Here is a 124,980-nt window from a genome sequence, read left to right as displayed (position 1 = left end):
TGTCCTCTCATATGGCCATGCCCTCTCATATGGCCATGTCCTCTCATATGGCCATGTCCTCGCATATGGCCATATCCTCTCATATGGCCATGCCCTCTTAAATGGCCATGTCCTCTCATATGGCCATGTCCTCTCATATGGCCATATCCTCTCATATGGCCATTCCTTGGCTGTCCAACCACTGAGCAGAATGACAGGTTATCTTTCCCTTCTAGTCCCTCTGCTCCTCTATGTTCTTGGTGCTCACTTATTGTTTAGTTCATCGCTCTCTCTCTCTCTTTCACCTCCTCTCTCCCTGCTGAGCAACACCCACACTGCTGCTGTGAATTCTCCTTCATTATCTCCTTTCATTCTGAAAACACGACACATGATGTCAGGAATTGATGAGCATGTCCTTTCTACAGGACAGGAGGAATTGATGAAACAGTCCTTTCTAGAGGAATTGATGAGAATGTCCTTTCCAGAAGAAAGGAATTGATGAGACTGTCCTTTCTAGAGAAAAGGAGCAATGCGAGGGAGCCGGCTGCATCCTTTAGAAGTGATTTGTGTCCCTACAACCACAGCTTCCCCCTACAATCCCAGCTTCCCCCAACAACCCCAGATTCCACCCTATAACCCCAGCTTCCCCCAACAACCCAGCTTCCCCCTACAACCCCAGCTTCCCCCAACAACCCCAGATTCCACCCTACAACCCTAGATTCCCCCCCACCAACCCCAGATTCCCCCAACAACCTGAGATTCCACCCTAAAACCCCAGCTTCCCCCTACAACCTCAGCTTCCCCCTACAGCCCCAGATTCCCCCCACCAACCCCAGCTTCCCCCAACAACCCCAGCTTCCCCCTACAACCCCAGCTTCCCCCTACAACCTCAGCTTCCCCCTACAACAAGTCTCCAAGGTGGCATAGCAGTTCAGACGTCTTTTGTCCTCGTCTTGTCGTGTCCTGTATATATATATATTTACAACTTTTTCACATACATTTTATTTTTATTTTCCATCAACTCATCTTCAAAACACTCTCCTGCAACCCGCCTCACCAATGTATATTTATAAAAAAGTATTATTTACCTCAGATCTGTAATCCTCCAAGAAGCTAGCCAGAAACTCCAAGAAGCTAGCCTGAAACTAGCCAGAAGCTAATCCAGAAGCTAGTTCAGAAGCTAGTTAGCTCCTTTACTGGCAAATCGTTAATATTCAGCTAACCACGGTTTGTGGTCATCAGCTATCCTTTAGCTCGAAAATCTATCGCCAGTTCTGTACGGCGCAGCGCGGCTCGGAACGGAACATACCGGACCAATTTTTATCTCCATGTCCCTGGACATTCATACCCGGATCTCACAGCTAGCTAGCTGCTATCCGTGTGACCATCGGAGCTAGCAAGCTCCGTCAATCACTCCTGAGTTCCATCAATCACACCTGGGCTGCAGTCACCTATCCGGACCCGTTTTACTGCCTTCGCGGAGCCCCACCGGGCCTTCACAACTGGACTGCCGACGTTATCTACCCGAAGGAGTTATTCGGCCGGCTCCTCCGTCGCGACGTTACCTGAACGCCCATCTGCGGCCTGCTAACCGTTAGCTGTCTTACCGGCTGCTATCTGAATAGACAATCGGACAATTTTTTTATTATTATTTTTTTTAAATTATTTTTTTTATTATTATTATTATATTTTCTTCTTGGGCCTCTATAACTATATCTATTGTTTTTATTTTTGTTGTTGTTGTGTGATTTGGATTAATCCCCTCTACCACACGGAACCCCACTAATCTACTGACCGAACGTAAGGGGTGGCTAACAGACCTCCATCCTATGCTAGCTTGCTACCGATGCCCTGGCTAGCTGTCTAAATCACCAACCAACCTCTCCACTCACCGGACCCTTTTGATCACTCGACTAAGCATGCCTATCCTTAATGTCAATATGTCTTGTCCATTTCTGTTCTGGTTAGTGTTTATTGGCTTATTTCACTGTAGAGCCTCTAGTCCTGCTCACTATACCTTATCCAACCTATTAGTTCCACCACCCACACATGCAATGACATCTCCTGGTTTCAACGATGTTTCTAGAGACAATATCTCTCTCTTCATCACTCAATACCTAGGTTTACCTCCACTGTATTCACATCCTGCCATACATTTGTCTGTACATTATACCTTGATGCTATTTTATCGCCCCCAGAAACCTCCTTTTACTCTATGTTCCAGACGTTCTAGACGACCAATTCTCATAGCTTTTAGCCGTACCCTTATTCTACTCCTCCTATGTTCCTCTGGCGATGTAGAGGTGAATCCAGGCCCTGCAGTGCCTAGCTCCACTCCTATTCCCCAGGCGCTCTCTTTTGACGACTTCTGTAACCGTAATAGCCTTGGTTTCATGCATGTTAACATTAGAAGCCTCCTCCCTAAGTTTGTTCTATTCACTGCTTTAGCACACTCTGCCAACCCGGATGTTCTAGCTGTGTCTGAATCCTGGCTTAGGAAGACCACCAAAAATTCTGAAGTTTTAATTCCAAACTACAACATTTTCAGACAAGATAGAACTGCCAAAGGGGGCGGTGTTGCAATCTACTGCAAAGATAGCCTGCAGAGTTCTGTCCTACTATCCAGGTCTGTACCCAAACAATTTGAACTTCTACTTTTAAAAATCCACCTCTCTAAAAACAAGTCTCTCACCGTTGCCGCCTGCTATAGACCACCCTCTGCCCCCAGCTGTGCTCTGGACACCATATGTGAACTGATTGCCCCCCATCTATCTTCAGAGTTCGTGCTGCTAGGCGACCTAAACTGGAACATGCTTAACACCCCAGCCATCCTACAATCTAAACTTGATGCCCTCAATCTCACACAAATAATCAATGAACCTACCAGGTACCTCCCCAAAACCTTAAACACGGGCACCCTCATAGATATCATCCTAACCAACTTCCCCTCTAAATACACCTCTGCTGTCTTCAACCAAGATCTCAGCGATCACTGCCTCATTGCCTGCATCCGTAATGGGTCAGCGGTCAAACGACCTCCACTCATCACTGTAAAACGCTCCCTGAAACACTTCTGCGAGCAGGCCTTTCTAATCGACCTGGCCGGGGTATCCTGGAAGGATATTGATCTCATCCCGTCAGTAGAGGATGCCTGGATATTTTTTAAAAATGCCTTCCTAACCATCTTAAATAAACATGCCCCATTCAAGAAATTTAGAACCAGGAACAGATATAGCCCTTGGTTCTCCCCAGACCTGACTGCCCTTAACCAACACAAAAACATCCTATGGCGTTCTGCATTAGCATCGAACAGCCCCCGTGATATGCAGCTGTTCAGGGAAGCTAGAAATCATTATACACAGGCAGTTAGAAAAGCCAAGGCTAGCTTTTTCAAGCAGAAATTTGCTTCCTGCAACACTAACTCAAAAAAGTTCTGGGACACTGTAAAGTCCATGGAGAATAAGAACACCTCCTCCCAGCTGCCCACTGCACTGAAGATAGGAAACACTGTCACCACTGATAAATCCACCATAATTGAGAATTTCAATAAGCATTTTTGTACGGCTGGCCATGCTTTCCACCTGGCTACTCCTACCCCGGACAACAGCACTGCACCCCCAACAGCAACTCGCCCAAGCCTTCCCCATTTCTCCTTCTCCCAAATCTATTCAGCTGATGTTCTGAAAGAGCTGCAAAATCTGGACCCCTACAAATCAGCCGGGCTAGACAATCTGGACCCTTTCTTCCTAAAATTATCTGCCGAAATTGTTGCCACCCCTATTACTAGCCTGTTCAACCTCTCTTTCGTGTCGTCTGAGATTCCCAAAGATTGGAAAGCAGCTGCGGTCATCCCCCTCTTCAAAGGGGGGGACACTCTTGACCCAAACTGCTACAGACCTATATCTATCCTACCGTGCCTTTCTAAGGTCTTCGAAAGCCAAGTCAACAAACAGATTACCGACCATTTCGAATCTCACCATACCTTCTCTGCTATGCAATCCGGTTTCAGAGCTGGTCATGGGTGCACCTCAGCCACGCTCAAGGTCTTAAACGATATCTTAACCGCCATCGATAAGAAACATTACTGTGCAGCCGTATTCATTGATCTGGCCAAGGCTTTCGACTCTGTCAATCACCATATCCTCATCGGCAGACTCGACAGCCTTGGTTTCTCAAATGATTGCCTCGCCTGGTTCACCAACTACTTCTCTGATAGAGTTCAGTGTGTCAAATCGGAGGGTCTGCTGTCCGGACCTCTGGCAGTCTCTATGGGGGTGCCACAGGGTTCAATTCTTGGACCGACTCTCTTCTCTGTATACATCAATGAGGTCGCTCTTGCTGCTGGTGAGTCCCTGATCCACCTCTACGCAGACGACACCATTCTGTATACTTCCGGCCCTTCTTTGGACACTGTGTTAACAACCCTCCAGGCAAGCTTCAATGCCATACAACTCTCCTTCCGTGGCCTCCAATTGCTCTTAAATACAAGTAAAACTAAATGCATGCTCTTCAACCGATCGCTACCTGCACCTACCCGCCTGTCCAACATCACTACTCTGGACGGCTCTGACTTAGAATACGTGGACAACTACAAATACTTAGGTGTCTGGTTAGACTGTAAACTCTCCTTCCAGACCCATATCAAACATCTCCAATCCAAAGTTAAATCTAGAATTGGCTTCCTATTTCGCAACAAAGCATCCTTCACTCATGCTGCCAAACATACCCTTGTAAAACTGACCATCCTACCAATCCTCGACTTTGGCGATGTCATTTACAAAATAGCCTCCAATACCCTACTCAACAAATTGGATGCAGTCTATCACAGTGCAATCCGTTTTATCACCAAAGCCCCATATACTACCCACCATTGCGACCTGTACGCTCTCGTTGGCTGGCCCTCGCTTCATACTCGTCGCCAAACCCACTGGCTCCATGTCATCTACAAGACCCTGCTAGGTAAAGTCCCCCCTTATCTCAGCTCGCTGGTCACCATAGCATCTCCCACCTGTAGCACACGCTCCAGCAGGTATATCTCTCTAGTCACCCCCAAAACCAATTCTTTCTTTGGCCGCCTCTCCTTCCAGTTCTCTGCTGCCAATGACTGGAACGAACTACAAAAATCTCTGAAACTGGAAACACTTATCTCCCTCACTAGCTTTAAGCACCAACTGTCAGAGCAGCTCACAGATTACTGCACCTGTACATAGCCCACCTATAATTTAGCCCAAACAACTACCTCTTTCCCAACTGTATTTAATTTTAATTTATTTATTTATTTTGCTCCTTTGCACCCCATTATTTTTTATTTCTACTTTGCACATTCTTCCATTGCAAAACTACCATTCCAGTATTTTACTTGCTATATTGTATTTACTTTGCCATCATGGCCTTTTTTGCCTTTACCTCCCTTCTCACCTCACATTGTATATAGACTTGTTTATACTGCATTATTGACTGTATGTTTGTTTTTACTCCATGTGTAACTCTGTGTCGTTTTATCTGTCGAACTGCTTTGCTTTATCTTGGCCAGGTCGCAATTGTAAATGAGAACTTGTTCTCAACTTGCCTACCTGGTTAAATAAAGGTAAAATAAATAAATAAATAAAAAACAACCCCAGCTTCCCCCGTACAACCCCAGCCTCACCCAACAACCCCAGCTTTGCCCAACAACCCCAGCTTCCCCCTACAACCCCAGCTTCCCCCTACAACCCCAGCTTCCCCCAACAACACCAGCTTCCCCCTACAAGCATCAGCTTCCACTCAACAACCCCAGCTTCCCCCTACAACCCCAGCTCCCCCTTACAACCCCAACTTCCCCAACAACCCCAGCTTCCCCCTACAACCCCAGCTTCCCCCAACAACCCCAGCTTCCATCCTACAACCCCAGCTTCCCCCTACAACCCCAGCTTCCCCCTACAACCCCAGCTGCCACACTACATCCCATCTCTCTCTCTTCCTCTCTCCCTGCCCGCCCCTCACTCTATCTGTCTGCCTCTCTCTCTTTCTGTGTGTGTGTGCGCCTCTCCCTTGCTCTCCCTCACGCCTCTCCCTCGCTCTCCCTCACGCCGTGTCTCTTCAAAGCGGTTGTTACTGCGCGGCCCCTGCACATCATTCCACTGCGATGGAAATTAAATGAAGGTGGCTTAACGAACGGATCCAGGCATGCTTTGAAGGATGTAGCCGAGGGAAGCGCCACTGCCAGATCATTTTCCACAGGCTGTGGATTTGTGCCGCTGATGCGAGGACACAGCAATCACTCAGCCGTGCAGAAGCCCCGACAAGAGGACTAATCTCTCCACCTGACTTGTGGAAGCTACAGCTTTTTTTTTCCCTGCATTATTTATCCCCACCGCTAAAGACAGTGGGACAATGGAGCCAGCTACCTGAAGTAGATGATCAATTTGTAGCCTTGGACGGACAGACCACAGTTTGCTGCGCACATGGATGTGTTTAGCTTTGTGAAGATGCCAAAGCTGTCAGGGTGAGTCTAACGGATGTTGTTTAATTCGCCTGTCTGCTTCCATGCCACTTGTGTAATAAACGGTGGTGGATCTTTTACCCACAGGCGTGATTCACATAGAAAACAGGGGATTTAAAAAGCGCCATATAGAGTGGAATCTTGTGTAATGTTTGTAGAAACTGCACATACTGTTAAAAGTATTATTATGATGACTTAGTCTGAGTGCTGTCACATGCGATTCATGTGAGATGGAGAGAGCGAGAGGGAGAGGGAGAGAGAGAGAGAGAGAGAGAGAGAGAGAGAGAGAGAGAGAGAGAGAGAGAGAGAGAGAGAGAGAGAGAGAGGGTGAAAGCAACAGAGACTGACTGAAGTGAAGTGCTCCATGTGTCTGAACTTAATGAGGTGCTTTTATCAGAATGTGAATATGTGGTCAATTTTCAATCTGCCACTACACATTCATACTCAGTTGCAACATGTAATGGAGTGTTTTATGGTGGGGTCTAAAGCATAGGCACATACCCGTGAATTATTGGTTGGCAGTGACATTTACTGTAACCCTAAAATCACATTTTGATGAATTATATAGCTGCATTTTTCAATGTAATATTAGATATTTATACAGGAGTGTTTAAGGTTTTATTTCTGAGTAAATCAACCATATAAAATCATGACAAAGATATTGTAATTTGTTACGAGTACACTTTGAGTGTATTTTGTAACTTATTGTGTCTACAGATTGAACTGGGCAAAACTTTAGCAAATGATTGCAACAGTGCGATATGAGGCAGACATTTAGCCTGTGTTATGTTCATCTTAAGCAAATAGTGAGCATCTAGAAGACAACTCCGAATAGTGAGCATCTAGAAGACAACTCCAAATAGTGAGCATCTAGAAGACAACTCCAAATAGTGAGCATCTAGAAGACAACTCCAAATAGTGAGCATCTAGAAGACAACTCCAAATAGTGAGCATCTAGAAGACAACTCCAAATAGTGAGCATCTAGAAGACAACTCCGAATAGTGAGCATCTAGAAGACAACTCCAAATAGTGAGCATCTAGAAGACAACTCCAAGTAGTGAGCATCTAGAAGACAACTCCGAATAGTGAGCATCTAGAAGACAACTCCGAATAGTGAGCATCTAGAAGACAACTCCGAATAGTGAGCATCTAGAAGACAACTCCAAATAGTGAGCATCTAGAAGACAACTCCAAGTAGTGAGCATCTAGAAGACAACTCCAAATAGTGAGCATCTAGAAGACAACTCCGAATAGTGAGCATCTAGAAGACAACTCCAAATAGTGAGCATCTAGAAGACAACTCCAAATAGTGAGCATCTAGAAGACAACTCCAAATAGTGAGCATCTAGAAGACAACTCCAAATAGTGAGCATCTAGAAGACAACTCCAAATAGTGAGCATCTAGAAGACAACTCTGAATAGTGAGCATCTAGAAGACAACTCCAAATAGTGAGCATCTAGAAGACAACTCCAAGTAGTGAGCATCTAGAAGACAACTCCGAATAGTGAGCATCTAGAAGACAACTCCGAATAGTGAGCATCTAGAAGACAACTCCGAATAGTGAGCATCTAGAAGACAACTCCAAATAGTGAGCATCTAGAAGACAACTCCGAATAGTGAGCATCTAGAAGACAACTCCGAATAGTGAGCATCTAGAAGACAACTCCGAATAGTGAGCATCTAGAAGACAACTCCAAATAGTGAGCATCTAGAAGACAACTCCAAATAGTGAGCATCTAGAAGACAACTCCAAATAGTGAGCATCTAGAAGACAACTCCAAATAGTGAGCATCTAGAAGACAACTCCAAATAGTGAGCATCTAGAAGACAACTCCGAATAGTGAGCATCTAGAAGACAACTCCAAATAGTGAGCATCTAGAAGACAACTCCAAGTAGTGAGCATCTAGAAGACAACTCCGAATAGTGAGCATCTAGAAGACAACTCCGAATAGTGAGCATCTAGAAGACAACTCCGAATAGTGAGCATCTAGAAGACAACTCCAAATAGTGAGCATCTAGAAGACAACTCCAAGTAGTGAGCATCTAGAAGACAACTCCAAATAGTGAGCATCTAGAAGACAACTCCGAATAGTGAGCATCTAGAAGACAACTCCAAATAGTGAGCATCTAGAAGACAACTCCAAATAGTGAGCATCTAGAAGACAACTCCAAATAGTGAGCATCTAGAAGACAACTCCAAATAGTGAGCATCTAGAAGACAACTCCAAATAGTGAGCATCTAGAAGACAACTCTGAATAGTGAGCATCTAGAAGACAACTCCAAATAGTGAGCATCTAGAAGACAACTCCAAGTAGTGAGCATCTAGAAGACAACTCCGAATAGTGAGCATCTAGAAGACAACTCCGAATAGTGAGCATCTAGAAGACAACTCCGAATAGTGAGCATCTAGAAGACAACTCCAAATAGTGAGCATCTAGAAGACAACTCCGAATAGTGAGCATCTAGAAGACAACTCCGAATAGTGAGCATCTAGAAGACAACTCCGAATAGTGAGCATCTAGAAGACAACTCCAAATAGTGAGCATCTAGAAGACAACTCCAAGTAGTGAGCATCTAGAAGACAACTCCAAATAGTGAGCATCTAGAAGACAACTCCAAATAGTGAGCATCTAGAAGACAACTCCGAATAGTGAGCATCTAGAAGACAACTCCGAATAGTGAGCATCTAGAAGACAACTCCGAATAGTGAGCATCTAGAAGACAACTCCGAATAGTGAGCATCTAGAAGACAACTCCGAATAGTGAGCATCTAGAAGACAACTCCGAATAGTGAGCATCTAGAAGACAACTCCAAATAGTGAGCATCTAGAAGACAACTCCAAGTAGTGAGCATCTAGAAGACAACTCCAAATAGTGAGCATCTAGAAGACAACTCCAAATAGTGAGCATCTAGAAGACAACTCCGAATAGTGAGCATCTAGAAGACAACTCCGAATAGTGAGCATCTAGAAGACAACTCCGAATAGTGAGCATCTAGAAGACAACTCCGAATAGTGAGCATCTAGAAGACAACTCCGAATAGTGAGCATCTAGAAGACAACTCCAAATAGTGAGCATCTAGAAGACAACTCCAAATAGTGAGCATCTAGAAGACAACTCCAAATAGTGAGCATCTAGAAGACAACTCCGAATAGTGAGCATCTAGAAGACAACTCCAAATAGTGAGCATCTAGAAGACAACTCCAAGTAGTGAGCATCTAGAAGACAACTCCAAATAGTGAGCATCTAGAAGACAACTCCAAATAGTGAGCATCTAGAAGACAACTCCGAATAGTGAGCATCTAGAAGACAACTCCGAATAGTGAGCATCTAGAAGACAACTCCGAATAGTGAGCATCTAGAAGACAACTCCGAATAGTGAGCATCTAGAAGACAACTCCGAATAGTGAGCATCTAGAAGACAACTCCAAATAGTGAGCATCTAGAAGACAACTCCAAATAGTGAGCATCTAGAAGACAACTCCAAATAGTGAGCATCTAGAAGACAACTCCGAATAGTGAGCATCTAGAAGACAACTCCAAATAGTGAGCATCTAGAAGACAACTCCAAATAGTGAGCATCTAGAAGACAACTCCAAATAGTGAGCATCTAGAAGACAACTCCAAATAGTGAGCATCTAGAAGACAACTCCAAATAGTGAGCATCTAGAAGACAACTCCAAGTAGTGAGCATCTAGAAGACAACTCTGTATGAAGTGTGTTGAGCCTCCATGATCAAACCATAATGTATCTGATTACTCCAAGGTTGTCAACACATTACCTGCACATACAAGTCATTTTACGAGCCTCTGAGGTTCGACTACAGTGCTATGCAGTTATAAATAGGCAACAAAATAAAATGATAGGAAAGGTAACTGGAATATGTGTCTGTCTGTATGTGTCATAACAATTCTGAGTAAGATCCATACATTTTCCAGACCAACAGTCACATTTTGCACCTGTTGGGATTTCTGCATTTTCTTGATCTGAATCTTCCTGAGGGATTTGCTTCCATCAGCAACACTGTCTATGGCTGGGATATAATCAGTTTATCATCTAACTTCATATCACATTTCACATTCAAGCCATTTCCTGTTAAAAGCAAGACAAGCTTCTCAATGAAACACAAGTACAAGATTCATACATTTTCCAGACCAACAGTCACATTTTGCACCTGTTGGGATTTCTGCATTTTCTTGATCTGAATCTTTTCTTAAATTTTACCTTTATTTTACCAGGCAAGTCAGTTAAGAACAAATTCTTATTTTCAATGACAGCCTAGGAACAGTGAGTTAACTGCCTGTTCAGGGGCAGAACAACAGATTTGTACCTTGTCAGCTCGGGGATTTGAACTTGCAACCTTTCGGTTACTAGTCCAACGCTCTAACCATTAGGCTACCCTGCCACCCCTAGATAATCGTCCTGAAAGAAGATTGACTGAATTCACAAAAAAAATGTACTATTGAATGACAAATGAAAAGCAAATTAGAAACATTTATGTCATTGATTGTCTGTATATTCCCTATATTTGTACTAGGGATGATTCATTTATGAGTTCATCCAAAACACTATGTTCACCAATTTTTCAAATTTGTGTTGTTTTGTCAGAAATTATTGGTTATGAGAACCTTTGTGTGTGTGTGTAAAATATTACTTTTCTCAGATTTTTTTTATTCTTACATTTTTAGATGTGTATGAAAAATGTATTTTATATATTTTTTTACGTTTATATATCCATTGTTTAACTGGAATGGAATTTTTGTATCCTGTGTATTTCAAATCTAATTTGATGAATCACATGCACCGAATACAACAGGTGTAGACCTTACAGTGAAGCGCTTACTCACGAGCCCCTAACCAACAGTGCAGTTTCAAAAAAATACAGATAAGAACAATAGATAAAAGTAACAAGTAATTAAAGAGGAGCAGTAAAAAATAACAATATATACAGGGGGGGTGCCGGTACAGAGTCAATGTGGGGGGGGGCACCGGTTAGTTGAGATGATATGTACATGTAGGTAGAGTTATTACAGTCACTATGCATAGATGACAGCAGAGAGTGGCAGTGGTGTGGAGGGGGGAGGGGGGGGGGGGTAATGTGAATAGTCTGGGTAGCCATTTCACTAGATGTTCAGGAGTCTTATGGCTTTGTGGTAGAAGCTATTTAGAAGCCCCTTGGACCTAGACTTGGAGCTCCGGTACAACTTGCCTTGTGGTAGCAGAGAGAACAGTCTATGACTAGGGTGGCTGGAGACTGACAGTTTTCAGGGCCTTCCTCTGACACTGCCTGGTAATTTCATTTTGAGTGTTGCAGCCTAATATTACACTTTATTACACTTTATAAATAGTAGTCTGGGTAGCAATTTGACTAGATGTTCAGGAGTCTTATGGCTTTGTGGTAGAAGCTATTTAGAAGCCTCTTGGACCTAGACTTGGAGCTCTGGTACAACTTGCCTTGTGGTAGCAGAGAGAACAGTCTATGACTAGGGTGGCTGGAGACTGACAGTTTTCAGGGCCTTCCTCTGACACTGCCTGGTATAGACGTCCTGGATGACAGGAAGCTTGGCCCCAGTGATGTATTGGGCCGTTCGCACTACCCTATGTAGTGCCTTGAGTACGGAGGCCGAGCAGTGGCCATACCAGGCAGTATTTGACTATGATATGTGGGTGTGTCACCTAGCTATCTTAAGATCAATGCACTTTTGCCACATACTGTAAGTGGCACTGCATAAGAGCATCACTCCAACCTAAGTGTATGTAAACGTCCGACTTCAACTGTTTTCAAATGAAACTCTTCAATTATTATCTCAAGTATTACATGTGTCTTTTTTAAGTGGAACTGACAGTGTTTTAACTACTTTGCAGATATGAAACAGACAGACACTCATAATATCAGTAAAAAATGCTTCAAATCCAACTTTATAAGAGGTTTTAAAAATAGGTTTGAAAGGCCATGATTTTTATTTTAATTTTACCTTTATTTAACTAGGCAAGTCAGTTAAGAACAAATTCTTATTTTCAATGACGGCCTAGGAACAGTGGGTTAACTGCCTGGATGTATGCAGTTCAATGCATGATTCATAGAATTCTCCAATACATTTCTTGGTAGTCCAAAAATAATGCTATCATGTTGTAAATCACAGTTGCCTGGTACATTGTTTGCTGCCTCCATTGGGATGCACTGTTTCAGTTTCAATTACTCAATATTTTGAACAAAGAAAATGGACAACTGTAACTAAGGTTGGGAATGTCAATAAAAATCAAATTAGCAAGAGGCAATGATCAAAAGTCAGTCATAACGTGGCTAATAGGCTAGCGCCCATGTGTCAAGGCCCGCGGGCCAAATAGGGCACACAAGCGAGTATAAATGAGTCAACAGTTTGAGTCATCTACTAATTACAGCCTGATGCGCTCGCGTTGGTGCATGAACCTTTTACTGTAGTGGGCTAAATCAGGGTCACACAGAGTGTACACCTCACACACACGGTTTTTAAAAAGAAGACATCTGTACCATGTCAGATATAGAGTTCACATTTATTTCATTTTGAGTGTTGCAGCCTAATATTACACTTTATAAACATCACAGAAGACTGAAGTATAACAAAACCGTTTGAAAAACCGTTTGACCTAGAAACAGCTGATTTTCGGCATTTAACAGTTTTTATATAAAACATTCCACCCATGAGGCCACTAGGTCATTTGACTGCAAGAAAGGGCTAAACTTCAATTGCACTGCTTTCATGTGTCCGGTTCAATAACGAGCAGTGGTGAGAATGTGAACTTTTTGATTAGGGTCACAGCATATTAGGCACATCTGCAAGCATTTGCAGCTAAATCTGGATGTATCTCTTTTAACACGTAAAAACGCAATATACAGCACCATATGTACATACAGCGCATTTGGAAAGTATTCAGACTCCTTACATTTTTCCACATTATATTGTTTTTTTGCCCCTCATCAATCTGCACACAATACCCCGTAACGACAAAGCAAAAACAGGTTTTTAGTCATTTTTGCCTAAATGTATAAAAAATTAAAACATTACATTTACATAGGTATTCAGACCCTTTAATCAGTACTTTGTTGGATCACCTTAGGCAGTGATTACAGCCTCGAGTCTGCTTAGGTATAACACTACAAGCATGGCACACCTGTATTTGGGGAGTTTCTCCCATTCCTCTATGAAGATCATCTCAAGCTCTGTCAGGCTGGATGGGGAGCATCACTGCACTGCTATTTTCAGGTCTCTTCAGAGATGTTCGATCGTGTTCAAGTTCGGGCTCTGGCTGGCCACTCAAGGAAATTCAGAGACTTGTCCCGAAGCCACTCCTGCGTTGTCTTGGCTGTGTGCTTAGGGTAGTTGTCTTGTTGGAAGGTGAACCTTCGCCCAAGTCTGAGGTCCTGAGCGCTCTGGAGCAGGTTTTCATCAAGGCTCTCTCTGTACTTTGCTCCGTTCATCTTTCCCTCGATCCTGACTAGTCTTCTGGTCCATGCCCCTGAAAAACATCCCCACAGCATGATGCTGACAATGCCATGCTTCACCGTAGGGCTGGTGCAAGATTTCCTCCAGACGTGACGCTTGGCATTCAGGCCAAAGAGTTCAATGTTGGTTTCATCACACCAGAAAATCATGTTTCTCATAGTCTGAGAGTCTTTAGGTGCCTTTTGGAAAACTACACAGAGGGCTGTCATGTGCCTTTTACTGAGGAGTGGCTTCCGTCTGACCACTCTGCCATAAAGGCCTGATTGGTGGATTGCTGCAGAGATGGTCGTCCATCTGGAAGGTTTTCCCATCTTCACAGAAGAACTCTAGAGCTCTGTCAGAGTGACCATCGGGTTCACCTCCCTGACCAAGGCCCTTCTCCCCCGATTCCTCAGTTTGGTCTGGCGGCCAGCTCTTGGAAGAGTCTTGGTGGTTCCAAACTTCTTCCAATTAAGAACGATGGAGGCAACTGTGTTCTTGGGGACCGTTAATGCTGCAGAATATTTTTGGTACCCTTACCCACATCTGTGGCTCGACACATGTCTGTCTCGGAGGTCTACGGATAATTCCTTCGACCCCATGGCTTGGTTTTTGCTTTGACATGCACTGTCAACTGTGGGACCTTAAATAGACAGGTTTGTGCCTTTCCAAATCATGTTCAATCAATTGAATTTACCACAGGTGGACTCCAATCAAGAAACATCTCAAGGATGATCAATGGAAAAATGATGGACCAGAGCTAAATTGAGTCTCATAGCAAAGGATCTGAATACTTATGTAAATAAGGTATTTCCGTTTTTTTTTTATAATACACTTGCAAACATTTCTAAAAGCCTATTTTTCCCTTTGTCTTTATGGTTTATTGTGTGTAGATTGCTGAGTTTTAAAAAATATATATTTTTTAAATAAGGCTGTAATGTAATAAAATGTGGAAAAAGTCAAGGGGTCTGAATACTTTCTGAAGGCACTGTAAGTGGACATTATAAAATATATATTTTTTTCTAATAAACAAATGACCTGCCAAATTCGTTATGTTTTTTCCCACCTGGACAAAAGGAACACCTATGTGAGAATGCTGTTCATTGATTACAGCTCAGCATTCAACACCATAGTGTCCACAAAGCTCATCACTAAGCTAAGGACCTTGGAACTGATCACCTCTCTCTGCAACAGGATCCTGGATTTACTAACGCCCCCAGGTGGTAAGGGTAGGCAACAACACACTGATCCTCAGGCTGTCGCACCGTCAACGATGAGACAGCCTATAGGGAGGAGGTCAAAGACCTATCAGTGTGGTGCCAGGCCAACAACCTCACCCTCAATGTGAGCAAGAGTAAGGAGCTGATCGTGGACTACAGGAAAAGGAGGGACAAACATGCCCCCATTTACATCGACGGGGCTTAAGTGGAACCGGTGGAGACTTTCAAGTTCCTTGGTGTCCACATCACCAACAAACTATCATGGTCCAAACACACCAAGACAGTCGTGAAGAGGGCACGGGTCCCCAGATCCTCAAAAAGTTCAACAACTGCACCATCAAGAGCATCCTGAACGGTTGCATATTCGCATGGTATGGCAACTGCTCGGTATTTGACCGTAAAGCGCTACAAAGGGTAGTGCGTTCGGCCCAGTGCATCACTGGGTACAAGCTTCCTGCCATCCAGGATCTATATACCAGGCGGTGTCAGAGGAAGGCCCAAAAATGGGGCCCATGATAAATCAAAGGCTTCAGTCACCCAAGTGCTAGACTATTCTCCCTGCTACCGCATGGCAAGCAGTACCGGAGCCCCAAGTCTAGGTCCAAAAGGCTCCTTAACAGCTTCTACCCCAAGCTATAAGACCGCTGAACAATTAATCAAATGACCACGCAGACTATTAACACAACTGCTACTCGCTGTTTATCTATGCATAGTCACTTTACCCCTACCTACAAATTACCACGACTAACCTGTACTGCGCACATTTACTCGCTACCGGGCCCCCTCGTTATTGTCATTCTGTCATTCTACTGTTACCTTTTATTTTATTTTGTATTTTCTTAACTCTATTTCTTGAACTGCACTGTTGGTTAAGGGCTTGTAAGTAAGCATTTCACGGTAGGGTCTATATCTGTTGTATTCGGCGTATGTGACAAATACAATTTGATTTGATGAAAATGATGGTTCTTTTGATCACATTCATCTGTCTTTTCTGCCTGTCCGCCTCCCTTTCTAAATGTCTTGACTTGAGCTATTGCTAGTGAAGTTCAACATGGTATCAAAACATCACAGGGTGCGGCCCAAAGCTGTCGCCTTTAGCAACATTGTATCAACTAGCCTATTCTGAGCCCTACATTGTTCCTGCACCAGCGATCTCGGGACAGAAAGCTGTTTTTTAAAGACGTTTCCACTGGATATATGGGATCATCAGATCATGTTATTTTGCTCTTTCACACCCCGAGGCTTGGTGATTATCGAGGCAGGGAGTGTTGGAAAGATTTTTCAAATAACGAGGAACTATGTTGTTTAAAAAAAAAAAGACATTTGTTGACTTGTGTGAGGCGAAGAAATAATGAGTGTACGTGGGAGACGCACCATATCTTTGCCTCACCCCCCCCCCCCTTCAACTTGATGCAACATGTTAAATTATACTCAAGATCTTCACACACAGGCTTATTAAGGTGCTTTTTACTAACAGACGCAACTCAATCAGCTAATGTCACGCGCACCTTTCAAACTGCACTCTTTTCTTTGTCTTCTACGTCTTCGTCTTCATCTTCTATGATGACAAGGCAGTCCGCAAACAAACTGTTTAAGTGCCGCCACCTACTGTACTGGAATGTACGATCAATCATGATTTTTTCCAAACCCCTACCAACTTCTACCACACCCTCCCCAACACCATTAAGCTTTATCTATGTCGTGCGGAAACACTCCACCCACTCAAAAGGGGTTGTTTAGCATTTCAACAGTAACATATGTTACCCCTGTCGTGTCTTTACTATTATTAAATGAAGACTTAGTTTTTATCAAAGATCCTCTGTAATTATTATTACTCGATTAAACTGATTCATCATGTAACTGTAATTAACTATAAAGTCGGGGCACCAAGGAAAATATTCAAATTACAAAGTTATAATTTTCCTAATATAACTTTTCAGATATTTTCATATCTGATCAATAGTCTTCTGAATTAATGAATTATTTTTTTCCCTCACCGTAGTCTCATTCCAAATGTCGTAAATTGTTGGTTATCGGCACGAACCCAGTCTTCACTATGAGTCATCCATACATCAATTGTCTTAAATCATTCATTTCATAACTAACTAAACAATCCCAGAACAAACAAACAAACAAAGTAAATATGGTTACAAGAAATGATAGGGGAATGTGCCCTAGTGGGCTAAACCGGCATGGCGGCTTGTTAGACAAAAGGGGAGTGGGGGTCCGATGAGAAGTCACTACAGAGTTGATAATTATAACAATTGAAATGCTAATCCTTTGCACATGAACGCTCACTCATTCGGGAACAATTGCAATCAATATATATTTATTTACGCTCCATGTGTGTCGTCTTGATCACTGTTGAAAAGTATGTTTCTTTTGTAGAATTGTCCATCTCTCTCTCTCTCTCTGTCGTGGTTAGAATGGATAGTGCAGAGTGACATTCATTCATGTCGTTATGTATAGGTGTTTCGGCGGTTGTCGGTCTTCGCGTTCAATGATACCGAATTCCTAGCTGCAGACTAGTAATTAATATCAAAGACTTGTTCTTATTCTGTCGGTATCGATAGTCTAAGAGTTTAACCATGTGGGATGGTTAAAAGATTCAGCAGTCTGGTCTCAAACCTTGGCCCTCTCGTTATCGAAGGTACGCTGGTCTGCAACCTTTGTCCTCTCGTAATGGAGAGAAACATGGTCTGTTGAGAAATTCTCAAGGTGAGGTTTTATTCGGAATTGCAGAAAAGGGCCTGTCCCAGGATGCCCGACCGTAACTGGGCTCATTGGCGGTCCTCTGAATTAGTTAAACTCAAAAGGGAATTGGAGTTTCCTTCATTAAAAAGTTCAAAATCACATTACACAATTTTACAAACAGTATCATCCTCACTCATTCATCTTATACAACAATTAGATGTACACCTCATATCTGAGGCTATTATATAAACAGCGTTATGGTAATGTGGCCGCACCATCTCCCATGAGCCCCACAAAATTGCACCAAACGGACCAGTTCGTAGCTGGATTCTTCACCGATCTTTTATACCTTCTCCGGAACATAAATGTTGTTCGGCCCTCAAGTTCTGTGAGGTGGAAGAAATTCCTTTGTTCTCTATGAAAATTCACTCTGTCTCTATACTGTGGCCATGAGGAGATCAACTCCTCCAGGAATTTACGACCTCTCTGACCACAGCAGCCTATATGTGGACACCAAGGAACTTGAAGCTCTCAACTTGCTCCACTGCAGCCCCGTCGATGAGAATGGGGCCGTGCTCAGTCCTCTTTTTCCTGTAGTCCACAATCATCTCCTTTGTCTTGAGCACGTTGAGGGAGATGTTGTTGTCCTGGCACCATACGGCCAGGTCTCTGATCTCCTCCCTATAGGCTGTCTCGTTATTGTTGGTGATCAGGCCTACCACTGTTGTGTCATCGGCAAACTTAATGATGGTGTTGAAGTTGTGTCTGGCTGGGCAGTCATAATTGAACAGGGAGTAGAGGAGAAGACTGAGAACGAACCCCTAGGGGGCCCCTGTGTTGAGGTTCAGCGTGGCTAATGTGTTGTTACCTACCCTTACCACCTGGGGGCGGCCCGTCAGGAAGTTCAGGATCCAGTTGCAGAGGCAAGTGTTTAGTGCCAGGGTCCTTAGCTTTTTGATGAGATTTAAGGGCACTACGGTCTTGAACGCTGAGCTGTAGTCAATGAATAGCATTCTCACATAGGCTAAGGTTAAATCTAGACTTGGTTTCCTCTGTCATAATCGCTCCTCTTTCACCCCAGCTGCCAAACTAACTCTGATTCAGATGACCATCCTACCCATGCTAGATTACGGAATGTGATGATGTATAGATCGGTAGGTAAGGGTGCTCTCGAGCGGTAGGTAAGGGTGCTCTCATCAGATTTGCCATCAATGCTCCTTCTAGGACACCTCAAAGCACTCTATACTCCTCTGTAAACTGGTCATCTCTGTATACCAATCGCAAGACCCATTGGTTGATGCTTATTTATAAAACCCTCTTAGGCCTCACTCCCTCCTATCTGAGATATCTAATGCAGCCCTCATTCTCCACATACAACACGCATTCTGCCAGTTATATTCTGTTAAAGGTCCCCAAAGCGCACACATCCCTCGGTCGCAAAGGGTGGCTACTTTGAAGAATCTTGAATATAAAATATATTTTGATTTGTTTAACACTTTGTTTTGTTACTACATGATTCCATATGTGTTATTTAATAGTTTTGATGTTGTCACTATTATTCTACAATGTAGAAAATTGTAAAAAATTTAAATAAAAAAACTGAGTAGGTGTCCAAACCTTTGACTGGTACAGTCGTGGCCAAAAGTTTTGAGAATGACACAAATATTAATTTCCACAAAGTTTGCTGCTTCAGTGTCTTCAGATATTTTTGTAAGTTGTTAATATGGAATAATGAAGTATAATTATAAGCATTTCATAAGTGTCAACGTCTTTTATTGACAATTACATGAAGTTGATGCAAAGAGTCAATGTTTGCAGTGTTATTAAGGTCTGGGGAGTTTCCTGGCCATGGACCCAAAATATCAATGTTTTGTTCCCGAGCCACTTACTTTTGCCTTATGGCAAGGTGCTCCATCATGCTGGAAAGGGCATTGTTCGTCACCAAACTGTTCCTGGATGGTTGGGAGAAGTTGCTCTCGGAGGATGTGTTGGTACCATTCTTTATTCATGGCTGTATTTTTAGGCAAAATTGTGAGTGAGCCCACTCCCTTGGCTGAGAAACAACCCCACACATGAATGGTCTCAGGATGCTTTACTGTTGGCATGACACAGGACTGATGGTAGCGCTCACCTTGTCTTCTCCGGACAAGCTTTTTTCCGGATGCCCCAAACAATCGGAAAGGGGATTCGTCAGAAAAAATGACTTTACCCCAGTCCTCAGCAGTCCAATCCCTGTACCTTTTGCAGAATATCAGTCTGTCCCTGATGTTTTTCCTGGAGAGAAGTGGCTTCTTTGCTGCCCTTCTTGACACCAGTTCATCCTCCAAAAGTCTTCGCCTCACTGACGTCCGGATGCACTCACACCTGCCTGCTGCAATTCCTGAGCAAGCTCTGTGCTGGTGGTGCTCCGAACCCGCAGCTGAATCAACATTAGGAGATGGTCCTGGTGCTTGCTGGACTTTCTTGGGCACCCCTGAAGCCTTCACAACAATTGAACTGCTCTCCTTGAAGGTTGTGATGATCTGATAAATGGTTGATTTAGGTACAATCTTACAGGCAGCAATATCCTTGCCTGTGAAGCCCTTTTTGTGCAAAGCAATGATGACGGCACGTGTTTCCTTGCAGGTAACCATGATTGACAGAGGAAGAACAATGATTCCAAGCACCACCCTCCTTTTGAAGCTTCCAGTCTGTTATTCAAACTCGATCAGCATGACAGAGTGATCTCCAGCCTTGTCCTTGTCAACACTCACACCTGTGTTAATGAGAGAATCACTGACATGATGTCAGCTGGTCATTTTGTGGCAGGGCTGAAATGCAGTGGAAATGTTTTTGGGGGATTCAGTTCATTTGCATGGCAAAGAGGGACTTAACAATGAATTGCAATTCATCTGATCACTCTTCATAACATTCTGGAGTATGTGCAAATTGCCATCATACAAACTGAGGCAGCAGACTTTGTGAAAATTAATATTTGTGTCATTCTCAAAACTTTTGGCCACGACTGTAGATAAAAGAAAATGGATGATTTGTGTGAAACATGCTGTACACCTTGATAAAGGTCATAAGCCAAGTTGTGCCATAGGTGGTTTGGGTGGCATGTGCATGCTAAGGGTTATAAGGTCTCGTCTTGGAGGGGTAATCTATGTCCCTCATCAATAAAACGACGGGGGAGATGTGTGTTTGTGGTGTCCTTTATGCATTACCATCTAGAAACTCTGCCTGCCTGCTTGCCTGCCTGCCTGTGTTTAACTGATGTCCAATTATATAGTAGCTTCTTCCCACTACCAGTTGCAACGGCATAGTGGATTTTATTAGTTGTATAGTACAGTGACTGGTGCAATGAGAGTTATTGATTGGTTTGATGGGGGATGTTCTAATATAATTGGTGCAGAGCCCAGTGGGTTCCTGTAACTAGTGCATGAAAGAAAACAAGGTAGGCAGCCAGTATGACACTTTAGGAACAGGTGTCTGCAGGAGGAAGAACATCTCTATTCGATGATGTTCTGGCTAGGCCTGAATAACAGGCAGACAGCAGTGGAGGCTGCTGATTGGAGGACGGATCATAATAATGGCTAGAACAGAGTGAATAGAATAGCATCAAACACCTGAAAACCAATGCGTTTGATGTTGTTGGTACCTTTACACCTATTCCATTCCAGCCATTACAAGGTGCCAGTCCTCCCCAATTAAGGTGCCACCAACCTCCTGTGGGTAGACAGTGTTCCGACTCAGAGCCAGAAGGATTTCAACCACATTCACACAACAATAATACTAAGTAAGATATTGACAGATGGGTTCATTAGTCTTGAGACCACGTAAACAATGTAGTCTCAATGCAATTTGTATTATTCTGTAGGTAAATGTACGACACTCCATTTAGTATGATTTGTTACATTATAAACGGAATTGTGTGTTGTACCAGGTCATACGGATTAGAAGACGTATATTATCATAAGTCTTACCCAGTCGTACAATAGCATAAGATTGGATGATGCTACTTATCATACCTGCTGGAGGACGTATAGTATTGCACGTCTTTATCTGAGACCAGGTTTACACAATAACACCAAAGGAGAATTATAGGGAGGATGTACGTTGGCGATTAAGGGAACTAAAACGACCAAGGTTAGGTGAATTTACGTAGCAGGTTAGGTGAACTGGGTTAAGTTTAGAATAAGGGTTATCTAAAATGCTACAGTTGTCCCTGACAAGACTCAAACATGCAACCTTTGAATTGCTAGACAGTCGCATATTATACCTACCCAACCTCCCCAACCAGCATCCCTACATTTAGTTTCTGTCTAAAGTAACTAGACCATTAGTAGGTATTATAAGTCTGGGAGGTGCTCAGAAATACATAAAGTATGTTTCATGTGGCTCTAAGTAAATTGTCCTATAAAGAAATGGTAGGGAGAGAGAGAGCCGCCTGCCATTGGGTAGTAACTGCCCATGGCAACAATATCAGCACTTACAAAGACAAATAGGTGCATTTAATATTCAGCTCTTTTGAAATAATGCTAAAATATGTAATAGATGGTGTTGCCCAGGGGCAGAAGCCAAATGCAAAGCGCTAGATACCAACACCGCCCTTCCTTACTGTGTGAAAGACAACTGTGAAATATACATACCACTCTTGGGTCTAGATTTGGCTTCATTTGCTGTTGTTAATTATTCTCTCCCCCTGCTGATCACGTGTGATCTAGGTAGTTTACACCATTTTGTTACCATTAGAGATGCCCACAAAAAAAATATATGATAGATGTAGCCTTGATTGGCACATAAAACGGACCTTATGCTCACCACAACAGAAAGTGGTTATACATTTCGGCTGCATGTCAAGCATTCATGTGTCGCGTTCATACTTGAAGCTTGAAATGAGACAAGGTTTTCATTGGTTTCAGTGAAATGCATTTGTGACTGAATGGAGACAGAGATACTATCTGTATTTACTGTCATTGGCCATCTGTAGGGTCAAACAGAGGGGATACATTACTTTTACACCGTGTCTCAAATACGGTGCCATTTGGATGCAGCTAGGCAATCTGAACTTTCAGATCAACTGCCCCAGGCTCTCTCTCTCCGTCTCCTCCTTCAAATCAACTGCTCCAGGCTCTCTCTCTCTGTCTCCTCCTTCAAATCAACTGCCCCAGGCTCTCTCTCTCCATCTCCTCCTTCAAATCAACTGCCCCAGGCTCTCTCTCTCCGTCTCCTCCTTCAAATCAACTGCCCCGGGCTCTCTCTCTCCGTCTCCTCCTTCAAATCAACTTCCCCTGGCTCTCTTGCTCTCTCTGTCTCCTCCTCCAGATCAACGCCCCCCTGGCTCTCTCTCTGTCTCCTCCTTCAAATCAACTCCCCCTGGCTCTCTTGTGCTCTCTGTCTCCTCCTCCAGATCAACGCCCCCCTGGCTCTCTCTCGGTCTCCTCCTCCCTGGGGACGCTCATCTCAGCTGCTGTTTGTCCACAGATCAGATATCCAAACACATGTACAATACTTCCCCCTCACAAACTACTGACAGGTTCAATTTACAGTGAGATTAGTGTGTAGCACTGGGCGGAGTTTCAGGGGTATTCCCCATGGTTCCGTGAGAGTGTACCCTGTCACCCTAGTGTTTCAAACAGAGCCCATCTCTTTTCTTTGGAATTTGATGTGGACGGCAGGGATAACATGCAGCAGCAGTTGCTGCCAGTCAGTTCAATGTACTGTTTCAGCACTGAATGACAGGACAGCTCCCAGAGGTCAACATTACTTGTGTTTTCTGGAGGGAGGATTTTAATGCTTGCAATGCAATTAAGAAAATAGTTATGTGTGTGTGTGTGTGTGTTAAGCTTGGGCGGTATACCATATATTTTCGCATACAAGGGTATTTTCAATTACTGACGGTATGATTTTCAATACTGTTCCCCATTTCTCCTCCAGAAAAATCTCACAAAAATTATATTGATTCACATTAAGTAAGCATTTCACGGTAAGGTCTTCTACACCTGTTGTATTCGGCACATGTGACAAATAAAGATGCTATTTGATTATGTTTTTATTTTATTTTTACAAATAGCACAAAGCAAACGGAAGTTTCGTGACATGATGTCCACTACTGAGCAGCACAAGAGAGGTGATCAAGTTACACTTACTACTGTTGGCCAGCTCAATGTATAATAACTCAACTCAGCAGAAAAAAATAAACATCCTCTCACTGTCAACTGCGTTTATTTTCAGCAACATGTGTAAATATTTGTATAAACATAACAAGATTCAACAACTGAGACATGAACTGAACAAGTTCCACAGACATGTGACTAACAGAAATTGAATAATGTGTACCTGAACAAAGGAGGGCTCAAAATAACTGGCAGTATCTGGTGTGGCCACCAGCTGCATTAAGTACTGCAGGGGCATCTCCTCCTCATGGACTGCACCAGATTTGCCCGTTCTTGCTGTGAGATGTTACCCCACTCTTCCACCAAGGCACCTGCAAGTTCCTGGACATTTCTGGGGGGAATGGCCCTAGCCCTCACCCTCCGATCCAACGGGTCCCAGACGTGCTCAATGGGATTGAGATCCGGGCTCTTCACTGACCATGGCAGAACACTGACATTCCTGTCTTGCAGGAAATAACACACAGAACGAGCAGTATGGCTGGTGGCATTGTCATGCTGGAGGGTCATGTCAGGATGATCCTGCAGGAAGGGTACCACATGAGAGAGGAGGATGTCTTCCCTGTAACGCACAGAGTTAAGATTGCCTGCAATGACAACAAGCTCAGTCCGATGATGCTGTGACACACCGCCCCAGACCATGACGGACCCTCCACCTCCAAATCGATCCTGCTCCAGAGTACAGGACTCAGTGTAACTCTCATTCCTTCGACGATGAACGCGAATCCGACCATCACCCCTGGTGAGACAAAACCGTGACTCATCAGTGAAGAGCACTTTTTGTCAGTCCTGTCTGGTCCAGCGACATTGGGTTTGTGCCCATAAGTGACGTTGTTGCCTGTAATGTTTGGTGAGGACCTGCCTTGATTTTTTGTGTGTAGTCCCGGGCTACATTATAACATTGAGCCTGTGTGTTATAGCCAGCAGAGGTGGTGAGGAAGTTTGCTCCAGTTGTTGTACAGTGAAACAGAGCCTAGGTAGACTTTAATAAATGATGGCGGTTCTATCCCGGGCCCTCTGCAGTAACAGAAGGCTGGGCCCAGGCCGAGCTGAACAATTCATGACCAGGTTAGCAAAGGAGTCAGAGGAAGTGAGTTTCTGGACGTTAGGTTTGTTTCTGATGCTCAACAATGGCGGTGGTTATACATGGACGGGGATCCCTCATCTAATGGTATTGCTCTGAGAAACAGAAAGTGGATATACAGTAATACTGTATGTATTTTTTTACTATGGTTTATGTTTTATAATCAAACGAATCAGTTATAATACATGATCAATATTTTGTAAATACCAACATTACCTTCAATGTTGTAGAAAAACAGAAACAGAAAGTCCATAACCCCTCCAAAATAATAAGATCAAGAATTGTAAACCCTCCTCCTCAAGAGTAGCAATTTTCCACCAGCAGTCAGCCTTCAGGAAACATAACAGTTGTTGAGTAATAACCAATAAAAGTATGGCACTCCTGGGAGTTGCCATGACAACGAAGGTCTGTGGACTTCAGGCTCCACATTATAATCCAAGTTGAAACACAAAGATCACGACCCCGCCTACTTTATTAAAGAGATTTCATTTCACATCTGCTACATGTCTATATCTATGTGTGGGAGAGGAGCAGGAAGTAGTATCTTGACCTCTAAAGGTGTCTGATTTCTGTTCATAGCTTATAGTTCAAACCCACATCAGACCCACATCAAACCCACATCAGACCCACATCAAAACAACAATCAACCCTAAGAATCCAATGGTCTCTAGACTATATGTAGTCAGAGGCGCTATCACTTTTCAGTGTCTTATAAATACATATACAAATCATGTTTGATTTGATTACCGGTAGTGCACACAAGGGGCACTATTTCTTTCCAAACTATAATAAATAAAAAATTATATATATATAAATACATATGTACGTACTGTATACTAACAAAATACTAGTGAGATCTCATAGCGGACGCTGGATAAATGCTAAGAAGTGCAAACAAACATAAACTAAATGCAAGAACTGACAACCCAGCTCATAAAGTTATACAACCATATCAAAAGGCACACTGTATCCAGAAGGGGATTGATTGTCTCTGCTGTCCCGGGGAACAGTGGGTTAACTGCCTTGCTCAGGGGTAGAACAACAGATTTTTACCTTCTCATCTCAGGGATTCGACCCAGCAACCTGGCCCAACTATCTAACCACTAGGCTACCTCCCACCCCTTAATTTCACTAGTTAATAACCTCTGTTTTCATTGAGTTTGAAACCTTCATTGTGATCTTGCAAGCTAGCCACCAATTTTAAATAGTTTTTGTATTCAGGGGAAACGCATTGAGACCAGAGTCTCATTCACAAAGGGTACCAATATAAACCAAAACTGCAACCAATACAATGTCAAATTAAATAAAAAATACAACACAAGACTTAACAAAAACGGTTACATTCCTCAGCTACTAGGCTACTCTTTGTAGCCGATATGAGTAAGACCTTTAAACAGGTCAACATTCACAAGGCCGCTGAAGCCAGACGGATTACCAGGACGTGTGAGTCTGTAATACCAACATGTTTCAAACAGACCACCATAGTCCCCCTGCTCAAGAACACTAAGGTAACCTGCCTAAACGACTACAGACCCGTAGCACTCACGTCTGTAGCCATGAAGTGCTTCGAAAGGCTGGTAATGGCTCACATTAACACCATTATCCCAGAAACCCTAGACCCACTCCAATTTGCATACCACCCAAACAGATCCACAGATGATGCAATCTCTATTGCACTTCACACTGCCCTTTCCCACCTGGACAAAAGGAACGCCTATGTGAGAATGCTATTCATTGACTACAGCTCAGCTTCCAACACCATAGTGTCTTTAAAGCTAATCACTAAGCTAAGGATCCTGGGACTAAACACCTCCCTCTGCAACTGTTTCCTGGACTTCCTGATGTGCCGCCCCCAAGTGGTGAGGGTAGGTTGCAACACATCTGCCACGCTGATCCTCAACACTGGAGCCCCTCAGGGGTGTGTGCTCAGTCCCCTCCTGTATACCCTCTTCACCCACGACTGCATGGCCAGGCATGACTTCAACACCATCATTAAGTTTGCAGACGACACAACAGTGGTAGGCCTGATCACCGACAATGACGAGACAACCTATAGGGGGAAGGTCAGAGACCTGGCCGTGTGGTGCCAGGACAACAACCTCTCCCTCAACGTGCTCAAGACAATGCTGATGATTGTGGACTACAGGAAAAGGAGGGCCGAGAACAACCCCATTCTAATCGATGGGGCTGCAGTGGAGCAGGTTGAGAGCTTCAAGTTCCTTGGAGTCCACATCACCAACAAACTATAATGGTCCAAACACACCAAGACAGTCGTGAAGCGGGCACAACAAAACCTATTCCCCCTGAGGAGACTGAAAAGATTTGGCATGGGTCCTCAGATCCTCAAAAGGTTCTACAGCTGCAACATTGAGAGCATGGAGGCATCTACGCCTGGTATGGGGACTGGTTGCATTACTGCCTGGTACGGCAACTGCTCGGCCTGCGACTGCAAGGCACTACAGAGGGTAGTGCATACGGCCCAGTACATCACTGGGGCTAAGATGCCTGCCATCCAGGACCTCTACACCAGGGGGTGTCAGGAGGAAGGCCCTAAAAAAATGTAAGACCCCATCCACCCAAGTCATAGACTGTTTTCTCTGCTACCGCACAGCAAACGGTACCGGAACGCCAAGTCTTGGACCAAAATTCTTCTCAACAGCTTTTACCCCCAAGCCATAAGACTCCTGAACAGGTAACCAAATGGCTACTCAAACTATTTGCATTGTTTCCCTCCACCCCCTGCCAACCCCTCTTTTATGCTGCTGCTACTCTCTGTTTATAATCTATGCATAGTCACTTTAACTCTACCTACATGTACATACATATTACCTCAATTAGACCGACTAACCGGTGCCCCCGCACATTGACTCTGGACAGGTACCACCTGTATATAGCCTCACTACTGTTATTTTACTGTTTTTTAAATTTCTTTAATTATTTATTGTTTACATAATACTTATTTTTTACGTAAAAATTGCACTGTTGGTTAAGGGCTTGTAAGTAAGCATTTCACTGACAAGGTCTACTACACCTGTTGTATTCTGCGCACGTGACAAATACACTTTGATTTGATTTGTTCTAAAGGTTTAAGACTTTTTATTGGCTGCGGAATTCAAGTAAATGATGTCACCGTAGACAAGAACCGGCAGGGAAGTTGACTGTACAATCTGCCCTCTTTAAATCTTCACTTTTAAACTGGCTCATCATTACGTTTTTGAAATGTTAAATCCTTTCCAATCCAAATGCCCAGATATTTAGCTCAAAAATTAGCTAACCAAATTCCTAGCTTGGGCCTTGAGCTGGAGAAAATGTTTTTGGCACATCTTAGATAGTTATCTTAAAAACGCAGGACCCTGTCTTTCAAAGATAATTCGTAAAAATCCAAATAACTTCACAGATCTTCATTGTAAAGGGTTCAAACACTGTTTCCCATGCTTGTTCATTGAACCATAAACAATTAATGAACATGCACCTAAGGAAGGGTCGTTAAGACACTAACAGCTTACAGATGTTAGGCAATTAAGGTCACAGTTATAAAAACGTAGGACACTAAAGAGGCCTTTCTACTTACTCTGAAAAACACCATAAGAAAGATGCCCAGGGCCCCTGATCATCTGCAGCATGCCTAAGGCACGAGGACTGCAGATGTGGCTGGGGCAATAAATTGCAATGTCTGTACTGTGAGACACCTAAGACAGCGCTACAGGGAGACAGGACGGACAGCTGCTGACCACGTGTAACAACACCTGCGCAGGATCAGTACATCCGAACATCACACCTGCGGGACAGGTGCAGGATGGCAACAACAACTTCCCGAGTTACACCAGGGACCCACCATCCCTCCATCAGTGCTCAGACTGTCTGCAATAGGCTGAGAAAGGATTTTATACACCTTTCCTTCCATTCAGAATGGTATTTTGAAGGCATATCTTTTGAATCTGTGAGTAGAATCACGCTCCATTTATAAATAGCAAAGGCTTCCGGAGGATTGCCATTGCTGCCATCGGAGAGCCTCTATCTGCATTTATGTCAGAAATAGTTTTTTGACATAGACTTGTTCAATGTTCTCTACCTCCTGTATATAGTCCTCTAAATACCCTTAATTCATGTTGTATAGTAAAAAAAATAGGATAGGATAGGATAGGCATACCACAAAATACTCACTGCTGAGGAAGAATGTACAGTATTTACTAAATCAAGCAAACACCATAACTCGGTATGCGATACAATTCTAACAAACAACAAATATCGAAAAAGATAATGCAATTACATGTACAAATGACCTCTAACCTGTACCCCAGCACACTGACTTGGTACCGGTACCCCCTGCATATAGCCTCGTTATTGTTATGTTATTGTGTTACTTTTATAATTTTGTACTTTAGTTTATTTGGTAAATATTTTCTTAACTCTTCTTGAACTGCACTGTTGGTTAAGGGCTTGTAAGTAAGCATGTCACGGTAAGGTCTACACCTGTTGGTTAAGAGCTTGTAAGTAAGCATGTCACGGTAAGGTCTACACCTGTTGGTTAAGAGCTTGTAAGTAAGCATGTCACGGTAAGGTCTACACCTGTTGGTTAAGGGCTTGTAAGTAAGCATGTCACGGTAAGGTCTACACCTGTTGGTTAAGGGCTTGTAAGTAAGCATGTCACGGTAAGGTCTACACCTGTTGGTTAAGGGCTTGTAAGTAAGCATGTCACGGTAAGGTCTACACCTGTTGGTTAAGAGCTTGTAAGTAAGCATGTCACGGTAAGGTCTACACCTGTTGGTTAAGAGCTTGTAAGTAAGCATGTCACTTGTTTGATTTGATACTGATTTGATTTGACCTCTGGTCAGATGCAGTCCCATACATATTAACTCAGCTGTGTTGAAAATATGGCCCGAATACACAGCCAGGGGAACCTGCTGCGTTCTGTTAATGCACTGTGGCTCCAATAAATCCATAGCATGTGGAAACGCTAATACCTCTCAAACACACCATTTTACTGGAGGAAATCAGATTGCATGGCCCTGTTTGGAGCCCAGCCTATCCTACTGCTATGTTGTTCTATAGGGGACAGAGTAGGCTACAGATGTTATTTCCAATAGCCTATAATTTAATACACAAAACACACTAACATTAAGCCGGGTTGGTAACTGGGGAGAAATAAAGAGTGAAAGGAAGAAAGGCTTTGAATAATGAATGTGAAGAGAGGCCTGTTAAACAGCAGAGATGCCTTTGATGTGACATAACTTACTGCCACAGTGTTCATATCATCACACATCATTGTTCAAATATGGAGAGACACACAGAAAGAAAGGGAGGGAGGGAGACAGAGAGAGAGAGACCAAAAGATAGAAAGGGTCATGTCTAGGGTCCGCTCACCAACCAAGAATTCACAAAATGGGACAAACACCAAATTGAGAATCTGCATGAGGAATTCTTAACAAAAATAGAGAGAATATATTCCTTATTATAACGTGAATACCGACGGACTATTCTAAGTTCCCATCACCCTGTTAGATGTGACACAAGAGGAGAGTTTTACTTGAACAATTAAGACACATGAAGTGTTTTGTTTAATGACTTGAGTTAAGTGTCGTGGCAAGGTGAGGATTAGAGTGTTTGGTGACTTTGCTATTTAGTTTTGGACTGTTGGGTTTTCATCATCTTCAGTTGGTAGACAAAATACAGGACAGATTCTACAGGAAAGACAGTTTCTTCTTGTCTCATTCAGTACTTCTATTCATTATTCCCCAAAAAGTGGCAATTAAGACATGGGTTTCTGTTTGCTCCCTGATAAACTATTCCTGCCATTGCCCTTATCACATAATTCCTTAGGGCTCCCTGTTCTCTAATAAATCTCCTGAAATGTCAAAATAAAACCAATTTCATGCCTCTGACAGCACAAGAGTGAGGTGTTTTTTATGTGTCTCGAATTACATTATTAATGTGATTCACATTCAGTGACTGAACACTGGTTAAGGAACATTGTCCATGACATTCAAACTAGACATCCACTTGTTATGACTTGGGATTAGGGTTGCAAAGTGAGGGTATTTTATAGGAAACATTCTAAGTTTACCGGTAAACTACCAGAATTGTTTATATTTCAAGGATTTTATCATTTATGTAATCTATCACAAGGTATATAGTGTTCCTTGGGCTTGTCACGAACCGGCTCAAAGCCCGTAACAAAAGGGAGACAACGTGGAGATAAGGAGTAACAAAATATATGTTTATTAAATAAGTAACTAAGTATAATATACAATGGAGTGTGTAATCAGTAGTGTAAGTGAGTGTTTTGCATGCATGAATGTGATAATGCAGGGTGTTGAAAGACGCTAAAGCAAACAACCAAAAAACCACCAAGAAACACAACAAAATCTATAAAGGTGTCTGCATGGAGAGAGTCTCCTCCATGAATGGGGGAAGTGGTGTATTTATCCTGGAACACACCGGGCCCAGGTGTGTCTGCATGGAGAGAGTCTCTTCCATGAATGGGGAAGTGGTGTATTTATCCTGGGAGACACCGGGCCCAGGTGTTTCCCATGTAGCTGACGACCCTCCCAACTCCGCCCACCGGCATCCTAATAAGGAAATAACCAAGAGAGAATACGGTAGACAGAGTGGGAGGGTCGTCACAGGCTCTTCAGATTATCACAGGTGTCTGTAATTATCTCTGTGTGGCCTGATAACATGTAAAATACATGAACTAATTGAAGATGGTTTTAAAATAGAATAACAAATCTGTAAAACATTCTCCTAAATATAAACCGTCAACTTAGTGAATACTATTGGTGTTTAATATGAGGGTTTCAGCATTTAATATCATTAAAAAAATATATAGTGGGGCAAAAAAGTATTTAGTCAGCCACCAATTGTGCAAATTCTCCCACTTAAAAAGATGAGAGAGGCCTGTAATTTTCATCATAGGTACACTTAAACTATGACAGACAAAATGAGAAAACAAAATCCAGAAAATCACATTGTAGGCTTTGTAATGAATTTATTTGCAAATTATGGTGGAAAATAAGTATTTGGTCACCTACAAACAAGCAAGATTTCTGGCTGTCACAGACCTGTAACTTCTTCTTTAAGAGGCTCCTCTGTCCTCCACTCGTTACCTGTATTAATGGCACCTGTTTGAACTTGTTATCAGTATAAAAGACACGTGTCCACAACCTCAAACAGTCACACTCCAAACTCCACTATGGCCAAGACCAAAGAGCTGTCAAAGGACATCAGAAACAAAATTGTAGACCTGCACCAGGCTGGGAAGACTGAATCTGCAATAGGTAAGCAGTTTGGTTTGAAGAAATCAACTGTGGGAGCAATTATTAGGAAATGGAAGACATACAAGATCACTGATAATCTCCCTCGATCTGGGGCTCCACGCAAGATCTCCCCCTGTGGGGTCAAAATGATCACAAGAACGGTGAGCAAAAATCCCAGAACCACACGGGGGGACCTAGTGAATGACCAGCAGAGAGCTGGGACCAAAGTAACAAAGCCTACCATCAGTGACACACTACGCCGCCAGGGATTCTTATCCTGCAGTGCCAGACGTGTACCCCTGCTTAAGCCAGTACATGTCCAGGCCCGTCTGAAGTTTGCTAGAGAGCATTTGGATGATCCAGAAGAAGATTGGGAGAATGTCATATGGTCAGATGAAACCAAAATGGAACTTTTTGGTAAAAACTCAACTCGTCGTGTTTGGAGGACAAAGAATGCTGAGTTGTGTAAAGGAATCCGTGTAAAGGAAAGAATGAATGGGGCCATGTATCGTGAGATTTTGAGTGAAAACCTCCTTCCATCAGCAAGGGCATTGAAGATGAAACGTGGCTGGGTATTTCAGCATGACAATGATCCCAAACACACCGCCCGGGCAACGAAGGAGTGGCTTCGTAAGAAGCATATCAAGGTCCTGGAGTGGCCTAGCCAGTCTCCAGATCTCAACCCCATAGAAAATCTTTGGAGGGAGTTGAAAGTCCGTGTTGCCCAGCAACAGCCCCAAAACATCACTGCTCTAGAGGAGATCTGCATAGAGGAATGGGCCAAAATACCAGCAACAGTGTGTGAAAACCTTGTGAAGACCTACAGAAAACATTTGACCTCTGTCATTGCCAACAAAGGGTATTTAAAATTATTGAGATAAACTTTTGTTATTGACCAAATACTTATTTTCCACCATAATTTGCAAATAAATTCATAAAAAATCATACAATGTGATTTTCTGGATTTTTCCCCCTAATTTTGTCTGTCATAGTTGAAGTGTACCTATGATGAAAATTACAGGCCTGTTGTCATAAGCGCAACGTGACTGCAAAAGAGACGTGGGAATGTCTGAGTGAAATATGGGACAAATCATCCTTTTTTTTATTACTGGTGTTTTAATTTGTTGCTAAAATGCAGGACATCATTGTTTGGTTGCGTTCACGTGTGGAAGGAAAAGAGCAACACTAACAAACATGGAAGGGAGTGGACGTGACACACGGAGACCGTACCTAAAAGACCGGACAAGGCTTGGGAATGAAAAGTCTGACACGGACCAGAAAACCGCCCCCTGCCAAATATGCCGCAGTCCGTGCCAGACAACAGGCTCAAACACCACTAACCTATTTTACCACCTACGCAAGAATCATGTGAAACAGTACGGAGAGAGTCTACGGATGAGACCCCAAAAAGTAGTCGAGTGCTCAAAACAAACTCCGACTCAGACGTTGAAAGAGGCTTTTGCCCGCGACATTCCATATGGCAAAAACCATGAAGATGGAAGGAGGTAACAGCTGCCGTTACAACTTACATCTGCAAAGACATGGCCCTAATTTACACGGTCGAGGAAACGGGGGTTTCGTGAGTTGGTGCTAACACTCGAGCCAAGGTACCGAACGCAAATTGATGTGACACGTATTAATGCCAAAATAACATGCAAAACAGGCAAGCCCCCCAACATAATATATATATATATATATATAAAAAAAAAAATCTTTACATGTGGTCATTTTATCTAAACGATTTATCAATTGAATTTACAGAAAATGTGCTATATCGTGATATGTATCATTATCGGGATATGAAATGACCTATATCGTGATTTGAGATTTTGGCCATATGCCAGCCCTACTGGGACATGTAGTCACCCTAGATGGACTGCCTCAGACTATGCCGTGATGACTCATGCCGTGTAAAATGGAGTTAGATGTGATAAGATTTAATTTGACAGACTACTAGGATTGTATACTGAACAAAAATATAAACCCAACATGTAAAGTGTTGGTCCCATGTTTCATGAGCAGAAATGTTCCATACGCACAAAAAGCTTATTTCTCTCAAATGTTTTGCACAAATTTGTTTACATCCCTTTTAGTGAGCATTTCTACTTTGCCAAAATAATCTATCCACCTGTCAGGTGTGGAATATTGTCACAACTTCCACCGAGGGTGGCTCCCCTTCCTGCTCGGGTGGCGCTCGGCGGTCGACGTCGCCGGTCTACTAGCTACCACCGATCCATTTTTCTGTCTGTTCCTTACACCTGTGTTCTATTGAGTTAATTTCTGTGGGTTTATTAACCTAGTTGCTTGCTGGTATTTTGTGCAGGATTGTTTCTGTGTTTGTTTGGTGCGTGTGCTAGATTGCGCCACAGGCTATTCTCACGGTCGTTTGAGCCGTTGTGATTTATTTAGGAGTAGATTGTTTTTCCTCCTGTTGTCACTTCGAATTCCTGTTTTGTTGGGCGCCTTCGTTGGGTTTGTTTCCTGACCAGTTTTGTTGTGTTTTGGGACTTCCAAATAAATATGTTCTATTTGGACCTCAGTGCTCTCCTGCTCCTGACTCTTGCATCTTACACATATCAAGTAACTGATTAAACAGCGTGATTTTTTTACACAGGTGCACCTTGTGCTGGGGACAATAAAAAGACCACTCTAAAATGTGCAGTTTTGTCACAACACAATTCCACAATTGTCTCAAGTTTTGAAGGAGCTTGCAATTGGTATGCTGACTGCAGTAATGTCCACCAGAGCTGTTTCCAGAGAATGTAATATTAATTTCTCTACCATAATCCACCCTCAACATTGTTATTGAGAATTTGGCAGTATGTCTACCCAGCCTCACAATCACAGACCAAGTGTAACCACGCCAGCCCAGGACCTCCACATCCGGCTTCTTCACCTGCGGGATCATCTGAGACCAGCCACCTGAACAGCTGATGAAACTGAGGAGTATTTCTGTCCATAATAAAACCGTTTGTGGGGAAAAACTCATTCTGATTTGCTGGGCCTGGTTCCCCAGTGGGTGGACCTATGCCCTCCCAGGCTGCGCCGCTGCCCAGTCATGTGAAACCCATAGATTAGGGACTCATTTATTTCAATTGACTGATTCCCTTATATGTAACTCAGTAAAATCTTTAAAAAATTGTTGCATGTTGCATTTATATTGTTGTTCAATATATATGAAGAATAGACCTACTATGTGCTGTTGTAATGCAGTTTATCAATCTGCACAAATTTGAATTTTCTGTCAATTTGTGCACTATACACTATTGGGGGAAAAAAAGGTGCTATAATGAATCTAGAAGGGAACCCATTTTGGTTCAAGGGTGGAACCCTTTTTGTCTAAGAGCGTATGGGAAATAGCATTTCAGATGCAGCCTACACTCCCAGTCGCTATTAGAAACAACTTCGAGGCCCAGCCCGACTGTGGGAAAGCAACCTGTGGTTACTCCATTGGCTCACAGCAAAAAACGTCACCCTTTTCAAACGCAATTTTCTTGTTGACTGCAATTATAAACTGAACCATTTTAAGAACAATGTAATGTAGGGCTTCCCTCACGCCCTTTTTCATGACAGCTTGCAGCCATGTGAGTGCTAGCCAGCTACCGACCATAACAATAAGCTAGCAACAACACAAACAAACAAACTCTTAAGCTACAAGTAGTTACACACAGACTATACTAAACAAGTTACATTTCTCACCTGTGATGAAATGTTTTCCACACACTTAGCGACGTATGTGTAGCCTATAGACACCGGGTCCCAACACTTCTCACTCTCCCATGCCAAATAGCCTGAAGCCACAGGGCTCTTCTCGCAGACTCTATTTCCCTACGTGGGAGTAAAACGTAGGTTGGGTATTTTCACCTGGTACATTGAATAGACCAGAATCTTTTCGGCATGTTTTGTGATTTCTGTATAACAAAAATAGACAACAAAGTTGTCTCTTTTACAATTAGGGGTCAATTGCAAATAATGTTTTCCCAATTTGTGAGCGTAGTCGAGGGCAATTCTTTATTATTATGTGAATATTGACTCGGCGTATAGGAATTTGTCATTACTCTACAAGGCTCTGCATGGTCAATCCGACATCTGCAGTGGCCGTACAGCATTTACTGCGATGTGGCCTCCACAGAAGTCAAGGCCTTCATACTTGCGCTTTGCGGAACAGAGCAGAGCTGTTGTCAAGGAAATAGGTTTGTGTTTATATATGAACTCCCACACCTACCTACCATCAACCAATCATGTCAAAGCAGAGCTATACAGAGCCCTCCAATGTTACAAAATTTGGGAGGAGCAAGGCGATGACACTACTGTAAGTCTGATATGGCTGACCTCCTCTTCTCCTCCTCTACAGCCATAGGACCAAGTCATCAGGCTGGCTGCCGCCTGGCACCTGCAGCACTGCACATGGACCCCCCAATGGATGGGACATGGCCACCAATAGAGACGGGAGAGACTTCTACATCAAGTAAGTGAGCTGAGATGGGAGGGGAGGGGAGGAGACAAGTGGAGAGGAGAGGAAAATAGGAGAAGAAAAGAGAAGAGGAAAAGAGGAGTGGAAAATAGCAGAGGAGATGAAAAGAGGAGAGGAAAAGAGGAGAGAATATGAGAGGAAAAGAGGAGAGGAAAGGAAAGAGGAGAGGGGGAGAGGAAAAGAGGAGAGAATAGGAGAGGAAAGGAAGAGAGGAGAGGAAAAAAGAGAAGAGGAGAAGAGATGAAAAAATTAGAGAAAAAGAGTAGAGGAGAGGAAAAGAGCAGAGGAGAGGAAAAGAGGAGTGGAAAAGAGAGGAAAAGAGAAGAGAAGAGAATAGGAGAGGGAAAGAGGAGAGAATAGGAGAGGGAAAAAGGAGAGAGGCTCTCTCTCTCAGTCCCAGATGTTTTGGAGGCTTTTGGTAACCTGTGATTATTCTAGCCACGTCATTGCTAGTGCCTCCACTCTCTCTCTCTCTCCCCATCCATCATTCAGAATACTGATTCTCCATTTCCTTCTTTTTCTGCGCACAGACACATGCCCTGCCCTTCCCGCACACACTGTATCTCACACACACAGACACATGGCCTGCCCGCACACACTCTCTCACACACCCACTCACACACCCACACACACAGACACATGCCCTGCCAGCCCACACTCTCTCTCTCACACACAAGCACACATACACACACAGACACCTGCCTTGCCCGTACACACTCTCTCACACACACACACACTCACAGACAAACACACACTCACAGACACGCTCCAGCCTCCTCACTGTAGCTTGCTCTTCGGAGCAGAGAAGTAAAGCCTAATTGTTTTCCGGCTCCTGAAGAATTCATCCGCAGAGGGACTTATTTAGATCTCTATGAGACTGCAGGTAGCTGTGGAGATGCCGGGGTGACGTAGCTGTGGAGATGCCAGGGTGACGTAGCTGTGGAGATGCCGGGGTGACGTAGCTGTGGAGATGCCAGGGTGACGTAGCTGTGGAGATGCCAGGGTGACGTAGCTGTGGAGATGCCAGGGTGACGTAGCTGTGGAGATGCCAGGGTGACGTAGCTGCGGAGATGCCAGGGTGACGTAGCTGTGGAGATGCCATGGTGTAGTAGCTGTGGAGATGCCAGGGTGTAGTAGCTGTGGAAATTCCAGGGTGACGTAGCTGTGGAGATGCCAGGGTGACGTAGCTGTGGAGATGCCAGGGTGACGTAGCTGTGGAGATGCCAGGGTAACGTAGCTGTGGAGATGCCATGGTGTAGTAGCTGTGGAGATGCCAGGGTGAAGTAGCTGTGGAGATGCCAGGGTAACGTAGCTGTGGAGATGCCAGGGTAACGTAGCTGTGGAGATGCCAGGGTGTAGTAGCTATGGAGATGCCAGGGTGATGTAGCTGTGGAGACGCCAGGGTGACATAGCTGTGGAGATGCCATGGTGTAGTAGCTGTGGAGATGCCAAGGTAACGTAGCTGTGGAGATGCCAGGGTAACGTAGCTGTGGAGATGCCATGGTGTAGTAGCTGTGGAGATGCCAGGGTGACGTAGCTGTGGAGATGCCAGGGTGTAGTAGCTGTGGAGATGCCAGGGTAACGTAGCTGTGGAGATGCCAGGGTGTAGTAGCTGTGGAGATGCCAGGGTGACGTAGCTGTGGAGACGCCAGGGTGACATAGCTGTGGAGATGCCATGGTGTAGTAGCTGTGGACATGCCAGGGTAACGTAGCTGTGGAGATGCCATGGTGACGTAGCTGTGGAGATGCCATGGTGTAGTAGCTGTGGAGATGCCAGGGTGTAGTAGCTGTGGAGATGCCAGGGTGACATAGCTGTGGAGATGCCAGGGTGACGTAGCTGTGGAGATGCCATGGTGTAGTAGTTTTGGAGATGCCAGGGTGTAGTAGCTGTGGAAATGCCAGGGTGTAGTAGCTGTGGAGATGCCAGGGTAACGTAGCTGTGGAAATGCCAGGGTGACGTAGCTGTGGAGATGCCAAGGTAACGTAGCTGTGGAGATGCCATGGTGTAGTACCTTTGGAGATGCCAGGGTGTAGTAGCTGTGGAAATGCCAGGGTGTAGTAGCTGTGGAGATGCCAGGGTAAAGTAGCTGTGGAGATGCCAGGGTGACGTAGCTGTGGAGATGCCAGGGTGATGAGCTGTGGAGATGCCAGGGTGACGTAGCTGCGGAGATGCCAGGGTGACATAGCTGTGGAGATGCCAGGGTGACGTAGCTGTGGAGATGCCAGGGTAATGTAGCTGTGGAGATGCCATGGTGTAGTAGCTGTGGAGATGCCAGGGTGACGTAGCTGTGGAGATGCCAGGGTAACGTAGCTGTGGAGATGCCAGGGTGTAGTAGCTGTGGAGATGCCAGGGTAACGTAGCTGTGGAGATGCCAGGGTGTAGTAGCTGTGGAGATGCCAGTGTGACGTAGCTGTGGAGATGCCAGGGTGACATAGCTGTGGAGATGCCATGGTGTAGTAGCTGTGGAGATGCCATGGTGTAGTAGCTGTGGACATGCCAGGGTAACGTAGCTGTGGAGATGCCATGGTGACGTAGCTGTGGAGATGCCATGGTGTAGTAGCTGTGGAGATGCCAGGGTGTAGTAGCTGTGGAGATGCCAGGGTGACGTAGCTGTGGAGATGCCAGGGTGACGTAGCTGTGGAGATGCCATGGTGTAGTAGCTGTGGAGATGCCACGGTGTAGTAGATGTGGAGATTTCATGGTGTAGTAGCTGTGGATATACCAGGGTGACATAGCTTTGGAGATACCATGGTGACGTAGCTGTGGAGATGCCAGGGTAAAGTAGCTGTGGAGATGCCAGGGTAACGTAGCTGTGGAGATGCCAGGGTAAAGTAGCTGTGGAGATGCCATCGTGTAGTAGCTGTGGAGATGCCAGGGTGACGTAGCTGTGGAGATGCCAGGGTGTAGTAGCTGTGGAGATGCCAGATGTAGTAGCTGTGGAGATGCCAGGGTAAAGTAGCTGTGGAGATGCCAGGGTAAAGTAGCTGTGGAGATGCCATGGTGTAGTAGCTGTGGAGATGCCAGGGTGACGTAGCTGTGGAGATGCCAGGGTGTAGTAGCTGTGGAGATGCCAGGGTAACGTAGCTATGGAGATGCTAGGGTGACGTAGCTGTGGAGATGCCAGGGTAACGTAGCTGTGGAGATGCCAGGGTGTAGTAGCTGTGGAGATGCCAGGGTAACGTAGCTGTGGAGATGCCAGGGTGTAGTAGCTGTGGAGATGCCAGTGTGACGTAGCTGTGGAGATGCCAGGGTGACATAGCTGTGGAGATGCCATGGTGTAGTAGCTGTGGAGATGCCATGGTGTAGTAGCTGTGGACATGCCAGGGTAACGTAGCTGTGGAGATGCCATGGTGACGTAGCTGTGGAGATGCCATGGTGTAGTAGCTGTGGAGATGCCAGGGTGTAGTAGCTGTGGAGATGCCAGGGTGACGTAGCTGTGGAGATGCCAGGGTGACGTAGCTGTGGAGATGCCATGGTGTAGTAGCTGTGGAGATGCCACGGTGTAGTAGATGTGGAGATTTCATGGTGTAGTAGCTGTGGATATACCAGGGTGACATAGCTTTGGAGATACCATGGTGACGTAGCTGTGGAGATGCCAGGGTAAAGTAGCTGTGGAGATGCCAGGGTAACGTAGCTGTGGAGATGCCAGGGTAAAGTAGCTGTGGAGATGCCATCGTGTAGTAGCTGTGGAGATGCCAGGGTGACGTAGCTGTGGAGATGCCAGGGTGTAGTAGCTGTGGAGATGCCAGATGTAGTAGCTGTGGAGATGCCAGGGTAAAGTAGCTGTGGAGATGCCAGGGTAAAGTAGCTGTGGAGATGCCATGGTGTAGTAGCTGTGGAGATGCCAGGGTGACGTAGCTGTGGAGATGCCAGGGTGTAGTAGCTGTGGAGATGCCAGGGTAACGTAGCTATGGAGATGCTAGGGTGACGTAGCTGTGGAGATGCCAGGGTGACGTAGCTGTGGAGATGCCAGGGTAACGTAGCTGTGGAAATGCTAGGGTGTAGTAGCTTTGGAGATGCCAGGGTGACATAGCTGTGGAGATGCCATGGTAACGTAGCTGTGAAGATGCCACGGTGACATAGCTGTGGAGATGCCAGAGTGATGTAGCTGTGGAGATGCCAGAGTGTAGTAGCTTTTGAGATGCCAGGGTGACGTAGCTGTGGAGATGCCATGGTGACGTAGCTGTGGAGATACCATGGAACAGTGTTATCAGCATCATCAATCTTTTGCCAGTTCAGGATTTCTGAGGAGGACTACAGGTAAAATCTCTCTTTCTGACTGTGGTTTCGCTGTAGTGTCATGTACTGTAGAGTGTTGTACTGTAGAGTACTGTACTGCAGAGTACTGTACTATACTGTAGTGTACTGTAGTGTACTGTTGTGTCCTGTAGTGTACTGTCTGTAGAGTAGAGTAGTGTAGTGTAATGTACTGTTCTGTACATGCGTGTAGTGTACTCTTCTGTATAGTAGATAAGTGTGGTATAATGTACTGTGCTGTACTTTAGCGTACTGTAGTGTACTGTAGTGTACTGTAGTGTACTGTGCTGTAGTGTACCCTTTTGTAATGTAGTATACCGTTCTGTTCTGTAGTGTAGTGTACTGTTCTGTAGTGTACTGTAGTGTAGTGTACTGTACTGTGGTGTAATGTACTGTAGTGTAATGTACTGTAGTGTACTCATGTACTGTTCTGTAGTGTACTGTAGTGTACTAGTGTACTGTTCTATAGTGTACTGTAGTGTACTAGTTTACTGTTCTGTAGTATACTAGTTTACTGTTCTGTAGTATACTAGTTTACTGTTCTGTAGTGTACTGTACTATACTGTAGTGTTCTGTGGTGTACTGTGGTGTAGTGTACTGTAGTGTAGTGTACTATAGTGTAGTGCACTGTAGAGTACTGTAGTGTACTGTACTGTAGTGTACTGTTCTTTACCATAGTGTACCGTACTATACTGCAGTGTACTGCGGTGTATCATTTTGTAATGTAGTGTAGCTTTCTGTACTGTAGTGTACTGTAGTGTACTTTAGTGTAGTCTACTGTCGTGTAGTGTACTGTTCCTTACCATAGTGTACTATAGTGTACTGTTGTGTACTGTACTATACTGCAGTGTACGGTTGTGTACTGTACTGTACTGTACGTTTTTGTAATGTAGTGTACCGTTCTGTACTGTAGTGTTCTGTACTGTAGTGTTCTGTACTGTAGTGTTCTGTACTGTACTGTACTGTAGTGTAGTGTACTGTACTGTACTGTACTGTACTGTAGTGTACTGTACTGTACTGTACTGTACTGTAGTGTACTGTACTGTACTGTACTGTAGTGTACTGTAGTGTTCTGTACTGTACTGTAGTGTACTGTACTGTACTGTACTGTACTGTAGTGTACTGTAGTGTTCTGTACTGTACTGTACTGTACTGTAGTGTTCTGTACTGTACTGTACTGTACTGTAGTGTACTGTACTGTACTGTAGTGTACTGTACTGTACTGTACTGTACTGTACTGTACTGTACTGTACTGTACTGTACTGTACTGTACTGTACTGTAGTGTACTGTACTGTACTGTACTGTAGTGTACTGTACTGTACTGTAGTGTTCTGTACTGTAGTGTTCTGTACTGTAGTGTTCTGTAGTGTACTGTAGTGTACTGTACTGTACTGTAGTGTACTGTACTGTACTGTAGTGTACTGTACTGTACTGTAGTGTTCTGTACTGTAGTGTTCTGTACTGTAGTGTTCTGTAGTGTACTGTATTGTACTGTACTGTACTGTAGTGTACTGTAGTGTAGTGTATTGTACTTTAGTGTACTGTAGTGTAGTGTAGTGTACTGTACTGTACTGTAGTGTACTGTAGTGTAGTGTATTGTACTTTAGTGTACTGTAGTGTAGTGTAGTGTACTGTAGTGTAGTGTATTGTAATGTAGTGTACTGTACTGTAGTGTAATGTAGTGTATTGTACTGTAATGTAGTGTACTGTTGTGTAGTGTACTGTTCTTTACCATCGTGTACTGTATTGTAATGTAGTGTACTGTAATGTAGTGTAATGTACTGTAGTGTAATGTAGTGTATTGTACTGTAATGTAGTGTACTGTTGTGTAGTGTACTGTATTGGGACTACAAAGCACAGTGTAACAAGTGAGGGCTGCTTCTTCATCTCTTATGATGTTTCTGTAGGAGGATGTATTTTATTCTGCTCTCCTCTCCCAGCAGTGATGTTGAAGCAGTATAAATATGACAGCCTGCATCGACAAGATTCCCAGACCCACCCTGGCATTCTTACTTCCCTATCTCTTCATGCATAACACAATGCATTCTAATTTAGATCCAGTATGTACTCATAGAATATATATATATATATATATATATATATACATACAGTATATATTAAAAACCCTGCTGTTTTACATACAGTAGAAAAGGTGTACACATCATTTCCCTTGTGATTACATGTAGCTGCCATATAAGGGAAACATGTTATAATTATGATGCTTTGCATTGACATAGGCCCAGTAGGAAATAGTCTGGGGAACTATTGACACATGGGCTAGAGAGCTTGAATGGCGTGACGGCAGAGAGGTTACATAAGAGCAGTGCTCCAGAGGAGGACAGAGTGTATTGGATGCAGAGAGTCTGTCTGTACGAGACACATCACTGAGGCTCGTTTGGCTCTAACCTACTGTAGTCTTGCTTTGACTCTAACCCAGCCATGCTTTGGCTCTACTATAGTCTTGCTTTGACTGTAAACTAGCCTTGCTTTGGCTCTAAACTAGCCTTGATTTGACTCTAACCTAGCCTTGATTTGACTCTAACCTAGCCTTGCTTCGACTGTAACCTAGCCTTGCTTTGGTGCTAACCTTGCTTTGACTCTAACCTAGCCTTGCTTTGACTCTAACCTAGCCTTGCTTCGACTGTAACCTAGCCTTGCTTTGGTGCTAATCTAGCCTTGCTTTGGCTCTAACCTAGCCTTGCTTTGACTCTAACCTAGCCTTGCTTTGACTCTAACCTAGCCTTGCTTTGACTCTAACCTAGCCTTGCTTTGACTCTAACCTAGCCTTGCTTTGACTCTAACCTAGCCTTGCTTTGACTCTAATCTAGTCTTGCTTTGACTCTAACCTAGCCTTGCTTTGACTCTAACCTAGCCTTGCTTTGACTCTAACCTAGCCTTGCTTTGACTCTAACCTAGCCTTGCTTCGACTGTAACCTAGCCTTGCTTTGGCTCTAACCTTGCTTTGACTCTAACCTAGCCTTGCTTTGACTCTAACCTAGCCTTGCTTCGACTGTAACCTAGCCTTGCTTTGGTGCTAACCTTGCTTTGGCTCTAACCTAGCCTTGCTTTGACTCTAAACTAGCCTTGCTTTTACTCTAACCTAGCCTTGCTTTGACTGTAAAAAATATTTGACATTTCGTAGCATATTAGGAGAATTTACGCAGCAGGTTAGGAAAATGTGGTTAAGGTTAGGAAAAGAGTTAGGATTAGTTAAAATGCGAGAAAAAAATATACTTTTGACGTTCATTTGACAAAAGCTGGATCCCCTTTAGGACCCCTAGATTACATGGTTGCATTCAAGACAAGGCCATTTTTATTGATCTGTTGTCAGTCGAGTAGGCTACCATCATATTAAAAAAGATTCTGCTAATATCATATAACGTGTAGTAGAATTACATGAAATGTTTATCAAATGCAACATTTTTTCCAGTATAAAGGAAGGAAACATCTCTGATATAGTCTGTAAGCCTATGCCACCATGCATTTATTAATAGCCTAAATTATCATTATCCAATCTACTCATCACATTAGGAATAGTAGGCTTACATTAATCTACAGATGCGATGATAGAGGCATGCAATCCTTTGTTATAAATATGCATTTTTATAGTGAAAAAAATTTGCTTCCCCAAAACTTACCTGACACATGCTAATAATCAGACCAAAAGCTATCTAGCTAGATTATTTTGTGTACAGTGATGTGGTTAACACCTGGTTAGCTTAAAACCTCTTAGCGCACAAATACCGTTATTGGGATCAAAATCGACAACATCCGGTGACGCTGGAGCGTGCCAAATTCAAATGACAAAATTGTAATATTAAACATTCATGAACATACAAGTGTCCTACATCATTTAAAAGTTTAACTTCTTGTTAATCCACCCGCTTTGTCAGATTTCAAAAACGCTTTATGGCGAAAGCACACCATGCGATTATCTGAGGACAGCGCCAACATACAAAAGCATTAAAAACATTTTCCAAACCAGCATAGGCATCACAAAAGTCAGAAATAGCGATAAAATAAATCACTTACCTTAGAAAATCTTCCTCTGTTTGCAATCCCAAGGGTCCCAGCTACACATCAAATGGTTGTTTTGTTCAATAAAGTCCTTCTTTATATCCCAGAAAAGTCAGTTTAGTTGGCGTGTTTGATTCAGTAATCCACCCGTTCCACTAGTTCAACATGCATACAAAGGAATCCCAAAAGCTACCAATAAACTTTTTCCAAACAACGTTTCTAATCAATCCTCAGGTACCCTAATATGTAAATAAATGATACAATTGAATTAAGATGGAGAACAGTGTGTTCATTACCGGAGGTAAATAACGAAGTGCGCGCCCTCATCCACGCGCGCCACAAGACTACAATCCAAATGAGAGCCACTTTGAAAAACTACAAATTCTAGCATTTTTTTTTTAAACAAGCCTGAAACCCTTTCTTAAGACTGTTGACATCTAGTGGAAGCCCTATGAACTGCAATCTGGGAGGTATTCCTTTGAATCTCGCGTAAACAAGGATTTCAATGGGTGGTCTCCTCAAAAAAATTATTCTGGATGATTTTCCTCAGATTTTCGCCTGCCATATTAGTCCTGTTATACCCACATACATTATTTTAACAGGTTTAGAAACGTCAGCGTATTTTCTATCCAATGCTACCAATTATATGCATATTCTAGCTTCTGGGCCTGAATGACAGGCAGTTTACTTTGGGCACGTCAGTCATCCGAATTTACGAACACTGCCCCCGGCCCTAAAGAAGTTTTTAACAGCTAACCTAAACTCAAATTCAGTCAGACTTGACTTTCCAGTGATGAAATGATCATAACCCTGTACTGACAGCTCAGGTTCAGGTCCTGACGGACAAAAAGGTTTCTTTGCTTTTCTGACAGCTCTTGAGATTTATCTCATTGGTATCATGATTGCGGGGAATCTGTAAACATATTTTTCCCATTGTCTTTCCTGCCTTGTTAGAGCAGCCAAATACTCCACAGAAAATGACTGTGGTGATAAATCAACTCATTTTAGGCACTGTTATCATGCAGTGTGGAGTAGCCACTCGGCTGTTGTTGGAAGAATTCATGCGGTGGTCTTCCAACATGGCCACCATTAGGAGTCGTACGTCAACTGCAAGCCTATATGTTGTAATGTCAATGCTGAAACTCGAGACGGTGGATGGTGGTTGGAAGAGCGCGCTTGTTTGAAATAGAAAAGCTTTGCGGTAGTTGATAAAGCAGACCATCAAGATGAAGCAGCTGATTTATAAGCGGGATGCACTGTTGAGTGCTACATTCCCGAGGGGTTCATGCTGATTGTACCGAGATTGTGACAGATGGTTAAATGGCGTCCCTTGGGAAGGCAAGAACAAGATGTATGTGAGGAGAAGTACAGAATTATCATAAGGAGACTTATACTTGGAATACGGAGGAGGAAAGAAGGGGAAAAAGAGAGACAGAGAAGGTCTAAGCGGGTGGAAGAAGGTGAGCTTGAGTCGGTTAAAAATGGCAGAAAAAAGGGAGATGGTTTGTTAAAGAAGAATGGTAGAAAGTGTAAGCAGAGTGAGCTGAAGACATGAGGATAAATAGAAGAGAATGAGGGTGAAGTATCGGAGATGGTTGGTGTGGTGAAGTTCTCGGAGCACGAGGCTTGCACCGAGGGTCAGGATAAAGATGAGTCTGTGGCAATAGGAGTGAAGTTTTTGGAAAAGCAGACCCTTGCTTTTTGGCTGATTCATTTGTGGTTTCAGGGTGGGTAAAAACCGAGTTTGGTGCTGTGGAATCAGTGAGGTTAACCAGAAGTGGTTTTGTGATATTTGTTTGTGTTAAACGAATGGGGGCAAGACATGTGCTTTCAAGAAAAGGGTGCGTCTGGTTCGCGCCCAGGTCGGGGAGAGGGGACGGACGTAAAGTCTATACTGTTACATTGGTGCCGTGACCCAAAAGGGGGTTGAGTGTAGCCGATGTGAAATGGCTAGCTAGTTAGCGGTTAGCGGTGGTGCGCGCTAGTGGCGTTTCAATCGGTGACCTCACTTGCTCTGAGACCTTGAAGTAGTGGTTCCCCTTGCCCTGCAAGGGCAGTGGCTTTTGTGGAGCGATGGGTAACGATGCTTCGAGGGTGACTGTTGACATGTGCAGAGCGTCTCTGGTTCGCGCCCAGGTCGGGGTTCGTGGGGACGGAGGTAAAGTCTATACTGTTACATAGGCGTAGTGTTAGAGGGTAGGGTAGTTGGTTATTTATTTATTTTTTCAGCCTAGTTGTACTCCAGTCTAGTAAGTGGCGGTAATGCAACATTTATTGGATGCCAACCGCCATTAAACCTCATTGAAGAAGAAGAAGTGCTGAAACTCACACTACAAATTCGAAGTCAATTTGTCTCAGTGGCACCTTGGTGAATTTGAATGTAATTCGAATACAATATGTTACAATCGTAACCTAAAGCAAGCGAAACAACCATATAACATGCCTCACAATGTGGTTGAAATGTCAGAAGACGTGTGCCATAGGCCTCCATGTAAATGTTGAGAAAGACCCTAGCTGCAACCTCCCTGCTCTCGCTCAGTGCCTTGAAAGATTAATTGTGGGTATTCAGTGGCGAGTGGAACATGTGTCAGAAATGACTGTGAATTACACACTGGCTCCTCAGCCAACCCATGAGCCTAATTACCCAGCACAGTGGGCACCATGGAGAGAGCTGCTACTGCTGCTGCTGCTACTGCCTTGGATGCTACAATCCTGCTCCTGGAGAGGGGAATTGGAGAAGGGAAAGCTGGAGGAAAATACAGAAAGATGCAAAGCTACAAAACAGCAAACTGTTTTCTTAACTGCTTACATGGTATAAACAATGTACCTGCCAATGTAAAGGCTGCTATCATTTGCGCACTGGACATGATCTACAAATGCACATATTCAACAGTGGTGGAAAAAGTACCCACATTTCACACTTGAGTAAAAGTGAAGATACTTGAATAAAAGTCCAAAATAATTTGGTTTAAAATATACTTAACTATCAAAAGTAAAACAAAAAGTATAAATCATTTCAAATTCCTTATATTAAGCAAACAAGATGGCACCATTTCACCAGTGGCACACTCCAACATTCAGACATTATTTACAAACGAAGCCTGTGTGTTTCCTGAGTCCACCAGATCAGAGGCAGTCGGGATGACCAGGGATGTTCTGTTGAAACGTGTGTGAATTGGACCATTTTCCTGTCCTGCTAAGTACTCAAAATGTAGCGAGTACTTTTGGGTGTCAAGGTAAATGTATTGAGTAAAAAGTACAATATTTTCTTAATGAATGTTGTAAAAGTATTCAAAAATATAAATAGTGAAGTAAAAGACAGATACCCCCCAAAATTACTTTTCTTAAAATTTATTTTACCTTTATTTAACTAGACAAGTCAGTTAAAAACAAATTCTTATTTTCAATGACTGCCTAGGAACAGTGGGTTACTGCCTGTTCAGGGGCAGAACGACAGATTTGTACCTTGTCAGGTTGGGGATTTGAACTTACAACCTTCCGGTTACTAGTCCAACGCTCTAAACACTAGGCTACCCTGCCGCCCCTTAATAACTGTACTTATTTTTTGTTAAGTACTTTACACCACTGGTATTCAACACAGTTAGCATGGTAGTCCAATTGAATAGCAGTGCATTTACATAGAGAATATGTAAATGAATATCAACTAATTCAATTCAACGTTGACTAGTTGAAATGAGAGGGGGAAATCAGGGTTTGAGGTAGATTGAGTAACAGTCAGTGAGTGACAGGTTGGCCAACCACAGTGGTGCCACAGGTTAGACATGATCCCAATCTCTGTTTGAACCTCAGGACCTTTTACCGACCCCTCTCTGGCACTTCACTAACCATCCCCATAATGCACCACCTCACACAGGCCAATTGTCTCATTGGCTAATGGCCACAGTGTTTATTTCGGGTTTCCAGTGTGCCTGAATAATCACGTGCATGTAAGACGCTGCCATATACTGTTTTAATGCTGAATCTTGAAAGGCATGGAGTACATTTTCTGTGTCAGTATGTGTGTGGGTTTTGTTTGAGATGTTCGTATTAAGAGTGGCAGTGAGCGTTGGCTGCAGGAAGATAAAATGGCAGCTTGATTGTCATCGCCCACGTGTTCTATTTCGAGGCATGGCAGTAGTTTGTAATTTCAGACTAAATGCTGCTTTTCAGCGTTGAACGTTTAAGGATCTTAATAGACTGGTTCATATCGAAGAGACATTTAATGCTGTACTCCTACTGTATTTTGTTTTGATTTATAGAATCATCTGGCCAAAGTTACAGCAGTATTTCATAGAATGGAATCTTGGTGCATGTAGATTTTTACATACATTGTTACATAGATTTTGAACCCATTTTTGGCCCATTTTCATTTTGGATATCCTGAATCACACATCTGTTTTAAATAGGAAATGTATGGTAAAACAAATATATATAGATTTGTGTCTTTCAGCTGGTGTGTCAGTCTTTTAGTCACATTAGTAGGGTTGAAAAGCTCCCGGTAATTTACCAAAGTTACAGGAATCTTCAGTAATTTTGGTCATTAACAGAAAATCTAGGGCAATCTATCGTACCTTTGGTAATTTATACACTCTTAGAAAAAAGGGTTCCAGAAGGGTTCTTTGGCTGACCCCATTGTAGAACCCTTTTTAGTTCCATATAGAGGACTCTGTGGAAAGGGTTCTACCTGGAACCAAAAAGGGTTCTTCAAAGGGTTCTCCTATGAGGACAGCTGAAGAACCCTTTTAGGTTCTAGATAGCATATTTTTTTCTAAGAGTATACTTGAATAACTTTTAATTTTTTTTATTCATACATAGTATTAATGTATTCTATCTGTGTCCATTTTGTCAATAAGTTTCTAGTAGCTAGACCATGTGGTTTAATAATTAATGAATTATTAAAGCATCTCATCAACAATGGAATTATTTTCAATTACCTCTGCAACTTGTCCAACTATTGACTTTTTTCTTAACTTCGACCAGTTTGACGCCAAAACATTGACAAACAATTAGTATTGACAGTAAAATATATACAAGTTTGTAAAAACATTTTAAAGGATATTTGAATGCTGAAAGCCTCATTTTAAACGCCAATGATATTCACTAAGCTGATGGATTATATTTAGGATAACGTTTTACAGCTTTGTCATTCAATATGTATTTTTAAATGATTGTAAATCTTGTTTAATTATTTCATATATTTTACATGTGATAAGGCCACACATGAGATAATTACAGACCACTGTGATCATCTGACATCCTGAAAAGGGCCACTAAACGTCTCGTGATAGATTACATAAAATCCTTGAAAGATACCACAATTCTGGTAGTTTACTGGTAAACTTTGAAAGCTTTTCAATCCTCGACTCTATAGTTGATTCATAGAAAAAGCATCTGGACACTTCCACTCAGATGCACATTTCTTTAATGTAGCTGACTTTTGGTCAGTGGATTTTCATCAGAGTGATACTATTCTTACCTGTTCTATGGTTGTCCTTCCCCTTTCTCCTCTCCCAGCCACGTGTCCCAAAGCAGCTCCTTGGAGGAGGTTCGTCTGGACGGGGACAAGTTTGTACCTCCGGCCCCCCGTAAGGTGGAGATGAAACGAGATCCAGTCCTGGGCTTTGGCTTTGTGGCAGGCAGTGAAAAACCAGTGGTGGTTCGGTCAGTCACACCAGGTAACACACCAGCCCACCTGTAAACCAATCAGCATTAATGAACCACATCTAACCAATAATGTAACATATAGCCATTAGCAACAGGAAGTAAGATTTAGTACTATCCAATGGTGACCAGATGACAAAAGATGGCGACCAATGGGTGATGACATCCAATGAAAGTCCATGTTCATGTTATTTTAATTGACCATTCACATTAGGGTACTTCATAAATTAGCCAAACTTAAGCCTAAAGGCCAGAGTACAATGAATTCAGAAAACAAAGATGAATTACTAGCTAGAAAAGTTGTAATTGATACAACTGGGGTTCCCTGTGTCTTGGTAGGAGGTCCCTCTGAGGGCAGACTGACCCCCGGAGACGAGATCATCATGATTAACGATGAGCTGGTCAGCTCCGCCCCCAGGGAGATGGTCATCGACCTCGTCAGGTACAGGATCTCAACGTCTCTAATAGCACACCCTGCTGAGTTTAGATAGGATTTATGTTTGTACTGTAGGCCAGTTCTTTCCTGGAACATTGTGATATCACGCTGTGTGTGCTTTGCCTGTCGGAGTCATTTTCATCACTCAGTGAGTCCTTAGCCGGGACAGTAGACAGTAAATGTCTAATATGAATGCATTAATGCCTGAAAAGAAACAAACTGGACATTCTACTTTTAGGATAATTCCCTCTGTATAGTTTCAATTTGAATAGCAATAATAATGTGTAGGTGAATGTAGTGCGTACAGCATTTAGCCCACTGCTGCACCATGCAGGTCCAAATGTATAGCATTATTTCCATGCGTCTTATTAGATTGATGTGTTTGGCACAGGTGAGTGAGTGAGTGAGTAGATTAGTGATTTTTTATTTTTTTTACCTTTATATAACCAAGCAAGTCAGTTAAGAACAAATTCTTATTTTCAATGACGGCCTAGGAACAGTGGGTTAACTGCCTGTTCAGGGGCAGAACGACAGATTTGTACCTTGTTAGCTCAGGAGTTTGAACTTGCAACCTTCCGGTTACTAGTCCAACGCTCTAACCACTGCCGCCCCAGTGAGTGAGTGAGTGAGTGAGTGAGTGAGTGAGTGAGTGAGTGAGTGAGTGAGTGAGTAGGTGAGTGAGTGAGTGAGTGAGTGAGTGAGTGAGTGAGTGAGTGAGTGAGTGGGTGGGTGAGTAGGTGAGTAGGTAAGTAGGTGAGTGAGTGAGTGAGTGAGTGAGTGAGTGAGTGAGTGAGTGAGTGAGTGGCTGAACGGCCAGTCCTCTCATGACCTACATGTTGTGGACTGTGGAGTGTGTCTGTACAGCAGATTAGTGCAGTGAAAAATGAGACTAAGGAGTCCAGTCCATCACTGCTCCCCTGGCCTTGCAGTGTGTTGTGCTCCCTCTCAGCAGTAAACTACTGTACCGATACAGGATTAATGGCCAGGCATGAGGCATCGCTAGAACAGATTGCTGTAACACTTTATTTGGATACCATGTCTAGATGCTCTACAGACTATCTACAAACTATCAGTTACATATCAACAAACTATCTAGTAACCCTAAACACTTACCCTAACCCTAAACTTAACCTTTACCCTAAACTTAACCCTTACCCTAAACTTAACCCTTACCCTAAACTCAACCCTTACCCTAAACTTAATCCTTACCCTGACCCTAAACGTAACCCTTACACTAATCGTTAACTTAACCCTTACCCTAACCCTAAACATAACCCTTACCCCTAACCCTAAACTTAACCCTTACCCCTAAACTTAACCCTTACCCTAACCCTAAACTTAACACTTACCCCTAACCTTAAACTTAACCCTAACCCTAAACTTAACCCTTACCCTGACCCTAAACGTAACCCTTACACTAATCGTTAACTTAACCCTTACCCTAACCCTAAACATAACCCTTACCCCTAACCCTAAACTTAACCCTTACCCCTAAACTTAACCCTTACCCTAACCCTAAACTTAACCCTTACCCTAACCCTAAACTTAACCCTTACCCCTAACCCTAAACTTAGCCCTTACCCCTAAACTTAACCCTTACCCTGACCCTAAACTTAACCCTTACCCCTAAACTTAACCCTTACCCTAACCCTAAACTTAACCCTTACCCCTAAACTTAACCCTTACCCCTAAACTTAACCCTTACCCTAACCCTAAACTTAACCCTTACCCTAACCCTAAACTTAACCCTTACCCCTAACCCTAAACTTAACCCTTACCCCTAACCCTAAACTTAACCCTTACTCCTAACCCTAAACTTAAACCTTACCCTAACCCTAAACTTAACCCTTACCCCTAACCCTAAACTTAACCCTTACCCCTAACCCTAAACTTAACCCTTACCCCTAACCCTAAACTTAACCCTTACCCCTAACCCTAAACTTAACCCTTACCCCTAACCCTAAACTTAACCCTTTCCCTGACCCTAAACTTAACCCTTACCCTAACCCTAAACTTAACCCTTACCCCTAACCCTAAACTTAACCCTTACCCCTAACCCTAAACTTAACCCTTACCCCTAACCCTAAACTTAACCCTTACCCTGACCCTAAACTTAACCCTTACCCTAACCCTAAACTTAACCCTTACCCCTAACCCTAAACTTAACCCTTACCCCTAACCCTAAACTTAACCCTTACCCTGACCCTAAACTTAACCCTTACCCTGACCCTAAACTTAACCCTTACCCTAACCCTAAACTTAACCCTTACCCTGACCCTAAACTTAACCCTTACCCTGACCCTAAACTTAACCCTTACCCTAACCCTAAACTTAACCCTTACCCCTAACCCTAAACTTAACCCTTACCCCTAACCCTAAACTTAACCCTTACCCTGACCCTAAACTTAACCCTTACCCCTAACCCTAAACTTAACCCTTACCCTAACTGTAACCTTAGCAAGCAGTTATCAACCCGATACACTACATGATCAAAAGTATGTGGACACCTGCTAGTATTACATCTCATTCCAAAATCATGGGCATTAGTATGGAGTTGGTCCCCCCCTTTGCTGCTATAACATCCTCCATTCTTCTGGGAAGGCTTTCCACTAGATGTTGGAACATTGCTGCGGGCACTTGCTTCCATTCAGCTACAAAAGCATTAGTGAGGTCGAGCACTGATGTTGGGCGATTAGGCCTGGCTCGCAGTCGATGTTCCAATTCATCCCAAACCATTTCTGAAACAGGAAAGGGATTTTATACACCTGTCAACAACGGGTGTGGCTGAAATAGCCGAAACCACTAATTTGAAGGGGTGTCCAGATACTTTTGTATGTATAGTTTAGTTTGTTGATAGTATGACCATCTGTAGAGCATCTACTGATGGACTATCCAGACTATCCAAATAAAGTGTGACCCAGATTGCTCATCTTGTTATTAACCCATCTTTGTGGGCTTATTTCTAACAGTCATAATCTGCCCACTGTAGGCAAAACAATGCATGACTCAGAGTGGATTAATCGACTTCCGCTGAATTTGACATATTTACCTTTTCAATCTATAATGATGTTTTTTGGTTTGTTTGTGTTGTGTTCCTAGGAGCTGCAAAGAATCCATTGTTTTGACAGTGGTTCTACCATACACAGTAAGTCTTCCTCCCATCTTCAAAAGTTCCATTGAAAAGATTCAGAGCAACCTCCTGGGGAAAAGATTTCAATAGACTGTTTGTCTGCGATGCTGATTGGTTTGTTGACTCTGTGAATCCGAGACAATCCGAGACATGAAACGTGGCCATATGTCTGTGCTTGCGTTGTAACAGACAGGATACTGCTGAGTGTTCCCCTGGTTAATTCACAGGGACTGCAGTCCAAACACTGAATACTGAACATGGTCCAAGTCCTCTCATGGTAGCTTCAAAACCAAGCATGAGACCCCAAGTTAGCCTGAACCTGCCATGTCAACAGTTGTTAGTACTAGGGAGGACCATGTGGTGACCGATACAATGCCACAGTAACCACTATTGAGAATGTCAGTGATATGATTTATAGAATAGTTCAATGAGATGGATTTGTGCTGTCATCACCAAAATAGACAATGATTTGAATATAATTTTGTCTATTGTGCTGTGTGTTCAAACTAGCAGAAATCATACGGTGTTGTAACCTGGCTTTCGGGAGAACATTTCAGAAGTAACCGTAGAGAAAACAATAGTGGTTTATATATTACAAAAGTAGCAATTACATCCAGAAAGGCTGCACAGAACTTGTCAAACGTATTAAATTGAATATTTCACAAACAGCTCTGAAAATGATATAATCAGAGCATTACTGTACATTCTTCTAATGATGTTTTCCTGTACAGAGACTGTCTCTATAGCCTGATAAGTGTTATCGTACTGGAAACTACTTCAACTTGAGAAGGAGCTCATCATACAGGGGCTTGTGAAAGGATTCACCCCCCCCTTGGCATTTTTCCTATTGTGTTGACATACAACCTGGAATTAAAATAGATTTTGGGGGGGGTTTGTATCATTTGATTTACACAACATGCCTACCACTTTGAAGATGCAAAATATTTTTTTATTTTGAAACAAACAAGAAATAAGACAAATAAAACTGAACATGAGGGTGCATAACTATTCACCCCCTCAAAGTCAATACTTTGTAGAGCCACCTTTTGCTGCAATTACAGCTGCAAGTCTCTTGGGGTATGTCTCTATAATCTTGGCACATCTAACCACTGGGATTTCTGCCCATTATTCAAGGCAAAACTGCTCTAGCTACTTCAAGTTGGATGGGTTCCGCTGGTGTACAGCAATCTTTAAGTCATACCACAGATTCTCATTTGGATTGAGGTCTGGGCTTTGACTAGGCCATTCCAATACCTTTAAATGTTTCCCCTGATACCACTCAAGTGTAGCTTTAGCAGTATGCTTAGGGTCATTGTCCTGCTGGAAGGTGAACCTCCGTCCCAGTCTCAAATCTCTGGAAGACTGAAACAGTTTCCCTCAAGAATTTCCCTGTATTTAGCGCCATCCATCATTCCTTCAATTCTGACCAGTTTCCCAGTCCCTGCCGATGAAAAACATCCCCACAGCATGATGCTCCACCACCATGCTTCACTGTGGGAATGCTGTTATCAGAGTGATGGGAGGTTTGCGCCAGACATGGTGTTTTCCTTGATGGCCAAAAAGCCTGGTCTGTGAGTTTTGGTGGACAGCCCTCTCTTGGCAGATTTGTTGTGGTGCCATATTCTTTCCATTTTTTAATAATGGATTTAATGGTGCTCCGTGGGATGTTCAAAGTTTCAGATATTTTTTTATAACCCAACCTTGATCTGTACTTCTCCACAACTTTGCCCCTGACCTGTTTGGAGAGCTCCCTGGTCTTCATTGAACCGCTTGTTTGGTGGTGTTGCAGAATCTGGGGCCTTTCAGAACAGGTGGATATATACTGGGATCAGGTGACAGATCATGTGACACTTAGATTGCACACAGGTGGACTTTATTTAACTAATTATGTGACTTCTGAAGGTAATTGGTTGCACCAGATCTTATTTAGGGGCTTCGTAGCAAAACAGGTGAAAACATACTGTATACACGCACCACCTTTCTGTTTTTTATTCTTTCGAATTTTTTTGAAACAAGTTCATCTTTTCATTTCACTTCACCAATTTGGACTATTTTGTGTATGTCCATTACATGAAATCCAAATAAAAATCAATTTAAATTACAGGTTGTATTGCAACAATTTTGGAAAAACGCCAAGGGGGTGAATACTTTTGCAAGGCGCTGTAAAAGCACCTTCCGTTCACTTGAGAAAGAGGGAGAAGGGGGAGAGAGAGAGAGAGAGGGGGGAGAGAGAGGGAGAGAGAGAGAGAGAGGGAGAGGCAGAAAGAGAGAGAGAGTGAGAGAGCGAGAGAGAGAGAGACAGAGAGAAAGGCCGAGAGAGGGAGAGGCAGAAAGAGAGAGAGAGAGAGTGAGAGAGAGAGAGAGAGAGAGAGGGAGAGAGAGAGAGAGAGAGAGAGAGAGAGAGAGCGAGAGAGAGAGAGAGAGAGTGAGAGAGAGAGCGAGAGAGAGAGAGAGTGACAGAGAGAAAGGCCGAGAGAGGGAGAGGCAGAAAGAGAGAGAGAGAGAGAGTGAGAGAGAGAGAGAGAGAGAGGGAGAGAGAGAGGGAGAGAGAGAGAGAGCGAGAGAGCGAGAGAGAGAGAGAGAGAGAGAGAGAGAGAGAGAGAGAGAGAGGGAGAGGCAGAAAGAGAGAGAGAGAGAGTGAGAGAGCAAGAGAGAAAAAGAGAAAAAGAGAGAGAGAAACGGCTGATTTGCTGTGACTTCTCCGAAGGGGAAGACCTGTTGCCAACAGTTTTTTAAAATTCTGTTTCTCCCACCGACCCCCACCCCTAGTCACCCAAATCTGCGTTCATCAGTGCAGCCAAAAAGGCCAAGTTAAAGTCTAATCCAGTGAAAGTCCGCTTCGCAGAGGAGGTCATCATTAACGGTCAAGTCCCGGTAAGACCTAGTGTACCTAAACCATCCATCCGTCTCTGTGTCATGTGATTGTATACCAGTGTTCTCCAAACGCTAAAAGCATGCACCAATGATAATGACTTTGAATCTTCTAATATTGCAAAATACGTTACACTGTTAAACTGTATTGGATGCAGTCATGTTCTTCTTCACATTGCCATAGTAATCATCCCCATTTCACAGTGTAACCCACTGATCAATATGGAAGACATAGTAATCATCCCCATTTCACAGTGTAGCCCACTGATCAATATGGAAGACATAGTAATCATCCCCATTTCACAGTGTAGCCCACTGATCAATATGGAAGACATAGTAATCATCCCCATTTCACAGTGTAGCCCACTGATCAATATGGAAGACATAGTAATCATCCCCATTTCACAGTGTAGCCCACTGATCAATATGGAAGACATAGTAATCATCCCCATTTCACAGTGTAGCCCACTGATCAATATGGAAGACATAGTAATCATCCCCATTTTCTTCTTATTTCCAGGAATCTGTGAAGGACAACTCTCTACTCTTCATGACAAATGTTCTGAAGGTGTACCTGGAGAACGGACAGACCAAATCCTTTAAGTTTGACAGGAACACATCCATTAAGGTATAGTACGCTGTGGCATTCACTAAGACATTGTAATGGGGACAGTGTTTCATTAAAAAAAAAATGTTTTTTTCTATTTTACCTTGCATCATTCATTCTAGAAGAGTTAATTCCTTTGAACACCGCATATCATATTATCTTTACTTCATTTGGATTCATCAGGTGTCCAAATGTGCATTACACAAAGCTCTCCCACGAAGGCACGTCAGCTGGAACTTAATTTACCTGTGAAGCATGGAGAAGTAGGCCAGGGCTTTTGTTCCTCATAAACAAAACATCTCCAAAGTGTACGGTTTTAATCTGTGTGATATTATGTAACGCCGGCCGACACAATGTCAAGTTATGCTCTGTACAATTATTATTATGGGATGTGAAAAAATCCTCCATTTTGAATTGGATTTTTACTGAGACTCAAACCCTATTTATTTTCCATTATCTTACTAGGATATGCAGTATTTTTTTTGCTTTTAAGAATACATACATATTTAGCTAGGGTATATATAATGCAAATGTGTACTTTTTGCATAGCTTTCCCCTCTCGTCACACCTTACTCTGTCACTTGGTGGTCCCTGCACGTGCCTGACACATACAGTAACATATGAATAATGAATGTGTCTTCTGTCTGTGTGAAAGGATGTCATCTTGACCCTGCAAGAGAAGCTCTTCATTAAGAGTATAGAACACTTCTCACTGATGCTGGAGCACAGACACGAGGGCTCGGCCAGCAGACTCATGCTCCTCCACGAGCAGGAGATGTTAACTCAGGTGAGACGTCATGGGGGGGGGGGGGGGGGGGGGGGGGTAATGACAGTGGGGTGGCTTCATGCTCGGGTAGGCGACAGATTGACAATACTAGGCCCTAATACAGTGTAATCAAATATGACCTGCCTTTTTTTCCTCATAGTCAGTGTGAAATGGATGTTGGTGGGCATGTGATTGAATGATTGTAGGGTAACAGTGAACATTATTTAGACACCCCAACAGACTGTAGATTTGAATAAGTATAATGTGGCTGAGAAATAGTTTTTCATTTTTTTGCAAATATGTGATTCTGTCACAAAAAAGACAGGTCAGTATTATATATTCAATATAAAAATGAAAAACTGTAATAAAACAATGATTATTATTCTGGTCTTTTAAATACATTTGTTATAACAAATGTGAGTTGTACATTTTGTTTTGTTTCTGTAAGCGTACAAATGAGGATATAGATTTTAAGCCCATTTTATAGGTTTGTGATGAGTTTTTAAAATAAATGTCAGCATTTAAATCGCAGTATCTTTAATCCATTATTCATTATTCATGACATCGCAACACACTTCTTTGTCCTGGCCTGGTGCCTTAGGCAACACAGAGACCAGGTGCGCACAAGATGAAATGCTTCTTCCGCATCAGCTTTGTACCGAAGGACCCCATTGACCTCCTGAGGAGAGATGCAGTGGCGTTTGAATACCTCTATGTTCAGGTGAGTCACAGCACATGGACGACAACACTGCCTGATTGAAAAGTATCAGGTTTGTTGTGTTATCAAAATGTATATTTTTCTATGATATTCATTGAGATGTATTTGGTGATTCCTTGTAGAAACTTTAGCTCAGAAAAAATGTAAATGATCTGCTGTTGACTTGGAGCTCACCACAACCAGCGTTACTAGGGGAGCCAAATGTAACTTCATACCATAGTTACTGTGTACTCGTACTGTCTGGTTCAAGGTGCAGTGTAACACCTCTCCTCTCCTCTCCTCTCCTCTCCTCTCCTCTCCTCTCCTCTCCTCTCCTCTCCTCTCCTCTCCTCTCCTCTCCTCTCCTCTCCTCTCCTCTCCTCTCCTCTCCTCTCCTCTCCTCTCCTCTCCTCTCCTCTCCTCTCCTCTCCTCTCCTCTCTCTCTCCTCTTCTCCTCTCCTCTCCTCTCTTCTCTTCTCTTCTCTTCTCTTCTCTTCTCTTCTCTTCTCTTCTCTCTCTTCTCTTCTCTTCTCTTCTCTTCTCTTCTCTTCTCTTCTCTTCTCTTCTCTTCTCTTCTCTTCTCTTCTCCTCTCCTCTCCTCTCCTCTCCTCTCCTCTCCTCTCCTCTCCTCTCCTCTCCTCTCTCTCTTCTCTTCTCTTCTCTTCTCTTCTCTTCTCTTCTCTTCTCTTCTCTTCTCTTCTCTTCTCATCTCTTCTCTTCTCTTCTCTTCTCTTCTCTCCTCTCCTCTCCTCTCCTCTCCTCTCCTCTCTTCCCTTCTCTTCTCCTCTGCTCTCTTCTCCTCTCTTCTCCTCTCTTCTCTTCTCCTCTCCTCTTCTCTCCCCTTTGCTTTTCTCTCCTCTCCTCTCCTCTCTTCTCTTCTTCTCTTCTCTTCTCTTCTCTTCTCTTCTCTTCTCTTCTCTTCTCTTCTCTTCTCTTCTCTTCTCTTCTCTTCTCTTCTCTTCTCTTCTCTTCTCTTCTCTTCTCTTCTCTTCTCTTCTCTTCTCTTCTCTTCTCCTCTCCTCTCCTCTCCTCTCTTCTCCTCTCTTCTCCTCTTCTCCTATCTGCCTCTTCTCCCCTTCAAGAGCTGTAATGACGTGGTGCTGGAGAGATTTGGGTCAGAGCTGAAATACGACACAGCCCTGCGTCTGGCTGCCTTGCAGATGTACATCCTCACCATTAACACCAAACAATCGCAGAAAGTCTCCCTCAAGTACATTGAGTGAGTAGCTTGGGTTTCACAGTGCTTCCCACAACCAGGTTAACACAGAACAGATCCAATGTCTAAGTTCAAACATGGCACTGCATTTCCTTGCATTTTCAATCCAGCAACACATTGTTATGAGAGCTTTTGACACCCTCACAACATTAGACTCTTAACACTTACTCAGTGACTTGAGATTAATCTGGAAATAAAAAAATCATTATCTGGCTTGGGTGTCTTCATGAAGGAATTACATCCATGTCAGATACAGTAACGATTTCCCCATTGATTGGTGCGTCATAAATACCACAGGTATTTAATATGGATATTGATTATAATCGACTAGCTGTTGGCTAATCAATGCATCCCCTCTTTATAAAGTGATAGATTTTTGCTGGACGAATGCATTCTGCTGTTGTACATTAAACCTGCGTTACCATGGTTTCTTGCTCTACAGGAAGGAGTGGGGTTTGGCACTGTTCCTCCCTCCTGCAGTACTATCCAGTATGAAAGAGAAGAACATCAAGAAAGCCCTAACACACATTCTCAAAACCAACCAGAATCTGGTACCTCCTGGAAAAAAGGTAGGGTACCTTTTTATCTCTCTCTCTCTCTCTCTCTCTCTCTCTCTCTCTCTCTCTCTCTCTCTCTCTCTCTCTCTCTTTCTATCTCTCTCTCTGTCTGTCTCTTCTCCCTCTCTTCTGTCTCCTCTTCTCCCCCTCTTCTCCAGCTCACTCTTAATGCAGCACATTGGAAAAGAGCACCACCTAGTGGAATACTCAACCTGATTTCTCATGCTCTCATACATTTCCCACTGTTAGATAATGTAATGCGTCACTGTGACCATTCACAGCGCCACCTTCTTTGTAAAATAAATCCTCTGTGCACATTCATACAACGACAGTAGTCTACATTGCTCATGCTCTCTTTCAGCTGTCAGCATTGCAGGCCAAGGTCCACTATCTGAAGTATCTCAGTGACCTGAGACTGTATGGAGGGCGGGTGTTTAAATCTATACTGCTGGTAAATAACTACCTCTTATTTTCTGAACTTTTGAGTAACGACACATCAAATATCAAATATCAGAATATTATATCATAATAACTTATAAGTTATTAATGGAGTCTGTGTATCCAGAGACAGGCTGCCATCTGCATTTCGGGCAAATGCCAGATGGGCTGGTCCATTATTAGCAGTGGGCCTGTCTAACTTGAATTTTTTGCACAAAATGATCATTATCTGTCTAATATGGGGGCCAGAAGTGAAAAAAATGGGCCGGTGTGGGTGCTTCAATAAATAAAATGGGCTGGTGTGGGGGACTCAAGGGGAAAAAATGGTCCGGTGTGTTAGAAATGCTAGGGCCGATATGTGGTCCCAGTCCGCCCCCGTGTGTATTGTCTTTCAATGGTTTCCTTTCTGCTTTATGCCCACAGCAAGGTGAGAAGCACACAGAGGTGACTCTACTAGTGGGTCCCAGGTATGGCATCAGTCATGTGATCAACACCAAGACTAACCTGGTGGCGCTGCTTGCTGATTTCAGCCACGTCAACCGCATCGAGATGTACACAGAGGACGAGAAGAACGTCAGGGTAGAGCTACATGTTCTGGATGTGAAGGTGAAATCTTCTAAATTAACTCATTCTGAGTGTGGTATTTATTTTTTCATTAATCCTATCACAATTAACTTTTTATCAGTTGAATATTGTCACCAATATAAAACTTTTTCTGAAATATTCTATAAAAATATGTAACATTTTGTTAAGACACTCCAGGAACGGATTGTGGATATATAGTTTTTAAATCATTCTATCTATAGGCCGTCATTGTAGGCCGTCATTGTAAATAAGAATTTGTTCTTAACTGACTTGCCTAGTTAAATAAAGGTTATATATATTTTTTTATCTATAAAAATACAAAAACATGTAGGTAAACTGCATTTTTGGTGCATATTTCCAAATAACAATGTTACAACATATCAACAATTTCCTTGATACAAGTCTGGAGAATTTACAGTGCATTCGGAAAGTTTTCAGACCTCTAGACTTTTTCCACATTTTGATACGTTACAGCCTTATTCTAAAATTGATCAAATACCCCCCCCCCCCCCCCCTCATCAATCTACACAGAATACCCCATAATGACAAAGCAAAAACAGGTTTTTAGAAACTTTTGCAAATGTATCAAATAAATAAAAACTGAAATACCTTATTTACATACTGTAAGTATTCAGACCCTTTCTCACATCTGCTCCTGCCACACCCCCTAGTGGACATCCAGTGTCTCCTTGACCTGCAGCCATTCTCCTAGTTCTCCCTCTCTCTCTCTCTCTCTATCTGTGATTGTGTGGTTGAAGACAGGTGTGCTGGAGTCAGAGCAGACCCCTACCAGCTGCAACCCGTTCCATAATGTAGACCTCTACAAATGCTCAGTCCTGCCACTTTCACAGGGTAGCAGGGCAGGGAGATGTGGAACAGGAGACAGGAACCAGAGTCAGAGCAGTGAGATGAATGAAGATTACGATCTGGCTGCTCTGACTCTGGTTCCTGTCTCCTGTTCCACATCTCCCCGCCCTGCTACCCTCTTCTGGATTCAGCTCACCATAACTCCCTTGGATTCCCCTCTGGACTTGTTTACCCTGTCCCAACCCAGCTCACTCAAACCTCAGCCTCCACATCTGGTTTCCTACAACTCCCCCGAACTTCCCTGGATCCACACTTCATCTCTCAAACCCCTTTTTAGGGGACCTGCCCGGTTCTGGTACCAATTCCGTCTGACATGCACGCTTAGAAATCGATCTGTGGATACCGCAGATCAAAATTGCCCTATTCCCACGGACACAGTAGTATTTTTCTGAGCCTGTGTGACGTACTATAGGATGTGAAATCTGAAAGCACTTGAAGCTGGCGCCACAGACAAAGCAAGTACCTGCAATGTTTACATCGTAGCACATTCAGAGATCGGTTTATAGCCATTAATCTAAATAATTCATAGATTTTAAACAAAAAACACTTTGTTATTCATAGACGGACATGAAATGAAAGTTCCCAACGAGTTCAGAAAGCCAAGCTAGAGCTGTGTGTGACATTCACAGGGATGGGGGGCAATGTTTTGATCAAGAGAGACCTTTAGAAAATATGCACGTTTTCTCTAACACTAAACATACAAATATGTAATTTACAGTTATAAGGAAGGTGAAATCTTATAGTTAGTCATTTTATCATTTGATTATGCTATATTTGGAAAGCTTATAAGTAATTTCGCCTTATACACACAGTTTTGTTGAATAGGAAATATGTCCAATTTGTTATCATATTTGTACTGTGTACTTGTGCTTTTGTCTTAAAAAGTGACTACATCTCAGGAATGTATTTTAACCAGAAAGGTGAGATTTGAACCTTTCTTTGAGTATGCAGCATTACTAGTTATTGTTTATGGCCCTGTCAATAATTACTTTTGGTGATTACGTAGTTTACATTTTTGAAATGAAGTGTCATTACTTGTAGTGAGCTTTGAAATTATGGATTTATGTCCATTTTAATGTGGTTAAAATTCATTACATTTTTATGACGGAAGTATGATAAACAAAATTAAATATAAATCTACATCAAGTTTTAGAAATGTTATGTTTACTTTTTAAAGTACTAATACCAAAATACCCTAAAATCTCAGAAATGCTAATTTGATGCAACAACTAAAAAAACTGCCTCTGGTACTTTGCCTTAATAAGCAAAAAGATAATATTCTGTAATAATATTGAGCAAGGAAATGAATGCTCAATGAGAACCATTAGAATAACACTAAGTATTGTCTTCATTCAGCTCTTGACATTACTCTATCTTAGTCTATTTCCAGTTAGTGTGTGTTCATTGTTGTCCTCTTATCTTCCAGCCCATCACTCTGCTAATGGAGTCCACTGATGCAATGAATCTGGCCTGTCTGACTGCTGGATACTACAGACTACTGGTGAACTCTCGACGTTCCATCTTCAACGTGGTCAAACCAGGGAATGTAGACAACACCGGTGAGTCTCTAGACTCTATACAGTTCTAAGTTCATACAATATAACTGCTATTGCAGAAATCTGATTATCAACCCCTGGTTTGGTTCCTATCCTCAGGCCATGACTCCAGAGTAAAGCAGGTCTACCAGGCCATAGAGTGGACATACAGCGCTTCCTTTAGGGGATGTGAGGAGCACCAGCACCACAACAACCAGCGCTGCACCAGAGAGCCCTCCACCAATAGAGACACAGACTACATGGACCCTGGTTATATCACTGAGATCCAGCAGCCGCCCCAGTACTGCATGCAAATGGCAGAGAGGGTGGATGCCAGAGGGGGAACCAGTGGTCCAACACATCTCCAACCCTACCTCTGTGTCCCCAGGCCCAAACCCCAGGACTCCCCCCGCAGTGCCAAGGTCTCCTTCACCTTCGGGGATCCTCTGTTAGACAGTGTGGACCCCCAGAACCTGGGATACCAGAGGCTGATGGAGGAAGGCCCAGAGGTTCTACACGACCCCATGTATGAGCGACTAGATGAGGATTACAACAGCAGGGATCTCATGGGGATGGCCGGGGAGGGATATCCGTACGTTGACAAAATCTTCGGCAACACCGAGTGCAGTGAGGAGCCGCTGCTGCACGACATCTGCTATGCGGATACCACAGACGCGGACGAGGATGAGGAGGACATCAGCTGCGAGGAGGACATGGGACTGATGGGGGATCTGGACAAGGCTAGGTTCCTCACGCTCTCTGGGTCCAGCGATGACATCATCGACCTGACCTCCCTGCCCCCGCCATGGGAGGGTAAGGACGAGAAAGACAACGAAGATGTGTTGCTTCACTCCCTCAACCTGGCCATCGCAGCCCCGCCCCCAGGCTTCAGGGACCGCTCTGATGAGGACGAGCAGCACGGGGGGGGCCGGGTGCCTGTCAAGAAGAGCCAGGGGACCCGTGATAATATCCCAGTGTCCATCATAGACTCAGTCACCACACAGGTGGAGGAGGGCCTTGAGGGGGCCCTGGACGAAGCTGTGGTGTCCACATTACAGGCCCTGGAAGCCCTGGCAGCTTCTGAGGAGCAGAGCCCAAAACCACAGTCAGAAAATAGCTCAGGTTCTTCTTCTTACACTACTGTAACGTTTATTCATTAACACCACGAAAATTAACCAGACATGAACGTTTTTCATTTGTTGTTGTTGATTTTTCAATTAAAAAAAACATTTTGTTCTGTGTTTCCATTTTGTGTGTGCAATGTGTCATTCATTTTGAACGTAAAACATTTGCTGTGTGACACTCATTTTGTCTCCAGAGCTTTTTTTGTGTATCATTTTGTTTGTTTTTATAATTTATGAAACGGTGCACAAATGCATTTCAACTCATAGCTTTCGTTCTTTTTGTACCAATGAAATGTGTACCATTTTATAATATCTCTCAGGTGCCTCAGGTGAAGTTGTTAATAAAATGTCTGTCTCTCTGTGGCACACAGGTATAGAACTATCAAGGGCATTTAGCCCCGAGTCCTCGTCAGACTCTGGCAACGAGACTAACTCCTCTGAGATGACAGAGAGCTCAGAGCTGGTCGCTGCCCAGAAACTGTCTGAAACCCACCTGAGACTGTTTGTGGCCACCACTGAGGGCTACCACACTCTGACTGAGGAGAAAATAGAGTTGCCTGTAACACAGTATGAGGACGGGAAGGCCCTGGCCATACAGCACGACCCTCAGGAGACCCAGGGGGAGGAGGAGGAGGAGGAGGAGAAGAAGAAAGAGGAAGGGGCCAAGTCCCCAGGTGTGTCATCCACCCAGATCATATACTCAGAAAGGGGAGAGATGGAGCCAGAGACCATGGAGACCAAGTCCCCCACCGACTACTTTAGCAAACTGCACATGGGCTCTTTGATGAGCAAGCAGCCAGGAAAGCACAGTGACCCTGAGGGCAGGATTCAGGGAGATACCAGTGACTCAAGAGAAAAGCAAAACAGCAAAGTCCACTCAAATAGAGGGGAGCCACCCAAATATAATGCTATTGTAAGGGAATCTCCGTACATGAACCAATTCGAGTTGGGCCGAACGCCATATCCGTATCGAGAGAAGCCCCCAAGATATCACCGGCCGCCTGAAAACAAAGTGGCCAACAATCTTTCCCCAGACTGTGTGAATGACTCACAAGCCTCCCTCTCTGGCAGGGTAACAATTAAGGGAGACAAGCAGGACTGGAATGAAAGGAGCCATTGGTTAGACGCTGAGTCACACTCCCATGCCAAAGACCCCCACAGTACCCAGGAAGCCAATTTACCCAGCAGCGACCGGCAGCAGCAGCAGTCGAGGATCCCCTCAGCTGAGCAGGATGTCACACGGCTATATGAGTACCACCTTAGTAAGCACATGCCATCGTTACAGAGCAGCGAGGGTGTCCACTCCCTCCAGAGCTCACAGTGTTCCTCCATAGACGCTGGCTGCAGTACAGGAAGCAGCAGATGTGTGACGCCCAGGGACTCCCCCCTCTGCGCTGGAGAAAACATGCATCTACTTTCGGAGTGTTCCCTCAAGGGAATGGGCCATATGAATTGGGAGGAGAAGGCGTATGGCACCCAAGGCCAGGCCACACAGCAAGGCAAGGCTAGACATCAGACCATGGACCCCACCCTGCTGAGGAAGATCCACGCAGCCACCAGTGCCGAGCCTGGGTTCGGTACCGTACGAGGAGATGACTGCCACCGGATGCCCAAGATCAAAGAAACCACAGGTACAACTAAATAAGTGTTTTCCTATGACGTCTGTGTGCTTACAGGTCTTATCCCAGTATTATTCCAACCTCATAGTGTGGAAATATGTATAAAACACAGGAAAATATACTTTTTAAGTGGATTTTAAGTGGCTTTGGGAGACATAATTCCAGGAGGGAAGTGTGGCTGTTGATAAATGATTCACTAGTGGGGATTAGGATACGCGTCACAGTGACAGGGTATGATTATCCCTTCAGACAGAAAGACAGTAGAATGTCAGTAGTATTTATACAATAATACAGTGCATGCATGTGTAGCACAGGAGGCTGCTGAGGGGAGGAGGGCTCATAATAATGGCCGGAAAGGAGCGAATGGAATGGCATCAAAACACCATGGAAACCAATGTGTTTGATATATTTGATACCATTCCACTGATTCCGTTCCAGTCATTAACATGAGCCCGTTCTCCCCAATTAAGGTGCCACCAACCTCCTGTGATGTGTAGAGGATTGTTGTAATAATATTCCTGTGCGTGAGGCCTTCTCAGTGCATTATACAACACTTGCTGCAGGGAGAGTTGGTCAAAGTGCTGAAATGCAACGTTGTTCCATTTTACACCATTCTCTAGAAATCAAGCTACGTTGTGAAAGCATAATTAGAGAAAAAATCTTTCTAAAAAAGTCCTCTGATGAAAACAGGAAAGGGTGATGAGAGATCAAAGCAATGCACCATGTTGTCAGGGAGATGCTTAATGATTCTCTTTGTATTTCTGCTCCCCCTAGTGTAGCTTGTACACAGCTGGAGATGGCTGGTGGGAAAGACTCCTCCTCAGCTCTCTCTGAGGTAAACGCCGCCGCCACCCCCACCACCAACTCACTACCATCATTTACCAGTAGCAGCAGCATGTCCAGAGTCCAGTGTTCCCAGTGTGCCAAAGCAGCAGGGCTGCCACAGCCCTGAGTCCTTTCCACACTGCACCCAGGCATTCCTCTCAAGCGTACACCCATGTGAACGTATCACAAGCAGCCTCAGGAGTCGGATGTTGAGGAGGAGCTGGAACAGCATCACACCCTGGATCTGGGAGCCTCGAAGCGCTGCTGGAAAAAACAAAAGCCACTCTGAATGGGAGGAGCGCCCAGAGACTCCAGTCACCCGATGACCCCACCAAGCCACAGAGGGGAGATTAGCTTTTTCCAAGACACTTTCCAAGAGCTTGTCTCAGGGCTCAGTATGGTCTGTTAGATCAGTTAGCTCTCAGTCCTCTGGCAGGAGGCTTTTCATAGGCGCCTCCATCTTGCTGCCAGCATCACTGGATGCCAAGCAGCTCCGAGCCATGCCACTACCCAGACTGCACCCCAGGAGGTGGTGGATGAGCCTGGAGGAGGTGCCACGGGCCCTTCACTCAATGCTTCCCCAAGAGGAAGACCAACATGGTTGGGGACGATGTAGATGAAGGTAGAGAAAACATCATCCCACAGCCGTTCTCTGGAGGTCAAAGAACCCAATCACTCCCTAGCAACCTCAGTGTTGAGGTAGAGAACACAATCTCTCTATACACCTCTGGACCCTCCACTGTGGCTGAACAGCTCAACATGGCCAGTGTTGTGACTGTGAGTGATATGAGTCTTGGAACAATGCTGGCCCATGTGAACTCACTGAAGGGAAGACTTACAGCCTCCCCAAGGGAGTCCCAGACACACAGAGAGATTCCCTTTAGATAATGGCCCTGGTGCGCTCCAGTGGAGGTCAGGGAGGGGGCCAGAAAGAGGTCCAGAGGTCAGAGGTAAGGTAGCCCGACCTGTGGAGATTCAGCCAGCTGCTCTCCATGAAGGCCCTAGAGTGAGGCAGCGCCTGTAGTCACATGGCCCTGGTGCACCCTGCTCACCCTGACTCAATTTCCACATGCTCTGCTGCTTAACAAAGGCCTGCATGTCACTGGTGGAGGGCTTTAGCCATGAGAGCCGGTCAGCGCGAGCTGGTCGCCAAGGTGGACGAGCTGGTCGCCAAGGTGGACAAGCTGGTCGCCAAGGTGGACGAGCTGGTCGCCAAGGTGGACGAGCTGGTTGCCAAGGTGGACGAGCTGGTCACTAAGGTGGACGAGCTGGTAACCAAGGTGGACGAGCTGGTAGCCAAGGTGACTAGTTGGTAGCCAAGGTGACGAGTTGGTAGCCAAGGTAGACGAGCTGGTCGCCAAGGTGGATGAGCTGGTCGCCAAGGTAGACGAGCTGGTAGCCAAGGTGGACGAGCTGGTAGCCAAGGTGGACGAGCTGGTAGCCAAGGTGATGAGCTGGAGGTGACGAGCTGGTAGCCAAGGTGATGAACTGGTAGCCAAGGTGACGAGCTGGTAGCCAAGGTGATGAACTGGTAGCCATGGTGATGAGCTGGAGGTGACGAGCTGGTAGCCAAGGTGACGAGCTGCTATCCAAGGTGGACGAGCTGGTAGCTAAGGTGGACGAGCTGGTAGCCAAGGTGACGAGCTGGTATCCAAGGTGACGAGCTGGTAGCCAAGGTGACGAGCTGGTAGCCCAGGTGATGAGCTGGTAGACAAGGTGACGAGCTGGTAGCCCAGGTGATGAGCTGGTAGCCAAGGTGACGAGCTGGTAGCCAAGGTGACGAGGTCGTCGTGAGTTATGTCTGCTTGCAACTGCTGAAACGGCTTCGGGCAGTTCCCCCGATGACACATCACTCTACCACCATGTCTGCTATTGTCAATACACTGAGTTGCTCAATTACAACACTCCCTTACAAGTAAACAGAACAACACGGTTGTCTTTCTGATTAGTGATTTCAAAGCCATACATTAGAGACATGGGTTTATTCGACTCAAACCAATGTGAAGTGCTGTGACATACCTTTGCCTTTTCTGAATCGTGATGACACTTTTAAAAGAGATTATATTCAGGCCTCTGACCAGAAAAGAATTCCCCTTAGGGTATATACACTGATATTACTTGATAAGTATACTTTTACAAATTGATAATGGGGTGTAATGTGTAGATAGACCTCTATTGGATCTGCATTATATTTGTATTCATTGTATTGAAATATTATTTTACACATGATACATATTATATGACAAAGAGCTCTAGACAAGTCAATGTGGAAGACAATAAATTATATTATGTGATACAGTCCATTGTGACCTCAATCTTTTTCATTTGCTGAATCCACCGTAGTTTATGAATCTTTGCACATGATCACTGAGTACTTTCCTGTTATTTAGGTAGTCAGCACTGTAACATATTAAAGGTTTAAAACGCTGCAACCTGATTATGGTCTCCTTTATTCTTCTGATAACAAATGGCTTACAATGTAAAGGTCCATTTCAATTTTCAATTATCAATTTCAAAATATTTCACGAATATTGTTTTCTTGTTCTCTAAAGCCAAGCCCCTTTCTGCATGAGTGAAGGGAGCTTACTTCATCTTTCTCATCATTTATACCAAAAACTCTCCTGGACCATGTTTGGTTGAATAACAATGTTTAATTATTTACTGTTTGGAAGCTGGAGAGTGTGTCTGCATGGTGTATTCTAACCTTGCCAGCCACAGACAGCGCTGTTTTTCACTGCAGCCACTAGCTAATGTTCCAGTTGTCCCTGCATGCACACCCAACTGATGGAAAGTGTTGTGGTGTGTTTCTCTAAACCTAGGTTTGTTTCACTTTCATTTACAGAAAAAATTAACCTGAAACTGTGGTAAGAAAATAGAGAAATGTGTCAGCACATGTCTCCAAGTAAACACGTTTCCTCCTTTTGTACAGTGCCTATAGTCAAAGTCTACACACCCTTCACAAAGTTTTCACATTTTACTACCTTAAAATTAAATCTAAACGAAATGTGAAACGAAATGTATTGAAATTCTTCCAAATAAATACCAAATTGAAAACTAAGATGTCTTGATTGCATGTTTATTCACACCCCAGAGTTAACACTTGGTGAAAGCAGTTTGGGCAACAATTACAGCTGTGAATCATTTTTAAGAAGATTTGATCAACTTTTCACAAATCGTAGGGCAACATACTGAATGCAGTCTCCGCTAACATGGGAACATTGCTTTAAAATTTAAATCACGCTGTAAAGCTGAACTTCTACAATACGTATTGAATAGAGACCTAAGGCACTTTTTACCTTGGCTTTGCTCCTTTCATATTTCCTTCGATCCTGACAAACTCCCCAGTCCCTGCCAGTGGCAAGCATACCCATAACATGATGCTGCCACCAAATACTTAGTGTTTTACAACATTTCATTCACCACATTACTAACCTGTATGACAACTTGAAAAGAAGGAAGCCCTAAATCCACATTCTGTTTGCAACAAGGCCCTTAAGTAATTCTGCAAGACAACATGGCAAAGAAATGTAATTTTTTGCCTAAATTAAAAACTTGAATATAACACATCACAAAGTGAAACGCTCTGTATTTGGTGGCAGCATCATGGTATGGGTATGCTTGTCACCGGCAGGGACTGGAGAGTTTGTCAGGATCAGGATTCCACCAGGTATTAACTCTGGGGTGTGAAGACATATGCAATCAAGACATCTTTGTTTGAATATAATTTTTCTTTCACTTTCAAAATGTGGAGTAGGTTGTGTAGATCGTTTGGGGGGAAAAAATCCACTTTAATCCCTCTTTAGATTTAATATTAAGGCAGAACATTTTGAAGACCGCAATGCTATCATAAATAAGACAAACTAAATGCATATTCCTATCAATAAATGTTAAAAATCAAGGATGAGCACATGCTTGAAAGAAGCTCCATTCACACACAATTAATCAGTACTGCTGCAAACTGCTTAAATGATTAAAAAATATATATATATGTAAATATATATATGTAAATTAAGCTATTGAATGTATAGTATTGGATTTATAAACCAAGAAAGCTTACATACAGAAAATGCTGATTAAGTGCTTCAATTAAGCCTGCACCAGAAATAGACAACATTGATTTAACAATTTAGATTTTAGGAACTTGACCTTAGGCAACAGTTGTACTATGTGCCTATTGATAGATAGGTGTCTAGCATCTGCCTAAAGGGAAGTGGAAACTATTAAAGACACTTTCACTCGCACATCTGTTGTCCTTCGTTCCATCAGCCTGTTGTTTTCATGTTTTCACATGAACATTTTATCGTTCTTAGTACTCCTTTTATTTTACAGTAAGAGAGAACTGAACCGTGAGAACTTATCCACACAAAAACATTGATCTGAACAATACTGTCTCACATGATGGTAAGCATACCTTTCATATGGTAATACATGTAATATGGTAATACATGTAATATAGCAATACATGTAATATGGTAATACATGTAATATAGAATATAGTAATACATGTAATATGGTAATACTTGTAATATGGTAATACATGTAATATGGTAATATGGTAATACATGTAATATGGTAATACATGTAATATGGTAATATGGTAATACATGTAATATGGTAATATGGGAATACATGTAATATGGTAATATGGTAATACATGTAATATGGTAATACATGTAATATGGTAATATGGTAATACATGTAATATGGTAATACATTTCATGTGGTAATATATTTCATATGGTAATATATTTAATATGGTAATATATTCCATATGATAATACAATTCATATAGGGTGTAGCATGCACATCCATTGTGCAAGGATTAAAAAAAGATTGATGAAAATGAAGAAACTGGGGATGAACCCCTAAACTGGGGATTAATCTCTAAACTGGGGATTAACCTCTAAACTGGGGATTAACCTCTAAACTGGGGATTAACCTCTAAACTGGGGATTAATCTCTAAACTGGGGATGAACCTCTAAACTGGGGATTAATCTCTAAACTGGGGATGAACCTCTAAACTGGGGATTAACCTCTAAACTGGGGATTAACCTCTAAACTGGGGATTAACTCTAAACTGGGGATTAACCTCTAAACTGGGGATTAACCTCTGTCTCTAACATCTAAGCTAACATGATGGTCATACCATGGATCATTTAGTTATTTAATTTGGGATTTTAGGACCCCTTTAAGGTATAAATTCAATAACATTGAATTTGGCCTTTTCTACTACAGAGACGCATTGAATCAGACATCTAAAAATAAATAAGCAATGAAGTTTTGAAGAGTCTGTCCTATATCTAGGAGATACAAGAAAGCTCAGGAAACATTTTTGTTTTCTGGACACATATTTAACCTCTTATTTATGGTTTATGAGAGGCGACATGCAAATAAGACTCGTTATCATTACCCCTCTAGGAATAACACTGTCCTGTTCCCCCAGAGGTCAGATTGTGTTATCATTATCCCTCTAGAAATAACACTGTCCTGTTCCCCCAGAGGTCAGAGTGTGTTATCATTACCCCTCTAGAAATAACACTGTCCTGTTCCCCCAGAGGTCAGAGTGTGTTATCATTACCCCTCTAGGAATAACCCTGTCCTGTTCCCCCAGAGGTCACAGTGTGCTATCATTACCCCTCTAGGAATAACACTGTCCTGTTCCCCCAGAGGTCAGAGTGTGTTATCATTACCCCTCTAGGAATAACACTGTCCTGTTCCCCCAGAGGTCAGAGTGTGTTATCATTACCCCTCTAGGAATAACACTGTCCTGTTCCCCCAGAGGTCAGAGTGTGTTATCATTACCCCTCTAGGAATAACACTGTCCTGTTCCCCCAGAGGTCAGAGTGTGTTATCATTACCCCTCTAGAAATAACACTGTCCTGTTCCCCCAGAGGTCAGAGTGTGTTATCATTACCCCTCTAGGAATAACACTGTCCTGTTCCCCCAGAGGTCAGAGTGTACATCTTTCCACGTGTGTGGGGTGATACTGCTGGGCCTGTGGTGCTCCTCTGTGCTGGAAGCTGGAAGCTGGTACCCCAAAACCCTACCCTGTGACGTCACCCTGGCCAGCAACAACACCATGGTAAACGTAGATTGCACTGAGAGAGGACTTCTAGAGGTCCCAAAGGACATCCCCAGAAACACCACCAACCTGACCCTCACCATCAACCACATCCCTCACATTAACTCAACGTCCTTCCAGGGCCTGGAGAACCTCACCGAGATCGACATGCGCTGTAACTGCGTGCCCATCAAGATCGGCCCCAAGGACCGCATGTGCACAGAGAGTGTGACTATCAAGACGAACACCTTCAAAGACCTGAGGAATCTGAAGGCTCTGTATTTGGATGGGAATCAGCTTTCCACCATCCCAGAGGGTCTCCCTCCGAACCTCATTCTGCTCAGTCTAGAGGTGAACAAAATATATACCATTCTGAAAAGGAACCTCTCTGACATCACTAACGTACAGATTCTTTACCTGGGTCAAAATTGTTACTATCGTAACCCATGTAATGTTTCCTATCAAATTGAGGAGGGAGCATTTTTACAGCTTGGTAACATGACTCTCCTATCCCTCAAGTCAAATAACTTATCCTACATTCCCCCAAGATTACCGACAAGTCTCAGAGAGTTGTATCTCTATAATAACAAGATTGAAATGGTTACTGACAAAGATTTTCATAACCTAACCCAATTGGAGATACTTGACCTGAGCGGAAACTGCCCGCGCTGTTACAATGCACCGTTTCCTTGTATTCCGTGTCCTAACAATTCCCTTCAGATAGACACAAACACCTTTAAAACATTGACCAAACTGAGGATACTACGCCTGCATAGTAACTCCCTCACGTATGTGCTTAGAGAGTGGTTTCAGAACTGTAAAGAGCTGCGAGTACTTGATCTCTCAACAAACTTTTTAGCTCGAGAGATAGCGTTTACTTACTTCCCACGAGCTCTACCCAACCTGGAAGAACTGGACCTGTCTTTTAACTACGAGCTGCAGAGGTATCCAGCTACACTGCACCTTAGTTCCTCATTTTCCTCCCTGAAATCCTTGAAAGTACTCCGCATCAGGGCCTTCGTCTTCCAGCAACTCACCCTCGAAGACATCAGCCCACTGATTCATCTAAAGAACCTGGAGGTCATTGACTTGGGCACCAACTTCATCAAAATAACCAACCTCAGCATTCTAATGGAACTGAAAAGCTTCAAAATAATAAATTTATCTGACAACAAAATATCATCCCCCTCTGAAAGTGGTCAGTCTGTTGCCTTTTCAGGAGGAGAAGCCATACATGGCTCCCCAATGTCAGATTCTGGGCATAACAGCAATGGAGAAGTGAGAGAGATTCATTATTTTAGATACGATGAGTACGCTCGCAGCTGCAAATACAAGGACAAGGAGGATGGGACGCTGAATTCATTCGTCAATACCCAGTGCAGCAAGTTTGGAAAAACCCTGGATATCAGCAGGAATAATATATTTTTCCTTCACTCCAGATTCTTGAACCTTGCTGACCTTAGATGCCTAAATCTCTCTGGAAATGCAATGAGCCAAAGTCTAAATGGGTCTGAGTTTACTTTCCTCACTAACTTACAGTATCTTGACTTCTCATTCAATCGTCTGGACCTTCTCTATTCCACAGCGTTTCAGGAACTGAGAAGTTTAGTTATCTTAGACATAAGCAACAACAATCATTACTTTGAATCAGAGGGTTTGACCCACATGCTTAATTTCACAAAAAATTTGACCAATCTGACGAGATTACTAATGAACTATAATAAGATTTCTACATCCACCAACACAGAGCTGGAGAGTCTCTCTCTGGAGGAGTTAGAGTTCAAAGGTAACCGTTTAGATATGCTTTGGAGAGATGGTGATACAAGATACATTGACTACTTCAAAAAACTGCTAAATCTGAGGGTCCTAGACATCTCTCACAACAACCTCAACTTCATCCCTCAGCAAGTCTTCCAAGGCCTGCCAGACAAACTCACTCATCTCTACATCAACAACAACAGATTGAAGATATTTAGTTGGGAGAAGCTCATTATTCTTCAGCACTTAGAGGTCTTAGATCTCAGTAGTAATAGCATATCAACAGTTCCCCCAGAGCTCTCCAACTGCACCAAATCTCTCAAGACTCTCCTCTTACGCAAAAATCAAATATCCAAACTCTCTGCGTATTTCCTCAAGGACGCCTTTAGTTTGAAGAATCTGGATCTCAGCTTCAATAACATTCAAAACATTGAGCAGACCAGCATCCCTGATGATGTTGTCGATCAAATGGACACGTTAGTCCTGAACAACAACAAGTTCATGTGCAACTGTAACGCCCTCATGTTTGTGATGTGGCTGAACCGCACCATGGTGAACATCCCCAGACTGGCCACCGCTGTGACCTGTGCTGCTCCAGGAGCCCAGAGGGGTCATCCGGTCATCTCCCTGGACCTAGAACTGCAGGCCTGCCAGCATAACTACCTATCCATCATCCTTTACATCCTACTCACATCCCTGGTGCTCAGCTTCATCGCCCTCTCCATCTCCAGCCACCTCTTCCTCTGGGACGTGTGGTACCTCTACCACTTCCTCCTGGCCAAGTTCAAAGGCTACAGACGCCTGTCCTCGCCGAGCACTGCCTACGACGCCTTCGTGGTATACGACAAGAAGGACCCGGAGGTATCTGAGTGGGTGCTGAAGGAGCTGCTTGTTCAGCTGGAGGACCAAGGGGACCACCCCTTACAGCTGTGTCTGGAGGAACGAGACTGGATCCCTGGCTGCCCCCTGATCGACAACCTGTCTCAGAGCATTCACCAGAGCAAGAGGACCGTGTTCATACTGACGAACAAGTACATCAAGAGCGGGGACTTCAAGACCGCATTCTACATGGCCCATCAGCGACTTATGGATGAGAGAGATGATGTGATTGTCTTGATTTTCCTGGAAAAAGTCCCCAGTCACTCAAAATACCTGAGACTCAGGAAGAGGTTGTATAGGCGGTCAGTGATGGAGTGGCCAACAAATCCTCAAGCGCAGCAATACTTTTGGTTTAGCCTAAGGAGTGTACTGGTAACAGACAGTCAAAAACAATACAGTAATCTCTTCAAGGAGACTCTTTGAAAAAGGACAAACACAATGATTTTTCACCATTTGTTAAGAATGCTTAGCATTGTCCTTTTTTGTGATTGTGTAATGATTGTGTAATCATTGGGTAATGTCATTAATGACAAAAAGAGGGAAGCAAACCAATGGAGAACTTCCTCAATTAATCTATGAAGATTCTGTTTGATTTAGCTCAGATGGCGGGATGGGAATCTGTGGCTATGGTGTCAGACAGTCAGAGACACTCAGAAACAATACAGTAATCTCTTCAAGAAGATTCTTTGAAATTTTACACTTAGAATACACCTTACCCACTGGGCACACACTGGTTGAATCAACGTTGTTTCCATGTCTTTTCATTGAAATGACATGACATGGAAACAAGATGGAATGGACGTTGAATTGACATCAGTGCCCAGTGGGTAGTGTTGATCTTTTAATGTGGTGATTGTTGTAAATTGTAAATTGTAAATTGTTGTTAAACGCTCTGATCACCTGTGATAATTAGCTATCTAGCACGCTCTAATCACCTGTGATAATTAGCTATCTAGCATGCTCTGATCACCTGTGACAATTATCTTAAAGATGGGTTTTAAGGTGTACCGTAAATGTAATGTATCTGGTTTTAAGGTCTACAGTAAATGTAATGTATCTGGTGAGAATGTTTAGATATGAATTTTCATCTCTAATACTGACTGATTATGTTTGCTGTACTGCAATGCTTATAAATATACTGTCTCAATCTCCTGTGCTGCGGAGAGTAAGGTAACAATACATTAATAAAATAATGATTCACAAAATGTTTAACTGATTCTGCCTTTAATCTCTTTATACATGCCATATGAAAGTATAAAAATGAATTAATTACAGAAAGTAGGAAGAAAATCAGAGGAGAACTTCCCTAATAACATGCCCCAACACTGACTACCCATAATCCACCTGATTGAGGCAAGCAACCAGCTTGATGAACACATCTGACTAACTATAGCTGCAAGGGGAATTTTAGTTGCACTTCAACGTGTGTTTGAGTAGAGGAGGAATTGAGTCATTACACAAGGGACTACATCGATGGAAACAAAAAGAAAACGAACCTCTGCAGTTTTATTAAACTGTTTTGCTAATTGGTAACTAAACTACCAGGCACAACTTATTTGAAAGGCTTTCAAAATATCACAAGGAATCAACGGTAAACAATATGGTAAGTTTGATTAATTGCAGTTATTATTAATATATGTAGGGTGTGTCTATTTAGCGTATTTAGGGTCTTTGCTTTTCGAAAGTGGAAAAATTGATAATGAAACATGAGAAAATAAGTTACTTTTTAAAGGGGAAGTAGTGATGTTTCACAATCACTACATTCACAAATGCCATTTCTATCTAGGCAAACATATTGTAGATAACTAGTATGCGGAAATTAGTAGTATGTCCTCCATCACAAATCTATTGCTATTGAGATATTGACCATAAGATGCATGCTTGTAGGCCAGCCCTTGATCTTTACTCTCAGCTCCATTACATTACACATAAGAGTCCTTGGGTGAAGGCGTCTTCTGTGGTGGGGGTGGGGGGGTGGTTGTTAAGAGCCCCGACGCTCAGTCTCGCCATTAACACGAATGGCAGTACGTTTTTGGAAGCATAAGGACCTTATCTTTGATATATGTGAGAAATAACATCCCACATGGCCAAATATCCACGTTACAGTACGTGTTTACAGAAGACAGACGGAAGACAGAGGGACCACCTGTGCTAATTAGCTATCTAGCACTCTCTGATCACCTGTGATAATTAGCTATCTAGCATGCTCTGATCACCTGTGATAATTAGCTATCTAGCATGCTCTGATCACCTGTGATATTTAGCTATCTAGCATGCTCTGATCACCTGTGATAATTAGTATTCCAACATACTCTGATCACCTGTGATAATTAGCTATCTAGCATGCTCTGATCACCTGTGATAATTAGCTATCTAGCATGCTCTGATCACCTGTGATAATTAGCTATCTAGCATGCTCTGATCACCTGTGATAATTATTATTCTAGCATACTCTGATCACCTGTGATTAATTAGCTATCTAGCATGCTCTGATCACCTGTGATAATTAGCTATCTAGCATGCTCTGATCACCTGTGATAATTAGCTATCTAGCACGCTCTGATCACCTGTGATAATTAGCTATCTAGCATGCTCTGGTCACCTGAGATAATTAGCTATCTAGCATGCTCTAGTCACCTGTGATAATTAGCTATCTAGCACGCTCGGATCACCTGTGATAATTAGCTATCTAGCACACTCTGATCACCTGTGATAATTAGCTATCTAGCATGCTCTAATCACCTGTGATAATTAGCTATCTAGCATGCTCTGATCACCTGTGATAATTAGCTATCTAGCATGCTCTGATCAACTGTGATAAATAGCTATCTAGCACGCTCTGATCACCTGTGATAATTAGCTATCTAGCATGCTCCAAATACCTGTGGTAAAGTGCTATATAGCATGCTCTGAACACCTGTGTGTAACAGAAGATGGCCACCAGAAATATGTTGTCACTGAAAAATACTGTCGGCTGAAACTGTGATAAAACAGTCTACAGTAAGTGTGTATTATGCATTTGTGAAATGATGTTGATGTGATATGAAAGTAAAGGGTGTTATGTACAGTTGAAGTCGGAAGTCTACATACACTTAGGTTGGAATCATTAAAACTTGTCTTTCAACCACTTCACAAATTTCTTGTTAACAAACTATAGTTTTGGCAAGTCGGTTAGGACATCTACTTTCTGCATGACACAAGTCATTTGGTTTCTCCTCTGAAGCAAATGGTAAAATAGATGCAGCTGGAGATTACGCAATAATTGCGACGGAGGACACCAACCGGAGCACCTGGTAAATGTAGTCTCTTATGGTCAATCTTCCTATGATATGCCTACAAATACGGCACAATGCTGCAGACACCTTGGGGAAACGACAGAAAGTGTAGGCTCATTCCTTGCGCATTCACAGCCATATAAGGAGACATTGGAACAAAGCGCATTCAAACTCTGGGGCATTTCCTGTTTGAAATTTCATCTTGGTTTCACCTGTAGCATCAGTTCTGTGGCACTCACAGATAATATCTTTGCAGATTTGGAAACGTCGGAGTGTTTTCTTTCCAAAGCTGTCAATTATATGCATAGTCGAGCATCTTTTCGTGACAAAATATCTTGTTTAAACCGGGAACGTTTTTTTATCCATAAATTAAAAGAGCGCCCCCTATATCCAAGAAGTTAAGAAAGAGAGGGTCCAGATTGTCTAGCCCAACTGATTTGTAGGGGTCCAGATTTTGCAGCTAAGTATGAACACCATGGGACCACGCAGCCGTCACACCGCTTGTAACGACCGTTGGTGGAAGAAGGTGAGGACCAAGATGCAGCGTGGTAAGTGTTCATCATTATTTGAATCAACTGAACACTAAATGCAACAAGGAACAAAAGAAACAACCGAAACAGATCCGTCAGGTGCAAAACACACTAAACAGAAAATATCTACCCACAAAACCCATGTGGGCAAGAGCTACCTAAGTATGGTTCTCAATCAGAGACAACGACAGACAGCTGTCCCTGATTGAGAACCATACCCAGCCAAAAACAAAGAAATAAAAAAACCCTAGTCACACCCTGGCCTAACCAAAATAGAGAACAAAAAGGGCACCACTGGACTGAGGGGCGCCTCTGGACCGAGGGGCGCCTCTGGACTCAGAGGCTGCGATTCTGGGCGGCTCTGGCGGCGCCGGCAGCGCCGGACAGGCGGGAGGCTCCGGCAGCTCCGGCCTGGAGGGAGACTCCGGCAGTTCCGGGCTGGAGGGAGACTCTGGCAGCTCTGGGCTGGAGGGAGACTCTGGAAGAAGGTGACGGAGAGACAGCTTGGTCCTTGGAGGAGGCACAGGATAGATCGGGCCGTGGAGGCGCACTGGAGGTCTCGAACTAAGGGCCTGCACAACCCGTCCTGGCTGGATGGTGATTTTCACCCGGCACGTGCGGGGCACAGGTACAGGACGCACTGGGCTGTGCAGACACACGGGAGACACAGTGCACAGCGCCGACGCAGGATATCCTGGCCCGAGGAGACGCACTGGAGGTCTGGAGAGCTGGGCTGGCACCATCTGTCCAGGCTGGATCCTCACCCTAGCCCGGCAGATGCGGGGAGCTGGGATGTAATGCACCGGGCTAAGAACACGTACTGGAGACACTGTGCGCTCCACCGCATAACACGGTGCCTGACCAGTACGATGCCCGCCATGGTAAGCACGTCTTGCAGAGCTGTAGCGCCGAGCTGACACATGACATGCAGGGCTAGGGAGGCGCACAGGAGGCCTGGTGCGTGGGGCTGGCACAGTCTTCACCAGATGGCTAGCACACACCTCAGGACGAGTATGGAGAGCTGACTCAGGTGACATCAAATCCCAGACACGCTCCGTCGGGCAGATGTCGTGCCTCATGCACCAACACAGCAACTCCCTCATTACTCTCAAAACCCATGTGGGCAAGAGCTACCTAAGTATGGTTCTCAATCAGAGACAATGACAGACAGCTGTCCCTGATTGAGAACCATACCTGGCCAAAAACAAAGAAATACAAAAACATAGAAAAAAGAACATAGAACACCCACCCTAGTCACACCCTGGCCTAACCAAAATAGAGAATAAAAGCATCTCTATGGTCAGGGCGTGACACCGCTCAGGAAGGGGACTCATTCTGTCTCCTAGAGATGAAAGTACTTTGGTGCGAAAAGTGCAAATCAATCCCAGACCTTGAGAAGATGCTGGAGGAAACAGGTACAAAAGTATCTATGTCCACAGTAAAACGAGTCCTATATCGACATAACCTGAAAGGCTACTCAGCAAGAAAGAAGCCATTCCAAAAGTGCCATAAAAAAGACAGACTACAGTTTGCAACTGCACATGGTGACAAAGAAGGTACTTTTTGGAAAAATGTCCTCTGGTCTGATGAAACAATAATAGAACTGTTTGGCCCTAATGACCATTGTTATGTTTGGAGGAAAAGGGGGGAGGCTTGCAAGCCAAAGAAAACCATCCCAACCGTGAAACACGGGGGTGGCCGCATCTTGTTGTGGGGGTGCTTTGCTAAAGAAGGGACTGGTGCACTTCACAAAATAGATGGCAACATGAGAGAGGAAAATTTAAGCAACATCTCAAGACATCAGTCAGGAAGTTAAAGCTTGGTTGCAAATGAGTCTTCCAAATGGACAATGACCCCAAGCATACTTCCAAAGTTGTGGCAAAATGGCTTAAAACTTCTTAGGGATGCAATCCCGTTAACGGGGTCGATATGACAACAGCCAGTGAAAGTGCAGGCCGCCAAATTCAAAATAACAGAAATCTCATAATTAAAATTCCTCAAACATTCATGTATCTTCTACCATTTTAAAGGTAATATTGTTGTTAATCCCACCACAGTGTCCCATTTCAAATAGGCTTTACAGCGAAAGCACCACAAACGATTATGTTAGGTGACCACAAACTCACAGAAAAACCCAGCCATTTTTCCAGCCAAAGAGAGGAGTCGCAAAAAGCACAAATAGAGATAAAATTAATCACTACCCTTTGATGATTTTCATCAGATGACACTCATAGGACTTCATGTTACACAATAAATGTATGTTTTGTTTGATAAAGTGCATGTTTATATAAAAACATCTCAGTATACATTGGCGCGTTACGTTCACTAGTTCCAAAAACATCCGGTGATATTGCAGAGAACCACATCATTTTACAGAAATACTCATTATAAATGTTGATGAAAATACAATTCTTAGACATGGAAATAGACCTCTCCTTTAATGCAACCGCTGTGTCCGATTTTTTTTTTACTTACGGAAAAAGCAAACCATGCAATAATCTGAGACAGCGCTCAGAAAAAATCTATATATATCCGCCATGTTGGAGTCAATGGAAATCACATTATAAATATTCCCTTACCTTTGATGATCTTCATCAGAATGCACTCCCAGGAATCACAGTTCCACAATAAATGCTTGATTGGTTCGATAATGTCCATTATTTATTTCCAAGTAGCTACTTTTGTTAGCGCGTTTAGTACATAAATCCAAACGCTCGTGCAGGTCCAGCCGAATGTCGAACGAAAACTTCAAAAAGTTATATTACAGGTCAAAGAAACTTGTCAAACTTAGTATAGAATCAATCTTTAGGATGTTGTTATCATACATCTTTAATAACATTCAAACCGGAGAATTCCTATTTTTGTAGGAAAGCCATGGACCGCAGGTCGCTATCATGTGAAATGCGCCTGACCAAGACCTGGCTCTCTGCCAAACCACTGACTCAAAGAGTTCCCATCCGGCTCCACAACACAGTAGAAGCCTCATTCAAGTTTCTAAAGACTGTTGACGTCTTGTGGAAGCCCTAGGAAGTGCAACTTGATCCATATCCCACTGTGTATTCAATAGGGGCTGGGTTGAAAATCGACCAACCTCAGATTTCCCACTTCCTGTTTGGATTCCTTCTCAGGATTTTGCCTGCCATATGAGTTCTGTTATACTCACAGACATCATTCAAACAGTTTTCTATCCAATACTAATAATAATATGCATATATTAGCAACTGGGACTGAGGAGCAGGCCGTTTCCTCTGGGCACCTCTGGGCACCTTTCATCCAAGCTACTCAATACTGCCCCTGCAGCCATAAGAAGTTTTTAAGGACAACAAAGTCCAGGTATTGGAGTGGCCATCACAAAGCCCTGACCTCAATCCAATAGAACATTTGTGGGCAGAACTGAAAAAGTGTGTGCGAGCAAGGTGGCCTACAAACCTGACTTGGTTACACCAGCTCTGTCAGGAGGAATGACATTTCACATTCTTAAAATAAAGTGGTGATCCTAACTGACCTACGACAGGGAATTTGTACTAGGGTTAAATGTCAGGAATTGTTAAAAAACTGAGTTTAAATGTATTTGGCTGAGGTGTATGTAAACTTCTGACTTCAACTGCATCTAGAACTGTATCGCAATTGATAATTGATTCACTTTCAGATGGAGTATATGGCTGTTTTTTCTACGAGAGCCAGTCTACCTCTGAAAATATAATACCTTATAAGGTCCTTGGATTTCAAGGAGTAATGGTATGCTCCTTAAGAGTACATCTTGGGCTACTTGTTGGTCTACTCCACACAGAGGAGGCTGGCAGACATTCCATTTATTCCATTTCAGCCATTAATATGAGCCCATCCTCCTATAGCTCCTCCAACCAGCCTCCTCTGACTCCACGTTAGTTAGACATCTCATCATGAATCATTAGTCTTTCATTAATCTGTCATTATATTTCCATCCTCACACTTTTGTACTTTATATTTCCAGGCTGCTACCACCTGCTGGTTACAGTTGGCATCATTGTTCCTGTGTCACTTCCTGGTCATAAATACCTCATGTACCTTATGGATGCCATGGCAGTTTCCATGTGACATTCAGGTGGTCAATACTACTAAATCCACAGATGACATCATCTTCAATTGTCAGGAGCGTCGACTGAGAAAGGTACCTGATGGCATCACCAGGAATGTGACTGTGCTGGACCTATCAGAAAACAACATCCAGAATGTATCTCATCAATCATTTTCTAACCTGGAGAACTTGACCATTCTCAATCTCAACTGGGTCAACAAAAACCATATAAGTCACATTGCTGAAGATGCCTTCCAAAATCTGACAAACCTGCAGGACCTAAGGCTTAATGGAAATGGCCTAATTGAAATTCCACAAAACCTCCCACTCAGCCTGGAAATACTCATGCTGGACAATAACAAAATCAATTTCTTGAATATGAGCTACCTCTCTGGTATAACACATGTGAAGGAGCTCTTCTTATCCAAAAACTGCTTCTACTGGAATCCTTGTGAGAATAATTTTACTATAAGAAATGGCACATTCTCAGCATTGATTAACTTAGAAGTTTTGACATTGGCCTTTAATAATTTAACTCAAGTTCCAAAAGAACTTCCCAGTTCTTTAAAAACATTATGGCTTGAATCTAACAAGATACAGTATATTGATAAGGATGATTTCTATGGACTAACCCATCTAAAAACCCTTGAATTACAGGGAAACTGTCCACGATGCTCCAATGCTCCATTTCCGTGTGTCCCCTGTCCCAATATTTTCCTAGATATTCATCCTCATGCATTTCATGGCCTTACAGAGTTACAGACACTGCACCTAGCAGGGAACTCACTCAGTTTCATCAAGAACTCCTGGTTTGAGAGTTTAAACAATCTTAAACAACTGTTCCTCTCTTATAATTTCTTGTCTAAGGCTATGACTGAAGGAACATTTTTTAGCTATCTACCAAAGCTAGAAGTTATGGATTTTTCATTCAATTATGATTTGTTAGCCTACCCTGACACCCTACTGCTTTCAAGACAGTTTTCTAAATTGGTGTCACTTAGAACACTACATATAGCAGGTTATGTTTTTAAAGAAATCCAGTCAGATACTCTCAGCCCTCTCCATCATCTAAAAAATCTGTCAGCATTAAACATGGGAATTAATTTCATTGTTCGCTCTAATTCTACCATATTCAGAAAATTCTCACACTTGAAACTAATATACCTCGCAGAAAATAGGCTGTATCCAGTTTCAGTGAGCGATTCACCAGGCCGTGTCTTAGGAAGCAATTCAAAGTCGGAGCTGCACAAGTCACCTCTCACTAGTCACTATTCACATTCAATGGATTTTTCCTTTGAGTTAAAACACGGCCTTGTGAAGCAAGAGTGCTTTGACTCTGGTCGAGTGCTGGTCCTTAGTTCAAATAATATCTTCTTTATTTCTCCAAAGCAATTTGAGGGCTATGGTGACATTGCATGTCTGAACCTATCAAGAAATGGATTTTCTGCAGCACTGAATGGGACAGAGTTCACAACGTTACCAGCCCTAACATATCTGGACCTGTCCTTTAACAAGATTGACCTGGCCTATAACAATGCATTTAAGGAATTACACAAACTACAAGTTTTAGACCTAAGCTACAACAGCCACTATTTTGAAGTGTCAGGTGTGACACATAATTTAAATTTCTTGACAAATCTACCGGCTTTGAAAGTACTGAATATGTCAAACAATAACATTTTTACATTAACAACTAAGCAGATGACAAGCGCATCTTTGAAAGAACTTCAATTTCAACACAATTTGTTGGCCACATTATGGAAAGAGAGGGACGGATCATACAACAGACTTTTTAAAAACCTGGTGAATTTAACCTATCTGGATATATCCTTCAACAGCATTGAGAAGATTCCATCAACAGTGTATGAAAACTTACCGTATACCCTTCAGAAACTATGCATTAGTCATAATTTACTCACCCATTTTGATTGGGATAAACTGGCTAGTTTCCAACAACTGAATAGTCTGGATCTAAGCTATAATTCTTTATATCACATGTCAGCAAATCTCTCAAACTTCACAAATGCACTTCAGATGCTTGACTTGAGCTACAATCAGATTGCTCAACTCTCTGATGGATTTCTTAAGGGTGCTCACAACCTTCAATTACTTGACCTCAGCCACAACCAACTGACTATCGTCAACGAGACCACCTTCCTATCGGGCCCTGAAAACTACATGAAAACCTTGTCCTTGCAAGGTAATCCATTCCAGTGTACCTGTGACTTACTCGACTTCATCCTGTGGAATAAAGATAACAAAGACGTAGAGATCCCCGGACTGGCCACTGAGTTGATCTGCAACATGCCAGCCGAAACGAGAGGCCAACCAGTGATACTGTTTGACATTGAAGAATGTGTCAATGACATCAATGCCTTCCTGATTTACTCCCTCTCTGCTTCCTTGATCATGCTCACCATGGTCATCACCATGGCAGCTCATATGTTTTATTGGGATGCTTCCTATATTCTATACTACCTGAGGGCGAAGCTAAAGGGCTACCATTCCTTTGGGTCCGCAACAACAAACAATCTCTATGGTGCCTTTGTTACCTACGACACCAGAGACCTGTGGGTGTCAGACTGGGTGCTGAACCACCTGCGGGTGCAGCTGGAGGAGAGGCAGGAGAGACACCTGCCTCTCTGTTTGGAGGAGAGAGACTGGGTCCCAGGAGTCCCCCTGATAGACAACCTCACCCACAGCATCCGACAGAGCCGCAAGACCGTTTTTGTGCTGACCGAGGCATATGTCAGGACCGGGACCTTCAGGATGGCTGTGTACCTGGCCCACCAGAGGCTGCTGGATGAAAACATGGACGTGATCGTGCTGGTTCTCCTGGAACCTGTACTGCAGCATTCTCACTTCCTCCGTCTGCGGCGTCGTCTGTGTGGGAAGAGTGTTCTGGAATGGACCCGGACTGCAGCCGCAGAACCCTGGTTCTGGCAGTGCCTGAGGAACGCTGTCAGGTTAGACAACCAGGTGATGTACAACCAGATGTACTCCAGGTACTTCACCAATAAGTAGAGCACAGGTCAGACCAGAGACTCAAGAGGGACCAGGTAGCTTTCGCACACAAATAGACTGAGCAGTTAAACACAACAACTGCAATCCCTTTTAACAATTTATTTTTATATCCCTTTATGATTGGATGATTCTGTACATCTGAAATCAACAATATGTAAATAAATGTTCTATTCATTGCTTTAATGCCAAACAGGGGGGGGGGTATTGGGTTGTGGTGTCAGCCGGTCAGTGGCACTTATGGTATGTGACAGATAATAAAGACATAATTTTCAAAAATTGTGACAATAAAGACAACATTTTCAGAAATTGTTATGACTCATTATTTTATTATATGAATTATCATTTCAAAAGATCACAAATTCAAAACACTGTATAGGGAATCTCTTTGAACTACACAGACAGTCACAGCACCAGTGTGCCTTACGATCATGGAAAATGTATTATCTAAAATGTAGTCAACGAAGTAGGGATCAACTAGTAGTCTTACTATGTTTCTGATGCAAAACAATGAAGTCAGGGTTACCATCTGATGTAATACTGTGTTAATCCACGGGATGTCATTATTGACACAATCACGAAGAGTTACCGGTTTACACTGAACTGGTTGGGGTTGGCAGCAATGCTCTGAAATGGTGCCCTAAATCAAATGAGATTAAAAAAAAAATTGTTGTCCAATACGATAAACAAATAAAACCACAACTATTATTTGTGCTCTCTCTCTCTCGCTTGTAAAGATGACGTAATATATATTTTCCCTAACCAAGTTGTGCAAGAGAGTGAAGGGACGTGACGTCATGCTGAAAATTAGCATATTGCGGAGTATAATAGACTCTGATTGACCAACCCGCCTTCACTTGTGTTCGCGCCATCTGGATTGAGACTCATTTGTATCCAATACACCTCCGGTGAGTGCGCAAACAAATTATTTTTTGTCGTAGGGCCTACATAGCATGTTTAACCAACTAGGTTAACTTCACAGCCAAGTAGTATGTTCTGTCGTGTAGGCTATAAATGGTCCAACCGCTGCAGTAGCCTTAAGCATAAATGCTTAATCAATATAATATATTGCTCAATGTATTTCTAGATGTATAAGTCCTATTCAATAATGTAATTGTTTGTTCGATCACTTGAAGTTGGTACCCTAGTAAGTGTTTTGAGTTAAACTTATCAATAGTGTGGATGTTCTAACGTAGGCTACAATGTTGCCTACAAATATTATCATGTCTTGATTTAGGATGTGCTACAATGTCAATATGACAAAGCAAATGTGCAAATGCTGACCATTGATGGTCGATGCCACTAGTTAGCCTCAAGCCTGTTTTGCGATGCTGCCAAGCAGGGCGGTGGTTAAGACTACTTCGCCTGCAGATAGCTCTCACAGAATGGCACAATGCTGTTCTCCAGATTTGTCGCCAGTCATGAGAACACGTGCCCATAGAATAAATTGCATAAAACAATGCAATTTTACGTTGCTTTTGTAAATCTAGGAAAGTAATGGACTAGGTTGTATCTACTCGAATTTAGATGTGGGCTGCTTGCCCTGCCAGGGGGAATGAAAGCATTTAATCTTACCCCCACCCCACCCCAACACATGTGCTGTAGGGGATTGTGCTCTTTGTCTGCATTTTGGGTTTAATTTGAATGTATGGGCCTATTAAGAGTAACTATGATGGAAGCTGTGCTAAATTGTGTGCAAGGCCCATATGGTTTCATAGACCAGGTTTTGTTCATATTTGCCAATCTGGAATAAATTCTTGCTTTCTCTTTTCCATTGAAACCTAAATGTCTAATTCAGTTTCATCTGCTGTTTGACCAGATCCTCTGCAAAGATGTCTGACAAGCCAGATCTTGCAGAAGTCTCCAACTTTGACAAGACCAAGTTGAAGAAGACTGAAACGCAGGAGAAAAACCCCTTGCCCACCAAAGAAAGTATGTTTGGTTTATTCTACATCAAATGCTGATTTATCCTTTGAAATTGGTGTTTTACTGATAAGTTGAGACACTGTGCAAACATTAAGAACTAACCTGTTTTCACCTTCCTTGCAGCCATTGAACAGGAGAAGCAAGCAACAGCATGAAGCCCAAGCCTCCACTATGCACTGTACATTCCACGAGCATTGCCTTTATTTTCATCTCCTTTTAGCTGTATAACTGTAATCAACACCTAAGTTGCATTGTAATTGGACAAAAGCAGAAGCCTGTACAGCCTCCTCCCTTCCCCCCCTCCCTTCCCCCCCTCCCTTTTACATAAAGTCTGAAAGGAAACAACTACTGACTGGCAGTCTGACTAGGAGGATGTGTTGCTCGTCCCGACTCACTTCAGCGCTCTGTCACCTGTCCCTGCATCCAGCCACTTGTGGTTGTGATAGATCAGCCCACCAGGGACCCACACTTTTGACAGTCAGTGTAGTTCAGCTTCTGACCACCTATGAAATGCTTTCAAATCAAGGAGTTTTTTGTTACTTGTTCAATTGTTTTGTATAAGTTCAATTCTTGGAATGCACAAGTTTGTTTTGATATGCAATTAAAAAGAAATGTAACTGTTTGGTATTGTAATTTTCATTTTGAATATACTTGCATTTGTTTGAAGTGTCACATTGTACAGCTTGTTGTTCATTACAACTCTGCAAGTGTCTACCAAATTGTGGCTATTCTTTTAGACTACTGGAATTGCATCCTTTACTGCTGAATGGCTATGCAGTCACTGTTAATCAGAATCGAAGCGATGTGTTTCAAACTGCTGGAGTGGTGGCAGTTTAGTCATTTAAAATGCTTCTCCAGAGCAATTTCCTGTTAGCCTTAAACTGGCTAGGTGAGGCAACCCTATTTCAGTTAAGTGCAAAGGTGCTGCTAGAAAAGAGACTAGTACGTTTTTTTGTTGCCGGTGATGTGGCTTCACTGACGCACTAGTGGGCTTTGGTGCACTAAGTGGATGAGCCCTTGGCACAGTGCACACAACTGACCTAGAAAAGCACCATTGGCACACATCACAACTGGCTTAATGGCCTGCCTGCCCCAGCAAAACAATAAACCCTTGGTCTGGACTTGTGGTAGGAAAGCCACATTCTTAAAGGACTTATTACTTTAGTTGTGCTGGACTTGGGACATATTACAATGGCCAAAATGGTTCCCACAATAGTAATTGCATAGCTTCAGTTGTACTGGATGTTCTTGGGGGGGGGGGGGGCATATTGCAATGAAGTATTGTCTGAATACAACAATCCCCTATCATCCAACAGGCAATCAGTGTTTTGGCAATTTGTTCTCACAATTTCAAAAGATTAGCCACCAATGGAGATAGCTTAACACAGCTTTTACTAGTCATTAAACTCATCCCCATCCATAATTTGATACAGCTATCAGCAGGTGTATAGTTGGGTTAAGTGGATTGCTGTTAAACTGGTTAGTCAATGACTCTCCCACTGAAAGCGGCTGAGATCTCGAGTTTTCGATTTCCCCATTCTTCCTGGACACCATGGTTTCGTACCAGATTAATTTGGTCAGGTGCTTTTGCTGCGTTCAGAACTGGGAACTCTGAGAAATTCTACTTCTGTCCGTTCAAGAAAACTGAGCTCCTGGGGGGGGGGGGGGGGGCACGCTCTGACTGCCAAATCTCTTGAATGGTCACCCAAGTAACAAACTTGGGCATCATTCTAGAGCTCTGACCTGAAGATCACTGATGTCACAATTTGACCCCTGCCTCTTGAAAGCACTTTGGGGCAACAACCACCCAAGCCACTGCCTATTCACCCCGCTATCATCCAGAAGCTAAGGTCAGTACAGGTGCATCAAAGCAGGGACCGAGAGACAAAACAGCTTCTATCTCAAGGCCATCAGACTGTTAAACAGCCATCATTAACATTGAGTGGCGCCAAAAATACTGACTTAAATAAATCTCTAGCCACTTTAATAACGAAAAATTATCACTAGTCACTTAACAATGCCAAGTTATGTTTACATACCCTACATAACTCATATGTATATACTGTACTCTATACCATCTACTGCATCTTGCCTATGCCGTTCGGCCATCGCTCATCCACATATCAATATGTACATATTCTTCTTCATTCCTTTACACGTGTGTGTAAAAGGTAGTTGTGAAATTGTTAGATTACTTGTTAGATATTTCTCCATGGTCGGAACTAAAAGCACAAGGATTTCGCTACACTTGCATTAACATCTTCTAACCATGTGTATGTGACCATTAACATCTTCTAACCATGTGTATGTGACCATTAACATCGGCTAACCATGTGTATGTGACCATTAACATCTGCTAACCATGTGTATGTGACCATTAACATCTTCTAACCATGTGTATATGACCATTAACATCTGGTAACCATGTGTATGTGACCATTAACATCTGCTAACCATGTGTATGTGACCATTAACATCTGCTAACCGTGTGTATGTGACCATTAACATCTGCTAACCGTGTGTATGTGACCATTAACATCTGCTAACCATGTGACCATTAACATCTGCTAACCATGTGTATGTGACCATTAACATCTGGTAACCATGTGACCATTAACATCTACTTAACATCTGCTAACCATGTGTATGTGACCAATACAATTGGATTTGATTTGATGACAACTCCCAATGAGAAATGAAACGTACTGTAGAAACGTAATCATGCACAACATAGGCTGTGCTTACACAGGCAGCCTAATTCTGATCTTTTGCCCAAAGATTTTGCCCATATGATTAGTGAAAAGACCAGTTAGTGGCTAAAGATATAAATTTGTCTGCCTGTGTAATGTGGGAATTTTGACTCATCAACTCGGGCAGATTACAGCCTCTGCTAATGATGCCCCAAAGACACTGTCTACCCTCATCAAGCTGTACTGATGTTGTCCCCAAATACACTGTCCTCCCTCATCAAGCTGTAACTATGTCCCCAAATACACTGTCCTCCCTCATCAACTTGTAATCATGTCAAATCAAATTTATTTATATAGCCCTTCGTACATCAACTGATATCTCAAAGTGCTGTACAGAAACCCAGCCTAAAACCCCAAACAGCAAGCAATGCAGGTGTAGAAGCACGGTGGCTAGGAAAAACTCCCTAGAAAGGCCAAACCTAGGAAGAAACCTAGAGAGGAACCAGGCTATGTGGGGTGGCCAGTCCTCTTCAGGCTGTGCCGGGTGGAGATTGTAACAGAACATGGCCAAGATGTCCAAATGTTCATAAATGACCAGCATGGTCCAATAATAATAATCACAGGCAGAACAGTTGAAACTGGAGCAGCAGCACGGCCAGGTGGACTGGGGACAGAGAATTAGAGAGAGCATACTTAAATTCACACAGGACACCGGATAGGACATGAGAAGTACTCCAGATATAACAAACTGACCCTAGCCCCCGACACATAAACTACTGCAGCATAAATACTGGAGGCTGAGACAGGAGGGGTCAGGAGACACTCTGGCTCCATCCGAGGACACCCCCGGACAGGGCCAAACAGGAAGGATATAACCCCACCCACTTTGCCAAAGCACAGCCCCCACACCACTAGAGGGATATCTTCAACCACCAACTAACCATCCTGAGACAAGGCCAAGTATAGCCCACAAAGTTCTCCACCACGGCACAACCCAAGGGGGGGCGCCAACCCAGACAGGAAGATCACATCAGTGACTCAACCCAATCAAGTGACGCACCCCTCCTAGGGATGGTATGAAAGAGCCCTAGTAAGCCAGTGACTCAGCCCCTGTAATAGGGTTAGAGGCAGAGAATCCCAGTGGAAAGAGGGGAACCTGCCAGGCAGAGACAGCAAGGGCGGTTCGTTGCTCCAGAGCCTTTCCGTTCACCTTCACACTCCTGGGCCAGACTACACTCAATCATATGTCCCCAAAGACAGTGTCTGTCTCCCCTCATCAAGCTGTAATGATGTCCCCAAATACACTGTCTTCCCTCATCAAATTATAATGATGTCCTCAAAGACAGTGTCTGTCTTCCCTCATCATGCTGTAATGATGTTATATATTATTTCACCTTTATTTAATTAACCAAGCTAGTTGAGAACAAGTTCTCATTTGCAACTGCAACCTGGCCAAGATAAAGCAAAGCAGTTTGACACATAGAACAACACAGTTACACATGGAATTGACAAACATACAGTCAATAATACAGTAGAAAAAGTATAAAAACAGTGTGTGTAAATGAGGTGAGATAAGGGAGGTAATTACAATATAGCAATTAAACACTGGAATGGTAGATGTGCAGAAGATGAATGTGCAAGTAGAGATACTGGGGTGCAAAGGAGCAAGATAAAAAAAGAACAATTGTATGGGGATGAGGTAGTTGGATGGGCTATTTACAGACGGGCTATGTACAGGTGCAGTGATCTGTAAGCTGCTCTGACTGCTGGTGCTTAAAGTTAGAGAGGGAGATATGAGTCTCCAGCTTAATAAGTGGGTTTTGCAGTTTGTTCCAGTCATTGGCAGCAGAGAACTGGAAGGAAAGGCAGCCAAAGATGAATTGGCTTTGGGGGTGACCAGTGTGATATACCTGCTAGAGCGCGTGCTACGGGTGGGTGCTGATATGGTGACCAGTGAGCTGAGATAAGGCTGGGATTTACCTAGCAGAGACTTGTAGATGACCTGGAGCCAGTGGGTTTGGCGATGAGTATGAAGCGAGAACCAGCCAACGAGAGCATTCAGGTCGCAGTGGCGGGTAGTATATGGGGCTTTGGTGACAAAACGGATGGCACTGTGATAGACCGCATCCAATTTGTTGAGTAGAGTGTTGGAGGCTATTTTGTAAATGACATCGCCAAAGTCGAGGATTGGTAGGATGGTCAGTTTTACGAGGGTATGTTTGGCAGCATGAGTGAAGGATGCTTTGTTGCGAAATAGGAAGCTGATTCTAGATTTAATTTTGGAATGGAGATGCTGAATGTGAGTCTGGAAGGAGAGTTTACAGTCTAACCAGACACCTATGTCTGGTTAAACTGTCAAGCTGTAATGATGTCCCAAAACACAGTGTCTGTCTACCCTCATCACGCTGTAATGATGTCCCCAAACACAGTGTCTGTCTACCCTCATCATGCTGTAATGATGTCCCCAAACACAGAGTCTGTCTACCCTCATCATGCTGTAATGATGTCCCCAAACACAGTGTCTGTCTCCTCTCATCATGCTGTAATGATGTCCCCAAAGACAGTGTCTGTCTCCCCTCATCATGCTGTAATGATGTCCCCAAACACAGTGTCTGTCTCCCCTCATCATGCTGTAATGATGTCCCCAAACACAGTGTCTGTCTCCCCTCATCACGCTGTAATGATGTCCCCAAAGACAGTGTCTGTCTCCCCTCATCAAGCAGTAATGATGTCCCCAAACACAGTGTCTGTCTCCCCTCATTATGCTGTAATGATGTCCCTAAAGACAGTGTCTGTCTCCCCTCATCACGCAGTATTGATGTCCCCAAACACAGTGTCTGTCTCCCCTCATTATGCTGTAATGATGTCCCTAAAGACAGTGTCTGTCTCCCCTCATCATGATATTATCTCATGAAACCCCTCCCACCATGACTAAGGCCAGAACAACACATTGTTCTCTGACCTGGGTTTTATAGTGGAGGAGTCAATATCTTTTTTGGACAAGTCAGGAACATCCTGAGGCTGAGATGTCCCAGCCCCTCCCCACAGACTCTCAGCACAGAGTAGTATAGCATAACATAGAACAGTATAACCCAGCCCACTATAAAAACTCTGCACAGTCTTAACCAGCCCACTATAGTTATAACCTCAACACAGTCTGATCCAGCCCACTATCGTTATAACCTCAACACAGTCTGATCCAGCCCACTATAGTTATAACCTCAACACAGTCTGATCCAGCCCAGTATAGTTATAACCTCAACACAGTCTGATCCAGCCCACTATAGTTATATCTCAACACAGTCTGATCCAGCCCAGTATAGTTATAACCTCAACACAGTCTGATCCAGCCCACTATCGTTATAACCTCAACACAGTCTGATCCAGCCCACTATAGTTATAACCTCAACACAGTCTGATCCAGCCCAGTATAGTTATAACCTCAACACAGTCTGATCCAGCCCACTATAGTTATATCTCAACACAGTCTGATCCAGCCCAGTATAGTTATAACCTCAACACAGTCTGATCCAGCCCACTATAGTTATATCTCAACACAGTCTGATCCAGCCCACTATAGTTATAACCTCAACACAGTCTAAACCAGCCCACTATAGTTATAACCTCCACCTAGTCCCAACTGGCCCTGCCCAGCCCTGCCTAGTGTCGATCCCAGATCAGCCTATCACAGCCCTGCACAGTACGTCTTCCGTCCTCCGAGCTGCACTGGGCCATTGTTTAGTCAGTCTAGAAAGACAGGAGCAGGAGACCCCCCCCCCCTTCCCAGTCTGCCTCCAGCTGAGCTGCAGCTATCTCAGACAGTCATCTGACATAGGCACAATGAGAGGCTCCCCCTCCGCTGTCATCGCATCGTCCAACTCCCCAAACACTCCTTTGGACAAGACTACTGCATGTCTGAGTGTGGAGGAGGGAGTACTGTCTCCCCATGCAAGCTATTACACCCACCCACATACACACCCATACATGCACATACCCACCCACACATACCCACCCACATATACCCACCCACACACCCACACACATACACACACATACCCACCCACATATACCCACACACCCACACACATACCCACCCACACATACACATACACACACCCACACATACACACCCACCCACATACCCACACACACACACCCACACAAACAGAGATTGGGGTTTAATAAGGTAAGAGATATGAGCAGCCTGATAAAATACAGCACCAGGAAAGATGCCGACTTCTGCACTGTGGTCAAATACAGTGATGATGCATTCGATCTGCCTGTTGCATTACTTATTTAGGAGCTGGAGCAGTGTAGAAGGTTACACACTCCATTGAGCAGGCATTCACTATAGGTATTCCTACGGGAGGAAATGTTATGACACACACGGGCAGGCAGAGAGTGTCGTTTTCTGTGTCTACCGTGGCCGTGTGACGACCTGCTCTGTAATGAGGGGTGACGGGTACACAGGTGACCGCTACCTGAACCTAATCCAAGGTGACAAGCGCTGGCAGACAGCCTCTAGGTCACGTGCTAACGCAGGTGCGGCCTCTGTGCTGTAAAGGGAAATACAAACAAGTTTGAACTCTCCTCTTTGTGCCCGAATTGATTCGGGTTTCTTACAGTCAAGCTATATGCTCGTGTCAAATCCAGTTGGAGAATCTGGATATAAGTGTCTTCTTCTCATCTGCTGATTCTGTCAACAGTGACATCATCTTCCTCTGTGGATATTCATGTGACCCAATCAATGCATCTGTCTCGTATTGATTAAGTATACGTTGGGAGACTGTGACACAAATACACAGAAACGTCACTATGTTGATGTCTTTACTGGCAACAGATTATAGTCCGACGTCAGATAATGACTGACCGGTACAAAATGGAAAGCTCAGTGTTTTTGCTGAGTATAAGAGTTTTACTCTTATTTAACTCTTACTGTTATTGCTCTGATTTTTCAAAGCCTGTGTTTAGAGGAGTCGGAGTGGGTGTGTCCTTTCTCCTCAGGCACAAGACAGATGATAATTGCCCCCATTGGCAGATATACTGTGATGCATCTAGTCTCTGTGAATGGAGGAGTCTGCTAAGGCCTGGCCCCTGGCCATCTGCTAGCTGAAGGGGTGAGTGTGGAGCAGCATTAGTGGACTTGTTTAGTGGCTGAGAAAAAAATAGGTCCTTTGTGTCCTACCTTCTCTGGGCTGCATCTTCTCTCTCTCTTTCTCTCTCTCATTCTCTCATTCTCTCTCGTTCTCTTTCTCTCTCTCCTTCTCTCACCCTTTCTGTCTGTCTCTCTCTCTCTCTCTCTCGTTCTCTCTCTTTCTCTCTCTTTCTCTCATTCTCTCTCTCTCTCTCTCTCTCTCTCTCTCTCTCTCTCTCTCTCTCTCTCTCTCTCTCTCTCTCTCTCTCTCTCTCTCTCTCTCTCTCACTCTTTCTCTCTCTCTCTCTCTCTCAATTAAATTTTAAGGGGTTTTATTGGCACGAGAAACAGGTAGCCTAGTGGTTATAGCATTGGACTAGTAACCGAAAGGTTGCAAGATTGAATCCCTGAGCTGACAAGGTAAAAATCTGTTGTTCTGCACCTGAACAAGGCAGTTAACCCACTGTTCCTAGGCCGTCATTGAAAATAATGAGTTGTTCTTAAACTGACTTGCCTAGTTAAATAAAGTTTTTAATATATATATATATATATGTTAACATTGCCAAAGCAAGTGAAATAGATAACAAATAAAAGTGAAATAAACAATACAAAATGAACAGTAAACATTACACTCAAAAAAGTTCCCAAAAAATAAAGACACTTCAAATGTCATATTATGTCTATATACTGTGTTGTAATGATGTGCAAATAGTTAAAGTACAAAAGGGAAAATAAACATGGGTTGTAATTGCAACTGTGTTTGTTCTTCACTGGTTGCACTTTTCTTGTGGCAACAGGTCACAAATGTAGCTGTTGTGGTGGCACACTGTGGTATTTCCCCCAGTAGATATGGGAGTTTATCAAAATTGGATTTGTTTTCAAATTCTTTGTGGGTCTGTGTCATCTGAGGGAAATATGTGTCTCTAATATGGTTATACATTTGGCAGGAGGTTAGGAAGTGCCGCTCAGTTTCCACCTCATTTTGTGAGCAGTGTGCACATAGCCTGTCTTCTCTTGAGAGTCAGGTCTGTCTACAGTGACCGCTCAGTAGCAACGCTTTCCTTCATTTTGGGTCAGTTACAGTGGCCAGGTATTCTGCCACTGTGTACCCTCTGTTTAGGGTCAGTCACAGTGGCCAGGTATTCTGCCACTGTGTACCCTCTGTTTAGGGTCAGTCACAGTGGCCAGGTATTCTGCCACTGTGTACCCTCTGTTTAGGGTCAGTCACAGTGGCCAGGTATTCTGCCACTGTGTACCCTCTGTTTAGGGTCAGTCACAGTGGCCAGGTATTCTGCCACTGTGTACCCTCTGTTTAGGGTCAGTCACAGTGGCCAGGTATTCTGCCACTGTGTACCCTCTGTTTAGGGTCAGTCACAGTGGCCAGGTATTCTGCCACTGTGTACCCTCTGTTAAGGGTCAGTCACAGTGGCCAGGTATTCTGCCACTGTGTACCCTCTGTTTAGGGCCAAATAGCATTCTAGTTTGCTCTGTTTTTTGTAAATTCTTTCCAATGTGTCAAGTAAATATCTTTTCTTGTGATTTCTCGTGATTCTTTTCTCGTGATTTGGTTGCGTCTAATTGTGTTGCTGTCCTGGAGCTCTGTGGGGTCTGTTTGTGTTTGTGAACAGATCCCCAGGACCAGCTTGCTTAGAGGGCTCTTCTCCAGGTTCATTTCTCTGTAGGACATGGCTTTTTTAAGGAAGGTTTGGGAATCACTTCCTTATAGGTGGTTGTAGAATTTAATGGCCCTTTTTTGGATTTTGATCATTAGCGGGTATCGGCCTAATTCTGCTCTGAATGCAGTAATTGATGTTTTACGTTGTACACAGAGGATATTTTTTGCAGAATTCTGCATGCAGAGTCTCAACAACAAAAAAATGGGACAAACGGTGTTTGTCCCATTTTGTGATTTCTCTGTTGGTGAGCGGACCCCAGACCTCACAACCATAAAAGGCAGTGGGTCCTATAACTGATTCAAGTATTTTTAGCCAGATTATAATTGGTATGTCAAATTTGAGGTTCCTTTCGATGGCATATAAGGCCCTTCTTGCCTTGTCTCTCAGATCGTTCACAGCTTTGTGGAAGCTACGTGTGGCGCTGATGTTTAGGCCGAGGTATGAATACAGTACCTTGCAAAAGTTTTCCTATTTTGTTACATTACAACCTGTCATTTAAATGGATTTTTATTTGGATTTCATGTAATGGACATAAACAAAACAGTCCAAATTGGTGAAGTGAAAAAATATATATATATATTGTGTCAAAAATTCTAAAACAATATTTTTTTTAAATGGAAAAGTGGTTGCGTGCATACAGTATGTATTCACCCACTTACTGTGAAGCCCCTAAATAAGATCTGGTGCAACCAATTACCTTCAGAAGTCACACAATTAGTTAAATAAAGTCCACCTGTGTGCAATCTAAGTGTTACATGATCTGTCACATGATCTCAGTATATATACACCTGTTCTGAAAGAGGCCCAGAGTCTGCAACACAACTTAGCAAGGGGCACCACCAAGCAAGCGGGACAATGAAGACCAAGGAGCTCTCCAAAGGGGATACCACGTCAGCTACGGATGCTGCCACCCATCTGTGCCCTTCATTACCACTAATACATTTGACTAACTGCTCACTGTATCAAAACACTTTCCAAAGACAGAGAATTCTTCAAATAGCCCATGTCAATACTGGCCATGGCAATGTTGTGATTTTACTCATACAGTATGTGCCATTTGGCATTTCAATGACTACATATTCTACAATAACTTTTAGCTTTAGGTAAAGCTGATTCAGACCATTCTAAGAGTGAAGGATGATTTTATCTTGGCATCCAGGTATGGAGGGAATAAATGAGCCCATATAGTTAAAAGGTTGCTGCTTCTCAGTAAGAAATCTGCCCCAGAGTGCTCCTTCAGCCAACCCCAACAGGTAATAAACTGTTAGAATGTGCCCAATGGTGTCCAATGTCCATCCATTGAACAGCATCCACAAAAGGCTAATCCGTTGTAGTGTCGAACTAATAGGATTTTAAACTGACAGGGTAACGTAATCTCCCCCTCTGTCCTCTGGGCTCCTTCCCTCCCTCATCCTCTGATGTTTTCATGGACTTCTCTGGACCGTGATGTCATCGCCATTATGGTGTCTGCATCGTGGAGGACACACACACACACACACACACACACACACACACACACACACACACACACACACACACACACACACACACACACACACACACACACACACACACACACACACACACACACACACACACACACACACACACACACACACACATATATATATATATATATATAGAGAGGTGATTGTGATGAACGTGGCCCAAAGTGAGGGCCCAGAAGGCCATCTGCCAGTGTTGTGATGGGAAGGCACTTGCCTCTCTGCCTGCTGGACTGGCTGTGGGCTGCAGCTCAGCTCTCTCTCTGGGAGGAACACAGATGTCTTTGAGTCCCTGGGTGCCTCAGCCTGATCCTCATGACGGCTGGAGTGTAAATCTAATCAAGGGCTTTGAGAGTCAGGCCACATATGTACTAGATGCTGCAGTTACTGTAATATACTGTATTCTGTGTACCGTATTCCGGGTTCTGGGTTCCGAGTTCTGTATTCTCTATCCAGTAATGTAGGCATACTACCGTCTCAATTCTCATCTTCACAGAATTATAATTATTTGATGCTTCATAGCAGAGCATTTTAATTTGACTTGACAATATTCTTATTCTGAAAGTTTAGCATTAAAATAGTACAGAATGATTCAAAATCCACAACAAACTCTATCAGCCATCAAATACAATACACCCACAAACCATAAATAAATGAAATAGTACAATTCATTCATGTAAGGACATGCAGATACTTTCACCACCAGCACCAGCGAGTCATTTTCTGAACAGGAAACACTACTGGGTGACTGAGGGCTAGCTGGTTCCTACAGGAAGTTGCAGAAGCCACCAGAATAACTGCAGCTAGCAGCCTCTGTGGTGCTGAACACATCTCTGTCTCTGTGTTCAGCCTCGGAGCTGAATCGCCAGGTCCCTCTTTCTCTCTCTGTTTCCATGGTAGCAGACAGGTGCTTATGGCTCATAACACCCCCTGCCTCTTACAGAGACTGGTGCTGTTCACAATTCTAAATCAATGAGCTTTGGTTGTAAGGATACAAAGAAACAATTATGTCCTAAAGGAACCAAGAGAAAGCTGTTGGACCTTTGTTTTTCTGTATAAAAATATGGCTGATTCATCCATGGCTGACAAAATAAGATAATCATAATTCCGTCCACATTTCTCTGTTGGTGTTCCTTTCATCACTCAGAAAATGTGTTATAGGTCAGACACATACAAAGTCATCTATCATATTTAATCAAAATATTTGTCATATCACTGGTGGGCTTGAGAAATTGTTCTATTTCTGGCACAGATCTACTGAGAGCATGTTGCTCTATGGCCCATTTTCAGTAGCTCATTTGTCAGGAAGTTAGTTCCTCATTACTGATTAAGGTTCCTTTTTATGACTTGCAGTCAGTCAGCAGACAGGCACTCTGCTATTGGTCTTCACACAGCAGTCCTTCTTTACAGAGATGTCCCAAATAAACCAAAACAGATGATCAAGTGTGATCATACAGTGCTATATGCTTCAGGGAGACAATCAGTATTTATTAACCTAACAACTCTAACATCATATGACAAGATGTCCACTTAATTCATCATATTGTAGGACCATCTATGATTGTTTAAATATTCTGTCATTATAAATCGAATAACAATCGTATAAAGTAAGTTATTATGATTTGAATAGCAGATCATTTGTGAGGTCTTATGAACATAAATGGTCTCTGCATGAGCTGGCTGACACTTGTTCAGTTAGACAAGTCTCGTTTTTATTTTCAGACAAGCAGGTAACGAATCTTAAACAAGCCTTCAAGTGTCCCACAGCAAAAGTTAGCTTACATTCTGAGAATGGTAGGAACTGGAGCATTAAAATAGGGGGAGGGGTGACTTCCTCTTTTTTTTTTAAACAGTAGTAGACTATTTTGACAATACTTTCCCAAGTGGCCTGCGTGAACATTTCTATGAGAAACAGTGACACATACTATGAATGACCTAAAATGATGAATCTCACATGAGTCTTTCACAGTCAGGCCAAGCCATGCTGTACTGTGTATTAGGCTAATAGTAGGTCTACTATTGAAACAGAGGCTGTCAACTGAGTCAGAACAGACGTTTTTAACACCAAAACAAATAGGATGTTCTAAGTCCACAACAATAACCACATCAGGGCACCACTTCTGAGGTCTGGGAAAAATCTAAGACATTTTTTTGTGTAGTTTTGAGTGTAGTAACTCTTTAACTCAATGTGTTTCTGTAGCGCAGGCACCTAGCGCTGTTGTTTGGTTAGCTGTGTTGCTGTAGTACAGGCACCTAGCGCTGTTATTTGGTTAGCAGTGTTTTTGTAGTACAGGCACCTAGCTCTGTTGTTTGGTTAGCAGTGTTTCTGTAGCGCAGGCACCTAGCGCTGTTGTTTGGTTAGCTGTGTTTCTGTAGTACAGACACCTAGCACTGTTGTTTGGTTAGCAGTGTTTCTGTAGTACAGGTACCTAGCGCTGTTGTTTGGTTAGCAGTGTTTCTGTAGTGCAGGCACCTAGCGCTGTTGTTTGGTTAGTTGTGCTTCTGTAGCACAGGCACCTAGCGCTGTTGTTTGGTTAGTTGTGCTTCTGTAGCACAGGCACCTAGCGCTGTTGTTTGGTTAGCTGTGTTTCTGTAGCACATGAGATGGAGTTTGAAAAACAAATGGCCACTGGACTGATGCAAATAATCATGATATCATTCAGCCAGGTAAGCATAGCCTACTTTGTCGCTAGTTAACATTTAATTGAGAAGGTTTTTGGGAAAGCCTTTCCATCTATCAGAAGCCAGTTAGGCCTATCACTAGCATCACTATATCTTGTTCTATATCCTGTTCTATATTCTATATCCTATCCTATATATCCACTATATCCTGTTGTTTGAAACGTGGACATTTACTTCATATTATGATGCATGTCTTAGGTAGCCTATTGCCAAAATCCCACTGAAAATGTGAAGAAATAATAGTTGATCACTGGCTCCCGAGTGGCACAGTGGTCTAAGGCACTGCATCGCAGTGCTAGGGGCATCACTACAGACACCCTGGTTCAAATCCAGACTGTATCATAACTGGCTGTGATTGGGGTCCCATAGGGCGGTGCTCAATTAGCCCAGCGTCGTCTGGGTTTGGCCGGTGTAGGCCGTCATTGTAAATAAGAATGTGTAACTGACTTGCCTAGTTAAATAAAGGTCAAATCTAAACAAATGTAGCTAAACTTTTCCATTTTGTTCCATGAGCCTTATTAAATGATACAGCATACCTCCACTATGCTACATTGATACACATTGTGGGGAGTAAGAGGTGGGTATACGCAATGCCCTCTGAAATACACATGGGTGTACCGGTGTATACACTTCACTGTCCCTGAGGAATGTTAAGGTGAAAGAGGCAATTTACCAATCCAGGTAGGCAGACAGGCCACGTCTCTGCAGGCATAACACACATCTGGTATGGGGTGGCATTTAGAAACTGGACAACAATTGTGGACAACAATAATGGACAACAATTGTGCGGAAGTTGTGGTTACTTTGGCTTTGTATTATAAAATACAAAAATCTGTTATGTTCATCACTAAAGTGACTAGAAATCATAACGCATAAAGAATACATTGTCATTATACATATTGCTAGAATCAAATCAAATCAAATTGTATTTGTCACATACACATGGTTAGCAGATGTTAATGCGAGTGTAGCGAAATGCTTGTGCTTCTAGTTCCGACAATGCAGTAATAACCAACGAGTAATCTAGCTAACAATTCCAAAACTAATACCTTATAGACACAAGTGTAAGGGGATAAAGATTATGTACATAAAGATATATGAATGAGTGATGGTACAGAGCGGCATAGGCAAGATACAGTAGATGGTATCGAGTACAGTATATACATATGAGATGAGTATGTAAACAAAGTGGCATAGTTGAAGTGGCTAGTGACACATGTATTACATAAAGATGCAGTAGATGATATAGATAGAGTACAGTATATGCGTATACATATGAGATGAATGATGTAGGGTATGTAAACATTATATTAGGTAGCATTGTTTAAAGTGGCTAGTGATATATTTTACATAATTTCCCATTTTACACAATTCCCATTATTAAAGTGGCTGGAGTTGAGTCAGTGTGTTGGCAGCAGCCACTCAATGTTAGTGGATGTGTACGGCAGTGTGCAATGGAAACATCCCCTGACTATGAGAGAAACACGACTTACAATACCCATCTAACCTTTGAGGAAATGCCATTGTTGACATGCCTTATTCTCCTCGTCTGAACATACACTCACATTGTACATGCCCAAAGACATTCATCCATTGATGAGTAATTATGATGGTTATGAAACTAAAATTAGCAAAGAGGTTTACTGTTGGCTTCAGTAGTTGTTTATAGGCAGATGGCTTTATCTACACGCATGGGAAACCCAGAGAGCCCATGTTTGTTTATGTTCGAGTGTGGGTTTCCATCTGGGTTGTATTTCATGGGAAAAGCAGGTTTCTCAAGGACACTGTCTCAACAACACAAAGCTATTCTTGTCTTCCATTTAGCCTACCACAATTTGATAATGATCAACATTAGTTGATTAACATTTGTTGAAATGAGTGTTATTCACAGTACAGTCGCTGCACTGTAGTCATTGAAAGTGGGGACACGGGCAAGTTAAATAAAGGTTAAATATATATATTTCTTTAAATTGGATAATTAGGGCAACACCTCTAGTTGTACTAGTTAGACTGGCCTCATCAATGATTAACCCAGTCAATGGGCAGGGGTGGGAAAGAGTCCTGAAATGTTACTGAAATCAAATCAACTTTTATTGGTCGTGTACACATGTTTCTGCAGGTGCAGTGAAATGCTGATGTTTCTAGCGCCAACAGTGCTAATGCAAAACAAACATACATAAATACCCGAAATCTAAATAAAGAAATGAAGAAACATCAGAACGAGCAATGTCAGAGTCCGGAATGTACATTTCTATGTATATAATGGTGTGTATAGACATTTTCGACATTATATGAATAGAAAAGGTGTATACAGCAGTAGTTATTGTAGGATGATCCTTGACTAGAATATAGTAAATACATATGAAGTGGACAGCAGTAGTTATATAGGATGAACCATGACTAGAATACAGTATATACATATGAAGTGGACAGCAGTAGTTATATAGGATTACATTTATTTAACCAGGTAGGCAAGTTGAGAACAAGTTCTCATTTACAATTGCGACCTGGCCAAGATAAAGCAAAGCAGTTCGACAGATACAACGACACAGAGTTACACACAGAGTTACACATGGAGTAAAACAGACATACAGTCAATAATACAGAGCAAAGTAAATACAATATAGCAAGTAAAACACTGAAATGGTAGATTTGCAATGGAAGAATATGCAAAATAGAAATAAAAATAATGGGGTGCAAAGGAGCAAAATAAATAAATGAATTAAATACAGTTGGGAAAGAGGTAGTTGTTTGGGCTAAATTATAGGTGGGCTATGTACAGGTGCAGTAATCTAGTCAAGGATGATCCTTGACTAGAATACAGTATATACATATGAAGTGGACAGCAGTAGTTATATAGGATGATCCTTGACTAGAATACAGTATATACATATGAAGTAGACAGCAGTAGTTGTATAGGATGATCCTTGACTAGAATACAGTATATACAGTGCCTTGCGAAAGTATTCGGCCCCCTTGAACTTTGCGACCTTTTGCCACATTTCAGGCTTCAAACATAAAGATATAAAACTGTATTTTTTTGTGAAGAATCAACAACAAGTGGGACACAATCATGAAGTGGAACGACATTTATTGGATATTTCAAACTTTTTTAACAAATCAAAAACTGAAAAAATGGGGCGTGCAAAATTATTCAGCCCCCTTAAGTTAATACTTTGTAGCGCCACCTTTTGCTGCGATTACAGCTGTAAGTCACTTGGGGTATGTCTCTATCAGTTTTGCACATTGAGAGACTGAATTTTTTTCACATTCCTCCTTGCAAAACAGCTCGAGCTCAGTGAGGTTGGATGGAGAGCATTTGTGAACAGCAGTTTTCAGTTCTTTCCACAGATTCTCGATTGGATTCAGGTCTGGACTTTGACTTGGCCATTCTAACACCTGGATATGTTTATTTTTGAACCATTCCATTGTAGATTTTGCTTTATGTTTTGGATCATTGTCTTGTTGGAAGACAAATCTCCATCCCAGTCTCAGGTCTTTTGCAGACTCCATCAGGTTTTCTTCCAGAATGGTCCTGTATTTGGCTCCATCCATCTTCCCATCAATTTTAGCCATCTTCCCTGTCCCTGCTGAAGAAAAGCAGGCCCAAACCATGATGCTGCCACCACCATGTTTGACAGTGGGGATGGTGTGTTCAGGGTGATGAACTGTGTTGCTTTTACGCCAAACATAACATTTTGCATTGTTGCCAAAAAGTTCAATTTTGGTTTCATCTGATCAGAGCACCTTCTTCCACATGTTTGGTGTGTCTCCCAGGTGGCTTGTGGCAAACTTTAAACAACACTTTTTATGGATATCTTTAAGAAATGGCTTTCTTCTTGCCACTCTTCCATAAAGGCCAGATTTGTGCAATATACGACTGATTGTTGTCCTATGGACAGAGTCTCCCACCTCAGCTGTAGATCTCTGCAGTTCATCCAGAGTGATCATGGGCCTCTTGGCTGCATCTCTGATCAGTCTTCTCCTTGTATGAGCTGAAAGTTTAGAGGGACGGCCAGGTCTTGGTAGATTTGCAGTGGTCTGATACTCCTTCCATTTCAATATTATCGCTTGCACAGTGCTCCTTGGGATGTTTAAAGCTGGGGAAATCTTTTTGTATCCAAATCCGGCTTTAAACTTCTTCACAACAGTATCTCGGACCTGCCTGGTGTGTTCCTTGTTCTTCATGATGCTCTCTGCGCTTTTAACGGACCTCTGAGACTATCACAGTGCAGGTGCATTTATACGGAGACTTGATTACACACAGGTGGATTGTATTTATCATCATTAGTCATTTAGGTCAACATTGGATCATTCAGAGATCCTCACTGAACTTCTGGAGAGAGTTTGCTGCACTGAAAGTAAAGGGGCTGAATAATTTTGCACGCCCAATTTTTCAGTTTTGGATTTGTTAAAAAAGTTTGAAATATCCAATAAATGTCGTTACACTTCATGATTGTGTCCAACTTGTTGTTGATTCTTCACAAAAAAATACAGTTTTATATCTTTATGTTTGAAGCCTGAAATGTGGCAAAAGGTCGAAAAGTTCAAGGGGGCCGAATACTTTCGCAAGGCACTGTACATATGAAGTGGACAGCAGTAGTTATATTGGATGACAGGAACAGGAAGCTGTTTCTCAGTCTCTCGGTCCCAGCGTTGATGCAGTTGTACTGCCTTCACCTTCTAGTAGCATGGTGAACAGACCGTGGCTCGGATGGCTGAGGTCCTTGATGATCTTCTTGGGCCTTCCTGTGAACACTGGGTGCTGTAGGTGTCCTGGATAGTCCTATTCCTGTCCTGACAGACGATCATAGAAAACACATCCTATTAGGATTACTGTTATTTTATAGATTTTTCTTAAAACTAGTTCAGTCCTCACGTAATTAGTAATGCAAGGGAAATGTGTGTTTTTTTGTCGGTGAGTAACATTCTAGCCAAACATTCTAATGTACTGTATGCGCAATAGATTTCGATCTTGCTCAGTGCACTGGTTAATTGATCAGAGGGTTTTTAGATGAAATAAACAATGCACTTCTACCAGTGAAAAGCCCTTGCCCAGGGGAAGAGGATAACTAGCTGCATGAGATGAGAGCACTCAGCATGAGAGGGTGCTTCTGAATCAGTTCCAGTTCACCTCGATCCAAACGCTGACTCGTACTACTGCTGTGAAACCATCAGCACCGTGTCAAGGGTCGTACCACACAAAAAGGCCAGGACAATTCACATATTCATTGACTGGCTGACAACATAGAGTATGTCACAGAGACTATAATAAAATGACAGTGCTATGTATTCTGATTTATGTTCAACCTTCTTTATATATTCAAGAGTAATGGCTACATTCATTTGTATTAGACTACTTTTTGAGCCTTGTTATAAAAACTGTACTGAAAGTGGATCAATTTATTCTTTGAATCACATGATTCAGCCTAATGCCACCTTGTTTACTACCAATATCTTTGTGTGCAGAATTTGATACTCAGGTGTTGCACAGCTAAGGAATGCTCAACACAGTTATTTAATAATTTGATAGCCGGTTATTATGTTTTGTTTGGCTTGGTAATAACAGGGCCATGAGGATGGCATAAAGGCAGAGTGACCTCCCCAAGCTGTTGGTTAATTCTCTGTAGGCTGCAGGGGAATATAAAGAATAGACTATTACAGGCCAACAGAGCTTCCTCTCACAGGAAGCTACTCCCACAATCCTTTTCCCCAAAGGTACAGAATGAGCAGAGAAGTCAAACAGTTCCCAACAACTGCCTCCAAGCTCACCAGAGAATACACTGCACACTAACATTCTGGAGGGGACCTTGACCAGAAAACCAGTTTCATATCTTTGATCAAATATTCAACAGTGCATTTACATGTAATCTAATAAGGTTTACCAAAGCATACACAATCACTGGGGCTACTGGAATTACGCATATTTTGAATAATATTTTACAATGTCAAGTCAACGTGTAAAAAGACTCCATATATTTCATACTATGGTCCAAAAGTTGGTATTTCCAAGTGATTTCTTTCAGTGTTTTCTCCCCAGACGGTGATGTGATCACATAGCTATCTCACTGTGGACTGACGCCCATGCCCATATTAGGACGTGGGAGAAAAAAAACGGACATTTTTTCTGTAGAGGAATTTGTCTGTTTCTCTATTGGTCTGTCCACACACAAAGGTAGCCTGTTTCTGAATGGTTCAAGTGACAAACACTGATCCTGTGCACCCAATCAGAAGGAGGAGGTGTAAAACACTGGAAAAGGAATTCTTAAGGATGGGAGAGCAGTACAGTTTATGATGGAGACTTTTATTTCCCTCACCAACTTTAAACATCAACTATGTGAGCAACTAACCGATCACTGCAGCTGTACATAGTCCATCTGTAAATAGCCCACCCAATTTACCTACCTCATCCCCATACTGTTTTTATTTTATTTACTTTTCTGCTCTTTTGCACACCAGTATCTCTACCTGCACATCATCATCTGCTCATTTATCACTCCAGTGTTAATCTGCTAAATTGTAATTATTCGCTCCTATGGCCTATTTTTTGCCTACCTCCTCATGCCTTCCTGTTTGGCCCTGTCCGGGGGTGTCCTCGGATGGGGCCATAGTGTCTCCTAACCCCTCCTGTCTCAGCCTCCAGTATTTATGCTGCAGTAGTTTATGTGTCGGGGGGCTAGGGTCAGTTTGTTATATCTGGAGTACTTCTCCTGTCCTATTCGGTGTCCTGTGTGAATTTAAGTGTGCTCTCTCTAATTCTCTCTTTCTCTCTTTCTTTCTCTCTCTCGGAGGACCTGAGCCCTAGGACCATGCCTCAGGACTACCTGACATGATGACTCCTTGCTGTCCCCAGTCCACCTGGCCGTGTTGCTGCTCCAGTTTCAACTGTTCTGCCTTATTATTATTGGACCATGCTGGTCATTTATGAACATTTGAACATCTTGTCCATGTTCTGTTATAATCTCCACCCGGCACAGCCAGAAGAGGACTGGCCACCCCACATAGCCTGGTTCCTCTCTAGGTTTCTTCCTAGGTTTTGGCCTTTCTAGGGAGTTTTTCCTAGCCACCATGCTTCTACACCTGCATTGCTTGCTGTTTGGGGTTTTAGGCTGGGTTTCTGTACAGCACTTTGAGATATCAACTGATGTACGAAGGGCTATATAAATACATTTGATTTGATGCCTTTTGCACACACTGTACAGTATATAGACTGTATTTTTTCTACTGTGTCATTTACTTGTTTATTGTGTTATTGGCTTGTTTATTGTTTACTCCATGTGTAACTCTGTGTTGTTGTCTGTGTCACACTGCTTTGCTTTATCTTGGCCAGGTCTCAGTTGCAAATGAGAACTTGTTCTCAACTAGCCTACCTGGTTAAATAAAGGTGTTCTCAACTAGCCTACCTGGTTAAATAAAGGTGTTCTCAACTAGCCTACCTGGTTGAGAACTTTAAAAAATGATTCCATGTTGTTGTCATTGTATCAACTTTATTCATGTCTGAAGCCAGTGTTTCTGTTTCCTGAGTGTTATCGTACATACTGTCCAGCTATCAAGCCTCTGGGAGTTTACTCCAGCTCCTATTGCAGAAATTAATCCAAATGAGTCAAGTTATATACTGTATATAATACCATGTAATGATACATATCTGGCCATATGGCAACACTATATGTTTTTAAAATGTTATTTTGTTTATTTAACCAGGCAAGTCAGTTAAGAAAAAATTCGTATTTTCAATGACGGCCTAGGAACAGTGGGTTAACTGCCTGTTCAGGGGCAGAATGACAGACTTGTACGTTGTCAGCTCGAGGATTTGATCTTGCAACCTTCCGGTTACTAGTCCAACGCTCTAACCACTAGGCTACAACCACAGTAAAGGCTCCTGAAGTATGGTACTGTGGAATTCTGTGGAATTTCTTTGGGAGAAATATTCCTTGGAAATCAGCTATTGCCAGTGGAGTCTTCGTCAGATTAGCCAAGCAGACATTTCCTTGTTGAACTGAGAGAGATGCAGCTGGTGCAAAGTGCCATTTGCATGCAACCTTTCATCTGAAGGAAATTTGCCCTGCTGAGAGCAGTAGCACTCCAGCTGTGACCCTGGCACACACACACACACTCACGCAGGCAGGCACGCACGCACACTTACACACACACACACCCACTTACTCATGCACAGTTACAACTCCTCCCCCAGCCCGTCCTCCCCCAGCTCGTTGGAACATGGCAGGACATGCACACTAAAGCCAAACGCAAACAGGCAGAGATTGCTCAACACAAGAAATCCCTGTCTGACAGGTCAGTACCAACACAGTGTCTCTGCAACATTAGAGGCTTGTTGGACACAGCCATTAGGAATACACATTGGCAAACAGGCCCTGACATACTGCGATGGCAATATCCCTCTGTAGCTTTGTGTGCAAGGACAGAGTGAGGTCACGCGCTCAGAACTCAGTAGTGGCAGACATTTTTTTTGCATGCGCTACAGGCGGCTATATTGGTCCACTAATACAGGACTAGTAAAGAGACAGCAGAGGGACATTCTGAGGCCCATGGGTAGAGACAGCAGAGGGACATTCTGAGGCCCATGGGTAGAGACAGCAGAGGGACATTCTGAGGCCCATGGGTAGAGACAGCAGAGGGACATTCTGAGGCCCATGGGGGTAGAGACAGCAGAGGGACATTCTGAGGCCCATGGGTAGAGACAGCAGAGGGACATTCTGAGGCCCATGGGTAGAGACAGCAGAGGGACATTCTGAGGCCCATGGGTAGAGACAGCAGAGGGACATTCTGAGGCCCATGGGTAGAGACAGCAGAGGGACATTCTGAGGCCCATGGGTAGAGACAGCAGAGGGACATTCTGAGGCCCATGGGTAGAGACAGCAGAGGGACATTCTGAGGCCCATGGGTAGAGACAGCAGAGGGACATTCTGAGGCCCATGGGTAGAGACAGCAGAGGGACATTCTGAGGCCCATGGGTAGAGACAGCAGAGGGACATTCTGAGGCCCATGGGTAGAGACAGCAGAGGGACATTCTGAGGCCCATGGGTAGAGACAGCAGAGGGACATTCTGAGGCCCATGGGTAGAGACAGCAGAGGGACATTCTGAGGCCCATGAGTAGAGACAGCAGAGGGACATTCTGAGGCCCATGGGTAGAGACAGCAGAGGGACATTCTGAGGCCCATGGGTAGAGACAGCAGAGGGACATTCTGAGGCCCATGGGTAGAGACAGCAGAGGGGAATCCTGGGAAAAGGGGTGTAGCTAGGCTGCATGGACTCTGTGACACCAGCCTCTATCATGGTATAACTGACTGGCTCATCTGATTCTTATCTTCAACTATCTGTCATCTGTAACAGGGGTATGTGTGTTTGGGGGGAAGGGGGGGAAGAAGGGGGGAGGGGGGGGTGACTTGACATGGATCACAAAATCAAAGCTAAGGGTGAAATGCAGAGAAAGAGAGTGAAAGCTTGTTCTTTCATGACTGTTGAATATTTCTCAATTTATGGTTAAAGAGTTGGATTGAAGGAAGGTGAATCTAAGGATGAATACAAACTTTGAACAGGAAAAACAAACCTTGAATTATTGCTTTGCCTTGGTGCTAAAGTTGACATTGTTCCAAATATTGAGTCAAACAGTAGCCTCAGTGGTTGACAATATGTGGGCAGCACTGTCCCATGACTCCTGAATGAATACATCAGATAACATGACACTGTAGGTGTGAGGGTTACCATGCCAACACCTGCATTGCTTGCTGTTTGGGGTTTTAGACTGGGTTTCTGTACAGCATTTTGTGATATCAGCTGATGTAAAAAGGGCTTTATAAATACATTTGATTGATTGATTGAGGAGGGGACAACAGCAGATCCACCTCAGAAGATTCTCAGTTGGTCTACCTTCATTGGGTCACATTTTATTTGGATAGTCCATATGTAGATGCTCTACAGATGGTCATACTATCAACAAACTATGTGTTGATAAGCAACTGACTACAGTATATTGATAAGCAACTGCTTGCTAAGGTTACTGTTAGGGTTAGGATAAGGTTTAGAAAAAGGATTAAGGTTTAGTTAGGGTTAGGGTAAGGGTTAGGATAATGGTTAAGGTTGAGTTAGGGTTAGGGTTAGGATAATGGTTAAGGTTAGGGTAAGGGTTAGGATAATGGTTAAGGTTGAGTTAGGGTTAGGGTAAGGGTTAGGATAATGGTTAAGGTCAGGGTTAGGGTAAGGGTTAGGATAATGGTTAAGGTTGAGTTAGGGTTAGGGTAAGGGTTAGGATAATGGTTAAGGTTAGGGTAAGGGTTAGGATAATGGTTAAGGTTAAGTTAGGGTTAGGGTAAGGGTTAGGATAATGGTTAAGGTTGAGTTAGGGTTAGGGTAAGGGTTAGGATAATGGTTAAGGTTGAGTTAGGGTAAGGGTAAGGGTAAGGGTAAGGGTAAGGGTAAGGGTAAGGGTAAGGGTAAGGGTTAGGGTTAGGGTAAGGGTTAGGATAATGGTTAAGGTTGAGTTAGGGTAAGGTTTAGGATAATGGTTAAGGTTGAGTTAGGGTAAGGTTTAGGATAATGGTTAAGGTTGAGTTAGGGTAAGGTTTAGGATCATGGTTAAGGTTGAGTTAGGGTAAGGGTTAGGATAATGGTTAAGGTTGAGTTAGGGTTAGGGTAAGGGTTAGGATAATGGTTAAGGTTGAGTTAGGGTAAGGTTTAGGATAATGGTTAAGGTTGAGTTAGGGTAAGGGTTAGGATAATGGTTAAGGTTGAGTTAGGGTTAGGGTAAGGGTTAGGATAATGGTTAAGGTTGAGTTAGGGTTAGGGTTAGGTTTAGGTTTAGGATAATGGTTAAGGTTGAGTTAGGGTAAGGTTTAGGATAATGGTTAAGGTTGAGTTAGGGTAAGGGTTAGGATAATGGTTAAGGTTGAGTTAGGGTAAGGTTTAGGATAATGGTTAAGGTTGAGTTAGGGTAAGGTTTAGGATAATGGTTAAGGTTAGGGTTACAGCTAGAGCTACGGTTAGGGTTAGTAGATAGTTGAATTGCTACAGATGGACTATTCAAATAAAGCAATACCCTTTAAATGTGTTTGTTTTGGGCTCGTGTTTAAGCAATTATCCCTAAGTCATAGTCACAAGTTCAAATGGCGAAATGCTAATGTCTTCTGCATTTTCAAAAGTTATATCGAGAAATGAAAGAATTGGCCTCCCGTTGTGCTCAGTATCGCCCTCATGCAGCAGAGCTACACTGCAACATTGACCGGAGCCCTGTGGGGTAATCTACACGGCTGCAGCCTTGTCTACCTCCCTGAGCACACAACAGGAAGCGTGCATAACTTTGATACAGAATCGATTGGAACAGTTTTGAACAGTACTTGTTAAAAGCAACAAAACAAAATGATCACCATGTGTTTTTTTCTCCATGAAATGTGTGCCCAATAGTTATTATTGTTAACTATTTCTGTGAAAAACGTTATTTCTATGACAGATTTAGGGCCAACTAAGGCTCTTTTCAGTTGGGTAAGATCCACTCTTCCTTTGATGCTCTAGTGCTTAATGTTAAAGTCTGATTTTCAACTTGTCATTGAGCCAGAACAGCACAGGAAGTGCCATTAACAAACCCTCAGAGGTCCCTTAAGTGCCATCACATCCACTCCCATCCACTTCAGCAGTCATGCACACTTCTCATGTTCCTTTTCCAGGCTCTAATCCATCACACTAGTCATCTTTACAGGCTCTAATCCATCACACTAGTCATCTTTCCAGGCTCTAATGCATCACATCAGTCATCTTTAACAGTCTACAGTATTATACAGGCTCTAATCCATCACACCAGTCATCTTTACAGGCTCTAATTCATCACACCAGTCATCTTTACAGGCTCTAATCCCTCACACTACTCATCTTTCCAGGCTCTAATCCATCACACCAGTCATCTTTAACAGTCTACAGTGTCATACATGCTCTAATCCATCACACCAGTCATCTTTACAGGCTCTAATCACTCACACTCCTCATCTTTCCAGGCTCTAATCCATCACATCAGTCATCTTTAACAGTCTACAGTATTATACAGGCTCTAATCCATCACACCAGTCATCTTTACAGGCTCTAATTCATCACAACAGGCATCTTTACAGGCTCGAATCCTTCACACTACTCATCTTTCCAGGCTCTAATCCATCACACCAGTCATCTTTACAGGCTCTAATCCCTCACACTACTCATCTTTCCAGGCTCTAATCCATCACACCAGTCATCTTTAACAGTCTACAGTGTCATACAGGCTCTAATCCATCACACCAGTCATCTTTACAGGCTCTAATCACTCACACTCCTCATCTTTCCAGGCTCTAATTCATCACACCAGTCATCTTTACAGGCTCTAATCCCTCACACTACTCATCTTTCCAGGCTCTAATTCATCACACCAGTCTTCTTTAACAGTCTACAGTGTAATACAGGCTCTAATCCATCACACTAGTCATCTTTCCAGGCTCTAATCCATCACACTCCTCATCTTTCCAGGCTCTAATCCCTCACACCAGTCATCTTTAACAGTCTACAGTGTTTGTCTTCCCACCATGAGAAGAGTCCATGGGGCGGCAGTGTAGCCTTAAGGTTTGAGCGTTGGACTAGTAAACGAAAGGTTGCTAGATCGAATCCTCGAGCTGACAAGGTACATATCTGTCATTCTGCCCCTGAACAAGGCAGTTAACCCACTGTTCCTAGGCCGTCATTTAAAATAAGAATTTGTTCTTAACTGACTTGCCTAGTTAAATAAAGGTAACACACACACACATATAGACTTGTGGCTCTACAGCAATCATGTTACTGCTTGTTCTGGTTCTGGTTCTGGAGATACTACAGTCTAAAGATAAAATGTGCAGTCAGTCCTCCAAAACACAACAATAACATTATGACTACCCGGCTAGTCCTTATCAAGAAGTTTGAAAGTTTCTTCAAATTCAGTCGCAAAAACCGTCAAACGCTATGATGAAACTAGCTCTCATGAGGACTGCCACAGGAAAGGAAGGTCCAGAGTTATCTCATTAAAGTTACCAGCCTCAGAAAATGCTTCAGCGAGTTCATGTAAAATTAACTGCTAAGAGGAGACTGCACGATTCAGGCCTTCATGGTCTAATTGCGGCAAAGAAACCACTACTAAAGGACACCAATATGAAGAAGAAACTTGCTTGGAACTTGCGCGGAAAACTGTCCTTTGTTTGGATGAGCCTAAGTTTGAGATGTTTGGTTCCAACCTCCGTGTCTTTGTAAGAAGCAGAGTAGGTGAACGGATAATCTCCGCATGTGTGGTTCCCACCGTGAAGCATAGAGGAGGAGGCGTGATGGTGTGGAGGTGCTTTGCTGGTGACACTGTCATGATTCATGTAGAATTCAAGGCACACTTAACTAGCATGGCTACCACTGATTTCTGTAGTGAAATGCCATCCCATGTGGTTTGATCTTAGTGGGATAATCATTTGTTTTTCATCAGGACAATGACCAACACACCTCTAGGCTGTGTAAGGGATATTTGACCAAGAAGGATAATGATGGAATGCTGCATCAGATGTCCTGGCATCCACAATCACCCGACAACCAAATTGAGATGGTTTGGGATGAGGTGGAACGCAGAGTGAAAGAAAAGCAGCCAACAAGTGCTCAGCATATCAAATCAAATCAAATCAAATGTATTTATATAGCCCTTCGTACATCAGCTTATATCTCAAAGTGCTGTACAGAAACCCAGCCTAAAACCCCAAACAGCAAGCAATGCAGGTGTTGAAGCACATTGGCTAGGAAAAACTCCCTAGAAAGGCCAAAACCTAGGAAGAAACCTAGAGAGGAACCAGGCTATGAGGTGTGGCCAGTCCTCTTCTGGCTGTGCCGGGTCGAGATTATAACAGAACATGTCCAAGATGTTCAAATGTTCTTAAATGACCAGCATGGTCAAATAATAGGTCTGGGACAGGTAGCACGTCCGGTGAACAGGTCAGGATTCCATAGCCACAGACAGAACAGTTGAAACTGGAGCAGCACGGCCAGGTGGACTGGGGACAGCAAGGAGCCATCATGCCAGGTAGTCCTGAGGCATGGTCCTTGGGCTCTCCTAGGGCTCTCCCAGGGCTCTCTCTCCGAGAGAGAGAGGAAGAAAGAGAGAAAGAGCGAATTAAAGAGAGCATACTTAAATTCACACAGGACACCGGATAAGCATATGTGGGAACTCCTTCAAGACTGTTGGAAAAGCATTCCCGGTGAAGCTGGCTGAGAGAATGCCAAAAGTGTGCATAGCTGTCATCAAGGCAAAGGGTATTTTTACACTTTTTGGTTACTACATGATTCCACGTGTTATTTCATAGTTTTGATGTCTTCACCAGTATTCTACAATGTAGAAAATAGTAAAAATAAAGAAAAACTCTTGAATGAGAAGGTGTTTTAAAAAGTTTGACCGGTAGTGTATGTGGGAACTCCTTCCCGACTGTTGGAAAAGCATTCCAGGTGAAGCTGGTTGAGAAAATTCCAAGAGTGTGCAAAGCTGTCATCAATGCAATTTATGTATTTGTTATTTATTTTACCTTTATTTAACTAGGTAAGTCAGTTAAGAACAAATTCTTATTTACAACAACGGCCTATCAAAAGGCAAAAAGGCCTCCTGCAGAAATGGGGGCCGGGATTAAAAATAAAAATAAATTAAATGAAAGTATAGGGAAAAACACACATCACTACAAGATAGACAACACTACATGAAGAGAGACCTAAAACAACAAATATTAACTTGGTACAAGGAGTAATTCAACTAGGGGCGGCAGGGTAGCCTAGTGGTTAGAGAATTGGACTAGTAATCGAAAGGTTGCAAGTTCAAATCCCTGAGCTGACAAGGTACAAAATCTGTCGTTCTACCCCTGAACAGGCAGGTAACCCACTGTTCCTAGGCTGTCATTGAAAATAAGAATTTGTTCTTAACTGACTTGCCTAGTAAAATAAAATGACCTTAGCTATACAATTCCAGTGTGTGTGTTTTTTTCATTCATGGTTTGTGAGTAAGAACACTGCCAGGTAGCATAGGCAGGAAGTGGTTAACAGCAGGAGATGCATGCTGACGGCAAGACTCCTGCTACAGTAACATCTGGGCCTTGTTGTCGACAAGTATGCTGTGTGTGCTCTAACCTACCCAAGCGTCAGACATAGAATTACATTGCATTTACAGGACTATATGCTATTCATGGCAGTCATGTTTCTCAATGTACATTTCCTCCCTTGTTCATAAGCAGCTCAGTGTAGAGATTTGAGGTTAGGTTATGTACGGTACAGTCTGCAACAAGCATCCACTATGTCCTGTGTAGCTGACAGGTACTGTATGCCCAGAACAATCTCTGACCCTGGGAGTATAATGAAAGAAAACAAACAATAATACTGTGCAAAAAGCCCCAAAAGTGATGAGATGTTTATCTTCTCAGGACAGCCACAGTAGAGATTCTATGTATTACTACATTCCATAGATAAGTATAAACCCTGTAGTGGCTTCAGACGGCTTGATGAGAACCGTCAGAGGAATGTTCTTATCTGTTACTCCTCCCTGCTTCTAAAGCTTGTCTGGCAGTATTAGTCCTACAGCCTCTAGGCCAGATACAGCTTGTCTGGCAGTATTAGTCCTACAGCCTCTAGGCCAGATACAGCTTGTCTGGCAGTATTAGTCCTACAGCCTCTAGGCCAGATACAGCTTGTCTGGCAGTATTAGTCCTACAGCCTCTAGGCCAGAGTCAGCTTGTCTGGCAGTATTAGTCCTACAGCCTCTAGGCCAGATACAGCTTGTCTGTAGTATTAGTCCTACAGCCTCTAGGCCAGACACAGCTTGTCTGGCAGTATTAGTCCTACAGCCTCTAGGCTAGATAAAGCTTGTCTGGCAGTATTAGTCCTACAGCCTCTAGGCCAGATACAGCTTGTCTGTAGTATTAGTCCTACAGCCTCTAGGCCAGATACAGCTTGTCTGGCAGTATTAGTCCTACAGCCTCTAGGCTAGATACAGCTTGTCTGTAGTATTAGTCCTACAGCCTCTAGGCCAGAGTCAGCTTGTCTGGCAGTATTAGTCCTACTGCCTCTACGCCAGAGTCAGCTTGTCTGGCAGTATTAGTCCTACAGCCTCTAGGCCAGATACAGCTTGTCTGACAGTATTAGTCCTACAGCCTCTAGGCTAGATACAGATTGTCTGGCAGTATTAGTCCTACAGCCTCTAGGCTAGATACAGCTTGTCTGTAGTATTAGTCCTACAGCCTCTAGGCCAGACACAGCTTGTCTGGCAGTATTAGTCCTACAGCCTCTAGGCTAGATAAAGCTTGTCTGGCAGTATTAGTCCTACAGCCTCTAGGCCAGATACAGCTTGTCTGTAGTATTAGTCCTACAGCCTCTAGGCCAGATACAGCTTGTCTGGCAGTATTAGTCCTACAGCCTCTAGGCCAGATACAGCTTGTCTGACAGTATTAGTCCTACAGCCTCTAGGCTAGATACAGATTGTCTGGCAGTATTAGTCCTACAGCCTCTAGGCTAGATACAGCTTGTCTGTAGTATTAGTCCTACAGCCTCTAGGCTAGATACAGCTTGTCTGGCAGTATTAGTCCTACAGCCTCTAGGCTAGATACAGCTTGTCTGTAGTATTAGTCCTACAGCCTCTAGGCTAGATACAGCTTGTCTGTAGTATTAGTCCTACAGCCTCTAGGCCAGAGTCAGCTTGTCTGGCAGTATTAGTCCTACTGCCTCTACGCCAGAGTCAGCTTGTCTGGCAGTATTAGTCCTACAGCCTCTAGGCTAGATACAGCTTGTCTGGCAGTATTAGTCCTACAGGCTCTAGGCCAGATACAGATTGTCTGGCAGTATTAGTCCTACAGCCTCTAGGCCAGATACAGCTTGTCTGGCAGTATTAGTCCTACAGCCTCTAGGCCAGATACAGCTTGTCTGTCAGTATTAGTCCTACAGCCTCTAGGCCAGATACAGCTTGTCTGGCAGTATTAGTCCTACAGCCTCTAGGCCAGAGTCAGCTTGTCTGGCAGTATTAGTCCTACAGCCTCTAGGCCAGATACAGCTTGTCTGTAGTATTAGTCCTACAGCCTCTAGGCCAGACACAGCTTGTCTGGCAGTATTAGTCCTACAGCCTCTAGGCTAGATAAAGCTTGTCTGGCAGTATTAGTCCTACAGCCTCTAGGCCAGATACAGCTTGTCTGTAGTATTAGTCCTACAGCCTCTAGGCCAGAGTCAGCTTGTCTGGCAGTATTAGTCCTACAGCCTCTAGGCCAGATACAGCTTGTCTGGCAGTATTAGTCTACAGCCTCTAGGCCAGATACAGATTGTCTGGAAGTATTAGTCCTACAGCCTCTAGGCCAGAGTCAGCTTGTCTGGCAGTATTAGTCCTACAGCCTCTAGGCCAGAGTCAGCTTGTCTGGCAGTATTAGTCCTACAGCCTCTAGGCCAGAGTCAGCTTGTCTGGCAGTATTAGTCCTACAGCCTCTAGGCCAGATACAGCTTGTCTGGCAGTATTAGTCCTACAGCCTCTAGGCCAGAGACAGCTTGTCTGGCAGTATTAGTCCTACAGCCTCTAGGCCAGAGTCAGCTTGTCTGGCTGTATTAGTCCTACAGCCTCTAGGCCAGATACAGCTTGTCTGGCAGTATTAGTCCTACAGCCTCTAGGCCAGAGACAGCTTGTCTGGCAGTATTAGTCCTACAGCCTCTAGGCCAGAGTCAGCTTGTCTGGCAGTATTAGTCCTACAGCCTCTAGGCCAGAGTCAGCTTGGCTGGCAGTATTAGTCCTACAGCCTCTAGGCCAGATACAGCTTGTCTGGCAGTATTAGTCCTACAGCCTCTAGGCCAGAGACAGCTTGTCTGGAAGTATTAGTCCTACAGCCTCTAGGCCAGAGACAGCTTGTCTGGCAGTATTAGTCCTACAGCCTCTAGGCCAGAGTCAGCTTGTCTGGCAGTATTAGTCCTACAGCCTCTAGGCCAGATACAGCTTGTCTGGCAGTATTAGTCCTACAGCCTCTAGGCCAGAGACAGCTTGTCTGGCAGTATTAGTCCTACAGCCTCTAGGCCAGAGTCAGCTTGTCTGGCAGTATTAGTCCTACAGCCTCTAGGGTAGATACAGCTTGTCTGGCAGTATTAGTCCTACAGCCTCTAGGCCAGAGACAGCTTGTCTGGCAGTATTAGTCCTACAGCCTCTAGGCCAGAGTCAGCTTGTCTGGCAGTATTAGTCCTACAGCCTCTAGGGTAGATACAGCTTGTCTGTAGTATTAGCCCTAACACTGGGATGGATCCTAATCAAAATACATTGTGAGGATCTGTAGGGTTGTGGGGTCATCATGCGGCAGGGTAGCCTAGTGGTTACAGCGTTGGACTAGTAATTAGAAGTTCAAAATCCCCGAGCTGACCAGGTACAAATCTGTCGTTCTGCCCCTGAACAGGCAGTTAACCCACTGTTCCTAGGCCGTCATTGAAAATAAGAATTTGTTCTTAACTGACTTGCCTAGTTGAATAAAATAAATATACTACAGTATCAACTTTTAGCATGCTGAAGACCAACTCCTGTGGATATATTATTGTAGTGTAAAGCCTGTCTGTCGTGAAATAAGGTAACTAACTAGTGGCCAATGCTGTAAAAAAGTAGGCTACAATCTGAATCTTACTACAAATCAACTTCCAATGCAGTGTGTGTGTGTGTGTGTGTGTTTGCATATGTGTGCGTGTATGTGAGAGTTTGTGTGTCTGTTCTTCCTAAGCCTGTGCAAGCTCTTGAGACAAAGCCTCTTTTGCACTTTGTCTTCTGTCTTCCTCTCTTTGTAACGTGTTTCTGTTCGCTTCATAGCTGGCTCCTTCCTGTCCGCATAGGGCACCAGTTCAGAGGAATCTGTGGGTGTTCCACACCAGCTCTATGAGGGAGTCCTCAAATGGAAGCTCTTTTTTTTTACTAACTTTCAACACAAAATGTGGAATACGAATTCTTCTTGTGATGTTTCACAAAAGTTTGAGGTGAATCGTACAGATTTTCATACAGGACACACATCTATGTTGACAAGAAAGATTCTCTCAACGAGGAAGTGTTGCTGTAGCATGCTTATGGTTAAACGAAAATCTTCAGAAATGCTGTGTGAGGTCATATCGTTTCAGCGCAGTTAAAGCTATCAGTAACCTGGATATTTTCTATTGTTCAGTTGGCTCTGAGTCTTGTCACATTATCCAATAGGACTAGAAACAGGAAATTAAATGTGGTTGTTCTCGTTTTCACTGACTCAGAGGCTTATGAACCCCTAGACAACGACCCTGTCCTGAGCCATTGTGTACGCTCACATTTTTTGACCAAACATTCGGGTAATTTAGGGCAAGCTTCATATTCAGTACCGGATATTGATATTGAATCAATGTAGTTTGTATTTCTACAGCATTAGTTCAGCATTGGACTACCCGAGTGCCACAGCGGTCAAAGGCAATGCATCTCAGTGCTCGAGGTGTTACTACAGACACCCTGGTTCGATTCCAGGCAAAACAAGACGAGACATGACTCAAAACAAGACGAGACATGACACAAAACAAGACAAGACATGACCCAAAACAAGATGAGACATGACCCAAAACAAGACGAGACATGACCCAAAACAAGACATGACCCAAAACAAGACGAGACATGACTCAAAACAAGACGAGACATGACTCAAAACAAGACGAGACATGACCCAAAACAAGACGAGACATGACCCAAAACAAGACGAGACATGACCCAAAACAAGACGAGACATGACCCAAAACAAGACGAGACATGACCCAAAACAAGACGAGACATGACTCAAAACAAGACGAGACATGACCCAAAACAAGACGAGACATGACCCAAAACAAGACGAGACATGACCCAAAACAAGACGAGACATGACTCAAAACAAGACGAGACATGACCCAAAGCAAGACGAGACATGACCCAAAACAAGACGAGACATGACTCAAAACAAGACGAGACATGGCCCAAAACAAGATGAGACATGACTCAAAACCAGACGAGACATGACCCAAAAGCCAAAACAAGACGAGACATGACCCAAAACAAGACGAGACATGAAACAAGACGAGACGAGACATGACCCAAAACAAGACGAGACATGACTCAAAACAAGACGAGACATGACACAAAACAAGACAAGACATGACCCAAAACAAGACGAGACATGACCCAAAACAAGACGAGACATGACCCAAAACAAGACGAGACATGACCCAAAACAAGACGAGACATGACACAAAACAAGACGAGACATGACTCAAAACAAGACGAGACATGACCCAAAGCAAGACGAGACATGACCCAAAACAAGACGAGACATGACTCAAAACAAGACGAGACATGACCCAAAACAAGATGAGACATGACTCAAAACCAGACGAGACATGACCCAAAAGCCAAAACAAGACGAGACATGAAACAAGACGAGACATGAAACAAGACGAGACGAGACATGACCCAAAACAAGACGAGACATGACTCAAAACAAGACGAGACATGACACAAAACAAGACAAGACATGGCCCAAAACAAGATGAGACATGACCCAAAACAAGACGAGACATGACCCAAAACAAGACGAGACATGACTCAAAACAAGACGAGACATGACCCAAAACCCAAAACAAGACGAGACATGACCCAAAACAAGACGAGACATGACCCAAAACAAGATGAGACATGACCCAAAACAAGACGAGACATGACCCAAAACAAGACATGACCCAAAACAAGACAAGACCCAAAACCCAAAACAAGACGAGACATGACCCAAAACAAGACGAGACATGACCCAAAACAAGACATGACCCAAAACAAGACGAGACATGACCCCAAACAAGACAAGACATGACCCAAAACAAGACGAGACATGACCCAAAACAAGACATGACCCAAAACAAGACGAGACAAGACCCAAAACCCAAAACAAGACGAGACATGACCCAAAACAAGACATGACCCAAAACAAGACGAGACATGACCCAAAACAAGACATGACCCAAAACAAGACGAGACAAGACTCAAAACAAGACGAGACATGACCCAAAACCCAAAACAAGACAAGACATGACCCAAAACAAGACGAGACATGACCCAAAACAAGACGAGACATGACCCAAAACAAGACGAGACATGACACAAAACAAAATGAGACATGACCCAAAACAAGACGAGACATGACCCAAAACAAGACGAGACATGACTCAAAACAAGACGAGACATGACCCAAAACAAGACTAGACATGACTCAAAACAAGACGAGACATAACCCCAAACAAGACAAGACATGACCCAAAACAAGACGAGACATGACCCAAAACAAGACGAGACATGACCCAAAACAAGACGAGACATGACCCAAAACACTGTGAAGAATTTTATTCTCCTGATATGAGCGGTTAGTTAAAACACATTACTGTGTCTTGACCCTACCCTGATGCATAAGCCTAAGTGCAAAGTAGTTGATATACGGGGAGTTAGCTGTTGTCAAAGCTTCAAGGAAGTGCAGCTAAGAGAGCTACTCAGGAATGACTCACCCTCACCAGAGGACCAAGTGGTATGTACTGTGGGATATCTGGAATGTGTATTAGATCTCCAAACACTAATAGTTAGAAAAGGACAATTCAAAGGTTACACTGAAAGGTCTTGTCACATTTGTGTCTTCTTTTTCCTGATTAGCATGATAACATCTGCTAAGGGGAAAGGCACACCTTAATTCAAAGGACACAGCTTTCATTTGAGCCGACGTTGG

At 43.2% G+C, this 124,980-nt stretch overlaps 3 protein-coding genes across 3 annotated transcripts; all 3 read left to right on the top strand.

Moving 5' to 3' along the window:
• The first annotated feature begins 6,022 nt into the window (after window positions 1–6,022).
• On the top strand, window positions 6,023–70,452 carry LOC109905262 (FERM and PDZ domain-containing protein 4-like). The gene is made up of 17 exons (XM_031801100.1): window positions 6,023–6,463; window positions 36,691–36,804; window positions 50,601–50,761; window positions 51,087–51,189; window positions 54,283–54,328; window positions 57,083–57,187; window positions 57,705–57,812; window positions 58,447–58,578; window positions 59,159–59,278; window positions 60,337–60,473; window positions 60,913–61,039; window positions 61,389–61,478; window positions 61,889–62,071; window positions 64,344–64,476; window positions 64,573–65,574; window positions 65,948–67,207; window positions 67,970–70,452. Exons 1-17 carry the CDS (start codon window positions 6,423–6,425, stop codon window positions 67,972–67,974), a joined length of 3,867 nt encoding a protein of 1,288 aa, XP_031656960.1. The 5' UTR covers window positions 6,023–6,422; the 3' UTR covers window positions 67,975–70,452.
• A 1,802-nt stretch (window positions 70,453–72,254) lies between these two features.
• LOC109870899 (toll-like receptor 7) lies at window positions 72,255–77,928 on the top strand. The gene is made up of 2 exons (XM_020461594.2): window positions 72,255–72,421; window positions 73,969–77,928. Exons 1-2 carry the CDS (start codon window positions 72,416–72,418, stop codon window positions 77,140–77,142), a joined length of 3,180 nt encoding a protein of 1,059 aa, XP_020317183.1. The 5' UTR covers window positions 72,255–72,415; the 3' UTR covers window positions 77,143–77,928.
• A 141-nt stretch (window positions 77,929–78,069) lies between these two features.
• LOC109870891 (toll-like receptor 8) lies at window positions 78,070–90,150 on the top strand. The gene is made up of 4 exons (XM_020461584.2): window positions 78,070–78,322; window positions 84,498–88,510; window positions 89,422–89,534; window positions 89,652–90,150. The coding sequence occupies exons 1-2, from the start codon at window positions 78,320–78,322 to the stop codon at window positions 87,603–87,605; spliced, it is 3,111 nt and encodes a 1,036-aa protein (XP_020317173.1). The 5' UTR covers window positions 78,070–78,319; the 3' UTR covers window positions 87,606–88,510; window positions 89,422–89,534; window positions 89,652–90,150.
• Window positions 90,151–124,980: the final 34,830 nt, after the last annotated feature.

Source organism: Oncorhynchus kisutch, linkage group LG2 (assembly GCF_002021735.2).
Source record: "Oncorhynchus kisutch isolate 150728-3 linkage group LG2, Okis_V2, whole genome shotgun sequence".
NCBI lineage: Eukaryota > Metazoa > Chordata > Actinopteri > Salmoniformes > Salmonidae > Oncorhynchus > Oncorhynchus kisutch.
The sequence above is the reverse complement of the archived record's forward strand: the minus strand, read 5'-3'. Positions and strand labels throughout refer to the sequence as shown.

Bases quoted from the DNA above. Each gene is read 5' to 3' on its own strand.
- LOC109905262 (XM_031801100.1), top strand. From the start codon at position 6,423: ATGGATGTGTTTAGCTTTGTGAAGATGCCAAAGCTGTCAGG. The intron at 57,813-58,446 runs GTATAGTACGCT...TCTGTGTGAAAG, and splicing joins ACAGGAACACATCCATTAAG to GATGTCATCTTGACCCTGCA. The intron at 61,040-61,388 runs GTAGGGTACCTT...GCTCTCTTTCAG, and splicing joins TGGTACCTCCTGGAAAAAAG to CTGTCAGCATTGCAGGCCAA.